Source organism: Artemia sp. Qi Xiang Cuo, chromosome 3 (assembly GCF_049724085.1).
Source record: "Artemia sp. Qi Xiang Cuo chromosome 3, ASM4972408v1, whole genome shotgun sequence".
Lineage (NCBI taxonomy): Eukaryota > Metazoa > Arthropoda > Branchiopoda > Anostraca > Artemiidae > Artemia > Artemia sp. Qi Xiang Cuo.
The window spans coordinates 94,820,280-94,964,458 of NC_142796.1; the positions used below are offsets into that span (position 1 = coordinate 94,820,280).

Below are 144,179 nucleotides of genomic sequence, written 5' to 3' on the forward strand. Positions count from 1 at the left end.
TGTGTCGTCTGTTTGTGTGCGTAGTCTCTATGTGTGCGTCATCTTTTTGTGTGTGTCGTCTCTGTGTGTTTCGTCTCTGTGTGTGTGTCGTCTCTACGTGTGTGTCGTCTCTGAATGTGTGTCGTCTCGGTGTCTGTGTCGTCTCTGTGTTCGTGTCGTCTCTGTGTCGTCTGTGTGTTTGTGCCGTCTGTGTGTGTGTTGTCTCTATGTGTGTCGTCTCTGTTTGTGTGTCTTCTCTGTGTGTTAGTCGTCTCTGTATGTGTGTCGTCACTGTGTGTATGTCGTCTCTGTGTGTGTGTCATCTCTATGTGAGTGTCGTCTAAGTGTGTGTGTAATCTCTGTGTGTGTCGTCTCTGTGTGTGTGTCATCTCTGTGTATGAGTTTTCTTTCTGTGTGTGTCGTCTCCATGTGTGTGTCGTCTCTGTGAGTGTCTCGTCTCTGGGTGTTAGTCGTCTCTGTGTTTGTGTCGTCTCTGTGTGTGTCTCGTCTCTCTGTGTGTTCGTCTCTGTGTTTGAGTCGTCTCTGTGTTGGTTTAGTCTCTGTCTGTGTGTTGTTTCTGCGTGTGTGTCGTCTCTGTGTGTGTGTCGTTTCTGTGTGTGTGTCGTCTCTGTGTGTGTGTCATCTCTATGTGTGCGTCGTCTCTGTGTGTGTGTCGTCTCTGTGTGTGTCGTCTCTGTATGTGTGTCGCCTCTAAGTGTGTGTCGTCTCTCTGTGTGTTTCGTTTGTGTGTTTGTGTCTTCTGTTTGTGTGTTTGATCTCTGTGTGTGTGTCGTTTCTGTGTTTGTTTTTTCTTTTATTGTCTGTCAATTGGGTATGTGTGTCAGCTCTGTGTGTGTATCTTCTGTGTTATTATTTAGTATTTGAGTTCGTGTCGTCTCTAAATGTATGTCGTCTCTTTGTGTGTTTCGTCTCTGGGTGTATAAGGTGTCTATGTGTGTGTGTCGTCTGTGTGTGTGTGGTCTCTGTGTGTGTGTCGCCTCTGTGTGTGTGTCGTCTCTTTGATTGTGTCGTCTCTGTCTGTGTGTTGTCTCTGTGTGTGTTTCGTCTCTGTGTGTGTGTCGTCTTTTTGCGTGTGTTGTCTCTGTGTGTGTGTCGTCTATATGCGTGTGTTGTCTCTATGTATGTGCCGTCTCTGTGTGTTTGTCATCTCTGTGTGTGTGTCGTCTCAGTGCGTGTGTCGTCTCTATGTGTGTGTTGTCTCTTTGTTTGTCGTCTCTGTGCTTGTGTCGTCTCTGTGTGTGTGTCGTCTCTGTCTGTGTTTCGTCTCTATGTATGTGTCTTCTCTGTGTGTGTGTTTTCTCTGTCTGTGTGTCATCTCTGTGTGACTGTCGTCTCTTTGTTTGTGTCTATATGTGTGTCGTCTGTCTGTGTGTGTCGTCTCTGTGTGTTTGTTTGCTCTGTGAGTGTGTCATCTTTGTGTGTGTGTCTTCTTTCTTTTTGAGTCATCTCTGTGTGTGTCGTCTGTGTGTATGTTTCGTCTCTGTGTGTTTGTCGTCTGTGAGTATTTGTGTCGTTTGTGTGTGTGTGTTGTCTCTGTGTTTGTGTACTCTCTGTGTGGGTGTCGTCTCATTGTTTGTGTCATTACTATGTGTGCGTCACCTCTATGTATGTGTCGTCTCTGCGTGTGTGTCGTCTCTGTGGGTGTGTCGTCTCTGTGTGTGTATCGTCTCTGAATGTGTGTCGTCTGTACGTGTGTGTCGTCTCTGTGTTTTTTTCGTCTATGTGTTTGTGTTGTCTCTGCGTTTGTGTAGTCTCTGTGTGTATATCGTTGTGTGTTTGTGTCGTCTCTGAGTGTGTGTCGTCTCTGTATGTGTGTCGTCTCTTTGTGTGTTTCATATCTGTGTGTGTGTGTCGTTTCTATGTTTTTTTCGTCTCTCTTTTTGTGTTGACTCTGTGTGTGTGTCATCTCTGAATGTGTGTCGTCTCTGTGTGTGTGTCGTCTCTGTTTGTGTCTCGTCTCTGTGTTAGTCGTCTCTGTGTGTGTGTCTTCTTTGTGTGTGTGTCGTCTCTGTGTGTGTGTCGTCTCTGTGTCTGTGTCGTCTCTGTGTGTGTGTCGTCTCTGTCTGTGTGTCATCTCTGCGTGTGTGTCGTCTCTGTGTGTGTGCCGTCTCTGTGTTTGTGTCGTCTCTTTATGTTTGTCGTCACTATGTGTGCGTCGTCTTTATTTGTGTGTCGTCTCTGTGAGTGTGTGTCACTTCTGTGTGTGTATCGTCTCTGTGTGTGTGTCGTCTCTGTGTGTGTGTGGTCTCTGTTTGTATATCTTCTCTGTGTGTGTGTTTACTCTGTGGGTTTGTCGTCTCTGTGTGTATTTTGTCTCTGTGTGTGTATCGTCTGTTTGTGTTTGGTTATCTCTATGTGTGTGTAGTCTTTGTGTGTGTGTCGTTTTTATGTTTGTGTCGTCTCTACGTGTGTGTCGTCTCCGTGTATGTGTCGTCTCTGTGCGCGTGTCGTCACTATGTTTGTGTCATCTCTGTGTGTGTTTCGTCTCTGTGTTTGTATCGTCTCTCTGTTTGTGTCGTCTATGTTTGTGTGTCATCTTTATGTGTGTGTAGTCTCTGTATGTGTGTCATCTCTGTGTGTCGTCTCTGTGTGTGTGTCGTCTCTGTGTGTGTTTCGTCTCTGTGTTTGTATCGTCTCTGTGTTTGTGTAATCTATGTGTGTGTGTGTGCTCTCTCTGTGTGTGTAGTCTCTGTGTGTGTGTCATCTCTGTGTGTGTCGTCTCTGTGTGTGTTTGGTCTCTGTGTGTGTGTCGTCTCTGTTTGTGTCTCTACTCTCTGTGTGTTCGTCTCTGTGTGTGTTTCGTATCTGTGTGTGTGTAGTCTCTGTGTGTGTGTTATCTCTGTCTGTGTCGGCTCTGTGTGTTAGTGATCTGAGTTTGTATGTCGTATCTCTCTGTGTCTCGTCTCTCTGTGTGTTCGTCTCTGTATGTGTGTCGTCTCTGTGTGTTTGTCGTCTCTGTCTGTGTGTCGTCTCTGCGTGTGTGTCGTCTCTGTGTGTGTTTCGTCTCTGTGTTTGTGTCGTCTTTTTGTGTATGTCTTCTCTGTGTGTGCGTCATCTCTATGTGTGTGTCGTCTCTGTGCGTGTCGTGTTTGTATGTGGGTCAACTCTACGTGTGTCTTGAATCTGAATGTGTGTCGTCTCTGTGTGTGTGTCGTCTCTGTGTTTGTGTTGTCTCTGCGTTTGTGTCGTCTTTGTCTGTGTGTCGTCTCTGTGTGTGTGTCGTCTCTGTGTGTTTCGGCTCTGTGTATGCCGTCTCTGTGTTTGTCTCGTCTCTTTATGTTTGTCATCTCTATGTGTGTTTCGTCTCTGTGTGGGTGGCGTCTCTGTGTGTGTGTGACGTCTCTTAATGTGTGTCGTCTCTGTGTGTGTTTCGTCACTGTGAGTGTGTCGTCTCTGTGTTTTTGTCATCTCTGTTTGTGTGTCGTCTCTATGAATTTGGAATCTCTGTGTGTTTTTCATCTTCGTGTATGTGTCATCTTTGTGCGTGTGTCGTCTCTATGCGTGTGTTGTCTCTATGTGTGTGTCGTCTCTGTGTGTTTGTCATCTCTGTGTGTGTGTCGTCTCAGTGCGTGTGTCGTCTCTATGTGTGTGTTGTCTCTTTGTGTGTGTCGTGTCTGTGCTTTTGTCATCTGTTTGTGTGTGTCGTCTCTGTCTGTGTTTCGTCTCTGTTTGTGTTTCGTCTCTTTGTTTGTGTCGTCTCTGTGCGTGTGTTGTCTCTGTGTGTGTGTCATCTATGTGTGAGTGTCGTCTCTTTGTTCGTGTCTATGTGTGTGTCGTCTCTGTGTGTGTGTCGTCTCTGTGTGTGTGTCTGCTCTGTGTGTGTGTCGTCTCTGTGCGTTAGTCGTCTCTAGGTGTGTGTCGTCTCTGTGTGTCTGTCGTCTCTGTGTATGTGTCGTCTCTTTGTATGTGTCTTCTCTATGTCTGTGTAGTCTCTGTCTTTGTGTCGTATCTGCGTGTGTGTCGTCTCTGTGTGATTCGTGTCTGTGTTTGCGTCGTCTCTTTGTGTGGGTCATCACTATGTGTGCGTCGTCTCTATGTGTTTGTCGTCTCTGTGTGTGTGTCGTCTCTGTGAGTTTGTTGTCTCTGTGTTTTTGTCGTCTCTTTGAATGTGTGTCGTCTCTGCGTGTGTGTCGTGTCTATGGTTTTGTCGTCTCAGTGTTTGTGTCATCTCTGTATGTGTGTCGTCTCTGTGCGTGTCGTTTCTGTCTGTGTGTCGTCACTCTGTGTTTGTCGTCTCTGTGTTTGTGTCGTCTCTATGTTTGTTTAATCTCTTTGTTTGTGTCGTCTCTGTGTATTTGTCGTCTCTGTGTGTGTGTCGTCTCTGTGTTTGTGTCGTCTCTGAATGTGTGTCGTCTCTGAGTGTGTGTCGTCTCTGTGTGTGTGTCTTCTCTGTTTTTGTGTCTTCTCTGTATGTTAGTCGTATCTGTGTGTGTGTCGTCTCTGAGTGTTAGTCGTCTCTGTTTGTGTGTTGTCTCTGTGTGTTAGTCGTCTCTGTGTGTGTATCAACTGTGTGTGTGTCTCGTCTCTGTGTGTGTGTATTGTGTGTGTGTGTGGCGTCTGTGTGTGTGTCCTCTGTGTTTGTGTCGTATCTGACAGTTTGTTGTCTCTGTTTATGTGCCGTCTCTGTGTTTGTTTCGTCTCTGTGTGTGTGTCATATCTGTGTGTTAGTCGTCTCTGTGCGTGTTTCGTCTCTGTGTGTGTTTCGTCTCTATGTGTGTGTCGTCTCTGTGTGTGTGTCATCTCTGTGTGTGTGTTCTCTGTGTGTGTGTCTTCTCTGTGTGTGTGTCTTCTCTGTATGTTAGTCGTCTGTGTGTGTGTCGTCTCTGTGTGTGTGTCGTCTCTGTGTGTGTCTGTCGTTTCTGTGTGTGTTTCGTCTCTGTGTGTGAGTCATCTCTGTGTTTGTTTCGTCTTTATGTGTGTGTTATGTCTATGTGAATGTCGTCTCTATGTGTGAGTCGTCTCTGTGTGTGTGTCGTCTCTGTGTGTGTCGTCTCTGAATGTGTGTCGTCTCTTTGTTTGTGTCGTCTCTGTGTGTGTGTGTTGTCTCTGTGCGTTTGTCGTCTCTATGTGTGCGTCTTCTCTGTATGTTAGTCGTCTCTGTGTGTGTGTCGTCTGTGTGTGAGTCATCTTTGTGTGTGTCTTCTCTTTGTGTCTCGTCTGTGTGTGTGTGTCTTCTCTGTGTGTGTGTTGTCTCTGTTTGTGTGTCGTCTCTGTCTGTGTGTCACCTCTGCGTGTGTGTCGTCTCTGTGTGTTTCGTCTCTGTGTAGGTGTCGTCTCTTTGTGTGTGTCATCTCTATGTTTGCGTCACCTCTATGTATGTGTCGTCTCTGTGTGTGTATCGTCTCTGAATGTGTGTCGTCTGTACGTGTGTGTTGTCTCTGTGTGTTTGTCGTCTCTTTGTGTGTGTCGTCTCTGTTTGTTTCTCGTCTCTGTGTTAGTCGTCTCTGTGTGTGTGTCATCTGTGTGTGTGTCTCGTCTCTTTGTGTGTGTCAGCTATGTGTTTGTGTCGTCTCTGTGTTTGTGTCGTCTCTGTGTTTGTGTCGTGTCTCTCTCTGTGTCATCTCTGCATGTGTGTCGTCTCTGTGTTTGTCTCTTTGTGTTTGTCATCACTATGTGTGTCTTCTTTATGTGTGTGTCGTCTCTGTGCGTGTGTGTCGTTTCTGTGTGTCTGTCGTCTCTGTGTTTATGTCGTCTCTCTGTGTTTGTCTTCTCTGTCTGTTAGTCTTCTCTGTGTGTGTGTCATCTCTGTTTGTTTGTCGTATGTTTGTTTTTCGTCTCTTTACTTTTATCATCTCTGTTTCTTTGTCCTTTCTGTGTCTGTGTCGTCTCTGTGTGTGTGTGTCGTCTCTATGTTTGTGTCGTCTCTGCGTGCTTGTCTTCTCAGTGTGTGTGTCATCTCTTTGCGCGTGTCATCTCTGTATGTGTGTCGTCTCTATGTGTATGTCTTCTCTGTTTTTGTGTTGTATTTGTGTGTGTTTCATATATGTTACTGTGTGTCGTCTGTGTGTGCGTGTAGTCTCTGTGTGTGTGTCATCTCTGTGTGTGTCGTCTCTGTGTGTGTCTCATCTCTGTGGGTGTTTCGTCTGTGTGTATGTGTAGTCTCTGTGTGTTTGTCGTCTATATGTTTGTGTGTTTCGTCTCAATGTTTGTTTAGTTTATGCGTGTCCCCCATCTCTGTGTGTGTCGTCTGTGTGCGAGTTTTGTCTCTGTGTGTGTGTCGTCTCTGTTTGTGTCTCGTCACTCTGTGTGGTCGTCTCTGTGTGTGTTTCGTATCTGTGTTTGTGTCGTCTCTGTCTGTGTGCCTTCTCTGTGTGTGTCGTCTCTGTGTGTTAGTCGTCTCTGTGTGTGTGTCGTCTCTGTTTGTGTCTCGTCTCTCTGTATGTTCGTCTCTGTGTGTGTGTCGTCTCTGTGTTTGTTTCGGCTCTGTCTGTGTGTCGTCTCTGTGTGTGTGTCGTCTCTGTGTGTGTTTCGTCTCTGTGTTTGTGTCGTCTTTTTATGTATGTCATCTCTGTGTGTGCGTCATCTCTATGTGTGTGTCGTCTCTGTGCGTGTCGTCTTTGTATGTGCATCGCGTCTACGTGTGTCTTGAATCTGAATGTGTGTCGTCTCTGTGTGTGTGACGTCTCTGAATGTGTGTCGTCTCTGTGTGTGTTTCGTCACTGTGTGTGTGTCGTCTCTGGGTATTTGGCGTCTCTGTGTGTTTGTCATCTTTGTGTCTGTGTCGTCTCTGTGTGTGTGTCGTCGCTATGCGTCTGCTGTCTTTATGTGTGTGTCGTCTCTGTGTGTGTGTCGTATGTATGTTTGTATTGTCTGTTTGAGTTTGTTCTCTCTGGGTTTGTGTCATCCCTGTGTGTGTGTCGTCTCTGTCTGTGTGTCGTGTCTCTGGGTGCTTCGTCTCTATGTATGTGTCATGTCTGTGCTTGTGTCGTCTCTGTGTGTGTGTCATCTCTGTGTGTGTGTCATCTCTGTGTTTGTGTTGTCTATGTGTGTGTCGTCTCTGTGTGTGTGTCGTCTCTGTGTGTTTGTTTGCTCTTTGTGTGTGTCGTCTCTGTTTTTGTGTCGTCTGTGTGTGTTAGTCATCTGTGTGTGTGTGTCGTCTCTGTGTATGTGTCGTCTCTGGGTATGTGTCGGATCTGTGTTTGTGTAGTCTCTGTCTGTGTGTCGTCTCTGCGTGTGTGTCGTCTCTGTGTGTTTCGTCTCTGTGTTTGCCTCGTCTCTTTGTGTGTGTCATCACTATGTGTGCGTCGTCTCTTTGTGTGTGTCGTATCTGTGTGTGTGTCGTCTCTGTGCGTGTGTCGTCTCTGTGTGTGTGTCGTCTCTGAATGTGTGTCGTCTCTGCGTGTGTGTCGTGTCTCTGTTTTTGTCATCTCTGTGTTTTTGTCGTCTCTGTTTGTGTGTCGTCTCTGTGTGTGTGTCGTCTCTGTGTGTGTGTCGTCTATGTGTGTATGTCGTCTCTATGTTTGTCTCGTCTCTTTGCGTGTGTCATCTCTGTGTTTGTTCGTCTTCTCTGTGTGTGTGTCGTCTCTGTGTGTGTGTCGTCTCTGTGTATGTGTCTTCTCTGAATGTGTGTCGTCACTGTGTGTATGTCGTCTCTGTGTGTGTGTCTTCTCTGTGTGTGTGTCTTCTCTGTATGTTAGTCCTCTGTGTTTGTTTGTCGTCTCTGTGTGTGTGTCCTCTTTACGTTTGTGAATTTTCTGTGTGTTTCTTGTCTGGTTGTTTTAGTCCTAACTGATTTAGTGTCATCTGTATTTGTGTTGTCTCTCTGCGTGTGTTGTCCCTATGCGTGTTTCGACCCTGTGTGTGTTTTGTTTCTGTGCTTGTTTTGTCTCTATGTGTGATCCGGCTCTGTGCTTGATTTGCCTCTGTGTGTGTGACTTTCGTGTGCTAGACTCGACTCTGTGCTTGTGTAATCTTTCTTCGCGTGTCGTCTCTGTATGTGTGTCATGTGCATGTGTGTGTCTTCTCTGAACTTGAGTCAACTCTGTGTGTGTCTTCTCGGTGTATTTGTCGTCTCTGTGCGCGTTTCGTCTATGTTTTTGTGTTTTCTCTCTGTGTTAGTCGTCTCTTTGTGTGTTTCGTCTCTGTGTGTGAGTCATCTCTGTGTGTGTGTCTCGTCTCTGTTTGTGTCTCGTCTCTGTGTGTTAGTCGTCTCTGTGTTTGTCACGTCTCTTTGTTGTGTGTCATCTCTATGTGTATGTCGTCTCTATGTGTGTGTCGTCTCTATGTGTGTGTTGTCTGTGTTTGTTTGTCGTTTCTCTCATTGTGTGTAGTCTCTTTGTGTATGTCTTGTCTGTGTTAGTGTGTTCTGTGTGTGTGTGTCTTCTCTGTTTGTGTGTCTTCTCTGTAAGTTTGTCTTCTCTGTGTGTTTGTGTCGTCTCTGTGTGTGAGTCTTCTCTGTGTGTGTGTGGTCTCTGTTTGCGTCTATTATGTGTGTGTGTGTCGTCTATGTGTGTGTGTCGTCTCTGTGTGTGTGTCTCGTCTCTCTGTGTGTTCGTCTCTGTGTGTGTATCGTCTCTGTGTTTGTCGCGTCTCTTTGTGTTTGTCATCACTATTTTTGCGTCGTCTTTATGTGTGTGTCATCTCTGTGTGTGTGTGTAATCTCTGTGTGTGTATCGTCTCTGCGTGTGTGTCTCTCTGTGTGTATGTCGTCTCTGTGTGTGTGTTTTCTCTGTTTGTATGTCTTCTCTGTATGTTAGTCGTCTCTGTGTGTGTGTCGGCTCTGTGTGTGTGTCGTCTCCGTGTTTGTATCTTCTCTGTGTTTGTGTCGTCTATTTGTGTGCGTGTCGACTCTGTGTTTGTGTTATCTTTGTGTGTGTGTCTTCTATGTGTGTGTCGTCTCTGTGTGTGTGTCGTCTCTGTTTGTGTCTCTGTCGTCGTCTCTGTCGCGTCTCTTTGTGTTTGTCATCACTATTTTTGCGTCGTCTTTCTGTGTGTGTCATCTCTGTGTGTGTGTGTCTTCTTTGTGTGTGTATCGTCTCTGCGTGTGTGTCTCTCTGTGTGTCTGTCATCTCTGTGTGTGTGTTTTCTCTGTGTGTATGTCGTCTCTGTATGTTTGTCGTCTCTGTGTGTGTGTCGTCTCTGTGTGTGTGTGTCGTCTCTGTGTGTGTGTCGTCTCCGTGTGTGTGTCGTCTCTGTGTGTGTGTCGTCTCTATGTGTGTGTAGCCTCTGTGTGTGTGTAATCTTTGTGTGTGTGTCTTCTCTCTGTGGGTTCGCCTTTGTGTTTGTGTCGTCTCTGTGTTTGTTTCGTCTCTGTGTGTGTGTCGTCTCTGTGCCTGTATCATTTCTATGTGTGTTTCGTCACTCTGTGTGTGTCGTCTCCGTGTTTGTGTCATCTCTCTGTTTGCGTCGTCTCTATGTGTGTGTCGTCTTTGTATGTGTGTCGCCTCTACGTGTGTCTCGTCTCTGAATGTGTGTCGTCTAAGTGTGTGTGTCGTCTCTGTGTTTGTCTCCTCTCTTTGTGTGTGTCGTCTCTATGTGTGTGTTGTCTCTGTGTGTTAGTCGTCTGTGTGTGTGTGTAGTCTCTGTGTATGTGTCGTCTCTGTGTTTGTGTAGTCTCTGTCTGTGTGTCGTCTCTGCGTGTCGTCTCTGTGTGTGTGTCGTCTCTGTGTGTGTTTCGTCTCTGTGTTTGTGTCGTCTCTTTGTGTGTGTCATCACTGTATGTCCGTCGTCTCTGTACGTGTGTCGTCTCTGTGTGTGTCGTCTCTGAATGTGTGTCGTCTCTGCGTGTGTGTCGTCTGGTTTTATGTCGTCTCTGTGTTTGTGTTGTCTCTGTGTTTGTGTCGTCTCTGTGTGTGTGTCGTCTCTTTGTGTGTGTGTCATCTCTGTGTTTGTGTCGTCTCTGTGTTTGTCTCGTCTCTTTGTGTGTTTCATCTCAATGTGTGTGTCGTCTCTATGTGTGTGTCGTCTGTGAGTGTGTCGTCTCTTTGTGTGTGTCATCACTATGTGTACGTCGTCTCTGTGGGTGTGTCCTCTCTGTGTGTGTCGTCTCTGAATGTGTGTCGTCTCTGTGTGTGTGTCGTCTCTGTTTTTTTGTCGTCTCTGTGTTTGTGTTGTCTCTGCGTTTGTGTCGTCTCTGTCTGTGTGTCGTCTCTTTGTGTGTGTGTCATCTCTGTGTTTGTGTCGTCTCTGTGTTTGTCTCGTCTCTTTGTGTGTTTAATCTCAATGTGTGTGTCGTCTCTGTGTGTGTGTAGTCTGTGTGTGTGTCGTCTCTTTGTGTGTGTCGTCTCTGACTGTGTGACGTCTCTCAGCGTGTGTTGTCTCTGTGTGTGTGTCGTCGCTGTTTGTGTGTCTTCTCTGTATGTTTGTCGTCACTCTGTTTTTGTCGTCTCTCTGTTTGTGTCGTCTATCTTTTCGTGTCGTCTCGGTTTGGGTCTCGTCTCTGGTTTTGTTTCGTCTCTGTGTTTGTGTCTTCTGTGCTTGTCTCGTCTCTCTGTGTGTTCGTCTCTATATGTCAGTCGTCTCTATGTGTGTGTCGTGTCTGCGTGCGTGTAGTCTCTGTGTGTATGTCGTCTCTGTGTGTGTCTCGTCTCTGTGTGTTTGTCATCACTTTGTGTGTGTTTTCTGTTTATGTGTGTCTTCTCTGTGTGTGTCGTCTATGTGTGTGTGTCGTCTCTGTGTGGGTGTCGTCTTTGTGTGTGTGTCGTCTCTGTGTGTGTGTCTTCTCTGTTTGTCTGTCTTCTCTGTATGTGTGTAGTTTCTGTGTGTGTGTCTTCTCTGTGTGTGTGTCGTCTCTGTGTGTGTGTAGTCTCTTTTTGTCTCTCGTATATGTGTGTTTGTCGTCTCTGTGTTTGTCTAGTCTCTTTGTTTTGTGTCATCTCTATGTGTATGTCATCTATTTGTGTGTGTCGTCTCTGTGTGTGTGTCGTCTCTGTGTGTGTCGTGTCTGAATGTGTGTCGTCTGTGTGTCTATGTCGTCTGTGTGTGTGTATGGTCTGTGTGTGTGTGTCTTCTCTTTTTGTGTGTCTTCTCTGTAAGTTAGTCTTCTCTGTGTTTGTGTCGTCTATGTGTGTGCGTCATCTCTGTGTGTGTGTCGTCTCTGTTTGCGTCTCGTCTGTGTGTGTGTGTCGTCTATGTGTGTGTGTCGTCTCTGTGTGTGTGTCTCGTCTCTCTGTGTGTGTCGTCTCTGTGTGTGTATCGTCTCTGTGTTTGTCGCGTCTCTTTGTGTTTGTCATCACTATTTTTGCGTCGTCTTTATGTGTGTGTCATCTCTGTGTGTGTGTGTAATCTCTGTGTGTGTATCGTCTCTGCGTGTGTGTCTCTCTGTGTGTCTGTCGTCTCTGTGTGTGTGTTTTCTCTGTTTGTATGTCTTCTCTGTATGTTAGTCGTCTCTGTGTGTGTGTCGTCTCTGTGTGTGTGTCGTCTCTGTGTGTGTGTCGTCTCAGTGTTTGTATCGTCTCTGTGTTTGTGTCGTCTATTTGTGTGTGTCGGCTCTGTGTGTGTGTCATCTTTGTGTGTTTGTCTTCTGTGTGTGTGTCGTCTCTGTGTGTGTGTCGTCTCTGTTTGTGTGTCGTCTCTGGGTGTTAGTCGTCTCTGTGTTTGTGTCATCTTTGTGTGTGTGTCGTCTCTCTGTGGGTTCGTCTCTGTGTGTGTGTCTTCTCTGTTTTTTTTTAGTCACTGTCTGTGTGTCGTCCCTGTGTCTGTATCGTTTGTGTGTGTGTCGACTCTCGGTTTGTGTCGACTCTTTGTGTGTGTCTTCTCTCTGTGTGCGTCGTCTCTATGTGTGTGTCGTCTTTGTATGTGTGTCGCCTCTACGTGTGTCTCGTCTCTGAATGTGTGTCGTCTAAGTGTGTGTGTCGTCTCTGTGTTTGTCTCCTCTCTTTGTGTGTGTCGTCTCTGTGTGTGTGTTGTCTCTGTGTGTGAGTGGTCTGTGTATTTGTGTCGTCTCTGTGTTTGTGTCGTCTCTGTGTTTGTGTAGTCTCTGTCTGTGTGTCGTCTCTGCGTGTCGTCTCTGCGTGTGTGTCGTCTGTGTATGTGTGTTTGGTATCTGTGTTTGTGTCATTTCTTTGTGTGTGTCGTCACTATATGTACGTCGTCTCTCTGCGTGTGTCCTCTCTGTGTGTGTCGTCTCTGAATGTGTGTCGTCTCTGCGTGTGTGTCGTCTGGTTTTTTGTCGTCTCTGTGTTTGTGTTGTCTCTGAGTTTGTGTCGTCTCTGTGGGTGTGTCTTTTCTCTGTGTGTGTGTCATCTCTGTGTGTGTGTCGTCTCTGTGTTTGTCTCGTCTCTGTGTGTGTTTCATCTCAATGTGTGTGTCGTCTCTGTGTGTGTGTAGTCTGTGTGTGTGTCGTCTCTTTGTGTGTGTCATCACTATGTGTACGTCGTCTCTGTGCGTGTGTCCTCTCTGTGTGTGTCGTCTCTGAATGTGTGTCGTCTCTGCGTGTGTGTAGTCTGTTTTTATGTCGTCTGTATGTTTGTGTTGTCTCTGCGTGTGTGTCTTGTCTGTGGGTGTGTCTTCTCTCTGTGTGTGTGTCATCTCTGTGTGTGTGTCGTCTCTGTATGTGTCTCGTATCTGTGTGTTTTTCGTCTCTATGGGTGTGTCATCTCTATTTATGTGTAGTCTGTGTATGGGAATTGTCGTCTCTTTGTGCGTGTCGTCTCTGAATGTGTGTCGTCTCTGTGTGTGTGTTGTATGTGTGTGTGTGTCTTCCCTGTTTGTGTGTCGTCTGTGTATGTTAGTCGTCTGTGTGAGTGTCGTCCCTGTGTGTGTGTCGTCTCTCTGTGTGTGTCGTCTCTGTTTGTGTGTCGTCTCTGTGTGTTAGTCGTCTCTGTGTGTGTGTCGTCTGTGTGTGTGTCGTCTATGTGTATGTCGTCTCCGTGTTTGTGTCGTCTCTGTTTGTGTGTCGTCTCTGCTTGTGTCATCTCTGTGCGTTTGTCGTCTCTATGTGTGTCTCGTCTCTGTGTGTTTGTCTTCACTTTGTGTGCGTTTTCTGTATTTGTGTGTCTTCTCTGTGTGTGTCGTCTATGTGTGTGTGTCGTCTCTGTGTGGGTGTCGTCTTTAGTATGTGTGTCATCTCTGTGTGTGTGTCTTATCTGTTTGTATGTCTTCTCTGTATGTTAGTCGTCTCTGTGTGTATGTCGTCTCTGTTTGTGTGTCACCTCTGTGTGTGTGTCGTCTCTGTTTTTGTCTCGTCTCTGTGTGTTAGTCGTCTCTGTGTTTGTGTCGTCTCTGTGTGTGTGACGTCTCTGTGTGTGTGTCGTCTCTGTGTGTTTTACGTCTCTGTGTGTGTTTCGTCTCTGTGTGTGTGTATTCTCTGTGTGTGTGTCGTATCTGTATGTGTGTGTCGTCTCTGTGTGTGTGTGTTGTCTCCGTGTTTTAGTCTTCTATGTGTGTGTGTCCTGTTTATGTGTTTTTTTTCTGTCTGTGTGTGTGGTCTCTGTGTGTGTGTGTTATCTCTGTGTGTGTGTCGTCTCTGTGTGTCTCCTCTCTGAATTTATGTTGTCTCTGTGTGTGTCGTCTGTGTTTGTGTATTGTCTCTGAGTGTGTGTCTTCTCTGTTTGTGTGTCGTCTCTGTGTGTGTGTCGTCTCTGTGTGTGTGTCGTATGTGTGTGTGTCTCGTCTCTCTGTGTTTGTCGTCTCTGTGTCTGTGTGTGTATGTCGTCTCTGTGTTTGTATTGTATGTGTGTTTTTTACGTCTCTGTCTGTGTGTCTTCTCTGAGTTTGTGTAGTATCTTTTTTTGTATAATCTCTGTGTTTGTTTTTTCTCTGTGTGTCTGTCATCACTATGTGTGCGTCGTCTTTATTTGTGTGTCATCTCTGTGTGTGTGTGTCGTCTCTGTGTGTGTATCGTCTCTGCATGTGTTTCGTCTCTCTGTGTGTCGTCTCTGTGTGTGTGTCTTCTCTGTGTGTATGTCGTCTCTGTGTGTTAGTCGTCTCTGTGTGTGTGTCGTCTGTGTGTTTGTGTCGTCTCTGTGTGTGTGTCGTCTCTGTGTGTGGGTCGTCTCTGTGTTTGTATCGTCTCTGTGTTTGTGTCGTCTATGTGTGTGTGTCGTCTCTTTTGGTGTGTCGTGATTGGGTGTGTTGTCTCTGTGTTTTCGTATTCTCTGTTTGTGTATTCTCTGTGTATGTGTGTTCTCTGTGCGCGTGTCATCTCTCTGTGTGTGTCATCTCTGTGTGTATTTCGTCTCTGTGTTTGTATCGTCTCTGTGTTTGTGTCTTCTCTGTGTGTGTGTCGTCTCTGTGTGTGTGTCGTCTGTGTGTGTGTGTTTAATCTGTGTGTGTGTGTCGTCTCTGTGTGTGGGTCGTCTCTGTGTGTTAGTCGTCTCTGTGTGTGTGTCATCTCTGTGTGTGTCTCGTCTCTCTGTGTGTTCGTCTCTGTGTTTGTGTCGTCTCTGTGTTTGTTTCGTCTCTGTCAGTGTGTAGTCTTTGTTTATGTTTTGTTTTTATGCGTGAGTAGTCTCGGCGTGTGTTTCGTATTTGTGATTTTGTCTTCTCTGTGTTTGTGTCGTCTCTGTGTGTGTGTCGTCTCTATGTGTGTCGTCTATGTATGTGTGTTGCCTCTACGTGTGTCTCGTCTCTGAATGTGTGTCGTCTCTGTCTTTGTGTCGTCTCTGTGTTTGTGTCTTCTCTGAATGTGTGTCGTCTCTGTGTGTGGGTCGTCTCTGTGTCTGTGTCGTGTCTGTGTCTGTGTCGTCTCTGTGTGTTTGTCATCCTTGTGTGTGTTTCGTCTCTGTGTGTGTGTCGTCTCTCTGCGTGTGTCGTCTATATGTGTGTGTCTTCTTTGTGTGTTTGTCATCTCTGTGTGTATTTCCTCTCTATGTGTTTGTTGTCTCTCTGTGTGTCGTCTCTGTGTGTGTGTCGTCTCTGAGTGTGTGTCGTCTCTGTGTGTCTCGTCTCTGAATGTGTGTTGTCTCTGTGTGTGTGTCGTCTTTGTTTGTGTGTTGTCTCTGTATGTGTGTCTTCTCTGTTTGTGTGTCGTCTCTGTGTGTGTGTCGTCTCTGTGTGTGTGTCGTCTGTGTGTGTGTCTCGTCTCTCTGTGTTTGTCGTCTCTGTGTCTGTGTGGTGTGTGTGTCGTCTCTGTGTTAGTGTCGTCCCTGTCTTTGGGTCGTCTGTTTCTGTGTTTCATCTCTGAGTGTGTTTCTTCTCTGTGTGTGTATCGTCTCTGTGTTTGTGTCGTCTCTTTATGTTTGTCATCACTATGTGTGCGTCGTCTTTATTTGTGTGTCGTCTCTGTGTGTGTGTGTCGTCTCTACGTGCGTATCGTCTCTGCATGTGTGTCGTCTCTCTGTGTGTGTCATCTCTGTGTGTGTGTCTTCTCTGTTTGTATGTCTTCTCTGTCTGTTAGTCGCCTCTGTGTGTGTATCGTCTCTGTGTGTGTCGTCTCTGTGTGTGTGTCGTCTCTGTGTGTGGGTCGTCTCTGTGTTTGTATCGTCTCTGTGTTTGTGTCGTCTATGTGTGTGTGTCGTCTCTGTGTGTGTGTAGTCTCTGTGTGTGTGACATCTCTGTGTGTGTCATCTTTGTGTTTGTGTCGTCTCTGTGCGTGTGTCATCTCTGTGTGTCTGTCATCTCTGTGTGTATGTCGTCTCTGTGTTTGTATTGTATTTGTGTTTGTGTCGTCTCTGTGTGTGTATCGTCTCTGTGTGTGTGTCGTCTCTGTGTGTGTGTGTCATCTGTGTGTGTGTGTCGTCTTTTTAAGCGGTTTGTCTCTTTGTGTTAGTCGTCTTTGTACTCGTGTCGTTTCAGTGTGTGTGTCGTCTCTGTGTGTGTTCGTCTCTGAGTGTTTATGTAGTCTCTGTGTGTGTTTCGTCTCTGTGTATGTTTCCTATTTGTGTACCTGTCGTCTCTGTGTGTGAGCCAGCTGTGTGATTGTGTCGTCTCTGTGCGTGTTTCATCTCTGTGTGTGTGTCATCTATATTTTTGTGTCATCAATATGTGTGTCGTCTTTGTATGTGTGTTGCCTCTACGTGTGTCTCGTCTCTGAATGTGTGTCTTCTCTGTGTGTGTGTCGTCTCTGTGTTTGTCTCGTCTCTTTGTGTGTGTCATCTCTATGTGTATGTCGTCTCTATGTGTGTGTAGTCTCTGTGTGTGTGTCGTCTCTGTGTGTGTGACGTCTCTGATTGTGTGTTGTCTCTGTGTGTGTGTCGTCCCTGTGTGTGTCGTCTCTATGTATTTGGCGTCTCTGTGTGTTTGTCATCTTTGTGTGTGTGTCGTCTCTGTGCTTGTGTCGTCTCTATGCGTTTTTGTCTCTATGTTTGTGTCTTCTCTGTGTGTTTGTCATCTCTGTGCGTGTGTCGTCTCTGTGTGTGTGTCGTCTCTATGTATTTGGCGTCTCTGTGTGTTTGTCATCTTTGTGTGTGTGTCGTCTCTGTGCGTGTGCCGTCTCTATGTGTGTGTCGTCTCTGTGCTTGTATCGTCTCTGTGTGTGTGTCGTCTCAGTGTGTGTGTCGTCTTTGTTTGTTTGTCGTCTCTGTGTTTGTGTCATCTGTGTGTGTGTGTCGTCTCTGTGCTTGTGTCGTCTCTGTCTGTGTGTCGTCTCTGTGTGTTTCGTCTCTATGTTCGTGTCGTCTCTATGCGTGTGTTATCTCTGAGTGTGTGTCATCTCTGTGTGAGTGTCGTCTCTTTGTTTGTGTCTTTGTGTGTGTCGTCTCTGTGTGTGTGTCGTCTCTGTGCGTTTTTCGGCTCTATATGTTGGTTTTCTCTGTGTGTGTTTTTTTTCTGTGTGTTTGCCGTTTCTGTGTGTGTGTCGTCTGAGTGCGTGTTCCGCTTCTGATTGTGTTCCGTCGCGGCGCTTTCTTCGACTCTGCGCGCGCGTCGTCACAGTTATTTTGGTCTCTGTGTTTGTGTCGTCTCTTTGCGCGTGTCATTACTATGTGTGCGTCGTCTCTGTGTGTGTCGTCTCTGTGTGTGTGTCGTCTCTGTGAGTGTGTCGTCTCTGTGCGTGTGTCGTCTCTGTGAGTGTGTCGTCTCTGTATGTGTGTCGTCTCTGAGCCTAAATCATCTCTATAGTCTTGTCGGCTCGCCTTTTTTTTTGTCCTGGGCTGTATGCTGACTCTGCGGGAGTGTTGCCTCTGTGTGTGATTCGTGTGAATGTTTGTGCAGTTTTAGTGCGTGTTTCATCTCTATGATCTCGTCGTGTCTGTTCGTTATTCTTCGTTGTTTTTATTTCGTCTCTGTGTTTGAGTCATCTCTGAATTTGTGTAGTCTCTGTGGGTTTGTCGTCTCTGTGTGTGTGTGTCGTCTCTGTTTGTGTGTCGTGTCTGTATGTTAGTCGTCTGTGTGTGTGTCGTCTCTGTGTGTGTGTCGTCTCTGTGTGTGTTTTGTCTCTGTGTGTGTGTCGTCTCTGTGTGTGTCTAATCTCTGTGTGTTTGTCGTCTCTGTGTGTGTGTCGTCTCTGTGTGTGTCACGTCTCTGTTTTCGTGTCGTTTGGGCGCGTGTTTCGACTCTGTGTGTGTGTCGTCTCTGTGTGTGTGTCGACTCTACTTGTGTATCGTCTCTTTTCTATTATCGTCTGTGTGTGTTTCGTCGCTGTTTTTGCGTCTTTTTTATTCTTGTGTCGTCTCTGTGTTTATATCTTTTCTGTGTGTGAGTAGTATCTGTGTTTTTGTCGTCCCTGTGTGTGTGTTGTCTCTGTGTGTGTGTCGTCTCTGTGTTTGTGTCTTCTATGTGTGTTAGTCGTCTCTGTGTTTGTCTCGTCTCTTTGTGTGTGTCATCTCTATGTGAATGTCTCTACGCGTCATCCCTTTGAATCTTCAATCGAATGAGCCTTTTTTGAAGTTTCTACGACAACTCCTTCTATAAAAACCTTATATGCCCCCAGGGCATAACTTAAAACCCTTGCCCTGAGGGTTGTGAGGGAGTGTCCTCCTCAAAAACACATTTTCTATGTGGAAATCAACTACGCTGAACAAACAGGATATATCAAAATTTCGATTGGATGTGTTTGGGGGAAGGATGGGTATGGGGGGGGGGGGGATAGTTGCCCTCCAATCACTTTCGACTATTAAAAGGGGTACTAGCTCTTTGAATTTCCAATCGAATGAGCCTGTTTTGAAGTTTCTACGACAACGCCTTCTATAAAAACTAGCCCTTTGAATTTCCAATCGAATGGGCCTGTTTTGAAGTTTCTACGACAACACCTTCTATAAAAACATTATACACCCCCAGGGCCTAACTTAAAACCCTTGCCCTGAGGGTTGTGGGGGAGTGCCCTCCTCAACAAAATATTTTCTATATGGAAATCAACTACGCTGAACAAAATGGCTATCTAAACATTGTGATTTGGATGTGTTTGGGGAAATGATGGGCGTGGGGGGCTAGTTGCCCTCCAATCACTTTTGACTATTAAAAAAGGCACTAGCCACTCTAATTTCCAATCGAATGAGCCGTTTTCGAAGTTTTTACTACGACTCCTTCGATACGAAGTGCCCGGAAATGGAGAAAAAAACCAAAAACACATTGTGCCCACATCGTTCTTTACTTAGGCAGCGCTAGCGCGCTGTCTATGAAACGTGAATTGAGTAGATGCAGTTCCGAAGTCAAATCAGTTAAAAACCCAAGATCTACGACCCACTGTTTGTTGTAAAGTTTGGGTATTACCTTTCCTTTTATCTCTATGAAATTAAAAATTTCTTTCTTTAAATTAAAAAAATCATTGAAATACTGCTCTTCGGCTTATCCATCTTACTTCACAGTAATAGGGGAGACTGGGGTACCTCCGCACACGGGGCACCTCCAGACATCGAACCTGTTGGCTTTGCTATCTAGCGGAAAAATTGGAAAAAAATCACAAAGATGTGCCATTTTACTGTTCATCTTGGAGGCAAGATGGCACTTCCATCAAATAGCATAGCAGTGAGTCAGTCGGTAATAAGACTTTAAAGATACAGCTGCCAATTGTTTCGCGTGATGATAAAAGTGAAATAGAGAGGTAAGTTTTATAGATACATTTAATGTAATGTTCTAGGAACAAGCAATACGAACCCAAATATGCTTCCTCTACATAAGATTGACGTAACTCTAGGTGTTCTTTGGTTATGACTCTTTTCTTCTGAAAGGCTCCTTAGGGGCACCTCTGGACAATTTTTTTGGGGCAGGTTTGGACACTGTCCGGAGGTGCCCCGATGATTTGAGCAGCCATTGGTGTTTTTTTCTTTCATTTTTAAAAGGAAAGGAAGGATTGATGATATAGTTAGATGTATGAAAGAAGCTGAAAAAATTGCGGTTCCCGAAGAGCGTATTCGTATTAAAACGCGAAAATCTATATGAGCTGCCGATCCTGAATTAAAGAATTATAAAAATAAGGCAAAACTTTGGTTGCGAATTTGGGTTGATTGTGGTAGACCTGCGTCGGGGTCTGTTGCGGATATAAAGCAGAAAACAAAGAATGAATATAAAAAGTACCTTAAATCCATTCGTTATAAGGGTATGGAATTTCCAACATCTAAGAATGATTGGTCTAAATTGATTAATTCTGAGAAGCTTGATAAAAGTGATCTTCATAAAAGTGATTCGATTTCTAGTTCAGCTTGGTATGATTATTATTCGTCAATTTTTTCCAAAATTAACTTTTTCGTGCAGTCACATTATTCTCGGTTACTTTCTAAAATTCTTCCGCCTTCGCTTCATCAGGGCCATATTATTCCAGTATCAGTAGCTGCTGTTGAAAGTGCAATTAAGCAACTGAAATCTTCATCCGTTGATATTGATGGTATTAGTGCAAATAATATAAATCCAAAGTGTGTTGTTCTTTTATTTCATTTGCAGTTGTTGTTCCAAATGTGTTTAACATCTTCGCTGGTTCCGGATAGATTTCTTTGTGGAACTGTCACCTCAATATTAAAACGAGGAAAACTCCCTTCTCATTGTTCATCTTATCGCCCTATAACCACTGCGTGTAACTTGAGTAAAATTCTCGAATATATTTTACTTCCTCATTTAAATGAAAATATAAATTTCGGATCGAATCAATTTGGGTTTCAATCTGGTATTGGTTGTCAACATGCACACCGTGTTCTTTCTTCCGCCCTTAAGAATAGCCTGGCTGAGGGGTCGCCACTTTATATGTGCACTTTGGACCTTTCTAAAGCTTTTAACAGTGTAGTCCATAGTCAAGCTTTTTTCTCCTTTTTTAATAATGGTGTAAATCTTTCAGTTATTTTTCTTCTTCGTTTTTGGTATGAGAATTCTTTCCTCCTAATTAATAAATCTGGACCTCCGTTTGTCCGTGTACGTCGGGGTGTGAAACAGGGAGGGGTTTTATCACCTAGTATATTCAAAATGTGTATTTCTGGTATATTAGATGAAATTAGATCAAAATATTTCATTGGACTTTCAGATGTTTCTTATCTTGCTTATGCGGATGATCTTCTACTTTTATGTAAAACTAAGCAAGGTCTCTCTTTTATGGTCTCAAAAGTTTCACGTTTATTTTCTAAAATTGGTCTTTCTCTTAATGTTGAGAAATTCGAGTTTCTAGTTTTTAATGGTCCGACTTCCTCTAATGTTCCCTTAGTTTGTCGCGGTTTTTCTATACCCTCTGTTTCCGCCTTTCGGTGGTTGGGTATTACTGTTACTAATTCAATTTCTAGCTTACGGCAGTGCACTGTTCGTGATGTTCAAAAGAAAATTCAAATGGGATATTCTAAGATTGTTGCCAATCGAGGGAAGTATAATAGACGTGCATTGGGTAGGCTATATTCTACATTCTGTGATCATTCTGTCCTTTATCTTTCTGGTCTTTATCCCCTTCTTAAGAAAAAAGATGATAAGCAGATCCGGTCTTTTTACTTCAGATATTGTAAATTTTTACTTTATCTCCCCCCCTGGCATAGTAATGGTAAGATAACTCGTAAGTTTGAAGTCCCTGATATAAAAGCAAAGTTGGCCGTGCTGCATGGAAGGCTGTCGGTTTCAGCTGTTTGTCGTTTTTCGCCTCATCATCCTTGGGGCCGTCTGTTCGGTTAATTTAATTGGAGGTTAATTTTTTTAATTTTATCTTTTTTCGTTTTTTTTTTTTTACTTTTGTTACTACACAAGTGTCATAACTTTTTATGACGCGGGTTAAAAATAAATTATTATTATTATATAAACTATTAATTGCTTAATAACTGAGTTTTAATGAAGGCAGCATTTTTCTTTCCAGAAATGGTGCGAAATTATATCCCTACTAAGTCCGAGCCAAACGAAGAATCTATCAAACAAGGGCTAAAAGCCATACAAGATTGAGATTCGGTCAGAAAAGCGGCCAAGACCCATGGAATAGCTGCTTCAACATTATTTGATCGCTTGAAGAAGTCAAAATCAGCCAACGAGACTAGTGTGGATGAAGGAATAGCCAGATCAGCCAATTTGAAACGAGGAAAGTATTCCACCCGTCAGGTTTTCACTGACGATCAAGAGGAAAAACTTAAGACTTACCTTCTTCGTTCCTGCGAACTTCACTATGGTTTGACTTTAGCACAAACTCAGAAGCTGGCATATCAATATGCAGTGAAGCTGAGGGTCTCTTATCCCAAGAACTGGGATGAAAAGTGTGCCGCCACATATGACTGGTCATATGGATTTATGAAGCGTCATCCAGAGCTGAGTCTTCGGAAACCTGAGAACACCAGCCTGGCCAGGGCTTCAGGATTCAATCCCTTCAATGTAAACTCGTTCATGAATAATCTTGAAGCTTTATACAATCGGCACCGCTTCACACCTGAACGAGTGGACAACCTAGACGAAACCGGAGTAACAACTGTCATGGATAGCCCTAAAGTCATAGCGAAATGTGGTATAAAGCAAGTGGGCAGGGCCGTTGCTGCTGAGCGGGGGGAGTTAGTTACAGTGTGTTGCATCGTTAATGCCATCGGGAACACCGTCCCCCCAGCGTTTGTGTTCCCACGCGTGCACTTCAGAGAACACATGCTCCATGGAGCACCACCTGGTAGCCTTGGGTTAGCTTTCCAGTCTGGTTGGATGACTGGACCGAACTTCTTAGAAGTTATGAAGCACTTCGTCAAGCACACTCGATGCGACAAGGAGAATCCGGTGTTGCTCATCCTCGATAACCATGAAAGCCATATTTATTTGGAGGCAATTCTATATGCAAAAGAGAATGGAGTAGTGCTTCTCACATTTCCGCCACACTGCAGCCACAAAATGCAGCCCTTAGATATATCTGTCTATGGCCCGTTCAAGGCGTATCTGAGGGCTAAGTTCGGCGAGTGGCAAACAAACCATCCACACGAAAGATTTCAAATAACTCACACCGCAAACCTAGTTGGTCAAGCTTATCCCCTAGCGTTTACTCCGAACAACATCACATCGGGCTTTTCAAAACCAGGAATATGGCCATTCTCAAGATCAGCGTTCACTGATGCAGACTTCATCGCCGCTAAGGTCTCAGACAGACCAAACACCGCTGGAGAAGTAACTGATAGGGTAGAGTCTAGGAATACTTTGGAAGCAGTTGCTGACCCTGTCCTGAATTCCTCGGCCTTAGAGCAACCACCCGGGCCCAAACATGATGTCAATCCAGAAGACATTTTTCCAGTCCCGAAGGCTAAACCAAGAAAGCTAACTGTGAATAGGGCTCGAGTTGGCAAAACGAGAATTTTAACGGATACGCCAGAGAAAGAAGATCTGGAGAAAAGAGCACAAGCAAAGTCAGCAAAGAAGACTGGTAGGAAAAGAGTAAAACTGGCAAAGAGCAAGGAGCAAGAGTTGTCAACGATAAGAGAACCTTCCTCCCCTTCGGAAATCTCTTTCCATGACTCTTCAGATGAAAGCCTCCATGCAGGGTCAGACTGTGAAATACCTGAAACTGAAAGTGAAGTTTCATTCATTCCAGAAGAAATCAAGGTTGACGAATTTGTGCTAGTGAGGTTTCAGCTTAAGAAAGATTTTGTTCTTTATGCAGCAAAGATCTTGGAGACTGATATTATGAACAGGGAGTTTCAGGTTTCTTTTCTACGGAGAAAGAAAGACTCTGATCGATTTTACTTTCCTGATATTGAAGACAAGGCATCGGTGTCGTTTGAAGATGTCGTGAAGAAGCTGGAGGTGACTCGACACGGTGGAACTGCTCGGGTCCAAGCTACTTATGTTTTTGCAGGTCTTTGGTTGGATCATATCCGCTGAGTGATTTAAGTTTGATAACTATGAACCTTTTTTCTTTTCTATTTACTTTTGTATCCTATATCTGAAGAATACAGTATCTGAAAGCATGTCCGGAGCTACCCCCACACCTGTGCAAAGCTGCCCCTATATAGGGGCAGTTTCGGACATTTTGTGGACCCAGGGAAAACGTCAACTACTTAGCAGCGCTTGCATATTTTCGCTTTAACTCTGTCCAGGCTCTGTCCAAGTGGCTAAGCTATGCTGGTGCCAAATAAGAAGTCCCGATAGCGCGCACAAGCCGAAGCAGGTAACTTTGATTAAAAAGTGCACGGAGGTGCCCCAGTCTCCCCTACATTACGTCACCATATTCAGCTTCCGCCTCTTCCAAAAACTAGCAATGAGTAAGCCCATTTTTTCTTATAAGACTAATAGCAGATATAACGGTATCCATCATTTCTTTCCACGATAAAACCTTGCAACACAATGCTTCTTGATGAACAATGCAGTGAAATGTATATGGCACTTCAGATCCAGACTCCAGAAGTCTTCTGTTGACTCTTCAAACGACACCCTTATTAAGACCGCTTATGTTTTCCCCGCCGTCCCTGTTGATACTGATCAGTTTATCCCAGCTCAATTCGCATGAACCAAGAGCTTGTCCCAAGTGGTGAAATAAACCTTCTCCTTTTGTAGTTCCATCAAGACCGCATATTTTAAATAGTTCCTCATATACTTGAAAGGTTTCATCAATTCCTCATGCAAAAATTAGGAATCGTGCCGTATCCGACACGTCCGTACTTTCGTTCATCGCAAGAGATAAGTACGTAAAAGACTGCTTTATCCTTAAGCTGTTCACACAAGTTAGTACCCAAGTCTTCGGTGCAAGTTCTAGCAGAGACTAATGTTTTCAATTTTTTTGTTCCGGGCATACTTTCTCCGCAATAGCCAAGACACAGTCTTCTACAAATTCGCTGTCAGTAAATGGGCGACCATGCTTTGCTATTATTTCTGCCACTTTGTAGCAGGCACGTACAGCTGATTCGCTTTTGTCTTGCACAACATTGAAGATTTTCTGCTGATTTTTGAGTGACGATTTCAAATTAATGATTTTGTTTTTTCGAGATTCGCCTTCAAGAGTCAAATTTAATTTTGTGCTCATTATTATAATGTCGCTTCAAGTTATATTCCATTACCACGGAAACACTCTTTTGACATATTAGATACAAAGGTTTTTCCTTAACTCCAATAAAAATATATAAATTTGTCCATGCTTAATTAAAAATCCGTCTTTCATCAACAATTTTCCTTTTTTTAGAAGTCACATTGGGTTTATAAATCTACAAACCAAGATATAAAATATACGAATATATATTTGTTTTTACGGATAGAGAATATTTTTATACAAAAACAGAAAATCGTAGAATTTATGTCAACTATACAGAAAGTTGGGTAGTGTGGTCTATACCGGGAGTTTTTTTTTTAATATAAAAAAATCATATCAAATAGTTGACTAAAGGATTGGTTTATAAATCAAGTGAAAGCCCATTATCAGAAGAACAGAACGTGATTTTTCCAGATTTTTGACTTATCAACTGAAGAAAAAATGGGGAGAGTCCCTGCATGTACCAGTTGCCATACTCAACACCAGGGGATGGTACATACAGAAACATGGGATGACACACAGTGGGTTATGATACAAACCATTCATTTATTATCAAAAAAGGGCTGAAAATCACTTCTATGATAACATAAAAGATCATCTATGAAAATCAAATAAAATACGAAGATTTCCTGGAGGCAGTACTAGGGGCACGAACAGGGCGTAACAATTTTTGTGTATATCTTCTCTAAGGTAAAAGATAGTCCTCTTGGTCTGATGGCTTCCATTTTTGAAGTCTGACCACACAAATGGCATTTACTTTGGTACTGTTCTCTTTTTTTACAATACAATCAGTGTAAAATCCTCCATCAAATGCGTCAATACTACTTTTACAAATTCACCAATATTGATGTAACTAAATACTTCTTCATTCAAAAACTTTTTTCAATTAATTCAGAATAAAGACATGCAAGACTCTTAATTAGACTATACTTTTCAAAAACATTTTAGCATTTTTTTTTTTAATTTTAATTTTGCGCTCAAGTACAAGGAAATATAAGCGTTAAGAAATTTTACACGGCAAACTGATACAGGGCAGATATACCTTAAGTCTTAAGTGATGTAAAGACAAGGTTTATCATTTGAGATGTTTAGTTACTTGGTAGGAAAAGAATTTATTGTAAATGGAAGTATTTGAACAATATTTTTGTAAATTTAGTTCATTCTTGGAAGGAATGTCCCATTACGGAGGAGCGATGAAAAATATAACTTGACAAGCTTTAAATATCGGTAAATAGTTAGATAATAGCCAAAAATTTCTTCCGTCTATTTACTAGCTAATCAAATTTGATTTTAACTAAGTGAATTTGCTTCGCCAAGCATCTAAGTAGCATAAAAGCCAGGGCTGGTAACTCCACAAATCTTTGATTTAAAATATTTCAAGATTCTGGGAGTGATATGAACCAAATAATGCTCCGACACCATTGCACCCTGAAGGCGAACGTCGAATGTATACTTCTCTGAATTTGTTTTGCCCCATAGATTTGTTCTCGCAATTATCTGTTACCATAAAGATTAACGGAAATAAGTTCCCATTCCTGGATCAGCATCAGATGGCGATTCTTCCTCATTTGACTTATTTTCAGAACGTTTTGAAATTTTCGGTTATTATAAGATTTTGTTCTTTATCAAATTGCGCTCGACACCGCAATCAAGATCCTTAAGTATAAGTATGTTCAAGCATCCCTGAACTGGCTTGTCTTGCTAGCCTTAACTTCTGGGTATAAGTTCTGTATGGAATGAAAACAAATACCCAAACCAGCCGTGTCATAGCTCTAACACTTATGGAAAACTTAAAAAAACAATTATACTGTTTACTCAAATGTAAGCGCAGCTCATTTCCGGATCCCTGAGGGTGAGCGCTTTCTACTATCTATGTTTTTTTTTTTTTTTTTACCTGCATATAATTCCAAATCTGTTTACATATGACGTCACTCAACTTGCTTTTTCTGGATATCGCAGTTTATTAAAATTTTGAGATAGCCATTTTGTTCAGCGTAGTTGATTTCCAGATAGAAATTATGTTTTTGAGGAGGAACCTCCCCAACAGCACTCAGAGCGAGGGTTGTTAAGTTACGCCCTGGGGGAATATAAGGTTTTTTTTATTGAAGGCTCTGTTGCAGAAACTTGAGAAATGGCTCGTTTAATCAGACATTGAAAGGGCTAGTACTTATATCAGCAGTTGAAGTCGTTTAGAGGGTGCCTAGCATCCTTCTCATACCCCCAATTTTCCTAAATGTGAGTCATCAAAACTTTAAAATAACCATTTTGTTCAACGCAGTTGAAGGTTCTGGAAATTAGGTCGAGGATGACACTCCCCCCAGAGCCCTTAGGGCAAGGGTTGTAAGTTATGCCCAAGGGGACATATAAGGTATTTTATATAAAGCGTTGTCCTAGAAACTTCAAAAAGGGCTCATTTGATTCGAAATTGAAATGACTAGTGCCCTTTTTAATAGTCGAAAGTTTTTGGAAGGAAACAAACACCCCTTCTACGCCTACCATTTATCCGAAGACATCCAATCAAAATTTTGAGATAGCCATTTCGTTCAAAGTAGTTGAAAGGTCCGGAAATTATATCTTTGAGGAGGACACTCCCCCACAGCCGTCAAGGCAAGGGTTGTAATTTATGCCCTGGGGGCATATAAGGGTTTAATTGAAAGCTGTCGTAGAAACTTGAAAAAGGGCTCATTCGACTGGAAATTCAAAGGGCTAGTGCCCTTTTTATAGTCGAAAGTGATTTGAGGGCAACTAATCCCCCTCTCACGCCCACCCTTTCCCCAAACACACCCAATCAAAATTTTTAGAAAGTGATTTTGTTCAACGTAGTTAAGTTTTAAAAATTAGGTCTGTGAGGATGATAACCTCCAGAGACCCCTCGGGGCAAGGGTTGTAAGTTATGCCCTGGTGGTATATAAGGTTTTTATAGATAGTGATGTTGTAGAAACTTCAAAAAGGGTTCATTAAATTTGAAATTAGAAGGGCTTGGGCCCTTTTTAATAGTCGAAAGGGATTGGAGGATAACTAACTCTCACACCCACCATTTCCCCAAACATCCAATCAAAATTTTAACATAGCCATTTTGTTCGACGAAGCTGAAAAGTCCGGAAATTATGTTTTGAGGATGACACTCCAACAGCCCTCAGGGCAACGGTTGTACGTTAAGCCCTGGGGACATATAAGGTTTTTTTTACAGATAGCGTTGTTGTAGAAAATTCAAAAAGGAATCATTCGATTGGAAATTGAAACGGCTAGTGCCCTTTTTAATAGTCGGAAGTGATTGGAGGGCAACTAACCCCCCTCTCACGCCTACGATTCTCCCAAACACATCCAATCAAAATTTTTAGATGTAATTTTCTTCAACGTAGTTGAAAGTTCTGGAAATTAGGGCTTTGAGGGTGACAACCCCATCACAGCCCTCAGGGCAAGGGTTGTAATTTATGCCCTTTGGGCATATAAGGTGTTTATAGAAAGCATTGTCATAGAAACTCAAAAAGGGCTCATTCGATTGGAAATTGAAAGGGCTAGTGCACTTTTTAATAGTCGAAAGTGATTGGAAGGCTTGACATTTTCAAACAGTTCGTGGTAACGAACTGTAAGTAAGGAGCGACCCGGCTCAATGGTAACCAAAACTCTAAAAAACGGAATTTTGTTACCAATAGATACATAAAAAGAATCAGATTTTAATTCTGATTTCAAATATATAAGTTTCATCAAGTTTAATCTTACCCGTCAAAAGTTACGCGCCTGAGAAAATTTGGCTGATTTTTGAAAAAGGGGGAAAGACCCCCTAAAAGTTATAGAACCTTAATAAAACTCACACCATCATATTCAACGTATCAGAGAACCTACCCTACTGTAGAGGTTTCAAGCTCCTATCTTCAAAAATGAGGAATTTTGCATTTTTTGCCAGAAGAAAGATCACGGGTGCGTGTTTATTTTTCCTTTTCCCCAGGGGTAATCGTATTGATACAGTGATCCTAGAACATAATAGGAAAGCTTATTTGAATAACAATTAAAAGTTCTAGTGCCCTTTTTCAGCGACCAAAAAAATGGAGGACAACTAGGCCCCCTCCCACACTCATTTTTTTCTCAGTCACCCAATTGAAATTTTGAGATACCCATTTTGTTCAGTATAGTCGAAAATCTAATAAATGTCTTTTACGATGACTTAATCCCCCACAGTTCCCAGGGGAAGGGCTGCAAGTTATGAACTTTGCCCATTGCTAACATATTGTATTGGTTATTGGGAAGTATACAGACATTTTCAGGAAGAATTTTTTTCTGGTGGGGGGGGGGGGGCGGGAGGAGGGGGTTACTCGGGAGAATCTTTCCGTGGAGGATGTTTATTGGGGGTAAGGGACATTTCTATGAAGGGGGCACCAGATTTTCAATCATTATTTAAAAAACCATCAGAAATTAAATTAAAAAAAACATTTTTTTCAACTGAAAGCAAGAAGCAACATTATAGCTTATAATGAACATAAATTATTACGTATATAAGGGGGTTATCCCCCAACTCAATACCTCGCTCTTTACGCTACAGTTTTTTTTAGTGCTTTCAAAAGAGCCATCTATTCTAATTAAACGGCCTTTGTGATTCAGGGGTTTGTGAATTAATTTTTTTTTAACTTTTAACGTAAAGAGCGTGGTATTGACTAAGGGGAGAACCCCATCATACACTTAATAACATATACGTAATAAAAAAAAACAATAAAAAAAACAAGCGATACGGCTCAATAGTAATCGAAACTTTTAAAAACGGAACTTTGATGTCAATAAATGTATAAAAAGAATGGGCTTATAATGCTGATTCTAAATATATGAATTTTATTAAGTTTAGCATTACTCATCAAAGGCTACGAGCCTGAGAAAATTTACCTGATTTTTTAAAGAGGGGGGAAACATCCCCTAAAAGTGAAACAATTTTAATGAAAATCACACCGTCAAATTCAGCGTATCAGAAAACCCTATAACATAGGTTTCAAGCTCATATCTGCAAAAATCTGCAACTGTGTATTTTTTGCCAGAAGAAAAATATACGAATATAGAAGTTCGTTACGTAAGAACCAAATTTAGAGACAGCCATTTAGCAAAAAAAAAGTAAATTTTTTATGCAAATTTTGTTTACTTATTCAATGCCGGCGAGCCAAAATAAAAGCTGCATTAACTAAAAAACGATCAGAAATTAAATAAAAAAACAAGTTTTTTAAACTGAAAGTAAGGAGCGACATTAAAACTTAAAACGAACAGAAATTATTCCGTATATGAAAGGGGTTTTGCCCTCCTCAACGCCTTGCTCTTTACGCTAAAGTTTTTATTTTTTAAAAAAAAAAGTTGTGAGAAAGTCAAACTTTTGCGTGAAGAGTGAGGCGTTGAGGAGGGCACAGACCCTTTCATATACGGAATAATTTCTGTTCGTTTTAAGTTTTAATGTCGCTCCTTACTTTCAGTTTAAAAAACTTGTTTTTTTATTTAATTATAGTAAAGATCGATGTGGGTACAATTTTTTTTTTTTTTTTGTTTATACCAGGGCACTTCGTATCGAAGGATTTGTTGTTGGAACTTCGAAACGGACTCATTCGATTGAAAATAGAAAGGGCTAATGCCCTTTTTAATAGTCGAAAGTGATTGGAGGGCAACTAGTCCCCCTCCCATTTGCCCATTATGTTTAAAAACTAAATGTTGCCTTAAGATTCCGAAATGCGCTAGGCTAATGCAAATTCCCAATAAGGCATCTCAGCAGTATCCCAAGAACGACTGAGGGCATTATGTTCAAACTTTCGGGGCTACATCTGCTCTTAAAATTAAACCAAATCAAAATAGCGTAAGTGTATCCAAGCTATCAAAGAAATTAAACAGATTTTTCTTGCGAATAGCACAAATAGCACGCCAAACTATAGTGTTAAAGAATTAAAAGATTTATAGTTTTTCTTTTTCCCTGAAAAGACTCTGTCAATATAAAGCGAACAGGAATTGATTAAAAAAAAAATTATCCACAACATAAGTTTTTCAAGAAAAGTAAAGAACTCCATTAAACCAAAAATGGGCAGAAATAAAATCAAATTATCTACCAAGCGTGAAACTACCACAAAGCAGCATCTATAAATAATTGAAACCCGAAACGAACAGGAATTACAATAAATAACTGAGTCAAACTCAAAACGAGCAGAGATTAACATGAGTAGGGCTCAAAGCTCTATTCCTTCCCAAGGCCAGAACATAATTTGCAATTTACTGAAAAAAATACAAATGAATGTGCATTGTCAGTTTAATATACATATACTGATATTTAGTAATGAAAATGTTAATATTATTTGATTTGTTAAACTTATAAAAGTAAAAACCTAAAAATTTTTCAGTAAAGTGCAAATTATGTTCTGGTCTTGGGAAGGAATAGGGATTTTGAGCCCTACTCATGTTAATTTCTGCTCGTTTTGAGTTTGACTCAGTTATTTATTGTAATTTCTGTTTGAATTGGGTTTCATTTATTTATCGACGCTGATTTATGGTAGTTACACGCTTGGTAGATTATTTGATTTTATTTTTGCTCACTTTTGGTTTAATGGTTCTTTACTTTTCTTCAAAAACTTATTTTGTGGTAAAAGTTTTTTTTAAATAATTTCAAGTAAAAAGCTTCCGAATCTAACGTCATTCGCTAAAGATAATTTGAAATCAGGTTTAAAATACACTCGTATTGAATCAATAATGACTTTTAAAATTTAAAACGTCACATCAGACCAGCCCTTAATTTTCTAATTCTATTCTAATTCGCCAATAATAGACATTCTTACAGTAGATTGTCAATTGTTTAAATATCACAGACTAAATCAGGTAAAAAACAAAATATACAATCACCACTAAGAATGCTCAAAAATAACTGAAGAAAACAACAAGTCACACAGATCATGGCCAGACAGCAACGCAAGTTCAAAGAGAGCAAGACGATTCCTTGGGCTATTGGTTTAGTAAGGGTGCTTTTATACTATTAGGTGCCAAGAATAGCGGAAAATAAATCTGATTCTTTGATAAGGTCAGGAGAAAATTTACTTAAAAGAATTTACTTCAAAACTTACACAATAATATTTATCTTAAAAATTAGGAAAATCCAAATTCCATATGAAATTTCTCTCATCATTTATGCACTTATTAAACAACGGATGAAAAAAGAGTAAAAATTTCCAAAAATGTATGACATTAAACAGCTGCAGAAAATGCGCTATTTTCTTCGAAGGTGTTTACCCTTAGAAACCAACCAAGTTTCAATATTTACAGACAAGACCTTTGTTGAAAAATTTTTTTTTTTTCATGTCCTTAGAGAATCTAACAATGCCCTTACATCAAAACAAATGTCTGGCAAAAAAAAGCATATGATTGTTCTTTTTAGGAATGAAGCAACCTGATATAACATCGCAGTGGGGATATTGTTCAAGCAAACAAACTTCGTAACCGCATTGTTAAACTGTTACGAGCAGCGCAGAAAAGGTACGTTCATGACAAAGTCTCGCCTCTCCTTCAAGGTGAGCCCCGTAGGTGGCACTCTGAAGTCAAGCGTCTTACCGGTAAACGTACCACCAGTGAAATTAAGATACAGAAAGACGACAGAACGCTGATAAAATCAGCCGAAGTGAACGCCTTTTTCACTTCAATCTGTACTACTCACCCGTCCTTCACCGAAGCCGAAATCGAAGCCCTCATTGCTGACGTCTCTGAAGATACAATCGTTGAAGTATCCGAGTTCGCGGTGTATAAAGAACTTCAAAAGTTAAAAAGCAACTGTGCTTCTTACCCAGGAGAATTGCAAGTTAAACTTTTAAGAGAATATTCTATGTTTTTAGCAAAACCACTCTCATCAGTGATCAATCAGTCGTTCAAGGAGCACAAATTCCCGAGTGCTTGGAAAAAAGCCTACGTCCGCGTCTTACCTAAAGTCAAAGACCCGAAGTCCTGCAATCAGCTTCGTCCGATTTCTATTACGCCTAATATGGCTAAAGTGACTGAATCTTTTATTTATAGAGAGCTCCTAGCCCAAGTTCAGCCAGCCCTAGATCCGTTTCAGTACGGCTGCTTGAAAGGGAGTAGTACGACGCATTATCTAGTACGTCTCTACCACCTGATTACCGAGTGGTTGGACAAAGGCAGTAGCCTCGTTGACCTGCTTTTAGTCGACTATCGTAAGGCTTTTGACTTGATCCGCCACTATACAGCAGCAAATAACCTCAAAAAGATGGGCGCTAGGAAGCATATTTTGCTCTTAGTTGTTGACTTCCTGCGTAACCGCTGTCAGTGTGTCTATGCTCTCTTCCCTAGTGACTTAAACTCTGAGTGGGCTGAACTAACGTGTGGCGCACCACAAGGCACTAAGCTGGCAGCTCTTTTGTTTTTAGCGGTAATTAACTACATTATCCTCGAGTTTGAAGACAGATTCAAATACGTGGACGATCTCTCCCTACTTCTGAAATATCTTGCTGAAAAGTCAGACGTGTATCCCCAGTTCAGCAGTGAGATCAGGTACTCCTTTCTCGAGGCGTGTAGCATTAACGACCTCCAGCTTAATATGAATAAAACAAAAGTCATGAGGTTTAATCCGCTTAAGCGTGACCTCTCAGGCCCGGTTCATTGGTACCCTACGACCTCACACTCAGTGAGTCTTGGGGTTACTGTCAGTGAAGACTGTTCTTTTAGCGCGCACATCGCCGGTCTGGCGAAGAAAGGTAGTTGCGCATTACAGTCGCGAAATAACATGCGCCGATGGGGGTTATTACCAATTCAGCTGAAGACGGTTTACGTCACGTATGTGCGCCCAATCCTTGAATATGCGTGTCCTGTGTGGGGCCCTCAGGCCCATAATATTGAACACCTAAGTGAAGATCTGGAAGCCATTCAAAAACGGGCAGTGAAAGTGATACTAGGCCCGAAATACAACTCTTATGAGGCTGCCCTTAGTACCTTACGACTGCCAACGTTGCGTGATAGGCGCTTACAGTTAATGTGTAATTTTGGGCAGTCCCTTCTTTCGTCCGAGAAACACCGTTCGTTGCTTCCCCCACCTGCACCTATCACCGCCAACACCCGCCATAAAAATCAACTAGTGCCGCCAAAGTGTCGAACAACCCGTCACAGCAATTCTTTCGTGCCTTTTTTTGTCAGTTATTTAAACCGCCAGTGACCATTTTTATGCAATGTACTTAACAGCGCCATTTAGTCGGGGCTTCGGCCACGGCTACGATAGTTGTTTATAAATAAATGAGTCTATGAGTCTATGAGTCTATAAGTCATGAGACAGAAAAATATTTTTATTTTTAGGCAAACGGCACTAATGGTTATTAATTATTAATCTGAGCACAAAATGGAGTCCCAAATACGGACTCACAGGTCGTTAGAAAAACTTCACAGAAAGATATGTTCTCGAAAAGACTTGGTAAATTTCTTTGTGTGAATAGTTCCTTAGTTAATTGCAGGTTCAAACAGATTTGCAAATAATGTGTAAGAAAAATGGATCAAGTGGCTCTATTATTTGAGCCCTGTCTTGTAAATTTAACATAACTTTCAATTACAATGTCTTTTCCCCAACAGAAAACGAACTTTTTAAGGATGTGAGCATTGTTGAAGCACTTTTCAAGTTCTGAACCCATGAAAACTTGTCTCTAAACTCGACTGCAATTGCAAAATATGCATTCTTACCACCTTCTTCTTTATTCTGAGCAGTCTAAGTGGTAAGGTATGCAAGAAAAATTTGAAGGCCTCAAATATATTTATTTTCTTTTGAGACCAAAACTTAAAAAAAATATCCTAAGATCTTTCCTCCCACATGCTTTCTTTTGGCTTCTTCATGGTCCATAATTCCGGCTGAAGTAGTAAGCACCACATACCTACAACGAAGATAAATTCGAATTAAATCATAAAAATAAATCTTAAAATAGCATACCACAAATCCTTGAACAATCAGACAAAAACATTCAGCAGCTAGATAGCTAAGTTGACGAAAAATAATAGAACATCATATTTAAAAAAAAAATTGAAAATAGTAAGTTAAGTTTTGAAATATCTTGAAAACCCAAACTGGAATAGCTTAAAATTTTCAAAAACTATGTGGCTAAATTCGCAAAAATAATGGGACATAATGAAAAACTAGAATTAAATTAAAATACTCCTTCTTTTCATATTTTATATTCCATTCTTTTTTTTTACCAACTATAAAAGTTGACAAAAATTACTTCTTTTCGTGTTTCAAGTTAAGATTCCAAAATCCCTTAAAATACGTCTGATATTTTGTATTTGTTCTAAAATCATTCCTGTATATTTTATTTGTGGCTCAAATTGAAAATTTACCCTGTTATTACCAAGGTTTACAAAATTTTACAAAGCTTTCCAAGTATTGCTTATTGTATCTGCTTGGTTGAGTCCAACCAAAGAGGAAAAGAAACATTGTTCTCCAGTAATTAGATGGTTAAAATGTTCCTATACTTTAACAAAGCTTTCAAAAAATCGCACATTATATCTACTAGGTTCAGAGTCCACTCAAAGAGAAAAAGGGAAAATTTATTTCAAACAATTACATGGTAAACATTCTAACATATTTTCACCAAGTTTTATGAAATTTTTACCAAACTTTCCAAAAGTTACGTTCCACATGTGCTTGATTCAAAGTCCAGGCAAGGAGAAAAAGAAAATATTGATTTATGACTGCATGGTACAAAATGTGCCTTATCTCATTAATTTTTTAATGACATATTTTTATAAAATAATCAAATTGTTCCTTAAGGAGACGTCTGAAATGAAAGCCTAATTAACCAGTTTTAAAATCTGACTGGCTCCTGGCTGAAACTTAAAGCAAGTAAAACCACAAAAGGTTAAACACCATCTGATTGGTTATCCGAAGTGAAATTTTAAATTTATATTTACTATACTTTTGAGAAATTGTACATAGCAGGAAAATGACTATGTCCTCCAAGCATCCTCCTAGCCTCCAAGAGACGACGTACCTATAACTCCATGGCAAAAAAAAGGGTCAATATCTACCAAATCATATTATTGAGTTAGGAATAAAGTGAATACACCATTCGATGCCTTTTTTTATGCTGATTACGAATATAATAAGCTTTTCTATCAGAAATTTATTTCAGCCCCCCCCCCTATATATGCCAATTCAGGGTTAGGTTTGGTTGGGTTTGGTTAGGTATAGCCTATATAGGGGGAGGGGGGCTGAAATTCATTTACGATAGAAAAGCTTATTATATTCGTAATCAGCATAAAAAAGGCATCGAATGGTGTATTCACTTTATTCCTAACTCAATAATATGATTTGGTAGATACTGACCAAAAAAAGTTCTTTAAATTCATTCATTTATATACGCACTTTTGCAAGCCATTGTTTCTGCAATTCCTAGAGCAAAAACACCCTGCCTTTTTAAACCCGCATTGATGCCCATGCCCGAAATATAGTCATTAAAAAGTATTTTAATTTGTAAGAATAGAACAGATTAAATAACATATATTGAAATTGTAGAAAATCCACATTCCTGCCCTGAACTGATTCATGACGTCCATTCGTTTCAAGACAACAAACTCTATTTTATGAATAACCTTTACAAATGACATTTTAACAAAGGTTTAAAAAAAAGAACACAATAAAATTCTACTCATAAAATGGTCGATTAAATTACGTATATATTTAAGGATGTCTTCAGGAGAGGAGGTGTAAATTCAAACCCCTTTTGTCCAAAATTACATCAAACCATGGATACAAACTTTAAAACTGCACAAGTTCAATGAGTAGAAATTTGCTTGTTTGCAATTTCCTCTAGATTTTATCCTTTTTTTTCAAAATTATGAAGCTTTTAGGGCAGTACAAGATTTCTGTCAGTGTTGCCAAATTGAACATTGAAAATAAAAAAGCAAAACTAATCAGTTAAATTTTACAACGCTTTTTGGCCAAATGTCGTTTCCCAAAGACCATTACACCTTCAAAGGAAAGGTTCCCCTTCTTAAGTTGTTTGGTGCCACTGGTTTTCATCTTCTTTTTCACACAAGTTACCTTTTATCTAAATTTGCATTACCCCACTACAAAAAAAAACTGACTTAGGACTATGGAGGTCTTAAATCATTAGAAAGAGACAATCTGGGCAATATAATAATAAAATTCTACTTTCATTGTCCTTGGTACTTCAAGCTTCATATAGTCCAAATACATATTTACAAAATGCTAAGGGATTGCGGTATCTATGCTTGCTTTGCAGTTTAATATGATTTAGCTTTTTTGTTAAAAAAGAAAAAATTGAGACATCAAGGAGCTAATATCCATACTTTAAAAGAGGGCAAATTATTCTATTATTGTCAATAAACAGGATAGAAACAACTCACCCAAACTGTCTAGATGGAAGGAGGTTGGTGGTCCATTTTTCGACATCCTTAATAGGAACATCAAATCTAGGCGAAATTACACCACATTTGTTCAATCTACCCGTGAGGTTGACAACAATTTTGCCTGCTCTGTGGTCATCAACAATTTCAAATTCACCAATATAACCTGAATATAGAATTTGCCATTAGCAGAATTCACTTACAGAGCAAGGGAGTGACGATCCACGTCTTTTTTCCCTGGAAGTGTACTACTAATTTCATTCGTTTTCTAAGTGATTCTTTAGATTTAAACACAACTTAGCTATTATTCTTTAGGAAGTGGAAGAGCTACCTCTTGGATTCTCCGTCATAGACCGTATTTTGGAGACCTCTGTGACAAAATATACAATTTAACTAATCACTGTTTTAAATACAGATAAAACCTTCCTAATAAAACGTAATAAGATATATTGCCGCAATAATGTAATAAATAGCAAAACCCAGTCATCTGGAGTGTTACCACTGAGAAATTTCAAATTCTGCTCAAACATCTTGAGAACATGATTGCCAATCTTGGGAAGTTGAGGCCAACTTCCCAAGATCGTTTTCCAGTGGTAGCTGTTGTACTCCATAAAGAGAATACTAGCTGAGATGCAGCTAACAAGCAGGTCTACAAAATGGCAACGCCTCATCACTTCAACCAAATTGGGAAGACATGTGAAAAGCCAAACCAAGGAGAGACAACTGACGACTCTTGAATGTCCTGAGCATCTCTGGAAGCACAGGATGATCTAAGGTCTAATACAAACAATCCCGTTATCATCAGCAAGACCACATTTTGTTCCAACATTTTATATAAAACAGAAAAAAATCATTCTGGTGATATTGATAAATCATATGAGACAGTGCAGGGGGAAAAGAATAATCTGACATGCCAAAGAGCTTCGCCAAGGCATGCATACCCTTAAATAGCCAGGTGTTTTTGAAGGGAGATGGGGAGTAAATGCCTACTTTATTCTTGAGAGGGGAGAGGACAAGGCGAACTTCTGATCCCTTTCATTTTCAAATTATTTTTAATAAAGATTTAAAATACTTTTAACAAACTTACTCAATAGAGAATGATAGTTAGTATATGGATACTCCCATTCACACTTATCCAGAGACCCCAAGGCTTAAATATAAAAAATAACTATTCAGTCTTATTAAAGAGAAAGATGAAAGCTTAAGAAGCGTTAAAAGGCTTTAAGAGGCGTTTCATGATCCTTCTATTGTTAAAGGAGAAAAATTACATTTCTAATTTAGCTATTAAATGAAGTACAAGCATAAGATATTAGGACCACAGAAAATTTTGCCCTGATTGAACCAGAAGATTTAGACTGATTAGCCATCTGATTTACCAGTAAGATATTATAACAAGTACAGAGGGCTTTGTTTCCTTTTGAGTAAAGATAATCTTTAGCATAAAGCTCTTTTACACTTAAGAAAATTTCTGACAGTAGAACACTTCTCCCAAAAAAAGAATGGCTTTGAATATCCTTCCAACAGGGACACTAACACTTTTACAAGTTACAACATCTTTATGAAGAAAATCCCTTTGAATATGCATCCAAGCAAGGATACCAACAGTACATCACTGCATAATCAGGTTACAATTTCACACACAATTTTGCCAGCTGAGAAAAACGATTTTTCAACTGAAATCCAAAAAAGTAAACCAAATATTGGCCAGTTTTCTTGAGGATTTTACAGCTAGAACACTTTATGGTTATCTAAATTCTCTTAGGACATCCTAGGATACGTCTCACAAAAAAGAACCACCTTGAATATCCATCAACACAGACACTGACATTTTTAAAATTAAAACTCATTTACAAGAAGAAACGCTTTATCATTAACTAAATTCCCTGAAGCACATGATGGCACTTTTTTAAATATTAAGAAGCATGAGATCTGTGTATTACACCCAAATTCAACTTCAGTTCGAAGAACCTAGCTTTCTGATGACAGAGAAAATGGTTAACCCCAGATAAAAGTCAATACAATTAAGAGATGCTTTTGAAATTGTTGCAACAACACTAGAAAAATTTTGATGTCCCCAGGAAAACTCATGATTTTCTGTGTAAAATTCCCTAGATTTGTTTTTGGCCCCTCCCCCAAACACTGTGTATGTTCCGGGCATAGGAATATCCTTGGGTTTACACTGTCATATGCTCTAGAAATACCTTTCAATATTCTACAAGTAATTTTTAAGTCTATCCAAAAAGCTTGTCTGAGTTTAAACTAAGATTACAAGTTCAAACTAAAATCTGAATAATAAGGTCTTGGAATCTTAATTCATCCATTTATAATTAAAGTAGAATTTCAACCATCTGCCTCTACACATACACGCACAAAATTAGGGGTTCTATTCCGATTCCCATTTCAAATCCTTAGTCTTTCCCAATCATTTATAATATATTGCTTCATAATTTGAACCCCCTCCCTCCCCCCCATTCTCCGAATTCATCATAAATTCCACCATATTTTTCTTATCTAATATGCTGAAATTAATGATCCTTTAGGGCTTGGAGGTCGAGTTTACTGGTAGAGCAGTAATTCTGGTAGAGCAGAAATTTCCTGGTAGAGCAGTAATTTACACTGCAATTTGCTGATACTCAGACTACGACCGGGAGATTTGTCTTGACAGCGGGCGATTCCCCCAAATTCACGTGAATGATTTTTAAGGGTGAGTCGTAATGGAATATTTGGTATTGAGAGTAAAAAGGTTAGAGTATAAAGTACTAAGAAATTAAGGGGCGTCATTCTAAACCCATTGTATGGGTAGCGGAAAATAGGATGACTCGGCGAGAGTGTCAAGAAGACTTGTTGAATCTCTTGACACGGGCAGTGAACGGGAATAAAAACTATTCCGTTTTCTGTCTCTGTGTTTGTCAAAACGAGGTCGAGGCCTTGGGAGGATCTTTCCATGAAGGAAGTTTTCATGGGGGAAGGGACATTGCTATGAAGGGGGCGCCGGACTCGCCAGCATTATTAAAAAAAAATGAAGTAAGTTTTCATGGGGGAAGGGACATTGCTATGAAGGGGACGCCGAACTCCCCAGCATTATTTAAAAAAAAATCAGAAATTAAATATAAAAAAACAAGTTTTTCAACTGAAAGCAAGGAGCAACATCAAAACTTAAAACGAACAGAAAATATTAGCTATATGATTGAGTTCACCCCCTAGTCAATACCTCGCTCTTTAAGCCAAACATTTTTTAGTACTTTCATAAGAGCTAATTATTATAATTAACGGCCTTCATGATTAAGGGGTCATTTTTAAAGAATTGGAACAAAACTCGAACTCTAGCTTAAATAGCAAGGTATTGACTAGGGGGCAAACCCCCTAATATACGTATTAAAAATGTATGAATATAGAAGTTCGTTACGTAAGTTAATTCGTAAGTTACGTATATTTATTACTAATAAAAACGTTCGTAAACAAAATTCAACAAGTTTCGAGAAAGCCATTCAACCAAAGTAAATTAATATGCAAATTTTGTTTTAATTATTCATGTACGGTGAGCCAAATTCAAAATCTGCATTAATTCAAAAACGTTCAAAAATTAAATAAAAAAACAAGTTTTTTTTAACTGAAAGTAAGGAGCGACATTAAAACTTAGAACGAACAGAAATTATTCCGTATATAAAAGGGGCTGTCCCCTCCTCAGCGCCTCGCTCTTTACGTTAAAGTTTGACTTTCTCACAACTCTATATTTTTTAAAACAATAAAAAACTTTAGCGTGAAGAGCGAGGCGCTGAGGAGGGGACAGCCCCTTTCATATACGGAAAAATTTCTGTTCGTTTTAAGTTTTAATGTCGCTCTTACTTTCAGTTAAAAAAAACTTGTTTTTTTTATTTAATTTTCTATAAAATATGTGTATTTTGAGACATAAAATATATTCTATACTCTTGATTGAACAAAATAGTAAATATAACTGCTAGTGCCTATAAAAAAGTTTCCAATAACTCAAGAACAATAGCATTATCCCAGTTGCTCCCAGAAACATCTCCAAGACACTAAAACTGCCATGCAAAAAAAATTCTAGACCAAATGTACTTTTCCCATATATTCTGGCAAGACTGGGAAAATTGTTTACTTTCAACTGACAAAGCTAATGTCTGTCTTTAGAAAACAGGATCACCGAAGGAAAAATATTTCTAAACTAAACTTTCAACTAATTAGCTTCTTAATAAACATTTAAGCGTATAGAAATAAGCAATAAATAACTCAGATAATACATAGATGCCTCTAAAATTCATTTTAAAAAACTTCCCCCCTCCCCCTGATAAAGAAAATAGAAAGGAAAGTTCTTTAAAAAACTACCAAATAAAAAGTATGGTATGAAGCATAAAAAATAAGCTTCCCTCTAAAATAAAGTATATACTACAGGAGAACAAATATCATTTTTGCTATTTTGTGAATTTCTAAAAAATGTGTTACATTAAATTAGATTAAGTAAATTATTAGGAAAGTGTTTTTTGGGACCTATATTTTAGGCATAGGAGGGGAACTCCATTAGTTTTGATTAATAGGTCCCAATGTTGTCATTATATTAAAGGGAGGAGGTTAAGAATCATGCGGTTTGGTTGTGTTTTCTGTATTTGTTTATTAGACAAAAGCAAGAAATATAGACCCATCCCTTAAAACTAAATACTGATAAAAAAAAATCAAGATTGACCAGGTTTCTACAAAACTTTAGGGCACAAAGAATATATTTTTAGAAGACTATCCTTTAGGGCTTGGAGGTCGAGTTTACTGGCTTTCCTTTGTTTTGTATTTCTGAGGTTCTTAGTTTTCTATAAAATATGCGTATTTTGAGACATAAAATATATTCTATACCCTAGATTGAACAAAAGGAAGTAAATATAACTGCTAGTGCCTATAAAAAAGTTTCCAATAACTCAAGAACAATAGCATTATCCCAGTTGCTCCTAGGAACATCTCCAAGACACTAAAACTGCCATGCAAAAAAATCCTAGACAAAATGTAATTTTCCCATATATTCCGGCAAGACTGGCAAAATTGTTTACTTTCAACTAACAAAGCTAATGTCTGTCTTTAGAAAACAGGATCACCCAAGGAAAAATATTTCTAAACTAAACTTTCAACTAAGTAGCTTCTTAATAAACATTTAAGTATATAGAAATAAGCAATAAATAACTCAGAAAATACATAGATGCCTCTAAAATTCATTTAAAAAACTCCCCCCCCCCACCTGATAAAGAAAATAGAAAGGAAAAAATTCCTTAAAAAACTACCAAATAAAGTGGTATAAAGCCAAAAATTAAGCTTCTCTCAAAAATAAAATATACTACAGGAGAATAAATATCATTTTTGCTATTTTGTGAATTTCTAAAAAATGTGTTACATTAAATTAGATTAAGTAAATTATAAGGAAAGTGTTTTTGGGACCTATATTTTAGGCATAGGCGGGGAACTCCATTAGTTTTGATGAATAGGTCCCAATGTTATCATTATATTAAAGGGAGGAGGTTAAGAATCATGTGGTTTGGTTGTGTTTTCTGTATTTGTTTATTAGATAAAAACAAGAAATATTGACCCATCCCCTAAAACTAAAAACTGAGAAAAAAAAATTAAGGTTGACCAAGTTTCTACAAAATTTGAGGGCACAAAGAAACATTTCAGTGTACAGATATAAGCAATAAATAACTCAGAAAATACATAGATGCCCCCAAAATTCATTTTAAAAAAACTCCCCCCTCCCACTGATAAAGAAAATAGAAAGGAAAAAGTTCCTTAAAAAACTACCAAATAAAAAGTATGGCATAAAGCAAACAAATAAGCTTCCCTCCAAAATAAAACATACTACAGGAGAATAAATATCATTTTTGCTATTTTGAGAATTTCTAAAAAATGTGTTACATTAAATTAGATTAAGTAAATTATAAGGAAAAAGTTTTTTGGGACCTATATTTTAGGCACAGGGGGGGGGGCTCCATTAGTTTTGATGAATAGGTCTCAATGTTGCCATTATATTAAAGGGAGGAGGTTAAGAATCATTTGGTTTGGTTGTGTTTTCTGTATTTGTTTATTAGACAAAAAGACAAAAACAAGAAATATAGACCCACCCCCTAAAACTAAATACTGAAAAAAAAATCAAGGTTGACCAGGTTTCTACAAAATTTGAGGGCACAAAGAATATATTTTTATAAGACAAAGTTTGCATGGAAAATCAAAATTGTGAGAATGGTGGAAAAACTCTAACAAACTGCCGTCCAAGTGCTTGGTTAACTAACAGGTAAATATAAAAAGATACAAAAAAGGAAAGAGGGTAACAAAGAAAAATAGCAAAGTGTAATTATACTGACTACAAAATCAACAGATCAATTTAAAATAAATAGAATACAGACATAACAAATAAATTGAACTTTAGTAGATAGCTTGCTTAGGGAGATGTCTTCACAACTAACACAACAAAAATGTATTTTCATTTGAAAGACTGTTGCTTCTTTTAAAACACCAGCACTTGAACAAAAGAATTATTTCCTATGACATGAAAAATAAAATAGACAATTGAAGCTATTTAGTCCTGTGTTTAAGGGAGAGGACCTCAAAATGAATTTAAGCTCATTTTAAGGCATTATTTTTAAAATTTTCTGAGTAAGGGATCTATTTGGCCAACCTATGTGCAAATATACTTACAATTCATTTTTTCTATGCTCAAAAAGATTCATTCAATTGAAAGTATGAACCTCCAGAATTTTTTTTCCTTTTTAGGATTGTCCACATTCTTGTGAAGCTGAATCTCTGGTCTTCTTCAGGTAGCTATTTGTGAACAAGTCATCAAATTGATTCATTTGATAGTCCAACTAGTGATGGGTTTTTCCAATATACCATTATATTTGAAAAGATCACTTTAAATTTTTGTTATGAAAAAAAAACTGACAACAAAACCTGACAAAGATCCATTTTTTTTCCTTTAATGCTATAAAAAAATTTTTTTGGCTAACTTCAATTGGTTTATAAATATTATGAACAAGATTGAGGAAACTTACCATGTTTCATCATTACAGTTAGGAATTTAACAATAACTTTAGAGCATGGCCTAATCAGGACTTGTCTCTTGCCTCTCTTTTCAGCATTGTTGATTGAAGTCAAGGCATCAGAAAGAACATTCATACGCACCATTTTGACAGTGGGTAACCTGAAATAAATTCGAATTATTCAAAAGCATCCATAAAATGTTTGTACATTTAGACAGTAGAGCATCTGAATGGAATTCTTGAAAAGTGCCAGATAGAATATTAATACACACATTTGACAATGGATTAGCTGGAATTAGGTCTTTTAGAGCAATTTCCTTCATAAATCACTGAATGAGCAGATGGGACCAGGAGTAAATTGACTTTCTGGATCAGCAACTTCGAATTTTGCTGTGACTTGCATATTCCTGCACCATAGAGGCTGATGAGGCAAATATTTCGCAAAACAGAAATACTTTTGATAGAATCTTGTTCTGGTCAGTTTTAGTCAGAAGTTTCCAGAAGAGAGTGGCATTTAGATGTGAGGAAATGTGACAATGTTGCCGACTTTCTTAAAGTGGCTTGTAGAATTGGAGTTTTCAAGATATGGTGCAAGGATACAATGCTGAAATTTTGCTAAACAATGCTAGGGAGAAGTTTTTGGAAGTGACAGATTGACAAACCTGCAAGTAGACCTAGATAATGAGGTGATCAACAGGCTGGACAGAGCTAGAACCAACTTCTACATTGTCAAATTTTAGACTCTTCAGTTTAGTATGAATAGTTCCTGGATAGTTTCTGTCAAACTCCCCTCCTAGAGTCTACCAACATCAGAATTTCCCAGAAGGTAGTTACTCTTCCTAAATTCCAGCTTTAAATTGTGATCATTACTGTTAACATCAATAACAACTCTCCTTTATGCTCTAGTATCTTGTTTTAATCCTGACAGTCTTCAGTTTACAACAGCATAATCAACAATGTTAGCTGTCTTACCATCATGCAAATACTATGTCACCTTATGACCCGTTTTATGACAAAATATTGCATTGGTTATAACTAGGTTATAATACCTAGCAAATTTCAGCAGTCTGCAACCATTACTATTTTTCCTAGACCAAATTTACCAAGGCTAGGATATTTCTACCAACATGCACAGTACAATCCCTTAATAAAGATACCATATTTCTACCAGGGATCCTGCTTATTTGTTCCTGTAGCTGAAAGTGAAGTTCATCTGAGTTGCTACTATCTCAATCAGTCAGTGCTACAGGGGCACATACTCTATGACTGATTAAATAAATAAAAAAATAAGTTTTTTCAACTGAAAGTAAGGAGCAACATTATAACTTAAAATAAACAGAAATTATGATGTATATAAAGGGGGTAGCCTCCACCTGAACACCTCGTTCTTTATGCTAAAGTTTTTCAGTATTTTTAATAAACTTTCTCATTGTTATAATTAAACAACCCTTATATTTTAGGAGTTGTTATTAAAGAATTGACACAGAAATCAAACTTTAATGTAAAGAGTGAGGTGTCAAGGAGAAGGCAACCCCCTTAATATACATAATAATTTCTGTTTGTTTTAAGTTTTAATGTTGCTCTTCACTTTCCTTGAAAAAACTTGTTTTGTATTTTAATTTCAAATCCTTTTTTAAATAACCCCAGAAAATCTGGCCCCACCTCAATGGAGAAATACCCTCCCCACAGAAATATCCTCTAAACAACTCAACCCCAGTGAAAATTTACCCAGGACATTTACCCTTCACTCCACATGTAAATTGAGACAGAAGCAAGACATGAAAAGAATTTTGTATGGATTCTTGCAAATTCCCCCAGTGTATAATTTTCCCTGTCAAGTTTATCCCATGGAAACATCCCTCCCCTCAGAAAAACCTCCAGCAGAAATTTCGTCCCCCACCCTAAAATATATGCATGCTTCCCAATAACAAATACTATGCACAAACAATAGGGAAATTTTATAACTTAAAGACCTATCCCCCAGGCTGTGTGTGGGGGGGGGGGGGGTATTTTATATCCAATGGCATAGTTATTGGATCTTTCAACTATGATTAATAAAATGGTTATCTCAAAATTTTGATCAGACAATTTTGTGAAAAAAGAGGTGGGGGAGGGGACCTAGTTGCCCTCACATCTTTTTTCACTTAAAAAGAGCACTAGAACTTTTAATTTCCATTCAAATGAGCCCTCTCATGATATTCTAGGACCACCGGTTGATACTATCAACCCTGAAAAAATAAAAAAAAATTTTATATGCATCCATGATCTTTCTTCCAGCAAAAAATACAAAATTCCACATTTTTGCAGATAGGAGCCTGAAATCTCTACAATAGGGTTTTCTGACACGCTGAATCTGATGGTGTAATTTTCGTTAAGATTATATGATTTTTAGGGGATGATTCCCCCTGTTTTCGAAAATCAGGCGAATTTTCTCAGGCCTGTAGCTGTTAATGGGTAAAACTAAACTTTATGAAACTTATATACCTGAAACCAGCATAATAAGACAATTGTAACCAAAAACTGTTTGATATGAGTGTCAATGCCTTAATACTCATTAGCTTAGGCATTTATTCCTATTCTTACTAATTTAATGATTGTGCAGAAGTTAATACCCTAAAGATACTAGTTAACTGTATTCACAAAAAATTAACATGAAGTTGATTTTTTATTATTCTAGCAATTTTATTCACTCTCACCTGGAACAAAATATGAACTTTTTACCATGCTAGAAAAAAAAATAAGCAATTTAAAATTGGTAATTTTAGACTCATTTTTATAGCTTTGTTCATAATTTTGATTTAAAAAATTCCTAGTCCCCCCTGATGATCTCATACAGCCTATGCCATATAAAAAAACAATAAATTCTTACTTTATAACATCCAGCATATAAACATCAGTTGCATTATCATGTTATCTACTATTATTATTCACATTTCTGAATTACTTTATCAGTAATTTTTATGTAATATTCAATACAATCACTCAGGCCTCAACTGGATATCTCAAAATCAACAAAGAGTAACTGGTTTTATAACAGGTCTATCATAGGCAGCGTGCTAGCGCTGCCTAAGTAAAGAACGATGTGGACACAATGTGTTGTTTTTTGGTTCTTTATACCCAGCACTTTGTATCGAAGGAGTTGTCGTATAGACTTCGAGAATGGCCAATTCAATTGGAAATTGAAGTGAATTGTGCCGTTTTTAATAGTTGAAAGTGATTTAAGGGAACATAGCCCCCCCCCCCACACCCATCATCCACCCCCACCCATCTCCTAAAAATTTGGAGATAGCCATTCTGTTCAGCATAGCTGATTTCCTCATAGAAAATATATTTTTTAGGAGGATACTCCCCCACAACCCTCTGGGCAAGGGTTTTAAGTTATGCCCTGGGGGCAATTAAGGTTTTTATAGAAGGCGTTGTTGTAGAAACTTAAACACAGGTTCATTCGATTGGAATTTTAAAGAACTAGGGCCCTTTTTATTCGGTAACAGTGATTGGTGGGCAACTAGCCCCCCCCCCCACGCCTAATATTCCCCCACACACATCCAAATAAAACTTGTAAGATAGTCATTGTTTTCAGCATTGTTGATTTTCAGATATAAAATATATTTTTGAGGAGGACACTCCCCCACAACCCTCAGGGCAAGGGTATTCAGTTATGCCCTGGGGGCATATAAGGTTTTCATAGAAGGCATTGTCGTAGAAACTTCAAAACAGGCTCATTCGATTGGAAATTCGAAGGGCTAGTACCCTTTTTAATAGTCAAAAGTGATTGGAGGGCAACTATCCCCCCCCCCCACGCCTATAATTCCCCCAAACACATCCAATCAAAATTGTAAGATAGCAATTTTTTTCGGCGTAGTTTATTTATTAATTAGAATTATGTTTTTGAGAGGTACACTACCCCTCTAATCCTGGGGCAAGGGTATCAAGTTATGTCCTAGGGAATTGTAAGGTTTTTAAAGACAGTATTTTTATAAAAACTTCAAAAAAGGATTATTCGGTTATTATTTCATAGGGTTAGTGACGTTTTTAATAGTCAAAAGTGATTGGAGGGCAACTAGCCCCCCCCCCATGCCCATCATTCCCCCAAACACATCCAATCAAAATTTTGAGATAGCCATGTTGTTCAGCATACTTGATTTCCAGATAGAAAATACATTTTTGAAGAGGACACTCCCCCACAACCATCAGGGCAAGGGTTTTAAGTTGTGCCCTGTGGACATATAAGGTTTTAATAGAAGGTATTGTCATAGAAACTTGAAAACAGGCTCATTTGATTGGAATTTCAAAAGGCTAGTACCCTTTTTAATGGTCGAAAGTGATTGGAGGGCAACTAGCCCCCCCCCCCCACGCCCTTCATTCCCCCAAACACATCCAATAAAAATTTTGAGATAGCCATTTTGTTCAGGGTAGTTGATTTCCAGATAGAAAACATATGAGGAGGACACTCCCCCACAACCCCCAGGGCAAGGATTATACGTTATGCCCTGGGGGCATATAAGGTTTTTATTGAATCTTTGTCGTAGAAACTTGAAAAAGGGCTCATTTGATTTGAAATTCAAAGGACTAGTACCCTTTTTAATTTTTGAAAGTGATTTGAGGGCAACTAAAACCCCCTCTCACGCCCACCTTCTCCCCAAACACATCCAATCAAAATTTTTAGATAGCCATTTTATTCAATGTAGTTGAAAGTTTTGGAAATTAGATCTTTAAGGATGACAACACCTCCCCCACAGCCCTCAGGGCAAGGGTTGTAAGTTATGCCCTGGGGGCATATAAAGTTTTTATTGAAAGCATTGTCATAGATACTTCAAAAGAGTCCATTCAATTGGAAATTGAAAGGGCTAGTGCCTTTTTTAATAGTTAAAAGTGATTGGATAGTGACTAATGTCCCTCTCACACCCACCATTTTCCCAAAAACATCCAATCAAAATTTTGAGATATCCTTTTTGTTCAAATTAGTTGAACGTTCTGGAAATTAGATCTTTAAGGATGATAACCCTCTCAGAGCCCGCATTGCCAGGGCTGTAAATTATGTCCTTGGGGCATATAAGGTTTATATAGAAAGTTGTTGCATAAATCATAGGCAGCACGATCAGGCTACCTAAGTAAAGAACAGGGACACTTGACAACAAGACAAGAAACGTGGACTAAGTAAAGAGGAGGACACTCCCCCACAGTCCTCAGGGCAAGGGTTTTAAGTTATGCCCTGGGGGCATATAAGAACAATATTGGCACAATGTATTATTTATTATTTTTTTCCTTTAGAGCAGGGCACTTCATATTGAAGAAGTTGTAGAAACTTCGAAAAGCACTCATTCAGTTGGAAACTGGAGTGGCTTGTGCCCTTTTTAATAGTCAAAAGTGATTGGAAGGCGACTAACACCCCTTCCACGCCCACAATTTCCCAAAACACATCTAATCAAAATTTTGAGATGGCCATTTTTTCAGCATAGTTGATTTTCAGATAGAAATTAGGCAAGGGTTGTAAGTTATGCCCTGGGGGCATATAAGGTTTCTTATAGAAGGCTTCGCCGTAGGAACTTTAAAAAAGGTTCATTCAATTGGAAATTCAATGGGCTAGTGCCCTTTTAAATAGTCAAAAAGTGATAAGAGGGCAACTTACCCGCCTCTCATGCCCACCATTTCCCCAAACACATCTAATCAAAACTTTGATATAACCATTTTATTCAACATAGTTATAAGTTCTTGAAATTAGGTCTTTTGACAATGACAACCCCCCCCCCCCACAGCCCTCAGGGCAAGGGTTGTAAATTATGCCGATGAGGCATATAAGGTTTTTATATAACATGTTGTTGTAGAAGCTTCAAAAAGGGCTTATTTGATTGGAAATTGAAATGGCTAGTGTCCTTTTTAATAGTCAAAAGTGATTAGAAAGCACCTAACACCCCTTCCACGCCCGCTATTTCCCCAAACACATCCAATAATGATTGAGATAGCCATTTTGTTCCACGCAGTTCAAAGCTCAGGAAATTATACCTTTGAGCAGGACACTCCCCTCAAAGTCTTCAGGGCAAGGGTTATAAGTTATTCCCTGGGAGTCTATAAGGTTTTTATTGAAATCTTTGTTGTAGAAACTTGAGAAAGGGCTCATTGGAATTGAAATTCAAAGGTCTAGTGCCATTTTTAATAGTCGAAAGTGAGTTGAGGGCATCTAACCCCCTCTCGCGCCCAGCTTTTCTCCAAACACATCCAATCAATATTTTAGATAGCCATTTTATTCAACGTAGTTGAAAGTTTAGGAAATTAGGTCTTTAAGGATGACAACCCCTCCCCCCCCCAAGCCCTCATGGCAAGGGTTGTTAGTTATGCCCTAGAGGCATATAAGGTTTTTATTGAAAGCATAGAAACTTCAAAAGGGCTCATTCAATTGGAAATTGAAAGGGCTAGTGCCTTTTTTAATAATTGAAAGTGATCGGAGAGCAACTAACACCCCTCTCATGCCCACCATTTTCCAAAACATCCAATCAAAACTTTATCCATTTGTACAAAAAGGTATCCATTTTGTTCAACGTAGTTGAAAGTTCTTGAAATTAGGTCTTTTAGGATGATAACCCCCTCAGAGCCTTCAGTGCAAGGGTTGTAAGTTATGCCCTGGGGCATTTAAAGTTTATATAGAAAGTTGTTATAGAAATTTCAAAAAGGACTCAGTTGATTGCAAATTGAAATTGCCCTTTTTAATACTTGAAAGTGAGTGGAGAGTAATTAACCCCCCTCTTATGCCCACCATCTCCCCAAAAACATTCAGTCAAAGTTTAGATAGCCATTTTTTTCAACATACTTGAAAGTTCTGACAATTATGTATTTAAGGATGACAAACCCCCCAGAGCCCCAAGGGCAAAGGTTGTAAGTTCTGCCCTGGGGGCATATAAGGTTTTTATAGAGTTGTTGTAAAACTTCAAAAGAGGCTCATTCAAATCGAAATTGAGAGGGCTAGTGCCCTTTTTATTGTCGAAAGTGATTTGAGGGTAACTAACCCCCCTCTCACACCCACCATTCCTCCAAACACATCCAATCAAAATTTTCAGATAACCATTTTTTTCAACGTAGTAGAATGTTCTGGAAATTGGGTCTTTGAGAATGACACCCCCCCCCCAGCACTCAGGGCAAGGGTTGTAAGTTATAACCTGGGGCATATAAGATTTTTATTGAAAGTTTTGTCATAGAAACTTCAAAATGGCTCATTTGATTGGGAATTGAAAGGGCTAGGGCCAGTTTTAATAGTTGAAAGTGATTGGAGAGCAATTATCGCCCCAATCACACCCACCATTTCCCCAAACACATCCAATCGAAATTTTGAGATAGCCATTTTGTTTAATGTAGTTGAAAATTCTGGAAATTCGGTTTTTGAGAATGACAACCAGCATAACATACCATGAGGTAAGGGTTGTATTTTATGCTCTGGGGGTATATAAGGTGTTTATAGAAAGCGTTGTCGTTTCCAAAAGGGCTCATTCGATTGGAAATCAAAAGGCCTAGTGCTCTTTTTAAAAGTCAAAAGTGATTGGAAGGCTGGACATTTTTATAGTAAAGATTGAAGTGGGTATAATGTATTATTTTTTTGTTTTTGTTGTTGTTTAGACCAGGGCACTTAGTATTGAAGGAGTTGTTGTGGGAACTTCAAAAAGGGCTCATTTGATTGAAAATAGAAAGGGCTGATGCCCTTTTTAATAAATCGAAAGTGATTTGAGGGCAACTAATCCCCCTTCCACTCCCACCCTCCCCCCCCAACCCTCCCATTTCTGCTCTTAAAATTTAACCCAATCAAAATAGTGTAAGTGTATCCAAGCTATCAAAGAAAGTAAACAGATTTTTTTTGCAAATGGTATCAAGTTTTCCATTTCAGGTCAACTAGAGGAGGTATGAAACTAAATTAAACAGTACTATTTGTGTCTAGATTTTTGTGAAAAGGGTGTATGTTGTTAAAAATTGCTGAAAATTTTTCTCCAGCATACAAATAGCAGGCCAAACTATAAAGTCTTAAAAAACGAAAAGATTTAAAGTATTATTATCTTTTTCCCTCAAAAGACTATGTCAATATAAAATGAACAGAAATTAATTAAAAAACTTTTTCCACAAAATAAGTTTTTCAAAGAAAAGTAAAGAACTCCATTAAACAAAAAATGAGCAAAAATAAAATCAAATAATCTACTAAGCATGAAACTACCACAAATCAGCATTGATAAATAAATGAAACCAAAAACAAACAGAAATTACAATTATTAACTGAGTCAAACTCAAAACGAGAAGAAATTAATATAAGTTGGGCACAAAACCCCTATGCCTTCCCAAGGCCAGAACAAAATTTGCACTTTACTGAAAAAAATACAAATGAATGTGCATTGTCAGTTTAATACACATATACTGATATTTAGTAATAAAAATGTTAATATTATTTGATTTATTAAATTTAAAAAAGTAAAAACATTTATATTTTTTCCGTAAAGTGCAAATTTTGTTCTGGCCTTGGGAAGGCATAGGGGTTTTGCACCCAACAACATATTATAGTAGATGTAATTATTATTTTAAAGTGTGAAATATAAGCTGAAATAAAATTATATTAGTTCTATGAACTGTTGACAGTAATGGTTACAAGCAGGATTGACATATGACAAAAAAAAAAAAAAATAGCCAAGAAAAATGAGGGTAATGTCAACCAGCAGAAAACAAAAAAGCAAAAATGATAAGAGGCAGATATTTCATCAGGGACTTCTGTGCAGCTGTTGTAAGTGCTTAAACAATGAAGGAAACCTAATCTTTTGAATTTGCTCTAACTGAGCAGAAGAAAGACTGAATCAGACAAACCAAAAAAACAAGCCAGAATAAATGAAAGCCTATTCACCAATTAGATTAGGCAAGAATTATCTGCTTAGTGATTGACTTAGCTTGTCTACTGACCTAATTTTCATTAAAATTATGGTCAGATGATCTTAATTTAAACTAAGGAAAAATGTTATTTGAATACTTTAACTTTAAGTTATTGTAAACTGAGTTTATAGGACTATCTCCAGTACCTCCATTTAAAGCAAGGTCTCTATGGATTTTTTAAATTTAAATTGCCTTCCTGAAAGAATGTGGGAAGCCATTTGCTTCAAATTTTAAAGTTGCCTCATCAAAACTACATGATCTAGATTTTCAACAATGTGGAGAGCCAATGCAGAATCTGTCCTCATTTTTATTTTAAATTTCGCATCTCAGAGAAATCTTGTATTCATCTTTTCCTTGTGAGCTGGCATTTACCCCCCCCCCCCAGAAAATATCCCCCTTCCCTGCAAAAAATTCCCCCTATTTTCCCCTTGGAAATTCAAGATTTTCATTAGAAGGGAAATTGAAATTCCTACTCTCCTGTTAAAGTTGGGGGCAATTGTATTACATTACCTATAGTAAAGACCCATAAGGGTTCAATGTATTACTTGTTCTTTATTTTTTTCTAAAGGCACTTCATGCAGAAGAGGTGGTAAAATAAGCTTTGGATGGGGCTCAGTCAGTTGGAAATCAAAAGTTCCCGTGCCCTTTTCTAAGATTTAGCCTGTTTTTCAACAAATTGCTACTGAATGAGTTGTTACTGAGAATAGTGTCTAAAAGAAATTCTTATTCTAGTTTAACGGCCCTTGCGTTTCAGCATTTGTTTTGGAAGAATCTGCAGATAAATATAGAATTAGATGTAACAGAGAGACAATGGGAGGGTAGAGGTAGAAATAGATATATAATCCTCATGGCTGTATCCAGGACTTTTGTGGGGGGGGGGCTTCTGAATAGGTAGGGTCACCTGAATCAGAATCTAAGTCTGAAAGAGAGGAGCTAGGATCTAGTCGAAGACAGTCTTAATTACTGTGAAAGTAACTGAATGTTCTGCTTATTTTGATCCAGTGCTTAGTTAATCAAAATCATCAAAGGGTAAATTTTTACCAAATCATATTATTAACTTACAAATAAAGTGAATAACCACTTGATGCCTTTTTTTATGCTCTTTCCAAATATAATAATCATTTTTGTTGGAAACGAATTTTACCCCCACCCCAATATACCAATTCAGGGTATATAATTGCAAATTAGGGGGGTGGGGGTAAAGATTAAACTTACCTCCCATTTACATCAGAAATAAAATTTGCAGAATTTATTGTTACAATTTCCTTCAACTTAATTGTGGAAAGTCAGTGCTTGTGGATAAAAAAAAGGATTTATTATGAAACAGTAAGTTTAAAACAGATGTTTTAAGCCTTTTTACACCCTATTTATTTTTATTGTTTTGTCATTTTAAAGAGCTTAAAAAGGGCTGAAATTTGAATTTCCAATAGAAGTGATTATTATATTTGTAAAGAGCATAAAAAAGGCATTAAGTGGTATATTCACTTTATTTGTAAGTCAATAATATGATTTGCAAAAAATTTACCAAATTGTTTTCATCTTCAAAACTTTGCTCAATCCAAATTAATAAGGTTTTAAAGATGTGCAAATACATTTAATAAATTAAAAAATGATATAGCTGAAAATTCTACTCAAATCACAGGAATTATATTTTCAGAACTAAAAACCAGAGAAAAAGAAAATGATAAAGCAGTGTTCACAGGCATGTCTAGCTAGAATCCCATGTCTAGACACATGTCTAGCCAGAATTCAATGTCTAGGCAATAACCATTCACAAGTAAAATTTGGTGCTTAGATAAAACTACAAATTTAGTTTCAAATTGTCATTTCTAGCCAATCAAGAAAACTTATGCTGGCAAAACTTTCATAACTGTAATCCCTATTTTTACTGTCAAAAGATAATGGATGAGATAAGCAAAACAGTTGCCTTAGTGTGCTTCACTATTAGTGTCATTTTTTTACTCATCAATGTGCTAAGATCTAAAATCTTTTGTCAGAAAATGCTTAAAAGTGAAATCTTTGAACAAACATCTTACATCTTTGGTCATTTTTGTGCAAATGTCTTTCATCATTCTGCTCTGATCAGCAGTCTGAGAACAAAGGTGAGTAGATCATCAAAGTTCTCTCATCACTGTTCTATAGAACAGTGGTGGTCTGCACACTTTTTGCTAACATCAGTGAACTGTAAGATCTTAGAACAAAGATGAGTTAAAAAACAATAATCTTGGGAGGAAGATGTAAGATCTTAGTGCTAAAAAATGGGCCTATTATGTCTGGTGTTGTGTATTTGCCTAAAATGAAAAAACAATTAATGAGAAAACAAATATTAAATTTCAGTTTAAAAATGTAAACAAAAATGATGAAAATAGTGGAACTTGACACATTCTGATTGGCTGTAATTGAAAATCCTAGACATTGAGTTCTAGAGTCTAGAACTCCATGTCTAGCCAAGCCTCTTGTCTAGCTAAGCACCAAATTTTACTTGTGAACAGTTGTTGCCCAGACATTGAATTCTGGCTACACATGTCTAGACATAAGATTCTAGCTTAGTCATCCTTGTGAATGCTGCTTAACTGAAAATTAAGATAGGCTATAATGTTTTGTCAATATTTCAATAGGTAATAGACCTGTCATGTAGGAAAATTCCAGGGCCCTCTAGATGGACAATGAGTGGAAGTAGGTAGGCTACTTCAAAATACCTTCCAAGGACAAACTTTAGCCTGTAGACCCATCCATGAAAGTTTCATTTTTCCTAACCTAACCCCTTTCCTAGATTAGAAAATGTCTAGACTAGATTACTAAATGATTAGAAAAAAATCATTGGAAATAGTGATAGATCACTTGGGTGGCAACTTAGAATACAATGTCTTTAAATATATATTTAAACTAATACTATTAGCCATCAGATAGAATAGAGTGTAGTATATAAAAGTAACAGGCAATTGGCGAAAATGAGCAAAATAAAGGGATTAAATTGGATAAGATTAAATTCAAGAATTTTACTGACCAAATGCAGACTCTTACACTACAAAAACGGTTAATGTCTGCTACAGATACAAAAATCAAATAATCAAATCCCTCTTGGAAACCTTGAAAAAATAAAAATAAATGATTAAATCCAATCTTTTCTTATCTAGAATGCAAGAAATGTGCAATTTTTTTACCAAAAAACTTTATGCTTATTATAATTACATTAACAACATGTCTTTAAGTATCAGTAGAAAAGGATTAATTTTTACTACGAGCGGCAATCGATTTAAAATTAAATTCACGGACTACTGCGCACCTGCGTCAAACAAAGGTATTACTTGACATGCCCAATATTATAGTTTCTTGACAAAGTTCTTGGAGAAAATAAATCTTTTTCGCTTAGTTTAGTAGTAGCTATTGATATAAAATGATTTGCCAATTGTTGCAGTGCCTTTTTGTGTCTGGTGACCTGACAAAACATGAGGAGTTAAAGTCACACACAATTTTTAAAAGTAATTCCTTCTCTTTTTGGTGCAAAAATAACGTCATTTGATTCATAGATTTGCAGTTTTATTATTTTTGTATATAGAAGATGAACACACTAGTTGATCTACTGTCGGCAGGCTTGATATGTAGGCCTAGGCTAGTTGTTGGCTACTTCTGAAAGAAACATGCAAAATAAATAAAATTAGGCCTAGGTCAAAATTATAGATCAAGAGCTAGGCTATGGATCTGAGAAGTTGGTAAATATCTACCAAATCATATTATTGAGTCAGGACTAAAGTGAATACACCATTTGATGCCTTTTTTTATGCTGATTACAAATATGATAAACATTTCTATTGGAAATGAATTTCAGCCCCCCTATATATGCCAATTCAGCGTTAAGTTAGGCTAGGTTAGGTATAGCCTGTATAGGGGGGGCTGAAATTCATTTCCGATAGAAATGCTTATTATATTCATAATCAGCATAAAAAAAGGGTCAATATATACGAAATCATATTATTGAGTTAGGAATAAAGTGAATACACCATTCGATGCCTTTTTTTATGCTGATTACAAATATAAAAAGCATTTCTATATGAAAGGAATTTCAGCCCCCCCCCCCGATATAGGCTATACCTAACCTAACCCGGAATTGATATATATAGGGGGGGCTGAAATTCATTTCCGATAGAAATGCTAATTATATTAGTAATCAGCATAAAAAAAGGCATCGAATGGTGTATTCACTTTAGTCCTAACTCAATAATATGATTTTGTATGTATTGACCAAAAAAGGCATCAAATGGTGTATTCACTTTATTTGAAACTCAATAATATGATTTGGTATATATTGACCAGGTTAGGTTGGGTTAAGTTAGGTATAGCCTATATAGGGGGGGGGGCTGAAATTCATTTCCAATAGAAATGCTTATTATATTAATAATCAGCATAAAAAAAGGCATCAAATGGTGTATTCACTTTATTCCTAACTCAATAATATGATTTGGTAGATATTGACCGAGAAGTTAACCAAGGCTAGTTGATTTATGGGTAAAAATCTACTTCAGCTACTTTTAGGTATCTTGGAAAGGAGTTAGGTCAGGAAACTGAAACTTTCAGGGATGGCTCTACAGGCTAAAATATGTCCTATGAAGGTATTTTGAAGTACCTACTACCACTCCTCCCTCTAGAGGGTCCTGGAAATTGTCTAGGCCATATGACAGGGGTAAATATTTATCAAATCATATTTTTGAGTTACAACTAAAGTGAATATACCACTCAATGCCTTTTTTTATGCTCTTTACAAATATAATAATATTTTTTGTTGGAAATGAATTTTAGCCTCCACCCCTACATATACCAATTCAGGGTATATAGGCTATTTGCACATTAAGGGGTGGGGGTAATTTTATTTCTGATGTAAATGAGAGGTAAGTTTAAACTTTCCCCCTACCCCCCTAATGTCCAAATATATACCCTGAATTGGTATAAATAGGGGTGGGGGCTAAAATTCATTTCCGACAAAAACCATTATTATCAAACAGTTCGTAGTAACGAACTGTAAGTAAGGAGCGACCCGGCTCAATGGTAACCGAAACTGTAGAAAACGGGATTTTGATACCAATAGATACATCAAAAGAATCAGATTTTAATTCTGATTTCAAATATATAAGTTTCATTAAGTTTAATCTTACCCATCAAAAGTTACGTGCCTGAGAAAATTTGGCTGATTTTCGAAAAAAGGGGGAAAGACCCCCTAACAGTTATAGAACCTTAATGAAAATCACACCATCATATTCAGCGTATCAGAGAACCCGACTGTAGAGGTTTCAAGGTCCCATCTACAAAAATGTGTAATTTTCCATTTTTTGCCTTAATAAATATCACGGATGGGTTTTTATTTTTTGTTTTGTGTTTTTTGTGGTTTGTTTTTTTTTTTTTTTACAGGGTTGTTAGTTTCGACCCAGTGGTCCTATAAAAAAGTGGGAGGACTCATTGGAATGGAAATTAAAAGTTCAATTTCCCTTTTTAATTGAACAAAAAAAATGGAGGGCAACCAGGCCCCCTCCCACGCTCATTTTTTTCCCAAAGTCACCCGATCAAAATTTTGAGATAGCCATTTTGTTCAGCATGGTCGAAAATATGATAAAAATGTCTTTTAGGATGACTTGATCCCCCAAAGTCCCCAGGGGGAGGGCTGAAAGTTATGAACTTTACTCAATGTTAACATATAGTCTTGGTTATTGGGAAGTATACAGACTTTTTCAGAGGCGTTTTTTTCGGGTCGGGGGGGGACGGAGCGGGTGGGGGGCTATATGGAAGGATCTTTCCATGAAGGACGTTTTCAGGGGGGAAGGGACATTGCTATGACGGGGGCGCCGGATTTCCCAGCATTATTAAAGAAAAAGATCAGGAATTAAATAAAATAAAACAAGTTTTTCAACTGATCAACTGATTGTGATTAAGAGGTCATTTTTAAAGAACTGGAAAAAAAAAAATTCGAACTATAGTTTAAAGATCAGGGTATTGACTAGGGGGCGAAACCCCCTAGTATACATTATAAAAATTTATTAATATAGAAGTTCGTTACGTAAGTTAATTATAAGTTACGTATATTTATTAATAATAAAAACGTTCGTAAATAAAATTAAAAAAGTTTCGAGAAAGCCATTTAACCAAATATAATATACAAATATTGTTTTAATTATTCATGTACGGTGAGCCAAAATCAAAACCTGCATTAATTCGAAAACGTTCAAAAATTAAAAAAAACAAGTTTTTTTAACTGAAAGTAAGGAACGACGTTAAAACTTAAAACGAACAGAAATTATTCCGTATATGAAGGGGCTGTCCCCTCCTCAACGCCTCGCTCTTTACGCTAAAGTTTGACTTTCTCACAACTCTATTTTTTTAAACAATAAAAAACTTTAGCGTAAAGAGCGAGGCGTTGAGGAGGGGACAGCCCCTTCATATACGGAATAATTTCTGTTCGTTTTAAGTTTTAACGTCGTTCCTTACTTTCAGTTAAAAAAACTTGTTTTTTTTATTTAATATTTGTAAAGAGCATAAAAAAAGGCAGTAAAGTTCTACCAAATCATATTATTGAGTTAGGAATAAAGTGAATACACCATTTGATGCCTTTTTTTATGCTGATTACAAATATAATAATCATTTCTATTGGAAATGAATTTCAGCCCCCCCCCTATATATGCCAATTCAGGGTATATATTTCTACATTAGGGGAGTGGGCAAATTTTTTTTCTGATGTAAATGGTAGGTAAGTTTAAATTTTACCCCCACCACCCCTAATGTAGAAATATATACCCTGAATTGGCATATATAGGGGGGTGCTGAAATTCATTTCCAATAGAAATGATTATTATATTTGTAATCAGCATAAAAAAGGCATCTAGTGGTATATTCACTTTATGCATAAGTCAATAATATGATTTGGTAAATATTTACCATGACAGGTCTATTACCTATCTAAATTTTGCCAAAACTACATTTTACCTTAACTTTCAGTTATCAGTTTCTTTTTCTCTGGCTTTGGTCATGAAAATGCAATTCCTGTTATTTGAGCAAAATTTTAAGCCATATCAATTGATCATTGATCAATACATTCCATATTATGAAGGGTGTTGATAATGTGGACTGGGCTGATTTCTTCAAAACTTAGTCATTACTAAGCCACTCAACAAAACTTGTATAAACTGTATCAGCCACAAGTGCACAAGAAAATAGGTCAATGTAGCTTTGTTAACCATGCAACAAAACTTTGGAATAGTTTACCTGATGTAGTAGTTTCTACACAAACAGTGCAATCATTTAAGAGTGCTCTTGTTGAAACTGAGTTCTATGAAAAAGAGTTTCTGTAATATAGTTGTTTTTTACTGTTGAATTTTTTTTTTTTTTTTTTTTTTGTGTGTGTTTTGCAGTGTTACTGTTTGAGCTGTTATTTTTTGTCTTTGTTGTGCAACAAGCCTATGGCTTCCTCCTTTATTGAATAAAATAATAAATGTTTTATTTTAAAATTTAGGAAATGTATTTGCATACTGTATCTTTAAAACCTTATAAATTGGGATTGAGCAAAGTTGTGAAGCTGAAAACAATTTTGTTGAATTTCATTCAAGCAGTCAATCTATTTTGCAAAGTTTCACTTTTATAACACACAGATTTTAAAGGTTATCAAAGGTCAGGACCCTCTAGAGAGAGAAGGAGTGGAGGTAGGTACTTCCAAATACCTTCCCAGGACATACTTCAGCCTGTAGAGCCATCCCTGAAAGTTTCATTTTCCTAACAACCTATTTTCAAGATAGCCAAATGTAGCTAAAGTAGAAATTTACCAATTGATGTGAATGAAACCAAGGTTTCATCTGTTCAGAGTCATCTGTTGTCATTTGTAATTTTTCATGTGCCATGGATGCTAAAAACAGCACAACCACTCCTGGAGGAAAAATGGTGTAATTTAGGCTGTTGAAATGTGTTCTAAATATTACACTATGTCTATTGTGTGTTTTTTTTTTCCAAAATTAAGGCTGAAAGCAAATTTTCTCAAATTCTTGACCTATTTAGATCTTTTTGAGGCTAGAACATCCCACTGTGCTAATTTTGAAAAAAAAAATGTGTAGCCGCTTTCAAATATTTTTTTTTTTTTTAATGTTTAAATACATACGTAGACAGTTGCTTGTTTAAAGATTTATATATATATATATATATATATATGTACATGTAATATATTGTTCTTGTTATTACTCACAATTACAACTGATCTAAACACTAATATATATGATTTATAACATATATTTATTTTTATTGTTATCATACATGATTACTCTGACCACTAGCTTAGCATATTTGATTACAGTAGATAGCACACCAAACAGTATGCACAAAAAAAATTATAGTGAGTGTTAGGTTTGCTGGTTGTAATGGCATCACCCAGGAGAAGGTCTCAGTTGTAGTGCAGGTTTAATAAAGAAAAGGGAAAAAGTGTTAGTAAATCCTATAAATCTGAAAAAAGGAATGTAAAGCTATGACTATTCAAGCAACATGTCTAGTCCTAAACAAAGAGTCCATGTATATATTCTGATTTTAAACTGCCCCAGAATAGATATTAAATAAAACCTCCTACTGCCTACTCAAGGAACAATCTTCTGGCAATTGGTAAAAACTTCCCAAACTGCTTATAACTATCAATAACTGATCAACAATTTATGATGAAAACACCTATGAAATGGTGACATTGATATGGTAGCTAACCAGCAAAGGGAACAGTATAGTATTGTCTGTTCTTATATACCCCAAAGGTAAATATAGAATTGTAAATATGGAGATGGTTCCATAAATATGGAATCATCTCACTATATTAGTGACCCAAATTTACTGGAAAGTGCCCAAAATTAGTGACAACAATCCCAAAACACCTAAAGTCTGCCCAGTATGGAGGCTGTTTGGTTTCTCTATTTAATCATAGGCAGCACAATTGCACTGCCTAAGTAAAGAATAATGCTGGCACAATGTATAATTTATTATTATTTTTTTTTCTTTAGACCAGGGCACTTTGTATTGAAAGAGTTGTTGTAGAAACTTTGAAAAGGGCTCATTCAGTTGGAAATTGGAGTGGCTTGTGCGCTTTTTAATAGTCAAAAGTGATTGGGAGGCAACTAATTCCCCTTCCATGCCCACCATTTCTCCAAGCACATCCAATCAAAATTTTGAGATTTTGTTCAGCATAGTTGATTTCCAGATAGAAATTATGTTTTTGAGGAGGAAACTCTCCCACAGCCCTCAGGGCAAGGGTTGTAAGTTATGCCCTATGGGTATATAAAGTTTTTATGGAAAGCATTTTTCACAAGGTTTTTATAGAACGTGTTGCAGTAGATACTTCAAAAAGGGCTCATTTGCTTGGAAATTGAAATGGCTAGTGCCCTTTTTAATAGCCGAAAGTGATTGGAGGGCAACTAACATCCCTTTCACGCCCCCATTTACCCAAAGACATCTAATAAAAATTTTGAGATAGCCATTTTGTTCAACGTAGTTGAAAGTTCTGGAAATTATATCTTTGAGGATGACAATCCCCACACAGTCCTCAGGATAAGGGTTGTAATTTATACCCTGGGGACATATAAGGTTTTCATTGAAAGCTTTGTTGTAGAAACTTGAAAAAGGGCTCATTTGATTGGAAATTAGAAGGGCTTGTGCCCTTTTTAATAGTCGAAAGTGATTGGAGAATAACTAACACCCCTCTCATGCCTGCCTTTTTCCCAACACACATCCAATCAAAATTTTTAGATAGCCATTTTGTTCAACATAGTTAAAAGTTTTAGAAATTAGGTCTTTGAGGATGATAACCCCCCTCAGAGCAAGGGTTGTAAGTTATGCTCTGCGGGCATGTAATGTTTTATAGATAGTGATATTGTAGAAACTTCAAAAAGGGCTCATTTGATTGGAAATTAGGAAAAGGGCACATCCAATCAAAATTTTTGAGATAGCCATTTTGTTCAACATAAAAGTCCAGAAATTATATTTTTGAGGATGACACTCCCCCACAGTTCTCAGGGTAAGGGTTGTAAGTTATGCCCTGGGGGCATATAAGGTCTTTTTTTATAGAAAGTGTTGTTCTAAAAAAATTCAAAAAGGAATCATTTGATTGGAAATTGAAATGGCTAGTGCCCTTTTTAATAGTCAAAAGTGATTGGAGGTCAAGTAACCCCCCTCTTACACCCACCATTTCTCCAAACACATCAAATCAAAAATTTTGAGATAACCATTTTGTTCAACATAGTTGCAAGGTCTGGAAATTATGTCTTTGAGGATGACACCCCCTCACAGCCCTTAGGGCAAGGGTTGTAAATTATGCCCTGGGAGCATATAAGGTTTATATAGAAAGCATTGTCATAGAAACTTCAAAAAGGGCTCATTAGATTGGAAATTGAAAAGACTAGTGCCCTTTTCAATAATTCAAAGTGATTGGAGGGCAACTAATCCCCCTCTCAGGCTCACCATTTCCCCAAACACATCCAATTAAAATTTTGAGATAGCAGTTTTCTTCAACGTTGTTGAAAGTTCTGCAAATTAGGTCCTTGAGGATGCCAACCCCCATCCCTCAGGGCAAGGGTTGTAAGTTATGCCCTAGGAGCATATAAGTTTTTCATTGAAAGAGTTGTCATAGAAACTTCAAAAGGGCTCATTCAATTGGAAATTGAAAGGGCTAGTGCCTTTTTTAATAGTTGAACACCCCTCTCGCGCCCACCATTTCCCCAAACACATCCAATCAAAATTTGGATATAGCTGTTTTGTTTAACATAGTTCAAAGTTCTGGAAATTAGGTCTTTGATGATGACAACCCCCTCACAGCCTTCTGGGCAAGGGTTGTAATTTGTGCCCTGGGGGCATACAAGGTGTTTATGGAAAGCGTTGTTGTAGAAACTCGAAAAGGGCTCATTCAATTGGAAATTGAAAGGGCTAGTGCCCTTTTTAATAGTCAAAAGTGATTGGAAGGCTTGACATTTTTATAGTAAAGATTGATGTGGGTACAAAATATTTTTTTTTTTTAAATTTGTTTAGACCAGGGCACTTTGTATTGAAGGAGTTGTTGTAGGAACTCCAAAAAGGGCTCATTTGATGGAAAATAGGAAGGGCTAATGCCCTTTTCAATAGTCAAAAGTGATTGGAGGGCAACTAGTCCCCCTCCCATTTGCAATGTTTAAAAACAAAATGTAGCCTTAAGATTAAATCAAAATGCACTGTGCTAATGCTAATTCCCAATAAGGCATCTCAGCAGTATCCCAAGAATGACTGTGGGTATTATGTTCAAACTTTTGGGGCCGCTTCTGCTCTTAAATTTAACCAAATCAAAATAGCGTAAGTGTATCCAAGCTATCAAAGAAAGTAAACAGATTTTTTTGCAAATGGCATCAAGTTTTCTATTTCAGGTCAACTAGAGGAGGTATGAAACTAAATAAAACAGTACTATTTGTGTCCAGATTTTTAAAAGTGTGTATGTTGTTAAAAATTGCTGACAAATTTTCTCCAGCGTACAAATAGCAGGCCAAACTATAAAGTCTTAAAAAAACGAAAAGATCTTAAGTATTTTTTTCTTTTTCCCTGAAAAGACTATGCCAATATAAAATGAAAAGAAATTAACTAATAAAACTTTTTACACAAAATAAGTTTTTCAAAGAAAAGTAAAGAACTGCATTAAACCAAAAATGATCAAAAATAAAATCAAATAAATCTACCAAGCTTGAAACTACCACAAATCAGCATTGATAAATAAATGAAACCCAAAACGAACAGAAATTTCAATAAATAACTGAGTAAAACTTAAAACGAGCAGAAATTGACATGAGTAGGGCTCAAAACCCCTATGCCTTCTCAATGCCAGAACATAATTTACACTTTACTGAAAAAATACAAATGAATGTGCATTGTCAGTTTAATATACATATACTGATATTCAGTAATCAAAATATTAATATTATTTGATTTATTAAAGTTATAAAAGTAAAAACATTTATATTTTTCAGTAAAGTGTAAGTTATGTTCTGGCCTTGAGAAGGCATAGGGGCTTTGAGCCCTACTCATGTTAATTTTTGCTCGTTTTGAGTTTGACTATGTTATCTATTGTAATTTCTGATTGTTTTGAGTTTCATCTATTTATCAATAATGATTTGTGGTAGTTTCACTCTTGGTAGACTATTTGATTTTATTTCTGCTGATTTTTGGTTTAATGGAGTTCTTTACTTTTCTTTGAATAACTTATTTTGTGGAGAAAGTTCTTTTTGATTATTCACCCAAAATTATCAACATATTGCACAAGAATTTTACCAGTTCCTGAACCTTGTCTTTCATAACTAAGATTTATTGTCTTTAAGATTTATTCATTGAGCAGAACCAATTTTAAAGCTCAAAATCATTCAGTAACCTGAAGAGGGGTAAGGAAGAGATGAAAATTTGAAACACGTTTCCAGACTCTTATGTTGGGTTGTATATCTTATCCCTTTAAACAAGCAATAATTGTATATTTATTAATGTAGGCTATGTATTTATTCTCAAAGAAGGCTCCATATTTTCTGTTTGTTTGTGGAAAATTGACAGCTTGAGATTTTCTGGCCTAAAAAACAGTCTATATAGAAAGAAACAAAGAAATATGCAGTTACAAGACATACATTTGTTAGAATGCATGTATGCAATGTATGGTTAGAAGATAAGTGAAAGCAAGAATTACAAGCAACAGCAAGAATCAGAAAATGTCAAAATATTTTGGCAAAATGGAATCTTGGGATTTTTTGAACTGCGAAAACGAGCTACATAGATAATAAGTTTGAGAAAATTCTCTTAGAGATTAAATTTTGGAAAAATTTCATCTGAGTGATGTCCCTCCCAGGAGTGATTGTATTTTTTTTATATCTATGATGCATGCAACATTACAAAAGGAACATAGCTAAGTATAAAATATTGAGTTTAATTAGTCTATTTACAAAAAGTGTTTAGTAGTTTAGTAATGTCTAAAAAAACAAATGAATAACCTAGATCATCAAATATGACAAAACCAATCCAAGCAGCTAAGGTAAAGGGTATTAAAAAATATTGGAAGTAATAATGAACAAAAACAAATAACAAAGAAATATGTAGTTAGAATACTTGCATCAGCAACAATTACAACAAGTCAAAATTGAAAGCAAAAAAAAAAAAAACAGAAATATCTGGTTACGATAAGCAACAGCAAGAATGAAAACAATTGAAGAACAAAGAAATATGTGGTTACAAGAGACATATGACAACAAGGAGCAGAACAAATTAAAAATGAAAGTGAAGAAAAAAGAAATATGCAATTAAAAGATATGCCACAGCAAGAACAAAGAAATATATGGTTAGAAGATAAGTGGATATATGTGGTTAGAAGTTACAAAAAGGAACATAGCTAAGTATAAAATACCAAGTGTAATGGATGTGTTTACAAAAGGCATCTTAAGCAGGTTAGTAATGCCTAGAGAACAAATGAATAACCTAAACCATCAAATGTGACAAAACCAATCTGCATAACTAAGGTAAAGGGTATTGAAAAAATGTCAGAAGTAATGATAAATGAAAATGAAGAAAAAAGAAATATAGTTACAATACTTGCATTGTCAACAATTACAACAAGTCAAAAGCAAAAGTGAAGAACAAAGAAATATGCTGTTAAAAGACATGCAACAACAAGGAGCAGAACAAATAAAAAATGAATGCAGAGAACCACAGTTTATATAATTAGGCAGTAAGTTTACCACAGATGATTTCTGGCTCTTCATTCTTGGTGCGAACAAAAAGCTCCTCCCACTTATTTATGCATTAGCGGGTTAGCGTGTATGCGTCAATCAATGAGAGATGGTTAGAAATTGCATTTTTTGTAATTGCAAAAGCAGAAAAAACTTGGTGAGCCGGCCAAGGGGTTTGCAACTGTCCCATCTCACAGGTATGACTTAGTTTATATACAAATTATGACTTGATCTATTATTTATATACAGTGGACTCAACTGATAGGCCTATGTAGGATGGTTGATGAAATTTGTGAAAATAAGGAAATTTTTTTTCCTTCTAATGACTGGTGGAATAGGTGTGATGGTTTCAGGGGCGGATCCAGTATTTTTTAAGGGGGGGGGCAAAATAGGTTGATCCAATAAACTTACGTTAGGAGCAAGTTTTATTAATGCAACCTTGCGTTAATTAGGTAAATTACACTACTTTAGGGGGGCACCCCGCGCCCCCCCCCCTCTGGCTCCGCCACTGGTTGGTTTATCTTTTTTTTTTTTACGTCGTGATATTTATTTTCTCAGATTGTAGTTTCTGTGAAACTTGAAAAGGCTAATTACCTGTTTTGGCGGAGAGCCAAGATAAGACTAGTTTCGCTTTCAATCAATGTTTTCGTATGAAATGGGCAGACCTTTCCTGAACTTTAAACAATGAACATCTCTGTTTGAAAATCTTTGCACTTTGTGAATTTAGATAGCAATAAGGGTTCCTGATTGAGACCAGTTTTAGGACTGGGGTTCTAATTATTGGTTGCTGTGGTAAAAGTTGCCACAATAGCCCTATCCAAGAAAATACCAAACGTCTGTTAAGAAGTTTTTTCTTAGGGAGTTTTCAGAAAATTGAAGGACATCACACATTTTAGTGGCAGATCCAAAATTTTACGGGGCTTTACGCTAGAAAAGCTCCTATTATAAAATATTCTTCCAGTTTGTTTACCAGAAAATAAATAAAATGCATTTCTTACTGCTGAGTCTTTATAATCTTAGACCTTTTATGGCACAATTTCTAAAATGTTTCTAAAACTTTTTTCTAAAGGGGAGCTATAAGACATAATACATTTTTAGCTATATATTTCAAAGATTTCAGCTGCTAAATTTTACGTTTGATTTTCCAGGGCAACAGAATGGCTAACAGTGTGTGGCCAGGGCACGTACAAACAGCTCCTCTCATTTGATCTGCCATCAGCGGTCCAATTACCCTGGAACACGTATTTTGGCAGAAACTTTCTCAGAATGCCTTTGAAACCAACACGAGACTTTGAAACCTATTTTTAATTCCTAAAACATCTACTAATAACATTGCACTACTAATTACCGATTTTGATGTATGTATTGGAATAAATTAATTTAAAATTAGTTTCTTCAAAATTAGTGTTCCAACGTTGAAGCCAAGTTTCGCATTCAAGAGAGATTGACTTGTCTACCCGTGAAAAGATCTAATGTTGCTTATGTTTATACGTTCTCTGGAGCACTCGCACCTTGGTCCGGGTTTTTATAATGGGTGAGATAGGGAAAGATCATACTGCTAATCATATATACTGTGCAGAGAACAAAGAAATATGCCCTTAAAAGATATGCCACAGCAAGACCAAAGAAGCATGTGGTTAGAAGATACACGGCAGCAAGAATTATAAGCAACAGCAAGAATCAGAACATGTCAAAGATGAAAGTGACAAGTCATTGGAACCCTTCAGCATTATTTGTAGTAACTGTGAACCTCTCCATTTTCCTTGGAAAGAGTAGCAAACAAAGGTGATTCATTTGAAAGTTGCTACTTACAACAAGAATCAACATGTACAAGTGTGCTGAGTACCAGGGCCTGGCCTCAAAATTGGGTACATAGTATTTTTTCTTACAAATTGCATATTAACCTTTCTGGCTGCAAAACCAATCTAAATTGGTCACAAATTTAAGGAAAAATTTGTATTTTTCTGAGGGTGGTTGTATTGAACCTATGGTGATGCTATGACATCAAGAAGAGGCTCATAATGTCTGTAGTTAGAAGGCAAGGGACAAAGAAAATCAATATATATACAAGCTTGATGCATAGTCACACTAAAGCCTGGTCTCAAGAATGGCTATGTAGTTGATTTTTTCTTAAAACTGGCATATTGACATTTCTGGCCATAAACAATCTAAATGGGTCACAACTTTAAAGAAGAATTTGTTATTTTCCCAGGGTGGTTGTATTGGACCTATGATGATGCCTTTGACATCAAGAAGAGGATGCGGTTAGAGGAAAAGTGATAATGAGAACCACTATATACAAGCCTGCCACATAGCATTGCCAGGGCCTTGCAATGTAGCCACCCTGCTCCTGGCACCATATATTTTATATCTATCATTGTTGGTTCTTTTTAATTTGATTGTGGAATAGTGATTTTAGTATGAGAAGGGGTTTTAGTTTGATGATTTTAATTGAATTAAATTTGGTTTTAATTTGAAATGTGAGTATATTCTTCTGCACTCTTCAGATTTTACCTGTCTTAAATATTTTCGTTGATAATTAAGTGAGATCACTAAATCACACAAAACTAGGGCTGAAAATTAATTTAATTGAGTAGCAGTTATAGTCATAGTACTTGTCAAAACCTCTCTAAGTATTTTAGTCATTTTTAATATTCAAAGAATGAAAGAAAGGGTTTATAGCAGGCATTTACTTTTCATAGAAAAATACTTATTCTTTTTTAAAGGAACATTTGTAAAGATTAGAGGAGGGAGTCCATTTGTAAAAATTAGAGGAGCGAGTCTTCAAGATCAGTCCATGAAGCATATACATTCAAGGACAGAGCATTAGATTGCTCTTTCAAATTTTAACAAAAGCAAGTTTTTTCAGCTGTACCAGTACTTGTTCATCAACCAAAAATGGAATCCAAAGCTACTGAAATCAGAGGAGAAGAAAAGAGCAAAGGAGGTGTAAAATATGAAGTTGTCTTAGCTCCTAGCACAGGCTCACCCCCAAGAGCCAAATCTCCATCAACAACACCGATATCTGCTGCTGATATTCAGAGAAAGCTAAAGGTACATTTTTTTTTCTTGAAGCTGAATATATCAAATAGTTTGTGATAACAAAGTGTAAGTAAGGAGTGACCTGGCTCAATAGTAACCAAAACTCTAAAACACGGAATTTTTATACCAACAGATACATCAAAAGAATCAGATTTTTATGCTGATTTCAAATATATAAATTTCATCAATTTTAGTCTTATCCATCAAAAGTTACGCGCCTGAGAAAATTTGCCCTATTTTCGGAAAAAGGGGGAAACAACTCCTAAATGTCATAGAACTTAAATGAAAATCACAGCATCAAATTCAGCATATCAGAGAACCCTACCATAGAAGGTTCAAGCTCCTATCTGCCAATTATTTGAAAAAAACTACGTTTTCTAAAGAGTTAAAGAGGCTGAGTTACAAAGTCGAACCTTAAAACGTACAGGGATTAGGAGGCACAGTTGAGGGCTGCCGCCCCCAAACCCCTGCTTTCGCAGCCTTTAAATAAATAAAAAAAATTCTTTAAACTGAAAGTAAGGAGCGACATTAAATCTTAAAACTAACATAAATTATTCCGTATATGAATGGGGCTGTGCCGTCCTCAACGCCTCGATATTTACTCTAAATTTTTACTTTCTCACAACTCTTTTTTTTTTAACAATAAAAACTTTAGCGTAAAGAGCGAGGCGTTGAGGAGGGCACAGCCCCTTTCATATACCGAATAATTTCTGTTCGTTTTAAGTTTTAATGTCGCTCCTTACTTTCTGATTAAAAAACTTTTTTTTTATTTAAGGGCTGCAAAAGCGGGGAGTTCAGGGGATGGCAGCCTCCCAACGGTGCCTCCTAATCCCTGTGCGTTTTAAGGTTCGACCTTGTAACTCAGTCTCTTTAACTCTTTAGAAAACGTGTTTTTTTTCAAATAATTTCTGCACTTTTTTGTAAATAATTTCTTTATTACAATAACTTTTTGTACAGTTTATTACTTATTATTGCTTTACTAACTGTTAGCTGATCGTGTCAGGAGTTAAAGTTGGGGGCGGCCCCCCCCCAAACCCCCCGCTCTTGAACATTCTTGTGTTAAGGCTTTTAATTCCTGAATACTCAAATCACGTCGTACAGGGTGCCTCCTAATCCCTGTACGTTTTAAGGTTCGAACTTGTGACTCAGCCTCTTTAACAGCCCCCCAACTGTGCCTCCTAATCCCTGTACGTTTTAAGGGTCGACCTTGTAACTCAGCCCCTTTAACTCTTTAGAAAACATAATTTTTTTCAAATAATTTAAAAAAAAAACTGAGTTTCTTTTTTAAAGTTTAAATTCAGTATATAAAAAATTTGCCCAACGGTGAATCGAACCCGGGTTTTCCGCCTGACAGTCTAGAGTATCAACCGCTGGACTAAAGAGACACAATTGTAATTGTTTTTTATTAAATGGAATCTATTTTTGACGCAAGCAAATTCCCACAAAACTTGATATTTGGTTTTTGGAAAACAGGGAAGGAGTGATCAGATTGAGCTGAAATTTCGAGGATAAGCTCCCAGGCCCCAGGAAAGCTTATCCTCAAAATTTCAGCCCGATCAGACAACGTTAAAGGGGGTTGTGGTGGGAAAAATTAACATGGGCTATTATAGGAAAACGAGGTTTTTCGTAAATGTAAATTCGGGGGATAATTTTTTCGGTCTGAAAATATCAAAAGGCCCTAACAGGTCGAATTCTGCTTCGAATGAGTCCTCATTCACCCGGATCAGTTGCCAACTGTGGCCCGTAGGCGTGGATAAGAAAAAAAAAGAGAAATGAACTTTAAGTGGCTATATTTGGTTTTTTGAAAGGAGTGATTGGATTGAGCTGAAATTTCGAGGATAAGCTCCCGGGCCCTAGGAAAGCTTAACCTCTGAATTTCAGCCCATTCGGACAACGTTAAAGGGGGGCTGTGGTGGGAGGGTCGAAACTTCCGGCCCACTTTTACCCATGAAGATAAAGTCGGAGGGGGGTGAAATTTTGCACGTTTCTTAGTTTGAGCTTGGGCTACAAAATGCGATTACCGCTGTCTCTCTACGACCGCTAGGACCTGAAATCGCTTAACATTGTGGTGGGTCGCCTCTTTATAGAGGCACAAGTGTGCCTCCTTGAAATGTGGAATTTTATATTTATTTTTTTTGCCAGAAGAAAGATTACGGATGCGTGTTTTTTTGTTTTTTGTTGTTTTTTTTGTTTTGTTTTTGTATTGTTTTTTTTTTCAGGGGTGATCGTATCGATCCAGTAGTCCTAGAATATTGTGAGAGGGCTCATTTGAACGGAAATTAAAAGCTTTAGTACCCTTTTTAGGTGACCAAAAAATTGGAGGGCAACTTGGCACCCTCCCACACTCATTTTTTCCCGAAGTTGCCCAATCAAAGTTTTGAGATAGCCTTTTTGTTCAGCATAGTCGAAAATCTAATAAATATGTCTTTGAGGATGACTTTTTCCCCCACAGTTCCTGGGGGAAGGGCTGCAAGTTTTAAACATTGCCCATTGTTTACATATAGTATTGGTTATTGGTAAGTATACAGACGTTTTAAGGAGGGATTTTTTTCTTGTGGAGGGGGGGGGGGGTCGGAGTAGAGGGTTACGGCGGACAATGTTTCCCTTGGGGAAGGGACATTTCTTTGAAGGGGGCGCCGGATTTCCCAGTATAATTTAAAAAATGATCAGACATTAAATAAAAAAACAAGTTTTTTCAACTGAATGTAAGTAGCAACATTAAAACTTAAAACGAATAGAAATTATTATGTATATGAGGGGGTTCGCCCCCTAGTCAATACCTCGCTTTATGCTAAAGTTTTTTTTAGTACTTTCAAAAGAGCTATCTATTCTAGGTCTTTGTGATTCGGGGGTTTGTGATTCGAACAAAATTCGAACTTTAGCGTAAAGAGCGAGGTATTGACTAGGGGGCAAACTCCCTAGTATATGTAATAAAAATATACGAATATAGAAGTTCGTTACGTAAGTTAATTCGTAAGTTACATCCGAACGAAATTTCGAGAAAGCCATTTAGCCAAAGAAAAGAAAATTAATATGCAAATTTCGTTTTAATTATTTATGTACGGTTAGCCAAAATCAAAGCTGCATTAATTCAAAACCTTCAGAAATTAAATTTAAAAAAACAAGTTTTTTTTAACTGAAAGTAAGGAGCGACATTAAAACTTAAACCGAACAGAAATTTTTCCGTATATAAAGGGTCTGTCCCCTCCTCAACGCCTCGCTCTTTACGCTAAAGTTTGACTCTGTCTCACAACTTTATTTTTTTTAAACAATAAAAAACTTTAGCGTAAAGTACGAGGCGCTGAGGAGGGTACAGCCCCTTTCATATACGGAATAATGTCTGTTCGTTTTAAGTTTTTATGTCGCTCCTTACTTTCAGTTAAAAAAACTTGTTTTTTTTTATTTAATTTGAAATACCAAGTACTTGTATTGAAAGTGCCATGGGCATCAAAATTAAATATTTTTTATCCCTCCTGGCCCATCTTAGGTCTACATGTACCTGATAAGTGCAATGGTCTGTGATTTGCTTTTGGTTGTTTCATGACTATGAAGCTTTTAGGGCAGAGCCATATTTTCTTCAACATTGCCAGTTTAGAGGTGAAAATAGATAAACAATGCTAAGAGTACCGAAGAGCCTCCTTTTCGGCCAACCACCTTGGGCTAAACAGGAAGCAGGTTGTTTGCAGTTTGGGCGGTGTGATGTTGTAAAGAAAGATTTAAAGGAATGGCAACTTCCTGGGACGGTGTAAAGAGGGTGGCTTTGAATAGATTAGGATGAAGAAAGGTCGTGTGGAGCAGTATGGCTGTGTTGGTGGCTTGGTGCTGTGGTGAGTTGTTAGTAGTAGCTGAAATTAGTTAAATTTGAAAATGCTTTTTGTCCATAATAATTCAAAATTAATAATTGTTGATTCCCCAAGGTACCATAGCCTTAAAGAAAAGCTACACTTTCTTAAACTTTTTGGACTCTTGTGTTTTAGCATATTGTTGCTGATGGAAGAGGAAGAGTAACCCCCCTCATATACGTAATAATTTCTGAGTTTTAATAATGCTCCTTACTTTCAGTTGAAAAAAACTTGTTTTTTTAGTTATTTTGATGAAAAGCATCCTTTACTTTGAGCTTTGCTCTCTGTTGGCTTTGTTTAAATATTTCCATCTGCTTATTTTGTATGTGTTTTTCGAAAACCTTCTAATGTAGACAAGTTACTTGGCCCATTTATTGGGTTAGCATTACTAATATTTTCCCTTGAACTCTTTCCAGTATACGTTTCCCCTTGGAAAGCAATATTATGCCTTGGGAATTGTCATTGATTTATGCAACTGGGAACGCTAAATTACTTTTGGAAAATCTCGTACTAAATGTAGTTAGTACACATGTCTAAAACATAATTATTTTGGGTAATGATGTATCCCTTGTCATTAGGGGAATCCTTGAAGTCGACGATATGATGTGGAATGAAATTAAGTACGTTTTTGCAAGGCTTCAAAGGGTTAGTTGTTGTCGGTTTCATCGCCCTAACTTTACGAAACATTTGAGATTATGAGTTCTTCTATTTCTTCTGTCGCAGTTTTTGGCAAATGTTTTATGATTATTTTTTTCTATTGTTATTTCTTGCTGTAAGTCTTGAGTTTACGATAGACAAGACTTTCTAATGTACTTTTTTCTTTGGAAAAGCAAGTAGTCCTGAGAATAACAATTAATTTATGTAATTTTGAGCGCAAAATAACATTTGAAAATCCCATATTAGTCCGGGCGCCAAGTGAAGCTATCTTGCTTATTTCTAAAAGTACATGTTGTGTCATGTACAAATTTTCTGAGTGCATGGGTTTATAGAATCAATATCAGTGATTCTGACTTGCCCGAGTCCAGCTTTCCAGAGGGGCGGCATCGTAGAAAAAGCTTGTTTAGAAATATACGGTTTTTTCGAGGTTTTCGAATGACAAGAATAAAAACATGGCCAATAACTTTGGGGCTAGGCAGCAATCGTGCAGCAAGAAAAGTCTCGTATTTACAGAAGAAAAAAAAATCTAAATTTAGACTTTTTGGATATTTTGAAAAGTAAAGCTTTGTTAAATACTTTTGACGGAAATTAATGTTAGGCCTATATTTTTATTCCAAATTGAATTCTAATCCTAAAGTTCAGTTTAACTCTTAGTTAGCTATTTCAATTGTACATGAATCGGAAAATTTTTAGGCTGGAATTTGAAAAAACCTAGTTTCAGTTTAGTTTTCAGCTCACTCGGGGTTTGGCGTCTAGGCTAGACAGGAACGCGGTACTTTTTCCACCTTTGAAAAGACAGAGGTGTATAGCCTAGGCTAGTTTAACACGAGGGGAATCTAATTCAAACTGAATTGCTGCTAATTCAACCAGTACTACAATATTTATTAATATTAAACAAAATTCTGCTGTCTTTTTGAAGATAGAAAAATACCATGTTCCTTACTGGCCACAGGCCACAACACTCACAACTTCAGGGCCTATCCCTGAATCTCTTCTTTGGTGAAGCTGCAGATTAGCTACCTCTGATAAAAATATTTTATTTTTACTAAAGCTTAGTGTATAGAATATAGAGTTAAAAAATAAATAAAAAATATTTTTTTTTACTAAAACTTGATTTGTGGAACCTAGAAGATGTACAGAATCCTGTCAATGCCATTTTTTTTTAATTTCTAGGAGGAATTTCTGCAAGTAATGGTTGTAATATTTGGATACAATACTGAATTCTGAATCAAATGGGTATTTTTGTTTCTTAGTTATTTCGTTAAGTTAGTACATTCTGAATTAACCACTAAATTGGTAAAGTTTTTCAAAAGGTATGTTTTAGGGTATGGCAGTCCTGTACTGGTCCTTCTTGGAAGTCATCCGGTAGCTGATTCAGGAGGGAAAAAAATTTCATGAATTGGGTGTTTTTTTTTTTAATAAGACATTGACAATTTAAAAGCAAGCACTAGCAAAGCTGACATCAAAATCTGACAAACTAGAGCAATTTTTGGTACTGTTTTTATTGAGTTTTTTATTGTTTTTATAGAGTACTAAGTATGGTAAATTATTGACAGGCATCTTATTACAGGCAGTACAACTTCATTTTTTTATCATAGGCAGCGCGCCAGCGCTGCCTAAGTAAAGAACGATGTGGGCACTATGTTTTTTTGTTGTTTTTTTTTCAGTCGGGCACTTCGTATCGAAGGAGTTGTCGTAGAAACTTCGAAAAGGGTTCATTCGATTGGTAATTGAAGTGGCTAGTGCCCTTTTTAATAGTCGAAAGTGATTGGAGGGCAACTAGCCCCCCCCCCCCCCGCACGTTATCATTCCCCAATACACATCCAATCCAGATTTTGTGATAGCCTTTTTGTTCAGGGTAGTTGATTTTGAAATAGAAAGCATGGTTTTGCGGAGGATACGCCCCCGAAACCCTCGGGGCAATGCTTTTAACTTATGCCCTGAGAGCATATAAGAACGATGTTGGCACAATGTACTATGTATTATTTTTTTTCCTTTAGAGGGCACTTTATATGGAAGGGGTCGTCGTAGAAACTTCAAGAGGGGCTCATTTGATTGGAAATTGAGAGTTCTAGTGCCCTTTTTAATAGTCGAAAGTGATTGGAGGGCAACTAGCCCCCCCCCCTCACGCCCATTATTCCCCCAAACACACCTAATCAAAATTTTGAGATATTCATTTTGTTCAGCGTAGTTGATTTCCAAATAGAAAATATGTTTTTGAGGAGGACACTCCCCCACAACCCTCGGGGCAAGGGTTTTAAGTTATGCCCTGGGGGCATATAAGTTTGTTATAGAAACTTCAAAAAAGGCTCACTCGATTGGAAATTCAAAGGGCTAATGCTCTTTTCGATAGTCGAAAGTGATTGGAGGGCAACTAGCCCCCCCCCCCTCACGCCCCTCATTTCCCCAAACACATCCAATCAAAATTTTGAGATTGCCATTTTGTTCAGCGTAGTTGATTTCTGGATAGAAAATATGTTTTTGATGAGGACACTCCCCCTCTAAACTTTGTGAAAGTTTTGGCTAAAATTTCTGATATAAACCTTTTTATTTGGTTTAGAAAAATTTAGTCTAATTTATTAGCAATAGAAAAAAAATCATCCCATTAAACTTCCCGGAAATAAAGCTTAGGCTTGTTTAATGGGATATCAGAATAGGCCTATGACTGTCGTTTAAAAACAAAGAAAATATTTAAAAGGGAAAGAGCTGCTTTGTTCATCAATCATTTTTCTATAAACAAAGTGTTTCTCGTGAAAGTAATGAGTAAGGTTGAAATTTGAACGAACGAAATTACTGATTTGCGGTTTATGCAATATATTTTTGAAAAACTGTTCCAAAAAATCATGAAAGCTTAGTTTTCAGTAAAGTGTTAGTCTCATAGAAATAGTTTCAATGTTGTTCCTTATTTTCAGTTGAAAAAACTTGTTTTTTTGTTGTTGTTTTTTTAATATCTGATCTTTTTTTCAAATCATGTCCAAGTCTAATCAAGATTTGATGTGGGGTACAGGCTAGTGTTATAAACGTTATTGTAAAATCAAAACGCCGTAAGTAAAATTGGTAAAATAAGGTACTCTTCAAGAAATACAGGGTCAAATTGGAGGTTAAGAGTTGCCATGTAGCTACAAGACCAGTTGAGCATTTCTTTTTAAGCCTCACTTACAGCTTTTATGACATTTTTTAATGATTCCGATTTCCCTGGGATCAAAAAAGGTAATGCCCCTTCATCTAGAGTTTGATCTATGTAATTGCCTGTCTAGTTTATCTCTTTTGTAATCTTGTGCCTAGGGTAATACCTCAGCATCTGGACAGTGCCTGATTTCAGACATCTATTTTGTAAAAAAAAAATTACTAATAAAAAAAAAACATATTTACCATCATTTGACAGTAAAATCATATTAGTCACTTTTTTCTACATTTAAACCTAAGAAATGTTACCCTAACAGCTTTGCATATTTAAATAGCCGTGTTCAGCCACTTTTCTCATATCAAATACATGTTATTTTTCATTTATTTATAAAAGTACCGAATTCGATTAAAAAAGAGGCTTGTAACACTTTGATGACTTTGATTAACTAAGCACTGGATCATTAGAGCGGAACATTCAGTCACTTTCATTCAGTCAGACTTAGATTCTGATTCAGGTGGCCGTAACCGTTCCTTCCCACATTGTTTTAGGAGGCAATTGCAATTTTAAACAAGTCCATAAATAGAGACCTTGCTTTAAGTAGAGATACTGGAGATGTTCCTATAAACCCGATTTATAATAACTTAAAATTAATGGTTTCAAATTATTATTTTTTTTTTCGTTTAAATTAAGATCATCTGTCCACACTGTTAATGAAAATTAGGTCAGTAGACAAGCTAAGTCAATCACTAAGCAGAGAATTCTTATCCATTCTAATTAGTGAATAGTCTTTCATTTATTTTGGCTTGGTTTTTTGGTTTGTTTGATTCAGTCTTTCTTCTGCTCAGTTAGAGCTAATTCAAAACATTAGTTTTCTTTCTTTTTTTTGAGCATTGAAGACGGCTAGGCGGACGTCTCTGACGAAATATCTGCCTCTATAATTTTCGCTTCTTTTCTGTCCGCTGGCTGACATTACCCTCATGTTTCTCGGCTATTTAATTTTTTTTTTCTTGTTTGTCACGTGTCATCTACTTCTTACGGGGGTCCGTAAAATTACGGTAAAATACCCAATTTTACCAGTTACAACACTAGTACTACTACTACTACTACTACTAACAACTCATCGCAGCACCAAGCCGCCTGAGGCCAACACAGCTACGCATGCTCCTCCTCCACCCCAATCTATTCAAAGCCTCCCTTTTTACACCCGCTCAAGACGTTCCCATTTCCTTTGAATATTTTTTTATGACGGCCTCCCAACCCAGACGGGGACGACCTGCTTTCCGTTTAGCCCAAGATGGTTGGCCGAAAAGAACAATCTTCGGCAGTCTGTTATTCTTCATCCGAACAACATGCCCTAACCACCTCAACCTTTCTTTCATTATAGACCTAAAAAGCGGTATTGAACCACATTTTTCGTATAGCCTATTGTTTGAAATACGGTCAGTCAGCCGGGTACCCAGAACAATCCTTAAGCAATTTCTCTGGAAAACATCTAGCAAATCTTCATCCGCTTTTCGGAGCGTCCATGCTTCAGAGCCATATTTGACCACTGTCATCACTGTAGCTTCTAAGATTATAATCTTGGTTTGAAGACTTATCTTCCTATTCTTCCATACTTTTTTTAACTGCGAAAAAACACCCTGAGCCTTGGCTATTCTATTTTTAACATCTTCACTGATCCCACCATCTTTACTAATAATACTACCAAGGTAAGTGAAGCTTCCCACCTGATCAATCATTTCATTACCCAACGTCACCTTTTCATCTTCACTTATTCCTAGCCTTAGTGACTTGGTCTTCCTAACATTAATTTTCAAACCAATACTAGCACCCTGAACTCGCAAAACCTCTAAAACTTTATTCATTTTGCTCACACTTTCATCTAGGATGCTTAAATCATCAGCATAATCCAAGTCCAGGAGACTTTTTCCTCCCCATTTGAGTCCGTGGTCTCCCATTGCCTTTCCTGTGCTCCTTAAAACAAAGTCCATCAAAATAATCCATGTAAAGGGGGATAAAACACAACCCTGCTTAACTCTTGATTTAATACAAAACCAGCTGCTAACCTCATTTCCTACCTTAACCGCAGCAGTGTTATTCTCGTACATAGCACTAATCACTTTAATGTATTTGTCTGGTATACCATACAAGGATAAAACCTTTACTAAAGCTCCTCTATCAACAGAATCGAACGCTTGCTCATAATCTATAAAACTGAGGACCAAAGGTGTTTGAAAACTTAGGCACTTCTCAATTATTAACCTAAGAGTGAAAATTTGGTCAACACATCCTCTACCTTTTCTAAAACCGCACTGCTCTTCTCTTAAAACTTTGTCTACGGCATCTCTCAGTCTAAAAAGTATCATATTACTAAGCAATTTGCTACCTACAGAGACCAGACTAATGCCTCGATAATTACCACACTCACTTTTATCACCTTTCTTATAAAGTGGCTTAATTAAGGTTTTCCTAAAATCATTAGGTACTTCCCCTTTTTCAAAAATCATATTCATAATCTCCAATAACTTATTTCTAACCTCAGAGCCACCATATTTAAGAAACTCATTTACTACCCTATCAGCACCTGGAGCCTTATTATTCTTTAATCCTTTTAGTACTGTTTCTAATTCCTCCTCACAAAACAAATCTTCCTTCACATCCAAGGTATCACAAACTTTTTCATTTTCCTCTATATTTTTTCCTGCAACTCTAACGGCGCATTCGGGAAAACATGCAAAATTCCATATTTTTGTACATGGAGCTTAAAACTTCTACAGTAGCGTTTTCTGATATGCTGAATCTAATGGTGTGATTTTTATCGCTTGACTTTGTGGGTCTGTTTCTCCCCTTTTTCGAAAATCATGCTAGTTTTTTCAGGCTCTAAGCTTTTGATGGGTAACATGAAACTTAGTAAATTCTATATATTTAGAATCAGCACAAAAATCCAATTCTTTTGATGTATCAGATGTTGTCAAAGTTACGTTTCTTAGAGTTTCAATCAATATTGACCCGTGTTACTCCTTACTTGCAGTTTGTTACCACTAACTGTTTGAAAATTGTCTGTGCTGTTTCACTTTGGAAACCTGTCTGCCAAGTAAAATCATTGGGTTGATGTGTGGGTTGTCAGGTTATTTTGAACTGAAGCGTACTTAGGAGGGAGTGACGAAAACGCAAAGATAGTCCCTTTTTTAGTGATTCTTATGAGAATCGAATCCTTTTGAACAATCTCAGGGATAGAGTGCTACTTAGTCTATTCTGTGTGTTGGCATGGTTTGGGGCACTTCCTGCGGAAAATTCCCCCTGAAGAATACTCCCTGCATGTAAAATTGAGCAGCCAAAGGGAAGTTAAGGCATATAAGAAGAATGAAAAAAGAGGGATTCTGGAATATTATGTCTATTTTCCAAAATATAAGGTGTAGAATCAAACAGATCGTGGTAACGAACTGTTAAGTAAGGAGGGATTTGGGCAAAAAGCTACTAAAGCTCTAAAAAAAGGAATTTTCATAACAAGTAATATATCAAAAGAATTGCATTTTCATGCTGATTCCAAATATATAAAGTTCAATAAATTTGAGCTACACATCAATCTCTAGCACACTTAAAAATTATGTCTGATTTTCGAAAAATAGGGAAAAATATCCCGAAGAAAGCCAGTGATTATAGTGAAAATCGCACCATTAGGTTCAGCATATTAGAGAATCCTACTTTGGAGGTTTCAAGCTCCTATCTACAAAAATATGGCTTTTTTTAGAAGCAAGATCACGGATGTGTGTTTACTTGTGTGAGTTTTTTTTCCCATGGTTGATTGTATCAAATTGAAGGTCCTGGAAGATCGGGCGAGTGCTCTTTCGAACGGAAACTGAAAGTTACAGAGCCCTTTAAAAGTGAACAAAAATATTTTACCATGGGAAAGTGGTGTTTTCTGCCATTCTATGGTTCCAAACTACGATTTTGAATATGGAAGACCAAGTTGGTATCAATTTAAAATTTGCTGATGGCCAATTGATTTAAAAGTATCAAAAACTATTGTTTAAGATTCCCAGTGGCAGAAAAAGTAGTGCCGCACGACTGCGCATTTGTTCATGAAAAGTCACTTAGTCCATAGAATTAAAGGCAATTTTGATGGAAAACGTCTGAATACGTTCGATTATCCATTGTCGAAACTTATCTGCTTAGTAATAAATTGTTACATTTGCATTGGTTTGTTTACTGAATTTAATGTAGCTTTTAAAGCTGACAAACCACTCTTTTATTGCCTGAAACTAAAGACTGAATCTCTTATCAAGGAACTGTATGAGCGTCATGAAGAAGGACTGTGAAGTCAACGAATGCATTTCAACTTAGTGTGAATGACCCAAGTGTTTACCTTCCCCTCGAAAGTATTTACTTAGGTCCGAATGGGCAGGACTCTCTTGACACTAAAATCAGATCGAGGTGTAAAATCAGGCCCCATGACGCAGTTCAAAAGATCCTCAGAGCTGCAAAATCTTTTTACATAGAAGCTGTGCAGCTCGGTTTCGTTTCGATGGTGACATTTATAAATATGCAGATATGGTTGACCCTGTATTAGCTCAGTCACTATGGCCTGATTCCCTCCAACTCCTTACTCGAAAGTATCATGGGATGAAAACAAAATCGAACAGGAGTGGAGGAAATGAAGTCTCAACAATGTTGAAAATACGGATGCGGTTACCCACTGGCGTTTGTTTTTTTCGAAAAAACGCTTCAGGAAGCGAGCTATACGCAAATCTAAAATTGGCAATTATATTTTTGCTTTCTCTTCCTGTTTCCAACGTTGTCGTCGAAAGGTTCTTTAGTGCAGTGAAAATCATAAAGACGGACAGACGAAACAAAGTTAAAACGGAAACGTTACGTGGAATTCTTAAAACAAAGTATGGTTGTGAAGCGTGTCCAAGGAAGTGCCCCATGCATTCGTAAAGACGAGCAGCTACTGTTGCACATGAAGAGTCATGGCTTCAGCTACCATCATAGGCAGCGCGCTAGCGCTGCCTAAGTAAAGAACGATGTGGGTACAATGTGTTGTTGTTGTTTTTTTTTCCATACCCGGCACTTCCTATCGAAGGAGTTGTTGTAGAAAGTTCGAAAAGGGCTCATTCGATTGCAAATTGGAGTGGCTAGTGCTCTTTTTAATAGTCGAAAGTGATTGGAGGGCAACTAGCCCCCCTCCCCCCAACGTCCATCATTTCCCCAAACACATCTAATCTAAATTTTGAGATAGCCATTTTGTTAAGCGTAGTTGATTTCTAGATAGAAAATATGTTTTTGAGGAGGAAACTCCCCCACAACCCTCGGGGCAAGGGTTTTAAGTTATGCCCTAGGGGCATATATGGTTTTTATAGAAGGTGTTCTCGTAAAAACTTCAAAAAAGGCTCATTCGATTGGGAATTCAAAAGGATGGTGCCCTTTTTAATAGTCGAAAGTGATTGGAGGGCAACTACCCCCCCCCCCCACGCCCATCATTCCCCCAAACACATCCAATCAAAATTTTGATATTGCCATTTTATTCAGCTTAGTTGATTTCCAGATAGAAAACATCTTTTTGAGCAGGACACTCCCCCACAACCCTCGGGGCAAGGGTTTTAAGTTATGCCCTTGGGGAATATAAGTTTTTTATATAATGTGTTGTCTTAGAAATTTCAAAAAAGGCTCATTCGATTGGAAATTCAAAGGGCTAGTGCCCATTTTAATAGTCGAAAGTTATTGTAGGGCAAATAGCCCACCCCGCCAAGCCCAGCATTCCCCCAAAAACCTCCAATAAAAAGTTTGAGATAGCCATTTTGTTCAGCGTAGTTGATTCCCAGATAGAAATTATGTTTTTGAGGAGGACACTCCCCCACAGGGCAAGGGTTTTAAGTTATGCCCTGGGGGCATATAAGGTTTTTATAGAAAGTGTTGTCGTAGAAACTACAAAACAGGCTCATTCGATAGGAAATTCAAAGGGCTAGTTCCTTTCTTAATACTCGAAAGTGATTGGAGGGCAACTAGCCCCCCCCCCGGGCATCATTCCCCCAAACACATCCAATCAAAATATTGAGATAGCCATTTTGTTCAGCGTAGTTGATTTCCAGATAGAATATCTTTTTGAGGAGGAAACTCCCCCACAACCCTCGGGGCAATGGTTTTAAATTATGCCCTGGGGGCATATGAGGTTTTTATAGAAGGTGTTGTCGTAGAAACTTACAAAAAAGCTCATTCGATTGGAAATTCAAAGGGCTAGTGCCCTTATTAATAGTCGAAAGTGATTGGAGGGCAACTAGCCCTTCCCCCACGCCCATCATTCCCCCAGATACATCCAATCCAAATTTTTATATAGCCGTTTTGTTAAGCGTAGTTGATTTCAAGATAGAAAATATGTTTTTGAGGAGGCCACTCACCCACAACCGTCAGGGCAAGGGTTTTAATTTATGCCCGGGGTATACAAGGTTTTTATGGAAAGCGATCGCTTATAAACTGCAAAAAAGGCTCATTCGGTTGGAAATTCAAAGGTCTAGTTCCCTTCTTAATAGTCGAAAGTGATTGGAGGGCAACTAGCCCCCCCCCCCCCCGCCCATCATTCCCCCAGATACATCCAATCAAAATTTTGAGATATCTATTTCGTTCAGCGTAGTTGATTTCCAGATAGAAAATTAGTTTTTTAGGAGGACACTCCCCCACAAATCTCGGGGCAAGGGTTTTAAGTTATGCCCTGGGGGCATTTAAGGTTTTTATAGAAGGCGTTATCGTAGAAACTTTAAAAATGGCCCATTCGATTGGAAATTCAAAGGGCTAGTGCCCTTTTTTGAAAAAAATTTGCTCTTTACTGAAAAAATAGAAATGTTTTTACTTTTATAGCTTTAATAAATCAAATAATTTTAACATTTTGATTACTAAATATCAGTATATGTATATTAAACTGAAAATGCACATTCATTGGTATTTTTTCAGTAAAGTGCAAATTTCGTTTTGGCCTTGGGAAGGCATAGGAGTTTTGCGCCCAGCTTATGTTAATTTCTGATCGTTTTGAGTTTGACTCGGTTATTTATTGTAATTTATGTTCGTTTTGGGTTTCATTTATTTATCGATGCTGATTTGTGGTAGTTTCACGCGTTGTAGATTATTTTATTTGATTTTTGCTCGCTTTTGGTTTGACTGGGTTCTTTACTTTCCTTTGAATAATTTATTTTGTGGAAAAAGTTTTTTTAATTAATCAAACAGTTCGTGGTAACGAACTGTAAGTAAGGAGCAACCCGGCTAAATAGTAACAGAAACTCTAAAAACCGGGTTTTTGATACCAATAGATATATCAAAAGAATCAGATTTCAATGCTGATTTCAAATATATAACTTTCATCAAGTTTAGTGCTACCCATCAAAAGTTACGCGCCTGAGAAAATTTGGCTGATTTTCAAAAAAAAGTTGAATGACCCCCTAAAAGTTAGAGAACCTTAATGAAAATCACACCATCATATTCACTTTATCAGAGAACCCTACTGTAGAGTTTTCAAACTCCTATCTACAAAAATGTGGATTGTGGCATTTTTTGCCAGAAGAAAGATCACGGATGCGTGTTTATTTGTTTGTTTGTTTGTTTGTTTGTTTGTTTTTTGTTTTTGTTTTTCCAGGGGTGATCGTATCGACCCAGTGGTCCTAGAATATCGTGGGAGGGCTCATTGGAACGGAAATTAAAAGTTCTAGTGCCCTTTTTAAGTGACAAAAAAAATGGAGGGCAACTAGGCCCCCTCCCACGCTCATTTTTTTCCCAAAGTCACCCGATCAAAATTTTTGAGATAGCCATTTTGTTCAGCTTGGTCGAAAATATGATAAAAATGTCTTTTAGGATGACTTGATCCCCCAAAGTCCCCAGGGGGAGGGCTGAAAGTTATGAACTTTACTCAATGTTAACATATAGTATTGGTTATTGGGAAGTATACAGGCTTTCTCAGAGGAGATTTTTTCTGGTAGGTGGGGGAAGGAGAGGGGCGGGCGCGAGAGGGAAGGAACTTTCCATGACGCAAGGGGTCATGGGGGAAGGGACTTGGCTCAGAAGGGGGCGCCGGATTTCCCAGTATTATTAAAGAAAAAGATCAGGAATTAAATAAAAAAAAAACAAGTTTTTCAACTGATCAACTGATTGTGATTAAGAGGTTATTTTTAAAGAACTGGAAAAAAAATTCGAACTATAGTTTAAAGAGCAGGGTATTGACTAGGGGGCGAACCCCCTAATATACGTGTTAAAAATTTATGAATATAGAAGTTCGTTACGTAAGTTAATTCTAAGTTACGTATATTTATTACTAATAAAAACGTTCGTAAATAAAATTAAACAAGTTTCGAGAAAGCCATTTAACCAAATATAATATGCAAATTTTGTTTTAATTATTCATGTACGGTGAGCCAAAATCAAAACCTGCATTAATTCAAAAACGTTCAAAAATTAAATAAAAAAACAAGTTTTTTTAACTGAAAGTAAGGAACGACGTTAAAACTTAAAACGAACAGAAATTATTCCTTATATGAAGGGGGCTGTCCCCTCCTCAACGCCTCGCTCTTTACGCTAAAGTTTGACTTTCTCACAACTCTATTTTTTTAAACAATAAAAAAACTTTAGCGTAAAGAGCGAGGCGTTGAGGAGGGGACAGCCCCCTTCATATACGGAATAATTTCTGTTCGTTTTAAGTTTTAACGTCGTTCCTTACTTTCAGTTAAAAAAACTTGTTTTTTTTATTTAATCGGGAAAAAGGACGAAGGTGTTGGATCTGATTCTGACTAAAAACTGTCTTGTCTGGATTTTGTATTATCAATATAACCTTAATCTGAGTCTGAGGCATTTAATAGGGTTTTTCACATTGGTGTGATAAGCAATGTGCCCTTATTACCCAAAGTACCAAAAATAACCGTATAAAATAAATATTTTTTTGTTTTGACCACCATATCCACTAACCTATTGACGCAACATATTAAGCACTAAGTATCTATACTAAGCATTTTTTTTTTAATACAAAGTATTTTTTTAAATGAAGATGTAAAAAGAAGATATTTTGGTACAAGTAAAAGGTCTTGAGTTGCAAAATAAGTCATCTTGAACAAATGTTATTAAAAGTCAGCATAACAAGGCTTCACTTGTGACTTGGAAAGAAGTCGAAAAATGGGGAAACCCTTAGGGATTTGAAAAAAAATGAAGTGGAAACACTTAGCGGAAGCCGCAACTCGTGCCAAAAGTTACCAAAACTAAAAAATATAACAATATAATATACGTTTTATCTGTATGCTGATTTCAAATATATAAAGCTCATTAAGTTTAATGTTACTCATCAAACGCCACAAGCCTAAAAAAAATACTTGATTTTCATGAAATGAGGCAAACACCTCCAAAGTAGCAAGTAATCACAATGATAATCAAACCATCCCATCCAGCATATTAGAGAACTCCACTGTTGAGGTTTCGAGCTCTTATCTACAAAAATGTGGTATTTTGCATTTTATACGGGAAGAAAAATCCTAAATGTGTGCTGATTTTTCTTTTTTCTTAAAGAATTAATTTTGACAGCAATACTGCCCAAATTAGTCGATAAAAATGTACTGCCCTCTCGGGAAATCAATTGCTCCCTCCCAAACATTTTGCCTAGTTACGCCTCTGGTCAGCAGCACGTTAATTCCCGGGGAAGTAATTACTCGTATATCACGGATGCTTGTTTGCTTGCTTGTTTTTTTGTGAAGTAATTTTAATGCTAGCATTGCCCAAATCATTAGGTAAGCATCGTGAGCTAATCAGTAAAATCCAACACCCCATGGCCTATCCCCAAAGATTTTGGATAAATCCCTTCTTAGGTTAATTACTGTGAAAAGAAAGAACAATAGCCTTTGTAGAGATTAGTGTCATATATTTATTGTCTACTTTATCCGTTTTGAATAGACTTTGTCAAGATTCTTATGTACTCCAAAACTTTAAATTAAATTTTTAGTCGACTAGCTCAAAAGTATGCTTCGATTATTCAGTAGTTCCGCTTTAACGTAAATAACCCCTCAAAAGAATAGACATCAAGCTTATCAGATACGCATGTCAGAACTTTGAAATTCTTTGACTTCGAGAGCTTTTGCCACTACAACCATGTTCGAGAATATTCCAATTCCGTGACCTTTTAACTTGCGTAACGAACTTCTATATTCGTATGTTTTTATTACGTATATTAGGGAGTTTTAGGGACTCCTTACGCTAAAGTTCGAATTTTGTTAGAATCACAAACCCCTGAATCACAAAGACCGGTTAATTAGAATAGATAGCTCTTTTGAAAGTACTAAAAAAACTGTAGCGTAAAGAGCGAGGAATTGACTAGGGGGCGAACCCTCATATACTTAATAATTTCTATTCGTTTTAAGTTTTAATGTTGCTCCTTGCTTTCAGTTGAAAAAATTTGTTTTTTTTTCATTTAATTTCTGATTGTTCTTTAAATATTGCTGGGAAATCTGGAGCCCCTTCATATGTCCCTTCCCCCAAGGAAACATCCTCCATGGAAAGATCCTCCCCCGTAACGAAAGATCTGAAATCCATAGTAGCCGAGTGAATTTCAAAACATTTTGAGGAGAATCAAAATTTTTGCAAGTGCCATTGAATAGTGGATTTTGCCTTATATTTTCCCCTCGATAATGTCAGAAAATAATTCGGCGGCGCGCCGTCGCCGTTTCGGGGACTGCCTTCAAGTAGTAATCCGAATAACCTTTGACGTATTTACGTCTCTTGGAAGTGAATCTTGGAATCCTCGAACGTGCTATCTGCTGTACGCCTTGTGAACGATACCCAATACTTTTTTGTTCACAGGGCTTGATGACTTTTTGAAAATTTTGTTTAAGCAATTGCTTGCTTGTTTGGGATAAGGAGCTCTGCCATTTTTTAATTTGTTGGTTCGTACTTGATATGACTCCTTGTTATTTAAATGAAATTTAAAAAAAATTACCCTTTAAAGGAACTTTAGACGGGAAGACCCTCTGATATACGTCTAATGGACGCGTTCTCGGTCGCGAGGGGTGAACTGGTATCCTGTACTATAGTTGCGACAGAGGTGTCACGCATGGATGGATTGGGAAGCCCCTCCCCCAGTATTTCCAGCTAGTCGGGTAAAAATTTTTAGTCGCGACAATAGTGGCTCGAAGACCATTTTAACGGTCCAAATTCTTTTATTAGGGCAAACCGGCGGATGGAATTACATGACGTAAAATTAATTAAAGAAGATCAGTCTCGGTCGGTAAAGAACATAAAATGAAGTAATTTTACTATTAATAAAACCCAATTCAGTTGGTAAGAATGACCACCTTAACCGTAGAATCGATTGCCCCCTCCCCTCCATACATTTGGCTAGTGACGCTTCTGGTCGATACCAGACCAAGTCCACTAGAAGTATTACTTGTTATTCTTAGTCCTAGCCTGTTATCTCTGTGTACTTCCATCATAAGACAACTCTTCTATAGTTGCCACTAATTTCATATTTTCAAATTATTTTTTAACACCAAATTAGAATTAAAATAAAGAAAATGTAAAAATAAATACTAATGTGTATTCTACACCATATATCCTGTGTATGTTTTGAAATATAGGTAGAATATTCAAAAATTCTTTCTTTTCTTCATTATGTTTACTTGTCATACTTTCTGTTTGGCTTCTCAATTTTGCATGTGGGGTGAATTTATTGTAGGAAGGGGGATACGCCTAACACTGGTTTATTAGTTTAACTTGAGTTTGAGCTTTTTGTTTATAGGAAGCCGAGGAGAGGAGGCGGTCCCTTCAAGACTCTGTCCAAGGGCGTATTCATGCGAGGTTAGAGGGAAGGTTTGCTGCCGTGCAAGAATCTCTGCAGAATAAGTTTGAAGAGCTCAACAAACAAATCAATGAAAAACAGGAACTTTCTCAGGTCAACAGAGAACAATATCTAGAAGGCATTAAGGAAAAGTAAGGACTATTTTCTGATGCTTCAAAGATTAAAGTAACTTGTTTCTCCAATAGTGGAGGTGGCTGTGTTTGCAACAGTTCTTAATTAGAATTAGGTACAGAAAATATTCACTCCATAAATTTTTTCCGTAAATAAAAATTGTTTATAGACTATAATAAGCTAATCAATTTATACTCTCGGTGTTATAAGCACCCGTACCGGACTGTTATAAATCAATTTATATTAGTCGTCCCAAGCGTATTGAAAAAAAAACTAAACAGAATAGTAAAAGTAACTGACAACTGTAAAAATCAAATTAAAACCAAAAACCACTTTTGGAAGCGTCATTCCTTCACGGAGATCCAGCTAAAACTAATAGCAGGACTGCTTCATAGTTCCTAAAGGCAATTGATGGTCTAAATGGTTCCTAAAATTGAATTTAGGTCCAAAGAGTAGCTGCAACATAGTATAAGTAATCAACCTAGTAAAACTTTTAGCCCATAGTAACTGAAATAAAAAAATATATTTTTATTAAACTGTGTTATGAGAAAAATTTCCTAATTATCACTATTTTGGAAATTGTATTATTTTTTTTTGCTTTATATAAATCTGATTGAACAGTAAACTATAATTACAAAAATAAATTTTTAGACACTCCCCTAAAAAAGTCCTAAACTCCTCATGTATAATGTCAAAAGAAATATAAAGTAAACAATTAAAATTTTAAATTTCAAAAACTCTTAACCGGACGTTTGCAATCTCCCTTTAAAAAAAAAAGTTGTGTTGAGAAGCATTACCTTGTGGTAACAAAATACGTTCTGAAGGAGATTATCAGCAGGAAAAATTCTGCAGTTGGTAAAGGTGTTATTTCTCCTCCCAATAAAATTTTTAAGCTTGTTTCTGCTCAGAGTGTACTAGTTGTCTGGAAATAACTGATTGTGACACAAAAAGTTGTTACTAGTGAGCCAGTTTAATCTAAGTCAGTCAAGCGAACCTTCCTCCAAGTCAAGAAGTACTGCTAATAAGTTGGTGTAAGGAGGAAAGTATCGAAGTTTATCTGCAGTTGTACCAATGGTTTAAAATATTTCTTTTGGATCTACCAATGCCGGTTGTGGTATTTTGCTACTCTGGGAGAATATCCGCTGAAAGAAGGACTTTTTTATTTATTTTCATGCAAAAGCGGTTAGCCCATATTGTTTGTCATGATAGGCAGCGCGCTAGCGCTGCCTAAGTAAAGAACGATGTGGCCACAATGTGTTTTTTTTTTTTTTTTTTTTTCGACAGGCACTTCGTATCGAAGGAGCTGTCGTAGACCCTTCGAAAAGGGCTCATTCTATTGGAAATTGGGGTGGCTAGTGCCCTTTTTAATAGTCGAAAGTGATTGGAGGGCAACTAGCCCCCCCCCACGCCCATCATTCCCCCAAATCCAATCAAAATTTTGAGATAGCCATTTTGTTTAGCGTAGTTGATTTCCAGATAGAAAATATCTTTTTGAGCTGGAAACTCCCTCACAACCCTCGGGGTAAGTGTTTTAAGTTATGCCCTGAGGGCATATAAGGTTTTTATAGAAGGTGTTGTCTTAGAAACTTCAAAACTGGCTCATTCGATTGGAAATTCGAAGGGCTATAACCCTTTTTAATAGTCTAAAGTGATTGGAGGGCAACTAGCCCCCCCCCCCCACGCCCATCATTCCCCCAAACACATCCAATCAAAATTTTGAGATAGCCATTTTGTTCAGATAGCCATTGATATTTGTTGAGATAGCCATTCAGTATTGATTCAGTCTTTGAACAGTTAAGATCTATCTATTCTTTTAAAAAGGATTAATCCCAGTTTTGAACTAGTTGTCGGTATAGGATTTTATTCTGATTTAATTAGACACTGGATTCTTTCAGTAGTTACGAAATAGTGAGAACGCTCTTACGTCTCATAAACTATTTAAACATTTATTCAGTATCTGTAACCTAGTGGAATGTGTGACGTCACTGGATAAATTGAATTGACTGGAGTTTCTGACCAATGCATTAACTGAACTTTTGACTTTGTTAAATTAAATTGAGCTAATTTCATAAGATATCCAAGTGAGGTATTCCAGTTTGGCAATAATAAAGATTATTATTCATCATTCAATGCTCTCGTCAGAATAAGATGTAGTTAAGACCTCTGTATGGCGTGAATTTATGTGACAATATTATATCAAGGATTATTGATATATTTGTGATTAGATCTGACGTAAAAGGGAAAATGCTAAGCAATAAGGCATGGACAGTTCATTTGACACCTCAGGACTCAGTTCTAGCTCGAAACCGGAAATATCGATACTAGCTGCGGATTTTAAGCAAATTCTTGATGTTGTGAAAGAAAATGGAAATAAGTTGGACAATATCAACAATCAATTAGGAACTCTTACCGCAAGGGTGGATAACTTGGAAAAAGAACAATCGCTGCAAACGAATAAGATAAACAATACTGAATCGAAAATTGGAAAGATTGAGAATGAAACCTCTAGCCTCAAAATGCAAATAAAAACTTGCACGGATGAAATAATGGAATTAAGAAGGAAAAATGAAGATTATATGTTTCGGATTGTGACAATGGAAGCTGCAAAGCTAGAAAATAATGTCATCATATGGACCGCAGCTTGTAAGGATAATAACCACGCTCAAGTTCTATCCAAAGAGGTAGTTCGTCACGGGCTGGAAATACCCGAAGTAAATTTCACAGTTACTCATTATGATAGCAACTGTAATTGTTTGAAGGTGACACTGAATAAAAAAGACGATAAATTTGCCATATTGAAGAACGCTATCAAGCTTAAGGATAAGACAGTCCCTGGAAACAACAGCAACCTGTTCATCAGTGATGATGTCCCAACTGAAATCCGTAAAGTGCGAAAGCTGCTTCTAGTGAAACGTGACAAATTATGAAAAGATCATGGATGTGATGCCTGGATATCGAAGGGGTTTCAGCCGAATCTGCTAGTGAAAAGATCAGACGGCTCGATTACCAAATACACATTCGATGATGCCATACCGAAGATTGACGATTTTCATAAACAAATTTCCATCACCAGAAGGGAAGTGCCTGTTATAGTCCCTGTCGATGTTCAAATGTCGTAATGTCGTGGGTTGCAGTAATAGTTCATGTGCCCAAGTAATATGAATGAAAACATTTAAATTGAAAGTGTTTTTTTTATGTTTAGTTTATATAAGGTGTATTATTATAATTTTTTTTTCTTTTTTCCTATTTTTTTTGTTTAGATCCACATAGAGGTTAAATTAAAAGTTGCGCAGATTAGTCGTACTGAGGGAAAAAGACTTGGAATGGAGATTTTTTTTTTTTTTTTTTTTTAATTTTTATTTTTTTTTATGATTTGGTGGTCTTTTGGGGAATGGTATGGTTTATATTAAATGGGGATTAATATTTTACAATGGATATATACAATATTGAAATTCCATAGTAAAGTTTAAAAGAATTTTAGCGGAATTCTCTTTCATTTCAGTCAATTTTTCAAACTATTGTATCTGGTGATGATGAAGATACTTCTAGTAATTTTGATATCCCAAAAAATCAATATATATTTATGAATGAGCTGGTAAGAAAAAATGTAAATACAAGTAGGATGTCGTTTTGGAATTGCCGAGGTTGGAGGACTGCGCACGATGTGATTGAAATTTTTTTGTTGGATTCAGATACAGATATATTAGGCCTATGTGAAACTTTTTTAGATGATTTTTCAATTGAAAATATACATGTAAAAGATTACCGATTTTTTCACATCGGTCGGAAAAGACAAAAACAAGGGGGTCTAGGTGTTTTGATTAAAAATTGCATACCAGCACGTATAAGGATTGATTTTTTGCCAATGAATATTGAAATGATTTTTGAATCTTGTTTAGTTGAATGCTCTTTTCCAAATAATCGAAAGTTTTTAATTGCAGTTATTTACCGTACTCCGTCATCCAGCCAGATAGAATTTAAAAATCATTTTGAAAGTATGTTGGATAAATTAGCTAGTCTTAATACTCCTTATATAGTTATGGGTGATTTTAATATTGATTTAATGAAACTCCTATCTGCAGATCAGAATAGAATAGATAGAAATATTTTGCAGTTTTTGGAGGGCCCACTATCTTATGGACTAAACCCCGTATGTTTTGTGCCCTCTAGAATCGCTGATGCATCATTTTCACTTATTGATAATATTTTTTCACCTTATAGTGCTGTTAATACATTTATTATTCCTGATGATTCATCTGACCACTGTATAATTATGTCTGATTTTCTTATAAATTTCCCGCATAATAAAAAAAATCAAACCAAGCGTAGAGATTTTTCACATAAAAATGTGTTAAGGTTAAAAGAAGGGCTTGGTGATGTTGATTGGAGTCCTGTAATTGATGAGAAGGATCTGAACCAATCATTAGATAAATTTTATTATATTATGAATGAAAAGCTTGATCTTTTTTGCCCATATAAGAGCCCGAGAAGAAAGAAACTTACCCCAAAAAAACCTTGGATAAATGAATCACTTTTGAGATCTATTAATGAGAAAAATCGTTTATATAAAATTAGAATAAAATATCCCACGGAAATAAATCTCACGCTTTTTAAAAATTATAAGAATATGCTGGTCGGGATCATTAGAGTAAGTGAAAGACTTTATTATGAAAAATATTTTCGAAATTCAGATTCCCCTAGAAAAACTTGGAGTTTGATTAATGATAAAATTGGAAGAAATAAAAAGTTGTTACACCCTGAAGTGTTATTTTATATTAATGGTAAAGAATTTAGAGGACCACAAGCTGTTTCTAAGAAGTTTAGTGAATATTTCGCTAGTATGGGATCATCTGTTGTTTCAGGAGAAGTTAACCTTTCTTCCCCAAGGTCGCATAAAAAATATCTACCGCCCACTGAAGATACGAGCATATTTATGGCCCCTGTTACTTTTGCAGAAGTTCAAAAGGTCATTAAGAATTTAAAAAATGGTAATTCATTGGGATATGATGAACTTTCAACTAATTTGCTAAAAAAATATTGCAGGTGTAATTTTTGAACCATTGCTTCATATTTTAAATTTATGTATTTTCTCAGGTACATTTCCTAAAAGATGGAAAATTGCACGTGTAATACCATTGCATAAAAAAGGAGATAAATCTGATACAAATAATTATCGTCCTATTGCAATTTTATCACCATTGTCTAAAGTATTGGAAAAAATTTTAAAAGGAAGGATTACTAATTATCTAGATAAAATAAATTTTTTTTACCAAATATCAGTTTGGATTTAGGGCAGGCCATTCGACGGAACAAGCAGTTGCAGCTCTTGTATTAGAAATAAATGACTGCTTAGATAGTAATTATCATGTATCTACTGTTTTTTATGATGTTAAAAAAGCATTTGACACTTTAAACCATGAAATTCTTTTTGATAAAATGGAAAATTCCGGTATAAGAGGGAAAGGACTAGAAATAATAAGATCATACCTTTATGTAAGTAAAATCTTGGTAGATGTTGATGGACATTTGTCTAGTTTAAATGATCTTGAAGATATTGGTGTCCCACAAGGATCGGTATTAGGTCCGCTTTTATTTTTTATGTATATTAATGATCTTCCACGATGTTTGCAGGGAAATAATGGTCTTGCAATTTTATTTGCAGATGACACAGCTGTTTCTGTTAAAGCGAAGGATTCATCTAAATTTATTCAAAATTTGTTTAACACTGTTAGTTCAGTTAATCGATGGTTTGTTTCTAATTATTTAGTACCGAATTTTAAGAAGACTGAATTTATGGTTTTTGGTCATTCAAAACGTGCTACTAAAAAAATTTCATGTCAGGAGCTTCAAGTTGGTGAGCATAAAATACGTAGAGTTCAATCATATCGTTATTTAGGAGTTTTTATTGATCCCCTTTTGTCATTTCAAACTCATATTGATCATTTAAGGGGGAAACTTTCGCAAAATATTGGGTCTATGTATCGTTTGCAACATGTTTTTCCATTTTCAATTTTAAAAATAATTTATCATTCTTTTATTGCTCCTTATTTAAATTATTGCACAATTATTTATTTAAATACTTTTTGTACTCATATAAAACACCTACAGATCCTTCAAAATAAAGCAGTGAGAATACTTGGAAATTTTTTAAATCGTCAATAAAAACTTATAGATTCATCGGAAAATGAAACATTATTTCTTTTCTTGAATTTATTAGATCTGAAACATATAAGAGAACTTAATATATCAATATGGCATTTTAAAATACAAGATCCTAGTAGTTATTTTTATGAAAAATCTCTGTTGATTCTGCTCCCTCCTTCGGCTCTTAGGTGTTCTGGAACATATCGAATTCCCTTTGTTAATTGTGAAAGATCTAGATTTTCAATTAGATACCAAATACCATTTATTTCAAATAAATATAGGCTGAAAGATAGAATTCAAATTGAGGCATCATTTCGGCAAATATCAGTTCTAAGGAAGAAAATATTAAAATTATGTATTGACCTGTGATGGTGGAATAGAAATTTTTTTAAATTTTTTTATTATTAATATTATTTTTTTTTGTTTATATTTGTTACCCATGTTGGGATAGCCTTCCGTGCCTCACTTGTCCAGCGTTTGTTTTCTTTATGTTTGTTATGTTTTTTGTTTTTTTCTTTAACCAGGTTTTTTTTTTTTTTTCTATATTTTGTTATTATGAGAAAATGTTTTTTTTTTTTTTTTTACCCAATTTTACGAGCTTTGCTCTCTGTTGGGGGTATATGTTTTTTGTTATGTTGATTTAATCAAATAAACAGTTCAGTTCAGCGTAGTTGATTTCCTCATAGAAAATATGTTTTTTAGGAGGATACTCCCCCGAAACCCTCCGGGCAAGGGTTTTAAGTTATGCCCTGGGGGCAATTAAGGTTTTTTATAGAAGGCGTTGTCGGAGAAACTTAAAAAGGCTCATTCGATTGGAAATTGAAAGGGCTAGTGTCCTTTTTAATAGTCGAAAGTGGTTGGAGGGCAATTAGCTCCCCCCCCCCCCCTCCAAGCCCATCATTTACCCAAACACACCCAATCAAAATTTTGAGATAACCATTTTGTTCAGCGTAGTTGATTTCCAGATAGAAAATATGTTTTTGAGGAGGACACTCCCCCACAACCCTTGGGGCAAGGGTTTTAAGTTATGCCCTGCGGGCATATAAGGTTTTTACAGAAGTCGTTGTCGTAGAAACTTAAAAAAAGGATCATTCCATTGGAAATTCAAAGGGCTATTGCCCTTTTTAATAGTCTAAAGTGATTGGAGGGCAACTAGCCCCCCCCCCCCCACACGCTCGTTCATTCCCCCAAACACATCTAATCAAAATTTTGAGATGGCCATTTTGTTCAGCGTAGTTGATTTCCACATTGAAAACATGTTTTTGAGGAGGACACTCCCCCATAACCCTCCGGGCAAGGGTGGTAAATTTGACTCAGGAGTAATATAAGGTTTTTAAAGAAGGAATTGTCGTAGAAGATTCAAAAAACGCTAATTTTATTAGAGATTCGCAGGGTTAGGGCCCTTTTCCACAGTTAACAGTGATTTTGGGGTCACTAGCCCCTCCCATGCCCATCATTCACCCAAAAACATCCAATCAAAAATTTTAGATAGCTATTTTATTCAGCGTATCTGAATAACTGATAGACAATATGTTTTTGGAAATGACACTCCTCCACCATTCTCGAGACCAGGGTTCTAAGTTACGCCTTAGTGGTACATAAGGATTATATAGAAATCTTTATTTTATAAACTTGAAAAAGGAGTCATTCGATTGGAAATTAAAAGAGCTAGTACCCTTTTTAATAGTTGAAAGTGATTAGTGATATTTTTTGTGGTTGTTGTTGTTGTTTAGACCAGTGCACTTCGTATCGAAGGAGTTGTCGTGGGAACTTCGAAAAGGGCTTATTCGAAATAGAAAAGGCTGATGCCCTTTTTAATAGTCGACAAATGATTGGAGGGCAACTAACCCCCTTCCACTCCCATCCCACGCCCACCCTCCCATTTGCCTATTATGTTTAAAAACTAAATGTTGCCTTAAGATTAAATCAAAATGCACTGTGATAATGCTAATTCCTAATAAGGCATCTCAGCAGTGTCCCAAGAACAACTAAGGGTATTATGTTCAAACTTTCGGGGCTACTTCTGCTCTTAAAATTTAGCAAAATCAAAATAGAGTAAGTGTATCTAAGCTATCAAAAAAAGTAAACAGATTTTTTTGCGATTGGTATCAAGTTTTCCATTTCAGGACAACTAGAGGAGGTATGAAACAAAATTAAACAGTACTGTTTGTGTCCATACTTATAACAGGGTGTATGTTGTTAAAAATTGTGGAGAATTTTTCTCCAGCATATAAATAGCAGGCCAAACTATAAAGTCTTAAAAAAAACGAAAAGATTTGAAGTATAATTTCTTTTTCCTTGAAAAGACTATGTCAATATAAAACGAACAGAAATTAATTAAAAAAAAACTTTTTCCACAAAATAAGTTTTTCAAAGAAAAGTAAAGAACTCCATTATACAAAAATGAGCAAAAATAAAATCAAATAATCTACCAGGCTTGAAACTATCCAAAATCCGCATTAATAAATAAATGAAACTAAAAACGTACTGAAATTACAATAATTAATCGAATCAAAATCAAAACGAGCAAAAATTAACATAAGTTGGGTGCAAAACCCCTATGCGATCCCAAGTTCAGAACAAAATTTGCACTTTACTGAAAAAAAATATAAATGTTTTTACTTTTATAAGTTTAATAAATCAAATAATATCAACATTTTGATTACTAAATATCAGTAAATGTATATTAAACTGACAATGCACATTCATTTGTATTTTTTCAGTAAAGTGAAAATTTTGTTATCTTTAAAATTTAGTAAAGTTAAAATTTTGTCAGTGAAAATTATGAAAATTTAGTACGCATGGTAGATTATTTGATTTTATTTTTGTTCATTTTTTGTTTAATGGAGTTCTTTACTTTTCTTTGAAAAACTTATTTTGTAGAAAAAGTTTTTTTTAATTAATCCTATGAATAAGCAGACTGAATCCACTCAAAACTGATAGAGCTGTATTGACAATTGCCGATCACCTTGTTCCAGCACAAAGGATTTATTTTTGTATTTGGTATTATGTTTTCGAAACTTAAACGTTCAAATAGGAAAGTAAAAAAAGAATAAGAAAAATAAACAAAGAAGAAACTTTAGACGTGCTTTAATAGCTCAAAAAAGCATACTCTTTCTACTCTGCTCTTTAAGTAAAGAGCAAAGTGAGCTCTGTGTATAATTTTTTTCTCAGGGGTGGTTGTAGAAACTTCGGAGCGGGCTCATTTGATTTGAAATTGAAAGTTTTTGGGCTCTTTATCAGAGAAAAATGATTGGAGGGTAACAAGACACCCATCACTGCCTTTTTAGCTGCCCCCCCCTAAAGAACGATCAAAATTTTAAGATAGCACACCTTTGTGGCAAAGGCTGTAAGTTATGAAAGTGACCTTTGTTTACCTACAGGTTTTATTATTTGGAAAGGGGAAATGTTTGATCTTGGGTATCAAAAAAGGCTAAGGGTATTAAGATAAAACTTTTAAGGCAATGCAGAGGGGGATGTTAGAGCTAAATCAAAAGACACCATGCGTATCCAAGTTTGTCCAAAGGGCGTATCTGCGATATCTTAGGAAGGGCCAAGGATATTAATTTATACTTTTAAGGATATGTTGAGTGAGGTTCTGAACCAAATCAAAAGGCACTGTGTGTATCTGAGGTTGTCAAAACTATGTCTGCTATATTTTAGGAATGGCAGGGAATAGAGTTGAAACTTTCAGGGAATGTTGATGATTGCTGATTGATATTGGACTATATTCAAGGGTTTGACATAACTGGGGATCAGAGTTCCTTCGGGCTTACAGAAAGTCTAGAAAACCAAAGGTTTTCAAGATTTGTAACTCTTTTATTTGAATATATCCTGTACCCATCACTGTAGTACAACTGTTGTTCAAATGTTTTACAAAATATTTTCTAAAATATAAATTGTATGCCGAAATTTTGATTTTTACGGAAAAATAGTGGGAAAGGGTTTTAAAATATTATCTAATGAACCAATAAAAAAGACTATGTCAATTAGAAAGGAACAGAAATTAATTTTAAGGTACTTTTTCCGTAAAGGAAATTTTTCAAAGAAAAGTAAAGAGCTGCATGAAACCAAAGGCGAGCAGAAATAAAGTCGAACAATAATTCTAGCGTAAAACGACCACAAATCACTATCAATATATTTAAGGGAAACCCAAAACGAACATAAATTACAATGAACAACAAAGTCTATAAGACGAACAGAGATTGCCACAAACAGGAGTAGAGCTAACAATCAATATACCTTCTAAAGACCAGAGCATCATTTGTGCTTTACTGAAAACCAATTTTCCTTTTAAATGTTTTCTCCTTTATAACGCTATTAAAGCCAAAATTGTTGAGACTTTTAGGACTGAATATAAATACATATGAAACTGCCGATCCATATTCATTTGTTCTTTTTGGTAATCTGGGTGGGCTATTATATTGTTTTTCATGATTTTATGAAACAAAGCTCAAAATAAAATAAAAAAATCTCAGAAAATGGCAAATGACGTTTTGGTCTTGAGAAGGCATAGGCATAATTTATGTTTGTTTTGGGTTTCATTTATGTATTGAAAGTGATTTTTCGTTTTACGCTCGAATCATTATTGGATTTTATTTCTGATCGTCTTTGGTTTAATGCAGTTCCTTACTTTCCTTTGAAAACTTCTTTTGTGGAATCCTTATGTTATTATTATTAATCAATGAAATGGGGATTTTCAGTTAGTCTGATTCGTATTTATCATTGGGACTTTGATCTTCAAGAGATACGTGCAAATGATCACTCCAAATTATTTCTAATGTGGGTTAAAATTGAGAGATATTTCGGCGAATTTTTGTCCCATCCGTTTTCCTCTTCAGAGATGTATCATTTTTGTTTCTATTGAATTTTTTGTCTTCCCCATGGCTTTTTAAAACCGAGATTGTTCTAAAATGATTCTTAGGGAGGTCTTGTTTTGAATGAAATTATGTCTCAAAGTATCTTTTATTTGCCCTCGGAGCCTCTGGCAGCCCTACTGATAGCAAAGATAATACTTAACCTTTTTCAGTCTTAGTTGCACTTTCTTGTAGTAATGACGCTAATTTGAGTTTTGGGTTTAAATTTGATATTTACCATTGTGTATCATTTTTATGGTTTTATTTAGCTGGTCTTCAGTTTTGCTTAGAACCACTGTTGATTGCATACCTCAAATATTTCTATGCATTGGTTTACCTTTCACTGTCTAGGTTTTCGTTTGTTGTATTTGCTTGTTCTTCTAATACAGACAGTCAATTTGGTCTTTGTATATCAATTGCACTTCATAGATCAATTAGATTTGACTTCAATCACTTTTTATATCGTAGTCTTCATGTTTCTCTAGTCTTGCCACAGTGAAGTACGGAATATTTAGCTACAGTTACAGAGATGTTGAAATACTCCTAATACCACTTGGTACTCCAATATCGAACTGATAATTTTCTGTCCTCTCGTTTTCTGTCCCATACTTTTCTCCCCTCGTAGTTTCCTCTCTTTTTTGGCTTGCAGTAGGACGCTAACTGTGACGGCACTTGAGTTTGGAATTCTGTTAGTTGCTGGTGACTGAGATGGGACGATGTTGATGTCGGTAGTTGGTTGTACTTCTGGCTGTTGCTCTTGCTGCCGCAAAGGTGCCATGCTTCGGTTAGTTTGTGTCATTGAAGTTTGGATACGCTTCGCTTACTACAACATACACATTCGTATTTGAGTAGTAGTGAGCTCTTATCATGGGCTTTCAACGCTAGGAATAAGTCTAGGTGCATCCCTCGGCAAGAAACATGTTCATACTCGCTGCAGGAGAAGCACTTGAGTGCAGTTGAGTCTTCAGCTGCCAGGTGGTAGTAGCTGCATAAGCTACCGGTAGAGCCTTCTTGTGATCTGGATGATCCAGAAGTCTCTGAAGACTGGAATTTTTCAGGATCCAGAGCTTGCGGATAGGGAGACTGTTTTAACTCGTGTGAGCTGCTCGCAATGGTCTTCTTCGAGCCACCTTTCGATCTTGATTGTGGTAGTGGTAGTGGAGAGGGGGTAGAGCAGCTCCCGCACTTCCAGTTTGCTGCAATTATTTTGGCATCATATGCTGTTATCTTGAGGTATTTCAGGTGTGACTGCTTGTTGCAAATCTTGCAGCAAAGAGCGTCATTTGGCTTTGTAGTCTGTTTGCAAATGTTACAGTTCATTCTGGTTTGAAGTGTGACGTAGTTAGGTTAGCGGAGATAACTAGGGTAGTGTAAAGCCCTGTTTGCTTGTCTCCTGCAATTTAAGAGATTGCTCTCGGCATATACCACTAGAGCACTTGCCACAGGTACTTTCCCCTCTTCTGCTAGATTTTCTTCTCCTGGCGCTCAAATGAAAGTATTGTATCTCGTCGATGCTCAGAACGCTAAATTTATTGCCTTGACAATTCTCAAGGTAGACAGAATGTGGGAAGTGCAATGCTCAAATCACCTATTCCCAGCAGTTTAAGGATTAAAATCCCACTGGTACCAACTCGGCCTCTTGTTTGTGTGCTATTGCTCCCTTCTGCACAAATTATCACCAAAAATACGCAAAACGGACGAGCCAACGTAATCAATGGTGTTTTTAATATTTAGCGTTTGGCAACTGCACTTTATTGCTGGCTGCAAATTCGGAAGAAGGAGAAGAACACTGAATTCAGCTTGGCTTTATTTACAAATAAACAAACAGCTGTTTTTTAGCAGACAAAGGACAAGTCCCGTGGGAATTGAAAATAAAAATTTTCTAACTTCAAAATTCAGGTAAATAAAGTGACACACCAGGGAAAACCACTTAAAATGACACTTAATTTCAAATATAAGCAGATATGGTAAAATATGGGTAGAAATAAATGTTCTTTCTCATAAATTTCGTCAACAATCCTTTATTCACTTTCACACCATACAGTTGCTGCTGTATCTACTTTACTTATTTTGAAATGGTTTGGATCATATCTTAACCAGCGCATTATTCAAGTCTCTATACACAATTATTTTTCAAAAACTTTTATCGTTAATTTTGGTGTGCCTCAGGGTTCAGTGCTTGGCCCACTTCTTTATCTAATTTACGTTGATACCATGCATTTTTATATATAAGATGCACTGATAACGTCTTTTGCTGATGACATGGTGTTTACGATTACATCTACTTGTCTGAACCAGTTAATTGAGAAGACAAATAAGGCCCTCGCTGAATTTATAAGTTTCACAAATTCTATTTATTTGGCAGTGAATATTTCAAAAACAAATTTCATGACATTTTTTAGAAATGGAGTTTCATGTGTTTTAGATAATAAAATTCTTTTTAATGGTGAATTTTTAAAGTATGTAAATGGTGTTAAATACTTGGGCTTTTCAGCCTCCAGTAGTCCGCTGAACAGTATAAAATGAGGCCCAAAGTGATCTAATAAAATAAAAGAGAGGATCTGATAAAGACACAGTGAGTAATCAGTAATTTTAATTCCATGGATAACAAGGTATATAGTTTAATAAATGATATCATAGGCAGCGCAATCGCGCTACCTAAGTAAATGTATTATTATTATTTCTTTTTTTTTTGGTTTCCATACCAAGGCACTTCGTATCAAAGGAGTTGTAGAAACTTCGAAAAGGGTTCATTCGATTGGATTGGTCCTACAACTCGTGGTCCGACCCAAAAAGCTCTTGATTATAGGTGTTAGCTTGTTTGACCTTCATTAATTTAGAAGTATAATTTGTATTCTTCTTCTTTAAATATTTAGTTCGTCTCTTTTTTTTTCTTTTTTTAATAGATAAAGGGGAAAGAGGATCTCTGAATGAAGAAAAAGTTTGCGTAATGGTATGTGAACCATTACATAATTAATAAAGTCTGTGACTAGCTACGTTACATAGTCATCCTTTCTGATAGTAATTTAGTATCCCTTTTTTAATAAAAATGTGCACAACTGAGCTAAAAATGGGTAGGGATAATTGATAAAGGGTAGAGTAAAAATCATACCATTTCAACGGCCTGTTATTTAAAGAAGATATATCGCTGCGAATAATACTTCGTTACAAAAGCAGCGCTTCTACAATTATAAAATAGATCCCAGAGAAAATACTTTTTGCCAGTCCTGTTGAAATTATTCCCTAAGAAAATTTGCTCTATTTATGAAAAGGGGTTTAAGACCCCCAAAAGGTAAGTGATCTTAAATAAAATTACTCAATCAAATAGCTTTCTGAACTTTTATTTAAGCAGATATGATAAAGGAAAATCAGACTTGGAATGAAGACAAAGATTTGTGTGATAGAATATAAGCAAGTATTCTATAGTATTCAAGTATTCTCTATAGAATATAAACAGCATATTATTTTAGAGAAGATATATCGCTGGGAAAATAGCTCGTTACAAAAGCCACACTTGCCTGATTAAAACATTGATCTCAGAGAAATTACTCTTTGCCCATTGCCAGTCCCGTCCCTCCACTATGGAGCTCATTATTATGTTCCATAGAAGTCGAAATTACGCTTGTCTCCATGTGGAATACGTATCCCCTTCCTACTTTAACCTGAACATTTATCGTCCCTTCATCTGTTAGACGGAACCATAATTTCTGCAATTTGCAATGTTGGGACAACTTGGAGTTGTATTGATTTCTATTTCATTTCCGCTTCCATGGGGAACGACTCAGTTCAGGTTTTTTTGTCCAAGTTCAGTGTTGAAATAAACGAAGTTCACTATCTTGAATAGTGAATTAAAAAACGTGCTTTAATTTCATCGGTTTACATCTGGGACGTATTTTCCGAAGGCAATCGCACTATTCTTTAAGTGCATGTCATAAAATGAAGGTAGGTAACTCAAAATTTATAAAACTTGATTGGTCTTCTTGTTTCCTCTGCAAAATTTTAAGTCAGGGAAGAGAACGAAAGGTTTTGCAGTCACAAGGTTTTCTTACAGGTACTTCTTCTGTTTTTCTGAGGTCAGGTTAACCTGGGGTATAGGTTTTAGGATTTTAAGCCCTATAATTTCTGAACATGACGTATTTGCTTGTGGAATAAATGACCTTTGACTCTAATATTTGCTTTCAAGCGTAAATTAAAATCAAGTATTTTGCAATAGGCATCAAGACATGGCTAATTGTAGGAAAAGCCAAGACAGATAGTCCGAGTAATTGAGAGGCAAATCTGGGATAAGCCCTTTTAAGGATTGTATAAAAATGATGTCATTTCATTTGTTGATAGATAAGTCTATCTTTTATCCATCCATAGGTCATTCCTAGGGCAGAACTAAGGTAGGTAGTCATAGAATCAAGGGATGAAAGATTCGATTGATTTTGGGCTGTCGCTTGACGGACAATGTCCACTGGACTTGTATGCAAAATCTGGGACTGAATTTGGTTGGACTTACAGGCGGCAAACAAGTGAAACCTAAGCCTAATAGGCTTGGCCACTTGTGGTCTAAAGGTGGAATACCGTGTCATAAATATTGACATATGACCAACAAGTCCCCAAAAATTGCTCTTTTAAAGAATTAAATTAAAAAAAAAATCATCTGAAAATCAGGAGCAAGATTAAAACTCAAAATGAGCAGGAATTATTCCATATGTGAAGCGGGCTGTCCCTTCCTCAATCCTTGCTCTTCACGCTAAAATCTTAATGTTATTTAAGAATACTCCTCATTCAAATCCAATGATCCTTTTGTTTGAGCTGTCTTTCTTAAATAATTTAGACTAAACGGCAAGCTTTAGCGTCAAGAGCGAGGGTTAAGGAAAGGGCAGGCCCTTTCATATACGGAATAATTTCTCCGCGTTCTAAGTTTAATGTTGTTCCTTACTATCGGCTGAAGAAACTTGTCTGTTTTTATTTATTTTCTTGCTGTTTTTCAAAACATGCCTGGAAATCCTCCGTGTAGAAAATGGGCAAATTGCATAACTTGCAGGCCGTTGCAGGTCGTGGACTATGGGGGTCATTTCATCCCCAACGGAATAGGACCTTTCAACTATGCTGAGTCAAATAATTGTCTCAAAATTTTGATCCGATGTCTTTAGGGAAAACTGGGTGCAGGAAGAGGGGGAAGGGGGGCTAGTTGCCCTCCAATCCTTTCGGTCACTTAAAAAGAGCCCTAAGACTTTTGGTTTCCGTTCGAATGAGCCCTCTCCCGATCTTCTGGGACCATTGGTTCGATGCGATCACTCTTGGGAGAAAGATCACTCCGTGATCTTTCTTCTGGCAAAAAATACAAAATTCCACATTGTTGTAGATAGGAGCTTGAAACCTCTAGAGATTGGTTTTCTGGTATTTTGAATCTGATATTATGATTTTCATTAAGATCGCTTGACTTCTTTGGGGATGTAATCCCCCTTTTTTGAAAATGAGGGTAATTTTTTCAGACGCGTAGGTTTTGATTGAGAATATTAAACTTAATTAATCTTAGGCTATATATTTGAAATCAGCATAAAAAAGCCAATTCTTTTGACGCAGCCTATCTGTTGTTATCAAAAATCCTTTTTTTTTTTTTTTTTTTTTTTTAGTTTGGTTAGAAGGGGCCGAGTCGCTCCTTTCATTCACGTACTTAATAAAACTGTTCGATATTTAGCCCACAGTAAGAGATATTACCATCAAATTCTGCTTAGTGGAAATTTATATATATATATATATATATATATATATATATATATATATATATAGTATATATATATATATATATATATATATATATATATATATATATATATATAACCCATATCCACTTCATTTTTGACAAAATTAACCGAATTCTGCTTAGTGGAAATTTGTATATATATATATATATATATATATATATATATATATATATATATATATATATATATATATATATTACCCATATCCACTTCATTTTTGACGAAATTAACTTTTTGGGGGGGGGGGTACCTGGAACGTTATCGTGGGGACAATCTTTTCTTCGAGGACTGAACAAAAATGCGCTAAAATTGAGTTTGCAGCTGAATATTCGGGTTCTGGTTGGTTGTATAGTTAGTTTTTCCATATTTATACCAGTGTTACCAAATGGGACGCTTTTAGTGTTTTAACGCTTGCTTTTTGGTGACTTTGGGACAGTTGCATTACAAATGGTATCCTTTCTATTTAATCAATTATTCTTTTAGACAAAAAAAAAATGTCGACATTACTAAAGCTACTACATATTTCGATTTGTAAATAATGTTCTGACCTTTTCGCTTTGTACAGGATTGAAATCCTGTTGTGGAAATTTGTGTTGGCAAAAAAAGCTGTTTTAGATTATTCTTTTTGTTGTTGCAAAATTATGAAATTTTTAAGGCAGTGTCACATTGACAGTTAGTTGATTCCCAAAGGCTTCAAAGTAGAGCTCTACCTTCTTCAGCTGTTCGATGCCATATATTTTTAGCTTATTTTTGCTGACTCTTAAACCTCTTTTTTTTCAAATTTGGTGCCCACTACTACCAAAGACTGCAAAAGTGTATTTAAAGGTCTTTTACATTAAAAATCGAATTCGAGATTTGTCCTAACTTTATAAGATTACATGGTTGTATAGGTTTTCACTTAGCAATCAGATTTCATTTTCACTGACCTTGGTTCTTCAAAACAAATTAACGAATAGGTATGAGCTCTGCAACAACCCGCTTCAAGTTCCTTGCTCTTTGCTGACGTTTTTATATAATTTGTCTACAATCTTAACTTAAATTACCTAATTTTTTATAAATTCTGAATTTTTTTTGTTAAATACTGTCAAGCAATGACGAAGGAATCTTGTATCGATAAGATAGTATATGTAGAAATTCGCAAATGCTTGAGATTATTGGCCCCTTCTGCCGGTACTGTGGAGACGGTGTGGGCGCTCCGTTGCGTCTACTTTCACTGTCTCACATAAAGTTTAGAGTGAAAGGGGATAGATAATATTAATACAACACTGAATGGTCGCGTATGGCAGGGATCGTGTGGTGTCACTTTTTGTCATCCTTATTGATGTCAAATCACTTTTGGAGGGAAAGTCACTTTCCACAAGTTTCTCAAACAAGGACCAGCCACAGAGATTCCAAAAAGGGTAAAATGTAAACAGTGTGCCATCATATTTCACAAGAACTCCGTTTCATAGCCCTTCAGATGGAAATGTAATGAGGGGCCGAGGGCTAGCCATCCTGTGCTTTCGCACATCCCTCATGTTTATCATTGCTAGTATTCCTCGGAACCACTTTGGAGCTACTACAGAGTTTCTGCTGCATGATGATTAATCACTGAAAAAAAGCAGCAAAAGGGATTGATCAACCTTGCCTCTGGAGACCTTTTTGTATTTTCTTTTCATTGTATCTTTTTGATTTCCGTTGCATCTGTTTTGTTCAAGTGATGTTTTTTGTCTCCTTTTTTTTATTAAAAAACTAAATTAGTTCTAAAAGGAAAGGAAAGCAACAGCCTATAATTGACCTTTAAGGGTCAGTAACATAGGAATATTATGAAAAGGTAGAAAATCAACGTTTATTTGTTTTACCACTACTTTCTGACCCGAAGGATCTTTGCAGTTGGTCACTTTTTGTCCCTTTCTCTATGAAAAAGTTATTAACTTTATTGTTGTCGGCAAGTTTAGCTTGCATGATCCCTGCATACGGTGACAATTGTGTAAATACGAGGCTTCTGGCAATCTTCTACATGGTGTATAAAACAGTGTTGTGAGTCTCTGAGCGGGATGTTCTGAAAAAAAAAATCGTTCCAATCATTGGCTTGTCTCTAGGTAAGTAAATACATCTTTGAAAATGCAACCAGGGAATAAAGATGCGCTGAATAAGTCTTCACTCCTGTAATTTATGCCTGAAAAAAATATTGGGTGTGCCGTTTTTTTTTGTTTTTTTTTTTTTTTTTTTTTTTTTTTTTTTTTTCGGGAAAAGGTGGAATATGCGTGGACGGTTGTGCGGGTATAAATTAACCTAATGCCCTAGCCATGCTGTATTCCTTAAATAACAATATAATAAAAAAAAAAGCATAGCTTGTGAATGACCTTTGGTCTCCCTGAATTTCGTCATCGAACTTTTACTATCGGAGCAGGAGGTTGAAACGACGAGACATCGGCTCAAAAAGTATTCAACCTGCAAATAGAAGTGCTGCTAGTCCAAGCCTCTGTCTTTTCTTTCAAAAATTATGCCGAAAGTATTTATTCTGGCTCGTTGATCTCAACAACTGCGTTTGTAAGTTGAACAAAATATTAATCTCCAGGGGGCATAACCTTTTGAAGTATTGCACTCTCGATGGTGAATTCTCAGAAGAAAAAGGTGTCTGGCAAGTATGGATAATAAAACTAGTGAGGTGCAGCAGAGGTTGGAACAAGTGTGTGTTCTTTTTGGGAAAGCTGGTTGAGAAAAAAATATACTCAGTTATTTTTCATTTCTTTAGGGTGCGTCAACATATTGAGCATGTTGAAAGTGTTCGTAACCAACTTCAAGAGCAGGTGAACGAAGCTCGTGTTGACCTCGAGAAAGACTTGTCTCGCAGAGGCGAAAATCGTGAAAAACAGATTGAAGAATTGCGTGAGCGTATGCGTGCTCATGAAGAGCACGTCCAGAACGTGAGGAAGAACAATGATCAGCGTATAAAAGACTTAGAGGTACTATTACATTGCTTATTATGAATGTTGAGATTTTTTCAGCTGTGACAATTCCTACTGACAAACAAATTGCCAAACTTAAAACGAACAGAAATTGCAATAAATAGGTGGGGCAACTGTACTTTTTGCCGCCCTCTGCCAAGCTGTCATTGTTGTAAATATTGCATTTTTGATTTAGAGTGAAATTTGACTGTATTTTCTGGGAAATTAATGGTATTTGTTTATTACTTATATATTATTTGTTAAAAGCGATGGTTTTGTCAACTCATAGTTTAATTCCACTACTTTGGAAAGATCCATATATTTCACTTAAAAACAAAAACTTTACTCTCTCGAATATAGCTTAAGGCATCAGCTGAGCTAAATGTTAGTGAAACTGGTTGATAGAATGGAGAGGGTAACATTTATTGAAAATGTATTTGCACACTACAGTTATAATATAAAACACAACAATGTACTCACTATATAATGAGAAATACCAAAATCGGAAATCCGTTTTTTTTTTTTTTTTTTTTTTCAAGTTCCATTTTCCTTTCAGGAATGAATAAGGATACAAAGACTTTATTTGAATACTTTAATTTCATTTACTTTGAAGTATTACTTTTCTAGCTTTTCTTTCAGCAAATCTGATCTCCTTTTTTTTTTATCTCCGAAGTACAAGAGAAAATTTAGTTGGCACATAAACCCCTGATAGTTATCAAAATGGTTACAGGTTTATGTTTGTACTAGCGTTGTAGTTGATGTTAATTTAAACAATTCGCCAATTTGCCTTAAATTTTGATCTTCATTTCAATGGTCAAATTTAAGAGCCAGGTTGAGTCTCACCATAAATGGCTCTAAAAGACTCATAAGGCTTCTGTCTATACGTATCTTAAGAAGCTTATATATTAATTATCGAGAAAAGATCCCGCCTTTTTTTAATTCATGTATAACATGATTAGAAGAGTCCATAGCTATACCCCCATCTCCTTAGCATTCTCACTGCCTCTCTTTTCCTTATTATTCTTTTCTTTATTATTTTTATCAATATTTTCTCTCCTTTCCTTACAAGAAAAATGGAAAGGATCACGCCTGTGAACGTGAATTTTTCCAAATCTAAGATAAATAAGAAAAATAGAACTGTGTTCTACTTCAGCATTATTAGTGATATTCACCTTATTCACGTTAACGTCTAAAAATGAAAGATCCTTGGTACCGTTGTTTTTCAATTAAGACGAGCCACTGCAGCAATTAAGATGGGTTTTTAGCTGTTAGAAATATTTTTATTCGCCTCTTTCATTAGCATTGAGTCGTTTAGGCTTTGAACGTAAACAAAACAAAATGTCTGCTATATAAAGCTGTAATTATGCTAACGCTGCTTAGGAATATTTAATGTAAATTTTTTCAGCTTAAAGCATAATACTTTTCATAACCCCCTTTAGATCAGACGAGTTATAGGGGAATATGGATAAACTTGCGGTGGCACCAACAGATTATGAATACTGTTTTATATCTTCATTTAAAAAAACAGGAGTGGTATGGGGATGTGAACCCCTTGGGTTAAAGCCTCAGGTCTAACCAGTTGACATTTATTTTTGTTAATTAAAAAACAAATGAAAAAAGAAGTTTAAAGAAAAGTAAAGAGCCATTTAAAGCTTAAGACGAACACAGATGAAGTCCTATAATAACCAAATAGTTCGTGATAACGAACTTTAAGTAAAGAGCGACTCGGCTCAATAGTAACCAAATTTCTAAGAAAAAACGGACGGAAATTAAAAGTTCTAGTGCTCTATTTAAGTGACTAAAAACACTAGAGGGTAGCCAACCCCCCCTATCCGCCAGCCCCCTTTTACACGGGGGGGGGCTGTAAGTTATGCAATGTGCCTATTTTTCACATATAGTATTTGTTGTAGAGAAACATGTGGACATGTTTCGAGAAGGAAACTTTCCAGGGGGGGGGATTTCTGGGTAATATTTTCCACGAAGGGGGAGGGGAAGAATTCTCGGGATGATTTGAAAAACGATCAGCCCTCACTCTAAGCTATAAGTCTTTTTTTTCTAATCCTTCAAGGATGACTCATGAAACACAAACATAATTAACCAAAAAATGACTTTTTACTTCCTCCCCTAGAAAGTAAAGTTTTTCCTTGGGAAGGTAGAGGAAAAAAATCTCGGAAAGAAAAAAGGAAAAAAATTTAATCGTACAAAAAAAAAACTTACCGCTATGGCCAAAGACTTATGTATTGAAGATACACTGTTGCTAACTTACTATTGACAATTATGGCAATTGACAACTGTGGGAAAATTATGAAGAAAGAAACAACTTAATTGGCATAAACCCAAAATTATTTTGAATAACAATTGCTTGTGGATTGTAAAATATCTCCCCTTAAAATGATTGCTGTTGCAAATAACCGCTGTGTTTAAAAATAGCTATTCTTAGATGTAAGAATAAAATGTTTTAAAATATATAACACAAGATTCATTAAAATACAGATTCAAATTTATTTAAAAATAAGTATGAAGACATTTATAAAACATACTGCTGGTAATAAGGGTTTTAACTGTAAGTTCGTTTCAGACCATACTTCGTCGGTTTTTCATTGGACCATTTTCCCACGAGTATTGAAAAATAAGAAAAACATAGAATTTTTAACTTTAAACAACGCATGGGGAAAATAGGCCAACGATAATTAATGAATGGCAGATATTTGAACCTTTTTTCAAGGTCTGCCCTTAGTACCGGAAAAAAAATGGAGGGGAGAAGCAAAAATGAAAGCTTAAAATCAAAAACTGGGTATTTGATCTTTTCGCCAGCTATTAGTCTATTTTTTAGTTTGTTGGGTTTCTTTAATAATTTTCCTTGCCAGCTGCAATTCTGAGAATTCCAGCTGGTAAGTCAGGTTGAAAGTGAAATTATTTTAAGTTTTCCTGGAAACTTTAACTGTCTAAAAAAAACGGTATTTTACATTAAATAACCATTAAAATAACCTATCCAAAAACAATACTTTTGTCAAATTTTTAGCAGTGCATAAATGAAAAGCTCTATTCATTTTAAGCCGAATTCTTACTAGCTTGAGGTGGGAATTTTTTAAATCAAATTAAGCAGAAACGAATCGAATATTGGCCCATATGGAGACATTCGTTTCATCAGCCGATATCAAATGCGGCTGTCGAGTTGAAATTCGACGCCTATCAGAGCTTTGATACTCACTCTTGTTTCATGTTTTAGAGTTTAAAAATGGATTTTGTCATCAAAGTGTGTCTATTTCCAGAAGTTGTTGGAGCATCTTTCAGAGTTGGAAAATAGAATTGTTTCTAAACCATGCAGTTTTCTTTAATGTTTTGTGCGATTTTTCTGTATGTTCAGTATCCTGACAACAGATTTCTGGCAAGTGTGGTCAGGTGCAAGTTCTGAGACGATATTTCCTAAATGAGCATCCTTCAATCAGGGGTGCTAATGTACGAAAATGTAGGGAAGGGGAGCAAGAGTTTCTTTTTTACAAAAGAAAAATCTAATTTATTGATGGTTATTGACCACCTACCACCCCTCCCCCAATCGTTGCCTCTGAAGTCATTAAATGGATATATAAATTGATGGTGAGAATTTATAGTTTTTAGACACTTTAAGGGGCACATGTCACTTCAATTCTTTTGCGACAAAAGTGAGGGTGTTTTGTACTGAACCCTTAATTTATGCGCTACCCTTTTCAGCGAAAGATTCAAGAGCGAATGGATAATGCTGCCCAACTTCGTGCAAAGCTGACTGAAGAAGAAGTGAGCAAGCTTCGGGGTCATTCTCAGCACGTTGAAGCTGTACGTGAAAAGCGTCGCTCAAATGGAAGCCCAACTGATGCCCCTCCAGCTATGGAATAAACTACCCTTTTTTGCTTTTTTAGTTCGTGGAGTGGGTTTTATATCAATGGCTATCATTTTTTCTTCTTAAGGTGGATCTAGTTTCTCTTAGGCTATTTTCCTCACTATCGGGTTTTCTGGAAAAGCACAAGTATATAAAAGTGATATTAGACTTTTCTTTCTTTTATTTGCATTTATTTTTAGTAGCCTAACTGTGTACTTATCTTTAGGAAATAGTATTGCTCCTCCCAGAATGTATAAACTCTCGAAGCTTTGCTAAATGCTTAATACTCATCTTACGATCTTGCTATAGTTTATGCTCAATTTATTCTACTTCTTCTATTAAGGTGCGTCTCTTGCTGTACAGACGAAAAATAAGTCCCCCTCCACCCTTTCACCGAATCTTCTTTTAGGTATACGGACCGCCATGAAGGTTGCAAATCTACTTTGTGGTAAAGTATGTGCGATTTGTGCACTCTATTCAACAATTTTCGGCTGATCTAAAACTGGGAAAATCTTAAGGGGTGTTCACGAAACCACAAGTCCCTGCTTTTATTGAATTCATTACTTGACACTGCAGAATTTAAAGAAACTCTCGATATGAAGTAATTTTTTTGCATCATCTTCTATGATATTTATTAGAATTTTGTTTTTTTGTTTTTTCAATGCAGAAAAAAAAAGTAAATTTATTGGCATATTAAGTATCTTTTGCAATTCTGTTTTTCCCAGAAAAATAAATTTAAAAAAAAAGAAAATTAAAAAGCCTCTAAACTTTGAATTTTTAAAAATTCATAAAATCAAAATTCGAAGGTATTTCATAACTATTTAATTCATGGTAGATTAGACTTATTTAACATCTTGCCATAAATTACACTTTAACACCCCACAGAAATGTGAAAAAACCACGCTGTCGTCATTAAGCAAGACACCATTACATTTATGGCCCGATTTCTAAGTGATCTATCAGTACTAACAGAGTTTAAGTACCAAGGATACTAAAAATGAAATCTGATTGTTGAAATGGGTTAAGTGAAAAGATTTTTTTTTCAATTTATAAGGAATTTTAAAGAAGGAATTTTCAGTTTTTAAGGAATAAAGCCGGCATATGCAGTTATTCAGTAATTATTTCAAGCATTTCAAGTAACTATTTCAAGATTTAAGGTGTGTCCGGGGAACAAAAATGCTTTTATTTTGATGTTCTTGGTACTTCAAAGTTCACGCTTTTGTTTTCTTTCTTTTCTTTTTTTTACATTCAATTCAGGTTCACACAAGAGCAGAATTCGCTTTTCAAGGCAATATCGTTGCCACCAACAATTTTTGGTTGCTTTGTCAACCAATACTTTGAATTAAAAAAGAAACTTTCAGTCAACTAGGTATTTTTTCTACGCAGCAGCAACGACTGTGAAAGAGCAACTACACAACAGCAACTAAAGCTGCTTATTGATTCAGTTGATTCCTGCCTATTGTAGTAATTTGCTCTTGTGTCAATCTAGACTCAATCGCTACATTAGTGAAGCTAATAAGTTAAGGTAACCTACTTAGGAGGCATATCGGTTCATCCTCTTTGATGATCTCTAAAAGTATTCAGCTCCCAGGCTAATTTTTCTGATCTCAACTATCGCCTGAGTGGTTCATCTTTCTTTGTCTATTATTTGTTTTATTGTATTTATCCTATTAAATCTTCTTTTTGCTCAAATTGAAGCTGACAACAGCTTCAAAATTTGTAGTGTAATCTCACAAAACCTGGATAATATATAGTAGATCTAAGACCGAGGGTCTCTTAAACCTTTATTGAATACTCACTTTTGTTTTGTATATTTTTATCAGCTTTGAATAACGCACCGGTCTTTGTTTTCTGCATTGCTGCTTTCATTAACGTGCCTTCTTTTATTTGTCAATTTCTTTTTCTTGTTGTGTTTGTTTTCTATGCAAGTAGTACGCTCTTAGGCTTATTAACAAAAAATCAAACTTCGGCATTAAATATTTGTGCTTTATTTCTTTAATTTGATGTGTACGCTCAAAAATAAAATAGTCCATATATATTTTTTTCTGCTTTTTATCTGTTCATTTCTTTCTTGATGGATTATTTTGTTGTTTGTGCGTTTTAAAATGCGCTTTGCGATACTGGAGAAAAAGCCTTTTTATTTTAAAAATAATGTGCTAGATGATGAAGCTTTTCTTTGTCCTTTTTTTCTTGCCCTGATTCCAAATGTAATTAGTGTTCTTACGACAGTATATATATTAGGCCAGTATGTTTTATTTGGAAAATGCTGGTTTTGTTTATCTTATGCAAATAAAGGATTAGTTAGATTATTTTTTGTTGACCTTAGATGTTAGAGAGCCAGTAATGCAATGCTAAGCGCAGGCAGAGGCTGTCTAAGAAGTCTCGACAGTCATCTTGGAACTATTTAATTCAGTTTTATTATCTCTTATCTAACAAAATAGGTTTCTTACATGTTTGGGCTCATTTATTGTTGGTTTAGTTGAAATTTTCAGATAGTAGTTGGAGAATCTGGCATACGAAATTGAATATTGGGCACATGAGCCAATTTTTGTCATTGTTATCTAAGTCTAAAACTATTAGAGGGAGTTACTTCAATAAAGGAAAGAAAAAAGGATGAACACCATTTTAATTAAATATCAAATAAAAGAGCAGCAATGAAATTTTATAAGATCCCTTGCACCATTGGCACCATCGTGACTGGAAATCCTTGGCCTGAGGAATAGTATTTAACCTCGAACTTCGTTTAGCACTAAACTGAGTGTGAACTTGCGTCGCAGCTGAAAGAGTTTCATCTTGATTGGTGTCATAAGGGCCATGAGGACACTCCAGCCAAGGAATCTCATACAAAAATTGCGAGGAGTAGATTTTGTCTGCATAAGACTATTAAAACAGACAACATTCTCCTTTTCCCTCCTTCATTGGGCTATTTTCTAGTAGACATAAGGCTAGCAATTAGAAGAAACCACGCAATGTCCTCTATACTAAGGTGAATGGGGGAAATAGGACTTAGTTCAACTTTAATGTCAATAGTGAACTCCCCTTGTTCACGAAATAACCCAAAAATGAAAGACTTCACAGTTATTTGGAAATCAAAACAAGGCACTGTACCTATAAAGGCGGTGCTTAAGGGTTGTTTTAAGTCAATTATTTTTTCTCTCTTACACTGACTGAATGCAGTTTTTTTTCGATTTTTCTTAATCGAGAGATAAGTAGCAGCTTACGAGAGTTAAGTGCTAATTTTGGGGTACTAATCGTTTTGAAACAACAAGAAATTGGAGCCAGTCAGTATTATGTAAACAGGAAATAACATGTGAATAGACACTGGGAATCAACGGATTGTCTATTTTGAATTTTACGAGCGAAAAGCATTGTCAAACTTACCAAAATAGCTTACGCTTATTTTTTTTTACGGAAAAACGTGGCAACAGCAATAAAACTTTGCGCATGGCTTGTAATCTTTATAATTTATAACAACCAAAAAAAGGTGTGCTCAAAAAGGACTTCATGGGCTATCACCTTTCTCCTCAGCGAATACTATATCTTTTCATTATTTATTTTAGCTCCATACTGTAATCTACTATTTGGGCAAAACAGATGCGATAATTACAAAGATGATGGCTACATGATATAAACCTAATAGAATGACAAAAAAATAGGTTCAGAGTTTTCCAACTGTTAATAACCGTCAATATTTTTTTTTTTTTTTTTTTTTAATTCAATAAGACAACGTAAAATTTGATTATGATACCAAATACCCAGCTTTCAACTATTTCTGCAAACGAGAAAAGAAGATATGATGTCTTCTGTAGCGGTTCTGGCTTCTCTTCCGCCCTGGGCAAAACCTGAATCAGCCCCCCCCCCCCCCCTGTCTCCCTAAAATTTTCATCCCAATTTTTAACAAAATTTTCATTTATTAACAATATTTGAAAATACAAAATATCACAAAAAAAAAACATTAAAATTAATCAAATTCGGTCTATTTACTTTCATTTTCAAGGAATGGTGATGAAGGTATGGAAAAAATGAAAATTTTCGGACTAAATTTGCTTATTATGCTTACTGCCAACTGCGCCCTCTACTTTATTTTGACACAAGTAAAATTTCGAAATGATTATAACCGTTAAACGATTTATTTGAAATTTTGCGCCCCAAAAATTTTCGGGCCCGGAGCAAATGCCCCCTCCCCTCCCCCCCTAAAACAGCCTCTAGATATCTTCGAAAAATTAAACATTTCCGAGGGCCTCAAGAACCAGATGAAATACTGGAGAAATTCTATTGACATAAGGATACTACCCTCCCCCCTGTGTACAGCTGCTCCCTGTGTAGAAAAACCTGAAAATTTATCTTTTTTGCTACAAGTTTTGTCTCTTTCGGCCCTTCCCACCATCTGGTCTCAGTTTTTCCTTCTGTAAAATCATGACTATACTCATGGAAAGCATCTCCTCGTTTTCAATAAATTGTGAGAGTACCATAGATTTTGGTATACTTCAAATAAATTTTTGACCACCCAAAATTATCTTTTGACAATTCCTTTAAAAACGTTTTTTAAAAATCTTTCTCTGCATTTCTAAGCGCCCATGTTTCAGAACCATCCTTGACCATTGCCGTGGCTAAGTGTATTCTAATCTTAGTTCGCAGGCTTATCTTCCTATTCTTCCGAACTTTTTTAAACTGCGAAAAAAATCATAATGAGCACTGGGTATTTTACTTTTTACATCTTCATCATCTTTATTAACAGTACTACCTAGGTAGTTAAAGCTATCCGGTTGATCGATCTCGTTACCTAACATCACCTCTTCACCCTCATTTATTTGGAGTCTAAGTGACTTCGTCTTCTTAACACGTATGAAAACAAGAGAGGAAAGGAAATAATAAATGAAAAATAAAATCAAAAAGGTTTGAAAACGAGGATTTTATCAGCCAGTGGCAAAATATGAAAGGCGAAGAACAAGCAAATATTTCAACAAGGACCTCCGCCAAGTCGTCTTCAGTGCTAAAAAAAAAACTCGAAGGCTCCTAAAATTGATCCATTTTCAATACATGTTACCCAGGGACCTATCCGTGATTTTTTCGGGTTGGGGGGAAGGGGGTTCACAAAAAAAATAAACGCATCAAAAATTGTTTTATATTCATTTTTGTTACGTTTTTATGAGTCGGACAAGCATTTCGGGGGGGGGGGCGGTTCAAACCCCCCTCCCCCCAGATACGACGTTGAATCATCAGCATAATTTCAGTTTAAAAGAGTTTTACCTTTCTATTTGATTTCAGGGTCTCCTGTATCTTTTGCCGTGTTCCTTTATTTATGCTGACAAATTATTCTATACTAAGGACAATTAAATTAAATTGTAATGTACTTTGTAAAATATAGGAAACTGAATGATAGAACAAAAGGTTGCACATGCTGTGGAATTAGCCACTATCGCAGTTTTAGTTGCTAGTTATTGCAGTCGCATGTAGTTGAAGAGTCGCAGATTTAAGTAGTCACAGTAACGTGTTGCCGCTGTCGCAAGTAGGCAGAGTCGCAAGTGCTTGAAGCCACCAATATTCACAATTGTAAAAAAGTAGTCACAGTCACAATCATTAGTAAATGTAGCCACAAGTAGTCGTAGTCACAAGTGGTTGCCGTTGCTGTCGCAAGAAGTCCAAGTCATAGTCGCAAGTAGTTACAGTCATAATTATTTACATAAGTACTAGTAGTAATAGTAGCCCTGTTAGTTTCATCTTCATGTCATTAGCCTTTCCTAAGATACTGCGAATACGCCCTTTCTATAATCTCGATGCCCGTAGTGTCTTTTGATATGCCTACACATCCCCCTTAGCATTCTATGAAGTTCCATCCATAGCTATTGGATTGCCCGACTTTTAAGCAAAATCACTATCTTAAAACAATGATCGGATGGCAGCTAAAAAGGGTTTGGGAGGGGGGCTGGTGCCCTCCAATCACTTTTGTCTCTTAAAATGAACACTAGAACTTTCAATTTCCAATTAAATGAGTCTCTATGACAACTCCTTCCATGCTAAGTGGCCTGGTGGGAAAAACAATAATGCATAGAGTCCACTTTGCTCTTTACTTAGGCAGTCTTATAGCGCTGCCAATGAAGTTCTTTATTGTTTTATACTTTAACTGTTTAGGTGACGTATTCTTTTTGCTCCGTCGGTAAGGATTTCTGAACGTGAAGCCGCAATGTTCCGGTATTTCTTAAGTTTATTTTTTATTGTTTCGATTAAAATTTTCGCCCGTTCCTTATGTCTTTATACATTTTTCATTTTACTTGTAAATAGTCAAACAGTTCGTGGTAACGAACTGTAAGTAAGGAGCGACCCGGCTCAATGGTAACCGAAACTCTAGAAAACGGGTTTTTGATACCAATAGATATATCAAAAGAATCAGATTTCAATGCTGATTTCAAATATATAACTTTCATCAAGTTTAGTGCTACCCATCAAAAGTTACGCGCCTGAGAAAATTTGGCTGATTTTCGAAAAAAGGGGGAAAGACCCCTAAAAGTTATAGAACCTTAATGAAAATCACACCATCATATTCAGCGTATCAGAGAACCCTACTGTAGAGGTTTCAAGCTCCTATCTACAAAAATGTGGAATTTTCCATTTTTTGCCAGAAGAAAGATCACGGATGCGTGTTTATTTGTTTGTTTTTTTGTTTTTTTTTTTTTTTTACCCATGGGTGATAGTATCGACCCAGTGGTCCTAGAAAATCGTGGGAGGGCTCATTGGAACGGAAATTAAAAGTTCTATTGCCCTTTTTAATTGACCAAAAAAAATTGAGGGCAACTAGGCCCCCTTCCACGCTTATTTTTTCCCAAAGTCACCCGATCAAAATTTCGAGATAGCCATTTTGTTCATCATGGTCAAAAATATGATAAAAATGTCTTTTAGGATGACTTGATCCCCCAAAGTCCCCTGGGGGAGGTCTGAATGTTTTTATCTTTACTATATGTTAAATTTTTTTTTTGTTTTTTGGTACTTTTAGATAGTTTTTCAGTGGTTTTTTTGTCGGGGAGGTGGGGGCAGGAGAGGGTCGGGGGCTAGAGGGAAGGATCTGGCCATGCAGGAAGTGGTCATGGGGGAAGGGAAATTGCCATGAAGGGGGCGCCGGACTTGCCAGCATTATTTATTGGTTATTGGGAAGTATACAACCATTTTCAGGAAGGATTTTTTCTGGAGGGGGGGGCTAGAGGAGGGGAGTACTCTGGAGAAGAGTTCCGTGGAGGATGTTTCTTTGGGGTAAGGGACATGTCTATGAAGGGGGCGCCGGATTTCCAAGCATTATTTAAGAAACGATGAGAAGTTAAATAAAAAAAACAAGTTTTTTCAACTGAAATGTAAGAAGGAATATTAGAACTTAAAACGAACAAAAATTATAACGTATGTGAGGGGGGTTCTCCCCAAAGACAATACCTCGATCTTTTCGCAACAGTTTTTTTTTTAGTGCTTTCAACCGATCTCTCTATTCTAATTAACCGGCTTTTGTGATTCAGGGGTATGTTAATCAAATTTTTTTTTTAATTTTAAAGTCAAGAGCATGGTATTGACTAAGGGGAAACCCCCCTCATATACGTAATAACATATACGTAATAAAAAAAAAACAATAAAAAAACAAGCGATACGGCTCAATAGTAATCAAAACTTTTAAAAACGAAATTTTGATGTCAATAAACGTATCAAAAGAATGTGTTTATAATGCTGATCCTAAATATATAAGTTTTATTAAGTTTAGTATTACTCATCAAAGCCTACGAGCCTGAGAAAATTTACTCGATTTTTTAAAGAGGGGAGAAACATCCCCTACAAGTGAAAGAATTTTAATGAAAATCTCACCGTCAGATTCAGCGTATCAGAAAACCCTATTACATAGGTTTCAAGCTCATATCTGCAAAAATCTGCAACTTTGTATTTTTTGCCAGAAGAAAAATATACGAATATAGAAGTTAGTTACGTAAGTTAATTTGTAAAGACATCCATTTAGCAAAAGAAAAGTAAAATTTTTATGCAAATAAAAGCTGCATTAACTAAAAAACGATCAGAAATTAAATAAAAAAAACAAGTTTTTTAAACTGAAAGTAAGGAGCGACATTAAAACTTAGAATGAACAGAAATTATTCCGTATATGAAAGGGGCTGTCCCTTCCTCAACGCCACGCTCTTTACGCTAAAGTTTGACTATGTCTCACAACTTAATTTTTTAAAAAAATAAAAAACTTTAGCGTAAAGAGCGTGGCGTTGAGGAGGGGACAGCCCCTTTCATATACGGAATAATTTCTGTTCGTTTTAAGTTTTAATGTCGCTCCTTACTTTCAGTTTAAAAAACTTGTTTTTTTTATTTAATTATTCGAAGGAGCTGTCCGTTTGACCAATGCAGCTTTCTCGAGTTGTTTCTAAGAGAGAGAGAGAGATGTGGGAAGAAATCGATTATAACGTCTAGCCCCATTGTGACTCAGCAACAGAACGGATCGATTCAGTCAATGTGTCATCCACGAGCAGGAAAATAAGAGATGTGAAATTAGCCAACAATGTATTGACTTTGAATGTGATAGCAAAAAAGAAAATATCGTTGTAGAACAAATTGAAAGTTGCTATGCTACAACAAAATTAACTTAAAAAACAAGGAGTAGATGATAAATTCTGATTTATGCATTGTGGGCAGTAGTTCTTCAATGGAAAATTGAAAAATATTTCTTCCAAAAATATATACGTTTGACCTTATAATTTGCAACCTGGACCATTAAATTACAAGTGACAATTTTCGTTTCTGCATTTCAAGCAGTGTTGACACATTGAATTCTTCCAACCGGCACATTTTATGAGTAGATTTTTTATAAGTCGTCACATGTTGGCTTGGAAAATGGCCTCTTCGCTTTTATGGCTGCATTGTCTAACACCTGACATCTGTTAACACTGATTACAAGAGTACCTTTCTCCCAAGAAATATTATTTCAAGAGCTAGGAAAATTACTACCCTGAAACGCTAATGGTAAGCACCAGAATCACTTATTTCTGGGGTTGGTGGTACTCGGTCAAAATTTGTCTCAGGCCCCCCCCCCCCGCCTACTGAAAATTTATATATGAATTGTCAAATGACTTACACAATTTCGATTAAAAAATCTTGACCAGGGCGTCACCGGCTACGACACCCGGGGCTGCTTCAGCCCCACCCTCTTTGAGAACTCCTGACTTGTACCCAATAATTACAGCAACAACAAAAAACATAGTAAGGAAAAATTGCAAAAGAAGCAGAGATGTTTCGAACTTCTGGTGTTTCATATTTCAGGGATATGAGCTTCAGCGGCAATTTGAATTATTCCAGCTATAGAAAATGTGCTGTTTTTCTGGTTTTTAATTGGAAGAAATGATAAAGCCAGGATGAAACAAACTCTTTATGCCAATGTAAAGAAAACCAGTGAATTGTTTCCACGGATACGAGCTGCCTTTCTATAGACAGAGAAATTATCTATGCTTCATAGTCACTCAAGGTCTTTGAGGGCGCAGGGGCCAAGTTTCTTCGCACTCTCCTACTTTTTCTTGTAGTAACCCGATACTAATAGACATAAATAAGACGGATCCTATGAATGGTAGCATATCTCTATTTCTTGTATTTAATTTTTTTTATTATTCTGTGGAACAGTCGGGTTATTTACAATAGTGTAAATGTTCTGGAAATTTTTCAGACTGGTCCCAAGTGGTTTTAAGCTTTTTGTTCATTGGAAAAGAAGTAACAAAAAATTGTGAAACGAAAAATATTTTGATTATCAATTAGCTAAAACGAAGCAGTTTGATTGTAAGAAATAGTAGAAAAGTTATATTCTCATGTTGGGTCTCCACACACTGATTATTAGGTTTTCTTTTTTATTGTCAATTTAATACTATCAACTTAGTAAAGAGCTATGTTTCTCCTACTTATCTTTTAAAGACCCCGTCGAATGGAACAGACATTCGTAGAGAGTTGCAGGGGGATTACCAATTGCTAAATAAAATTCCCACCACCTTTTAGAGGACAAAGCAGGTGAAGGGCAGCCAGCTGTTCTTTTGGTGCTTTGTATGCCCTTGTAGCCCTATATTCCATCGAATCAATATTTTAATATAGTTATTATAGGTCAGAACGTTCCAAAGACAAAAATATACCTCTTGGAGCAAAATAATCTGTTATTTTCCAGAGGTGAGAGCCAGGGCATGGCACCAATTCTCGAAAGTGTGTGGTGGTGGGATTTTTCTTCAATTTTGTTTCACTGAAGATTCAAAGTCAAAAGTACTTTTTAGAATCTAAGAGGGCAATTTAGTCCCCTTTTGTTCGATTTTTTCACTGAAATTCTAGCTATATATCTTAGCACTATTAGGTCCTATGGAAGTTAGGACTTATTTATGTCTAAATAGTGATTAAATCAAAATACACTATGTGGAGCGAGTCTATCAAAGTTGCTTATCTGAAATATCTCTGGAATGGCTTGAGGTACAAAATTAAAACCTTAATGGAATGTTCGGGATGGCAAGTGGACCTCAATTTTTGTCTTGGACGAGGGGGATAAGTTGGGCCTAAAAATGGTTTTCTTCTAATCACGTAGACGTTTTCGTACAATATACAACTAAAAGACCTATAATCTATTCACGGTTAAGGGGCAATAAAATCTTAAGGTAAATCATCAGACACCGTGTGTCTATAAGATTTCAAAACAGCATATCTGGAAAATTCTGGGAACAGCTTTGGGAATCAAGTTGAACCTATCAGGGAGTGATGGGGAGAAGGAACCTTGATTCTTCTTCGAGGGAGGAGGGGTGATTTCAAAATTTCTGGTCTCCAGTCTACTTAAAATTGTCTGTGTTATGAGGTCCTGCTGAAATCGGATTTATTCTTGTGGAAATTGCGATGTAGAATGAAAAAAAAACAAGCAATATCTTGGGAACGAAAGATGAAGATCTAACTAAAACTTTTGGAGTATTACAAGGAAGAGGTGGTAATAGACCTCATATTTTTGCTTCAAGGGAGGTGATGTGTGGACAAGAAGTTTGTGTTCCCAATCCACCTAAAAATTTTGACTCTATTAGCCTCAGTGGAACTTTGAATATATTCACTTTGAAGTAGTGAGCTAAATCAAAAGATAGTACATATTCACCCGAGCTGTCACAACGGCGTATCAGTAACATCTCTAGAATAACTCGGGCATCAAGTTATAACTTTAAGGGAATGCTTGAGGAAGGAAGTCGGAGTTAAAATGTTGTGTTTAAGGAAAGAGATAACAATGAATAAAACTTTTGTTGCCTAAAGATTGGTTCATCTGAAAAAGGATTGACATTTTTCTTTTTAAACTTGAAATTTACATACCTAAACTTCTGGTTCAAAAGGAACCTTGTGCATGGAAAAAATCCTGCAAAACTTTGTTTCACCTGAGAATGGGCTCATAACTTTTTTTCTGATTAGCTAAGGCTCGTAATAATTTTTTTCCATCCAGTTATGTGACTAGATGTTTTTGACAACTCCAGACCAAAAGACTTAAAGATTTTGGACGCACAAAAAAGAGATCTTATATTTCGTCTCTCTGCTCAGTTCGAAAAAACGGCATCCACACGTTTCTTGGCAAGGCTGATTCCCGTACTGAAAATAATTTTAAACTAATTTCGTTATATTGGTTAATTTGCCTGGAAAAGGACCCCAAATTTTTCGCATCACCCAGACTTGATTTAAACTTGAATTTTGTGTCGATTTGAGAAACCCTAGGCCAAATATTGTCTTTCTCCTATCGGTTTGAAACTTTCAGGGCAAATAGACTGGATACAGGTGATCTCAACGAAAACAATAAGTTGTGGAAGAAAATATGGTTATGTCGATCCTTAAGACTAAAAATTCGATTCATTTTTTACGCAAATATGCCTTAAAATTCTAGGCTAGGTTGACACCTCAAATAAAATTGCAAGGCCAAGGGAGGCTCGTTTATGGAAAAAAAAAATAAAGAAGCGAAATTGGTTTCATAAATCCGCAACGTCCTGTTTTTTTTAAACATAATGCTTTATAATAAGTGGCCCTTATATTCATCTGTTTAAAATAACAAACAGTTTATAACCAAATATAATCGAAAGAACTCTTTTTGATATACTAGTGGATTATATGATACGTGTATCTTCAATGGTGTTTACAGGATAAGGGTCCTGATGCCCTATTGACGACCAAAAATTCCACAGATTTTCAGTTCATATAAATTAAAAACCTCTTCCCCTTTCATCTACAATCCTATAGTAAAACTGTTTCTAAAGTGTGCTGCATATAACTACTGTCGAACCGAGAATTTTGACTGAATTCAAATTTCGCCTAAAATTTACATTACAATCCTATATTTTAATTCTTAAGCAGAGAAACTGAAAAATTATACTATTATTACCCAGTTATAAAACTAGGTCAGTTAAAATCAAGCAGAAATTAGTTTGAAAATGTAAAAAAATACAAGATTATTGAAAAAAATTAACGAAAGCAAACCGATTGCTTAGTACTAATGATATTAATTTCTAGAAGGTTCAGTAATTATTTTTTAGTTGCAAATTATTTTTTAGTTTAGTTTTAGTTATTTTTTAGTTATTTTTTAAGTTGCAGATATGAGCATGAAACCTATGTAATAGGGTTTTCTGATACGCTGAATCTGACGGTGTGATTTTCATTAAAATTCTTTCATTTGTAGGTGATGTTTCCCCCCTCTTTAAAATATCAGGTAAATTTTCTCAGGCTCGTAGCCTTTGATGAGTAATACTAAACTAATAAAATTTATATATTTAGAATCAGCATTATAAGCCCATTCTTTTGATACATTTATTGACATCAAAATTCCGTTTTTAAAAGTTTCGATTACTATTGAGCCGTATCGCTTGTTTTTTTTTATTGTTTTTTTGTTACGTATATGTTATTACATATATGAGGGGGTTCTCCCCTTAGTCAATACCACGCTCTTTACGTTAAAAGTTTAAAAAAAATTTAGTTCACAAACCCCTGAATCACAAAGGCCGTTTAATTAGAATAGATAGCTCTTTTGAAAGCACTAAAAAAAAAACTGTAGCGTAAAGAGCGAGGTGTTGACTTGGGGGAGAAACCCTTTCATATACGTAATAATTTCTGTTCGTTTTAAGTTCTAATGTTGCTTCTTACTTTCAGTTGAAAAAACTTGTGTTTTTTTTATTTAATTTCTGATCGTTTTTTAAATAATGCTTGGAAATCCGGCGCCCCCTTCATAGAAATGTCCCTTACCCCAAAGAAACATCCTCCACCGAAAGATTATCCCGAGTAACCCCCTCCTCCAGCCCCCCCCCCACCAGAAAAAAAATCCTTCATGAAAATGTCTGTATACTTCCCAATAACCAACACAATATGTGAGCAATGGGCAAAGTTCATAAGTTGCAGCCCTTCCCCTGCGAACTGTTGGGGATTAAGTCATCCTAAAAGACATATTTATTAGATTTTTGACTATGCTGAACAAAATGGCTATCTCAAAATTTTGATCGGGTGACTTTGGGAAAAAAATGAGCGTGGGAGGGCGCCTAGTTGCCCTCCATTTTTTTGTCACTTGAAAAGGGCACTAGAACTTTTAATTTTCATTCCGATGAGCCCTCTCACGATATTCTAGGACCACTAGAATATCGGACCACTTTTGATGTATCTATTTGTATCAAAATTCCGTTTTTTAGAGTTTCGGTTACCATTGAGCCGGGTCGCTCCTTACTTACAGTTCGTTACCACGAACTGTTTGATTTTTGTTAAAGAGAAAATTTTTAAAGTATATTTATCCTCTGTAAAGTGCAACACTTACCTTTTGAAAGTGTAGGAGCTGATTGCCCTATTTCTTTTTGTGGTAAGTTCTGTTGGTATTAAGTTTGACTTGATAATTTATTCAAATTATTATTCGGTTTAGGTTTCATTTATTCATCTAAACCACAAATTTCGATCGTTATATTTGATGTGATTGCTTATTCTATGTCGTCAACTGATCTCTGGGGGTTTCAGCAATAAGTAAGAAATATTGTTGATTAAAAGTCCGGATTTCAAAGAAGTCAAGTATATATTAAAAAGAAAGATTTGATTTTTAGGAAGGATTGGGGACAAAATAGAGTAACATAATCCAGATAGTTCTAGGAATTTAAAAAATAAACTATGTAAATAACCTATATGAAATTCGAAATTTACCAATCGACTAGAACAGAAAGAAAGACAGGGTACATCTTTTTAAAATCTGCTCTTTGTACAATTGTGTTACTTAAGGACTTTTGAATGCATTTTAAGGACTTTTGAATGCACTTAAGGACTTTTGAATGCACTTTAGGACTTTTGAATGTATTAATAAGGCCTAATTTTCACCAGCATTTTCTTTTTTCGAGTTAACTTTTTTTTTAAAGGCTAGTTACTATTTTTCTTTCTTTTTTGTAAGGATTGTTAGCAAAAATTCCTAGCAATTGTATATTTTAATGCTCTGTTAATTAGAAAACAAACAGAAAGCAAATAAATAAAAATCAATGTTTTCACAAAATTAACAATCATTGGCCATTGGACTACTTGTATTATATCAACCGTGAAGTGGGGGAAGATTTGTATATCCTCGCAACAACCTGACAAATATAAATGTCTTGAAATTTGGTTGAGAAGTCAATTGAGGCTTACACATGGGATAAAGAAACGTCAAGCTGTTTGTTCTATTATTTCGTTTAGAAAAATAGCACTAGAGCTGAAAAGCCAAAAAATATATAACGATAATTTTTCTGTAAGCAGAAACTTACGAGTAGAGCCCCAGACCTTGTTAATCCAGTAGCTGTCAATCCCCAGCCTTCTTATGCCGCTGTTCCCAAAATGCCAAGATCTCTCGATAATCCCGATGCTCGTACTCAGGTTTTGGACAGCGTTGGTCCCGACTCAGTGGAAATAAGTGAGCTAAGAAAATTGAAAAAAGGACTGAAAGCTGTACGTCAAAATATTCAAGATCCTTCCTGGTCCTAAAATACAACATCTGCTGTGAAAACTGTTGAGAAAATGAAAGCTAGTAAGCCTGGGGTTGCTGCCATGTTCAAAGAGAAACCGTTTTTGGCCGTCCTGAAGCAGGTTCCACCCAGCATGACTCAAACTGATGTAGAATTCCTTGTTCATCAAGTGCATCAAGGGCAATAGAAATCAGTAACTTTGAGCGTTCCAAAGTGTTTAAGTTGTATTTTAGGACCAGGAAGGATCTTGAATATTTTCTTGCGGCATCAGTTCGGGTCGGCTATGAGAAGCTGCCTGCGGAAGAATTCAAATTTCTCCCAAAAAGGTGTTTTTCCTGCCATGGATTTGGTCACATAGCGGCCGACTGCGTATTGACGAATATTTGTGATCATTGCGGTGCTTCAGACCACACCTCCACAAAGGGCAATAGGTGCACGAAAGATATGTTCTGCATTTTGTGCAAAAAGAAAGGCCATACATGCTACAGTGTAAGGTGTCCGGCTAATAAGGCGATAAACAATGCTAAGCCCCCATCAAAATGAGTCTAAAACCCACCCACTCAAGGTGCAATGAAGAAATGAACCAAGGATCCTCCATCTCTTATGTGATTGTCTCATGCAATTTAAATGGAAATTTAGAATTTGCGAAATTGTTCAGTGTTTTTAAAGGACTTTTTATCTAAATGTGACACAATGTGTATTCATGAGCACTTTGCAACTACTTTGAGCCTGAGCCTTTTGGAACTATAAACCAATAATAAAGTGTTATCGGTCGCTGCTCGCAACTTACAGTCTTGTGGCCGGCCTTGCGGTGGTCTAGCAGCCGTTATGAAGTCATGTTTTCCTTCGTCTGTTTTTTATTCACCTAGTGACTTTTTGGCAATTAAAATCCAGAATTTTGTTGTGCTAAACATTTTTCTGCCCACGAACTACCGTGACGACCAATCTGAGAGACTTTTTGCCGTCAGTTTCGCTCGTTTATCTAAATGCTTGCTAAAAATAAAATAATAGGATTTATCCTGTATCGCGACTGGTGATTTCAATTATGACCTAACCGAACCGCTTAATTCTTTTGGTGAATATGATTGCCCAAGTATTATTTTCGGTATGTTCAGTGATGATTATATAGCTGCACCGAAGAATGAGAGTTTTACTTACGTTCATAATTCGGGTAGTAAATCTAACTTAGACCAAGTTTGTCATGCGTCATTCGTAACCATTGCGGAAGTTGTTGTTAGTGATTCCAGTTTTACGTCAGGTCACTTTCCTTTGTCTTTTAGGTCTCTGATTGGTGACTGTGGCCCTTTTTCTAACCGGTTCCAAAAAAGCAATCTGTATTTTATGCTAATGATTGGGACAGGGCGTCTCTAGATCTTTTCCAGAATACGTGCAATGATGTTCTCGCAAAAATTTTTGTATGCCGTTTGATTTGTTGATGCAGAGTTCAAGAAAGGATATGCATGATTCTCGAGTTAGGCTTAACATTTATTGTAGTGTACTTACTCATGCCCTAGTTCCTGCAGAAAAATCGGTAGTACCTATTAGGCGAGTAAAAGTTGAAACTGAAGACCCCGGCTGGTCAATTAATTATAATTTGCGAAATGCTTGCTTTTCTGCTATGTTTTGGCTTTCAGTTTGGATTGAAGCGGATAAACCACGCAATGGGTGGTCGCGAAAACTGTATATTTATACTAAACTTCCAGTGCTTCCACTATGTCAGATTTTTCTGACATTGTCGGATTTTTGGCCCTCTTTTCAGACACAAAAAAATTGTGTCAGATGTCGGAATTCTGTCCGATTTTTAGAAAGAAACAGATATTTGTCTGATTTTTAATTGTTCTAGATTTTCGTTTTTTACTGGAGAAGGATTTTCAAACTAGCGAAATGGGTGGACCGTTATCTTGGTGATTAAAAAACCCTATCACTAGTTTAAGAAAAGCAAAACTTTTTAAAATTTGTTGCAGTTTTGTTCTGCAATACGCAGTTTGAAATACAAGTAGATATCCTGGATATGGTTGAGTGTTGTGATGGGAAAGCGGAAACCCTTTTTAACCTTATTTGCGATGTTCTTCGAGATAAGAAAAATATCACGTAGATAATTTCGGAGACCACACTGCCTTTCCATGACGACCAAATAAAAGTTCAAAATAGGGATTCTGCGCGGACACATGTAATACTATATTTGAGTGTTATGACACGGTTGTGAGCAGAATCAAAGATATATTCCCATCTGTGATATGTGTCAAGTACAACAGTCATTCAGTTCATTTAGTTGCTTCTTATACTTGCAAACAATTGCCAAAGCAATTGGAAGATCTGTTTCGCACAGTATACAATCACTTTAGCATTTCCCCCAACGCACATCCGAGGAGGCAGCCAATGTGTCTGACATGGGGCAAGCACATTCAGGACTGGGGTGTCTGTAAACTTCTGGTGCAATTGGAACTCAGAGTGTCTTTTGGCACTCATGCTGAAGTGATTGTATATTGTGCGACACAGATCTTCCAATTGCTTTGGCAATTGTTTGCAAGCATAAGAAGCGACTAAATGAATTGAATGACTGCTGCACTTGACACATATCACAAATGGGAATTTGTCTTTGATTCTGATCACAACCAAGTCATCACACTCAAACATAGTATTACATGTCTCCGCACAGAATCCAATCCAGTTTTCTGTAAATATTTTTTTATCATGAAGAACATCGCGAATAAGGTTGAAAAGGGTTTCTGCTTTCCCATCACAACACTCAACCATATTCAGGAGATCTACATGTATTTCAAACTGATTATTGCAGAACAAAACTGCAACAAATTTTAAAAAGTTTTGCCTTTCTTAAACTAGTGATAGGGTTTTTTAATACACCAATAGAACGGTCCACCCATTTCGCTAGTTTGAAAATAATTCTCCAGTAAAAAACAAAAATCTAGAACAATTAAAAATCATACAAATATCTGTTTCTTACTAAAAATCGGACAGAATTCCAACATTTGACACAATTTTTTTTTTGTCTGAAAAGAGGGCCAAAAATCCGATAATTTAAATATACAGTTTTCGCAGCCATACATCGCGTGGTTTATCTGCTTCAATCCAAACTGAAAGCCAAAACATAGCAGAAAAGCAAGCATTTCGCAAATTATAATTAATTGACCAGCAAGGCTCTTCAGTTTCAACTTTTACTTGTCTAATAGGTATTACCGATTTTTTTGCTGGAGCTAGGGCATGAGTAAGTACACTACAATAAATTTTAAGCCTAACTCGATAATCACGCATATTCTTTCTTGAACTCTGCATCAACAAATCAAACGGTATACAAATTTTTGCGAGAACATCATTGCACGTATTCTGGAAAAGATCTAGAGACACCCTGTCGCAGTCATTAGCATAAAATACAGGTTGATTTTTTTCAAAAATTAAAACATATAAAAGAAATTAAAAATTCCACATAGAAACATATAAATTTAAACATATAAATTCAAAAGTCAATAGAGAACAATAAAATTAATGGAAATACATAAAAAATATGATGAGTCAAAAATTTAGTTAAAAAGTCAAAAAGAGAGAAAAAAAATAGATAACAACAAAATTAAAGACTAATTTTTCTGGCTATTGTATAACTCAACAAAACACGGAACAAAACTCTTCCGATATCTTTCATGTATAGCGGGGATGGGAGTCAGTTTGGGGACTTTTTGGGATTTTATACGGGACGGTCTGTTGCGGGCAGGAAGGTAGGGTTCGGGGATGATGGAACTTAATCGAGGAACAGACAGGGTCTTGGTACCGAAACGAAGGCATAGGAGGTTCCTTCTCTCAGCCAACGTGGTGACCTTGAACTTACCTAGAAGATAATGATATGGACCCTTCCCTTCACCATTTATTATTCTAAGTGCTCGTTTTTGGACATTTTCAATCTTATAAATATTCTCTGAAGAATGACCAAAATGCCACACTGGGCAAGGAAACTCCAGTATTGGCCGAATAAAAAAACAATAAAGTTGGAGAAGATCCTTAGGGGGGCAAGAAAATTTTAACAAAAGTTTTAGAAGAAAAACCGAAGGGGAAGCTTGTTTTAGGATATTTTGAATATGGGCATCCAACTTCAAGTCAGCGGTTATTGTCACCCCATGTAGTTTAATGCATGTGACAGAGACTTTGGGAGGAATGGGGTTTGTGAAAGAAGGGGGTGATTTTAAAAATTAACTGATATAACTGACGATTTATTAGCATTAACTTTCGTCTTCGATAAAGAAGCCTCCTGGGTGACATCGTCAAGTAGTGTCATAATTGAGCTTTTAATATTTCGTTGACAAACCTCAAGTGCAGACAGGTCGTCCACATACTTTCATCGCTTTTTATGGTCAGTCATGAGGCTATTAATCTTAGGCTATTAAAAATAAAATGGGACCCGTGAGAGTTCCCTGGGGCACCCCACAAATGATAGGAAGGGGATTTGAATAAATAGTCTTATTATTCAGCTCTCGAAAACAAATTGTTTAAAAGGTGGCAGCAATTTTAACTGTAAGAATACTTGATTGAAACTCTGTGAGCAGTTCATTTAAAAGAAATTTACGGTCAATTTCGTCAAATGGTTTCAGGAGATCAATTAATAAAAGATTCCACCAAGTACCGGAGTTTCCCAGGTTTTTAAGAATGGTGCCAAAAAGACTAAGAGGATAGTATGGAGTAGATATCTCCTTCAGGTTTCTAAAATTGTTGCAAGTCAACAAGTTCAAGAATCTCTGTCTTTAACCAATTATCTATGAAACCCTTATACATTTTTGAAAAAAACTGGGGTTAAGGTGATTGTTCAAACTCCAGTAAAATCTTTCATGCCTCCCTTCATTTTGATTGGAGTAATATAGCCCAGCTTCCAACACGACGGGTAACATCTGGAATTACTAATATCATTAAAAAATACTAACAAGGGGAGTTGATAGTTTATCAGGGAATGCTTTTATTAGATCAATAGGGATATCAATGGGACAAATATAAGTTTGTTTCATTTTTCGTATTTTTTCTATTATTTGCTTCGGCGAAATTTCTGGGATTTTATCTTTGGGAGTTTTAGGGATTAGCTGAATTTCCGACAGAGGGGGGAACGTCTGCACAATACTAGATAGATGTTTATTAAGCTCATTTGCTGTCTGTTCAGGCGGTTCATCCAGAAGAAAATCAAGGTTCTTGCACGACCGAGCCCCTATTTCTTTCTCTTTCTTAAACCATTTCTGAGGTTTGCTCTGTTTTAAGTAATTTAATTTATTCATGTGACAGATGTCTGGGATTTTTGGCGTTCATGTGACTTCTATAAAAACACCAAATGGTACTCAGAGGTTCTATGAAATAATCAGCATTGTCCAATACCTCCTGACCTTGCCATTTTCGAACGTTTTTGTAGAGCGGTTCTTGTCAACCTTGAAAGATGTTATAACATATCATAGAAACTCGCTCAAAAGTGTGACCCTTACCTCAATTATGCAGGCCAAGTTTGACATGAAAACAAAAAGACATGTGTCCCATGATTTAGAGGTCGATGTGGAGATAGAAAAAGAAAAAAAAAGATGAAAGTTTGTTTCGTATTTGAGGACAAAAAAATCTTTCATATGATTTTTTTTAATATGTGAGGTGAAAAAAATAATATGAGTGTGAAAGTGTGAATAAGGTGCGGACTTTTTTTTGAATTGTAAAGATATATTACCGTGAAGGAGGAGGAGCTGTAGGACATACAGTGTAAAAGCTTGTCTTGTGAAAAGAAAAAGATTCCTATGTGACAGAATACTGTCAGATTTGTCGGTTGGAGTCGGAAATTTTTCGGATTTTAGACCAGTGTTGTGTCGGAAAAAATGTCAGATTTTTTTGGGTCGGGTGTCAGAATTTTAAGACTTTTTAAACTGACCGATCTGAGATCTGGTAGGAACAAAGTGGAAGCCCTGTAAACACCAGTTTGCAAAACGGTTGCCACACTTAGTAAAATTTTACTAAATTTTGTAAAATTTTACTAAATTTAGTAAAAACGGACCCAAGTTGGTAAATTTAGTAAATCGAGGTCAAATTTAGTAAATTTTTGAAATTTTTTGAAATTTAGAGAGTTTTTTAAGTAAATTTACCAAAGAATATGAAAAAAATATGTTAAATTATTTTTGAGCCAAGTTTGATTCTGTTGAACAAAATTTGAAAACTTTTCTCTGTCTGAATTGCTATTTTTTATTCTACGGCTTCAGTCTCAGTCCCTCCACCTCTTCATCACCATCAGTATATCACGCGAAACGCAAACGGACAACTGTTGTCCCGACTCGGTCAAGTCTGCGAGAAGCGATTTGAACAATCAGAACAGTAGTTTAACGACCGGTGAAAATTCGCAGCGGGTTGTTGTTTCTCATTCTCCGACTGTCATGACCGATGGAGCGAAAACAGTCTAGTAACAGGCTTATGAAGGAGTCACAAAAAAGAAACCCTTCGATGTGGATATTGCTTGTATACTGCGCAAGTCCACTTTTACCCTCAACCAATCAGAAGTAGCTCTACACTTTTTGAAAAGAAATATTTCACTTCCCGTATTTCCAACAAAACGATATTTTCAGCCTATGCGGCAACATCTATAGTTAGAAAAAGAATCAACTTACAAGCCACAGTAGTAGCCTTATTTAAAGGAAAACAGAAGAAAAAAGGGAAAGACAGAGAAAAGAGAAAAAAAGGAAAAAAAAAATTTACAGTCCTCTTGATTATCCTCCTATAGTAAAAATCGACGTTCGATGGTGCGTCAAAAAACTGTTTTGGAGCATTTAGTAAAAACAGATACGATTTAGTAAATTTTTCTCTCATATTTAGTAAATTCTTCCAGGCAAGTGTGGGAACTGGCAACACTAGTTTGCAAAGCAGCTTTCTCTGCATCCGAGTTGAATTATTTCTTCTTGGTTGGAAAAGTCTGATTAAAACTTGCATTTTGAAATTATGTGCCCTCCATGCAGAACTAAGGGGGCAAAAGTAATATTTGACTGTCCTCAAACTGAGTTTTTGGGCAAGGGGCCCTCAATTCGGGGATAAATGAGCTATCCCCTAATTTTCAACAACCGTCTATGAATCTTGACTCTATCTAAAAGCAAGCATGGATTAAAAATAAAAGATATTTGGTTGAATATCTATGGTTGCTAAGACACATGCTGAAGATGTTTTGTGCTATTAAAGACATGATAATATTTAGGAGCATTAACTTTGTTAACAAAACTTTTGGATCACAATTCAAACATTCCAATCTTATTCCACGATTGCAGATGGCAATAAAAGACATTAGTGTACTTTTCTTATCTATTTATGAAGAAATAGACCATCGTGTTATTAGTCTATTTCTTCATTCCAACTGGATCATTTTATGTCGTAATTTAGCACTTTTAGTATGGGTCACTTGGGAGTAAAACTAATATGTGCATTAACTCTTTCAATCGCTTTTGGAAGAACTCTAGCTGCCACTAATTCAATTGAAGACCAAGCAATTGTCAGAGCTAGGGTTGAGGTGAGCCTAGGCCTACAGATAAACATTTGTGTAATAGATCAAGATAAGTTTTCCCTGAATATAATTCAGAATTATAGTGGCTGACCATCCACCTGAAATATCTCTAGATCAGTTGCTGCTTATGCAACATTTTGAAGTAGGCCTAGGGTAAGTGAATAGTCTACAGAAATCAGATAGGATAAGGCCAACTGTTTGTCTAAGATTTCTTTCTCTACAATAGAAGGAAATTGAAGACAAGATAAGAATTTTTTCTCAACTTGTTTCCTTCACCAGTGGACCTTTTCTAGGTTTGTATCCTGGTAAATTTTTAGGTGGCACAATAATTTAGCTAGGATGAAAGTGAAAATGTGATTTGATGCGTTTTTTATGCTCTTTCATAATTTGATAATCAATTTTGGAGCTAATTGCATCTTGAGCCCTTAAAGGGGCCCTGAAGGTATTTTATATGAATTATGAAAGAGCATAAAAAACACCAAATGATGTTTTTACTTTCATCCTAGCTAAATTATATGGCCTACTGCAAATTTACCATGAACTTTACCCCCCTGCCCCCCTAATGTCCAAATATATACCCTGAATTGTTGACAGCAAAGTTTCAAATAGCAAAATTTAGCACTATTTTTGTTGACAGCATTTGAAAAATTGAAACAGTAAAAATTAGAAAACAGTTTATATTTGAGTTGCCTAATAAATGAGGTTTGAATTGTTATAAATAAGTATTTTTGATATATATGTTACTCTTGAATCAAAACAATTTCTCTTTTTTTTCCATCTGCCATGTTTCTTCTGTCAGCTATGATGTTTTTTGACATATAGGTGAAACAGCAATTTTTAAGTGGCCTAGCAGAATAAGAAGAAACATGACAGAATTGCTTTGAATTTTTTTTTTATTCAACTTAATCTTGATAAATTAATCTTTATGAATCATATAATTTTTACAAAATGGATTTATAATGAGATAGTAAGTTTGAAACAAATATTATAGCCCATTTTTATATCCAAAAATATAGACTGAAATTATTATTTTTAAGGGTCTTAAAATCAAATTAGTGAGGAAAAGATCATTATATGCAGAAAGAGCATAAAAAATGACATATAGTGGTATGTTCACTTTATTTGTAGGTCAATAATATGAACTGTTCAATATTTACTGCTCTGGTTACAGAACTAGGAAAATATGTAGGATAAGATGTACCTTTTAAAGAGAAAGCAGATTTTTTGGTTGGAGTTGGAAATTTTTTGGATTTTAGACCAGTGTGGTGTTGGAAACAATGTCAGATTTTCTATGGTCAAGTGTTGAAAAGAAGAAAATCCACATGGCATGTACTTTTTAAAGAGAAAGCATAGGAGAAGAGAACAAGTAACAAACAATTTACCTTTAATAAGTGCTATTTTCTTTTATAAATGTCTTCATATCATGTCATACAATATTCAGAAGACTATATTTTTGCAGCTCCTGTGATTTCTTGATGTTGTTTAAAAAGTCTCACCACATGACTAATAGTTTTTTCTGCCTGAAGTATAAAAGCAATATGAGGTATTTGAGTCATGCACAGACAAATTTCGTGAAACTTTGCGCACAGATAAAATTTCTTATAATATTTTTGCTTTGAAGGAAGCAGTTTTAAAAACCAGTAGAACTGTTAAAGCAAAGCAGTACCTATTAGCAGCAAGGAAGGTTTCTGTTCCTGCTTTTGGCTTTCAACCACCATGCATTGATTCTGACAATTCTGACATAGTTGTGATTGCAACAGCTTTGTTCCAGCAGCTTCAGATTGAAAACCTGTTTGTTATCCATGGGCATGGAACAAAGACAAAAATACTGCCCATTCAAAATATTACTTATTGTCTAGGACCTGACAGGTCTTGTAGCCTTCTCTTTTTGCATGCCTTATCTGGATGCAATAAAATGTCTTCTTTTGCTTTTCATGGGAAGCATGGTGATTGGAAGACCTGGAAAGCTGTTGAATCCATTCTTCCAACTTTTGTTACTCTGAGTACATCAGTAGCCCTGCTCCTAGATTTTCACATTACAGACATCCAGCAATTCATCATCATTCTTTACAAAAAATCAATCAACTTGGGTGAAGTGAACAGTCTGCAGAAGGAGCTTTTCACACGAAAAACAGCTGGAATGGAAAGACTGCCCCCAACAGCAGCTGCTCTTGAGCAGCATACCAAACGCACTTACTTCTAGGCCCAGATATGGTTCTCATTGTGTTGTCCAGAACTTTCCCCACTGGTTTCAGGTTTATATTGCTGAGTGAATCATGATGGAAGCTGGGAGCCTTTCTGAACTAATCTTCCTGAGGCAGTGACAGTTTGCAAAGAACTGCTCAAATGTAGCTGTAAAACAAAGTGCAAAAACAGGTGCAAATGTGCAAAACCTTCCCTTAAATGGACAGATCTCTGTTCATGCAAAGGTTGTGGTAATCAGTACAATCAGTAGTGCACTTTCTGTAGCTTTAATTGTCAGAAGCCAATTTCAACCTGTATTCTGTCCATCAGAACTTTATTTTCTGTTTTAGCAATCTTTATGATGAAATAAGTCAAAATTGGCTATTTTATTCCTATAATCCATGTGATTGTTTGATTACTTTGAAATACCTGAAATAGTTTAGTATTCTATGTTTTATCATCATAATAGTATGCTTCTTACATCCAAAGTTCCCTAAGTCAAGCTGTTTGAGTTGAATAAATATTTTTTTTTTACTGAAAGCTTATTGAGGAGATATGAAAGGTAATTATCAATATATGATCTCCTTTAGAATGTTATAGGGAGGGTATGAGTTCTTGTTAAAGTATGGCATTGAAACCATGGTTATGAAACCAGTAAATCCTGTGCCAAGAATCCGATTGCAAAAATAGCCACATTTTTGGAATTGAGAGACTCAAATTAGTCAGAAAAGAGATTTAAATTCAGTCATCACTTAATTTCAAGATTCTTGTTTTTTCTTTGTGCAGAAAAACACAAAGTAGAATGGAATCATGGAGACAAATTTGAATTTTCAAGTTAATCAATTCTTCACATTTCCTGTAACATGTTCACCATTTTCTATGTGATTGCAATGAAATATACAAAGTCAGAAAGTGGAAATTACTCAGAAGCACATAGAGGATAGTGATGAAATGATGGTGACTCACTAACCAAGAGTCAGACAAAAAAGTAAGCATGTCTTTAAGATCAGGAGAGACAAATTAGTCAGAAACAACCCTCTGATTGGAAAAATTTCCCACTCTGAAAGTCAGCTATTTTTTCCCTGGAGCGCGATAATTGCGTCAGAAAATGTGGTTCTGCCCCCAGTAAGATTCTCCATATTTTTCTGCATATGTCTTCCAAATTTCATGCTTCTACCATAAAATACACAAACCTGACGCTCAACTAGATCTCAGTGGCTTTTCCCAGTATAAAGTGTTCCTTGCCCTTTTGCACCATATAGTTATGTTGTTTCTTGAACTGTCTGTAGAGCATTATATCTCCTTGTAGTCTTGCTGGCCATCTCTGCTTATTTAGTTCTAGTGTCTAATTGCTCATCCACATCCACTCTTTTTTTTTGCTGCTTTGAGCCTGCAACTTCTGTGGCTGCTTTTAGAATGTTGTCCTTGAAAGTGCTCCACACTAACTTGCTTTCTGAACACTAAGAGAGCCCCAAAGTGGTTGGAGGCTTCAACCATTCACAAATTGAAGGATTGTGCTGCAGTTTATAGTTGTCTCTCTTCTTGGAGGAAGAGGAGTTTCTCTTGATGGCCCTCAGTCAAAGTTCGATCCTTGCAGAAACAAGACAGTGGTTAGGATTGCTGAGATTGGTGCCCCTGTATGAGCAGCAATACTGGACAGACAAGAGCCAGTGTTATCAAACAATGATGAAGTCAAGCATCCTTTTTGTTGTGCCATTGTTGCTGTACCATGTATACTTTAAAATGTCTTTTTTCATGGACCATGTGTTTGTAACTGATAGGGCATGGGTGATGCAGCAATTTAGTAGCCATTCATCATTATAATTCAGAAAGAGTTAAAGAGAGGTGGGCAGAACATTTTTAGAATGTGCTAAACCAAGATAGAGTTGCAGAAAAAGATAATGAGGAAAATGAAAGTGTGTGATACCTTGGATGTGAAGAAATCTAATGGGGGGGGTTTTCGTTTATTAATTTTTGTAGCTTTTTATACCATAGTTTGCGGGGGAGCTTCGTGTTGCGGGGAATTAAATCAGCAGTTCAAACGGGGAGCATCTGTTAGTGGCCATACTGAGTCGAAATCAGATTGAAAGGATTCAGGTTCCCTTGAGAGCGGTTGGAGCCACAAGGACTAATTATCTTGAGAAATACTAACATAAAGAGACAAAAATTAAGAAGTAATGTATTTATTTTTACTCATATTAGTGGTACAAAGCTGTTTCAGGAATATCAAAATTGTCTATATAACACTTCACGGTCATAGGCACTAGGACAATGTTATACACTGAGGCAAATACAATGAAACATAGGTTCCACAAAGTTCCGTTAATAATGTCAAGAATTATCGATAGTTAAATTGCTTACATTTGATTGTTCTCAAACTCTACTCACTGTAAACTTGTTCTAAACTTTTTTTGACTGGCTAAAGACTGGTTCTAGACTTGTGAAAAATTGCTAAGTACTAACTATCTATCCTCTCCGATTTCGCCAGAGGTTATGTTCAGGCGTTGCTAAAAAGTATATTACATTGGTCCTATTGGTTCAGACAGTATGTCCTATACATCTATTGGACAGGGATACACCAATTGGCCACTTCAATTTTGATACGATTTATAACTCTAAGACTTCACTTTGGAATTTTTCTCAACAAAACAAAGTTTTACTTTGTAATTTTATTGCTAATGATATGTCACTTAGTTTCCAGATGGCTTATAATTTATCACTGTGAAACTTGTTAAGGGACAATATAAGTTAGTTGCATTGGAATACATAATCCTAAACTTAGTTTTCAGAACAATGCAATTAGATTACACGAAAATACTTAGTATCTCTAGTGACTATTTTTTGTATGATAAATTCTACCTTTACTTGATAGTTTGGGAATTCAAGCTCTTAAGATTTAAATTACATTGTTGGTTGCCTGTCATGTAACATTTGGTCACACTGATATTTATTGCATATTTTGGCGACATAGAGGCGGATATATTTATTGCTATTACACTTACAGTGGGAAAGATTTTTTACGAAGTTTGTCCAATTAAGATACATTTGTTTTGCTACTTTTTAAATTGGACGCTTAAGTCTAACTCGGTCCGGTGGTTACTGGAATTTTTAGGTTCATATTTAGGATGATTTTATTTTACTTGAGTAACTTTAATTGGAACATTTGGAGGTTTTGTATTTTGATCTCGTTACATATAAACCTTCACATGGTTAACTATGTCATCATCTTTGTGTTACTACTTCTATTTCTATTTTTTGGATTTTGATTTCCCTTAATCATTGTTAAAAAAAAAAAATTTAAACTTGGCACTTATTATTTGAATTAACTCAGATCTAGTAAGATGTATATTTTTTTTTCATTTTCCCGATTGCATTATGTGACTACTTATATGAAAACATTACTTAAAAGTCAATCACCTATTCACTCTAGTTGGCGAAAGGGCCAAAGAGTTTCTATTTACTAACGCATTTGGTTATATGATTACGTATATAATTATTACTTTCCTCCACCTAATACTAAAATTACCTTCACCTGATATGCTAACAATTCTACATGGTTTTAATTAATTAATTTCTGCCTTTGCAATTATTCTACTATTTGACATGGTGCACGTTCACTACTTCTAATACTAGATTATACCTCCACCTGACGCTATATTGGTACGATAAGTAACTGACTTCAAGAGCATCTTACTACATCTAAATTTTAGCACACTGATATGTATGAATTAAATTAATTTGCAAGAAAAAAAAAGTTTGACACATTAATATTTTTTAACTTAATATCTGATTGCAACACTGGGATAAGGTAGCTTGCACTTGTCTTTATCTGTTTTATGATAATTTTCTCAATATTCATTAAAGTTACAAGTTAGATACATAAGACTTCACACTTACTTCATCATTCTACGTGTCTATAATACTCGTATACATTGTCATTTTATTTTGCGCTTCCATTCAATTAATTACTGGGCTGGCTAATTGTTTTTGGTTTGTCTTTGTGGTGTTTCACTTTTTGGCACTTGTTGCTTGGGATAAGCATTTAAAATGTTCATATGTATGACCTCTTGCACAAAATCGTCCGTGCGTGGTTTGTCACATCATATACGAGGGGTTGGTGTTATAGAGTCGTTGTAATGTTTATCATGTAAATATACCTTGGGGAAATTACAGGAGACGGGTATTATGATTGCTGGGCCGGGTATCTCTTCTTGGGCACTTTTATCCTCAGGAAATCTAATACTCGTACAGTCTATGTTTCCCGTAAATTGTTCATGTTCAGTCCTTCTTTTATTTGGACAAAGGGCCGTGTTACGACATGTAAAGGTAATTATGGTTGGATCAAGATTTGATCGTAGTGTCTGTGTTTGATGCATTCTCTTTGATTCCTGGTTAAATGATACACAATCATTGAGGACTTAATTATGTGGATTATGATTATAATAACTTGTTTGGGTCTCTTCTCTGACACTTTATTTTGGGAAAATTTTCACGTACAGTTTATATTTCCCGTAAAGTTGTTCATGTTTGGTTCTTCTTTTCATGGAGGATGGTTTTTTTTCCGACATCTAATAGTGATTGGTTAGGGTCAAAACCTAAACTTGGGATCTTGTCTCATCATATTGTCTCTGATTTGGGGTTTAAGATACGTAGTCTTTGAAGGATTAACTCCAGGGTTATTCTTGGTCCTTAGAATTTAATTTTTGGGACCTTGCTGTCTTAGGATAGTTATTTGACGGATTTTTATGCAGTTTTATGACAAGCTTGGGTCGGGGTGGTTCTCTAGATAATCATTGGTTCAGATATATATATATATATATATATATATATATATATATATATATATATATATATATATATATATATATATATATATATATATATATATATATATATATATATATATATATATATATATATATATATGGGGTCTTAGGTTTGACTAAATTGCTTGAGGTAATATTACCTGGTACTAGGTTTTGGCGACTTGGATCATCATCAGGGTATTGTCTTCAGGGATTTCTTTGGTGAGTATTTATCGATGGTTGACGAATGATGGGAGTAGATGCTACTAGGTTGTATCTGTGTTGCGTGCTGGTATACCATGAATGAATTTGCACTGATTACTCCGCTTCCTAGAATATAAATATCTAGGCAAAATCATATGCTCTTTACAATTACGTAACAAGAGATGGTCCCAACTGTTTCCTTTGGAACAGAAAATAGCCATAAATCATTTCTAAGATGAATAAATATCTCTGGTTTCGTACTTCCTACTAGAGCTTTGCATGAATTGGGAATTTCTTCTTGTTGAGTTTCTTTTAAAAATACATCTAACATACATGATCCAGATTTTACGTTATAAATGGGCAGGGTTAGTTGGCATACTAGGTTTTTGAATGCTACGCATTCCTTAAGGTGCTGTGGGTTGGCTAAGGCATATTTCCTCCTATCTTGATTGACCAGCAAGTATTCCGCTTCGGGGGTGATAGTCATGAACGAATTAGTTCTACCTATATTGGCAGGGAATGTATAAATTTTATATAAATCATATATAGATTGCTGATTTATTAATGGGATTGTTACTATTGCAAATGGCTGTTCGTTTATCTCCTTGATGTGAACCTTTAGTTTAGTGTAATAGTGGAATAGATTTGCTACTTCTGCTCGAATCGGAAATTACACGGTCCACCTCGTTCTTCAAATAATTCATTATATTGACTGTCTTTGAGATTTTCTTTGAAAATGCCTCAATTTTGTCTCTTTGATAATTGGCTATGCTGGCTTGTATTTTTTGGACATGTAAGGTCACGTTCATGGCGTTATTTAATTTTCTTACATTTTCTATTGGGATATCCAGGTCTTCTTTAGTTGATAGCCCAAATAAGCGTGAAGCCAATTCTCCTACAAGTGGTATCAGACTAGCAGCTCTGTGGTATTTGCTTTTCCAAAAGAATGCTTTGAAAATTCTCGTGGTACTGCGTTTTAACTTTTGTATTTCTGTAATGAACAATTCGAATAATGCTTGTAATCTACTGCCTATACGATATTAAAAAGGATTGGTGAATTGATACTTTTAGGGAGTTTTTCTCATTTAGTTTAGGTAATGATTCGATGTAGTCTTTGTTTGGCTCGTCGGCCATGGCCAGTCTGGCACATGTATATTTACCGTCTATTGTCCAGCACTTTTTGGGTATGTATATTTCTATCTTTTTACTTTCGGATATTTTCGTCTTCCTATCCGAATTGTATCCTTGAACTAATATAGTTTGTGTCTCAGTATGCAATACTGCGAGTTTTGCTCTTAAGTTTATATACATCTTGCCGAAGGAGTGAGTATTTGTAAATGTTGGACCTGTAGACCATGTCCACTTTGTAAATGTCGTTGGTTTCAGATGCGTCAGTGTGAATAATTTCTGTTGCGCCACTTTATTGAGTTTGATTAACTCTGGACTTGCATTGGTTGTGGTTTCCGATAGTGAGGGCTGTATTTCCTCGGTTCTTGTCTCGGATTTGGGTGTGGTTGTCGTGGTATCTTTCCTTGTTCGTGGCTTGTCGATATTTTCCCTTTTTCCTTTTGGTGATATTTTCTTAGTAACGTTGCTCGCTGTATGATCTTGCCATAGTTGCCTGAGGTATGTCCATATGCTTGGTAATTCATTCAACATGGCGTAATTTCTATCGTAGAGTTTATTTTTCCTGGAAGTAGTCAAGGGGAAACTTGTGGTGGATTTTATCGTCGTATGTTCGCTCATGGAACCATCCACATTATTTAATGCTCTTCTTCTTCGGCTTTCTCTGTTGTTAATTCCTAGAGCCTTATCAATTTCTGCCTTTTTCTTGTCGAAATCTTCTATTATGAATTTTGATTTTAGTTTAGCAATAATGGGGGGTAGATCTCCTTTATTTTCCTTGTGGTACATGTCTTTTGTTGACTGTAGGCTCTTGTCTGATTTTAAGAACTAGAATATAGAGTCCTTTAATGCATTGGTATTCTTGTCTAGTCTAATTACTTGTTGGACCAAGGTTTCGAACGGTTTGAGATCCAGTTTCATAAATATTTTCCAGGCATTATGACTTGCAAGTAACAAATTCTCGTGCTTGAAGATTATTCCATGCTTTACAATATCTTGGGCTACTGTTTGGGCAACGAAGATTGTCATGAAATTTGTTAGCCACATCTTTTTTTATCGTTGTTTCTGGAATAAATTTG

The 144,179-nt window shown here is 36.7% G+C and overlaps 2 protein-coding genes across 3 annotated transcripts; one reads left to right on the plus strand and one right to left on the minus strand.

The window, feature by feature from the left end:
• Nucleotides 1-33,475: 33,475 nt before the first annotated feature.
• On the minus strand, nucleotides 33,476-55,508 carry LOC148954777 (small ribosomal subunit protein uS8A). The gene is made up of 4 exons (XM_089087239.1): nucleotides 55,478-55,508; nucleotides 43,591-43,739; nucleotides 36,554-36,719; nucleotides 33,476-34,062 (listed from the first exon to the last, which is right to left on the minus strand). The coding sequence occupies exons 2-4, from the start codon at nucleotides 43,721-43,723 to the stop codon at nucleotides 33,969-33,971; spliced, it is 393 nt and encodes a 130-aa protein (XP_088943365.1). The 5' UTR covers nucleotides 43,724-43,739; nucleotides 55,478-55,508; the 3' UTR covers nucleotides 33,476-33,968.
• A 163-nt stretch (nucleotides 55,509-55,671) lies between these two features.
• On the plus strand, nucleotides 55,672-114,630 carry LOC148954778 (uncharacterized). Of its 2 annotated transcripts, none has more exons than XM_089086744.1 (5): nucleotides 55,672-55,771; nucleotides 69,061-69,245; nucleotides 88,609-88,799; nucleotides 108,273-108,483; nucleotides 112,177-114,630. In XM_089086744.1, the coding sequence occupies exons 1-5, from the start codon at nucleotides 55,672-55,674 to the stop codon at nucleotides 112,336-112,338; spliced, it is 849 nt and encodes a 282-aa protein (XP_088942870.1). In that variant the 3' UTR covers nucleotides 112,339-114,630. The 2 variants fall into 2 exon arrangements, with proteins under 2 accessions (XP_088942870.1, XP_088942871.1); XM_089086745.1 differs by lacking the exon at nucleotides 55,672-55,771 and adding an exon at nucleotides 55,815-55,952.
• The last annotated feature ends 29,549 nt before the right edge of the window (nucleotides 114,631-144,179 follow it).

What these genes read in the sequence shown, in the direction of transcription:
- LOC148954777 (XM_089087239.1), bottom strand. Translation starts at nt 43,723, where the DNA reads ATGGTGCGTATGAATGTTCTTTCTGATGCCTTGACTTCAATCAACAAT. An exon ending in AACTGTAATGATGAAACATG is followed by an intron (nt 36,720 to 43,590) that starts GTAAGTTTCCTC and finishes TTCTATATTCAG; the next exon opens with GTTATATTGGTGAATTTGAA. An exon ending in CTTCCATCTAGACAGTTTGG is followed by an intron (nt 34,063 to 36,553) that starts GTGAGTTGTTTC and finishes TCTTCGTTGTAG; the next exon opens with GTATGTGGTGCTTACTACTT.
- LOC148954778 (XM_089086744.1), top strand. Translation starts at nt 55,672, where the DNA reads ATGTCTTTAAGTATCAGTAGAAAAGGATTAATTTTTACTACGAGCGGC. An exon ending in CGCACCTGCGTCAAACAAAG is followed by an intron (nt 55,772 to 69,060) that starts GTATTACTTGAC and finishes AAGTTTTTTCAG; the next exon opens with CTGTACCAGTACTTGTTCAT. An exon ending in ATATTCAGAGAAAGCTAAAG is followed by an intron (nt 69,246 to 88,608) that starts GTACATTTTTTT and finishes TTTTGTTTATAG; the next exon opens with GAAGCCGAGGAGAGGAGGCG.